Source organism: Diceros bicornis, chromosome 12 (genome assembly GCF_020826845.1).
Source record: "Diceros bicornis minor isolate mBicDic1 chromosome 12, mDicBic1.mat.cur, whole genome shotgun sequence".
Taxonomy (NCBI): domain Eukaryota; kingdom Metazoa; phylum Chordata; class Mammalia; order Perissodactyla; family Rhinocerotidae; genus Diceros; species Diceros bicornis.
Window position 1 is genome coordinate 70192927 of NC_080751.1, and position 123791 is coordinate 70316717.

The 123791-nt window shown below is 39.8% G+C and overlaps 1 protein-coding gene across 4 annotated transcripts; it reads right to left on the minus strand.

Annotated features, from left to right (window-relative positions):
* Nucleotides 1-17891: 17891 nt before the first annotated feature.
* TAF1B (TATA-box binding protein associated factor, RNA polymerase I subunit B) lies at nt 17892-89317 on the minus strand. Of its 4 annotated transcripts, XM_058551817.1 has the most exons (15): nt 89235-89317; nt 87995-88093; nt 84203-84290; nt 81656-81753; nt 79602-79697; nt 73716-73869; nt 67820-67976; nt 62356-62455; nt 39595-39742; nt 34091-34268; nt 33252-33298; nt 30622-30712; nt 25300-25370; nt 24527-24749; nt 17893-18380 (listed from the first exon to the last, which is right to left on the minus strand). In XM_058551817.1, exons 1-15 carry the CDS (start codon nt 89250-89252, stop codon nt 18176-18178), a joined length of 1773 nt encoding a protein of 590 aa, XP_058407800.1. In that variant the 5' UTR covers nt 89253-89317; the 3' UTR covers nt 17893-18175. The 4 variants fall into 4 exon arrangements, with proteins under 4 accessions (XP_058407801.1, XP_058407802.1, XP_058407803.1 ...); XM_058551818.1 differs by lacking the exon at nt 89235-89317 and having other exon boundaries at nt 17892-18380; nt 84203-84313; nt 87995-88010; XM_058551819.1 differs by lacking the exons at nt 81656-81753; nt 87995-88093; nt 89235-89317 and adding an exon at nt 81098-81252 and having other exon boundaries at nt 17892-18380; nt 84203-84218.
* Between the last annotated feature and the right edge of the window lie 34474 nt (nt 89318-123791).

The window sequence follows — 123791 nt, forward strand, 5'->3', positions numbered from 1 at the left end:
AGCCCTCGGCCGCCCACCTGCGGGACGGGCCGTGCCTTGGCGCCGCCTTCCCGGGCGCTGGGCGATCCTCCGTCCCCGCCCGCGCGCCCACCCACCCGAGCCCTCCGCTGCTCCAGTGATGGAGTCTCCTCAGCCGGCGGCCGCACCCCTCACGGGCGCCCCGCCGTCTGCCGCTCGGCTGCCTCCGGCACTCGCCTGGGGTCGGCGAAGCGCCCGCTCTCACCTCTCAGTCCGCGTCCACTTCCTTAGGAGGCCTCTGGCTTCTACCCGAGAAAGCTCAGCTGTCTCCCTCCTCGCTTTGCCCACCGCAGCTGTCCGGCTCTAGACCCTCCTGCTCATGCATCTCATACTGTCAACTACGTGACGGTCACTGGACAACTGCTACAGTCTCCTAACCTCATTTCCCCTCTTGCGGCCAGGTGGGTTACCTGCGTTGTGGTCGCATGGGTCATCTGAGCCACTTGTCCCAAGTGCCTGCCCCTCCCCTTCTCCTGGGCGCCACCTCACTGCTGGCCCCCACTAGTCTCCCACTTCCAAACTCTGCCTACCCCTTAGCCTTCTCAGAACCCCCATCTGGTCTCCAACCCCCGACCCTGTCCTCCCCTCCCCCCGGCACTCCTTCCTCAGGTTCAGTCTCTCCTACCCCCTGCTGCTCCTTCCAGCAGCCCTATTGGTCTCACTCCTCCTGCTACCCAGCTTCCATTCATTTCCATCCCTACCCCTGGCCCAAATTGTCCTTCCTGAGCTGAAGCTTCCTTCTTCTCCAGGGTCTGCTCATTCATTCAACAAATATTTATTGAGAGACCTACTATATGCCAGGCTCTGTTCTAGATGCTGGGGATACTGCGGTGAACAGAACAGACAAAATTCCCTGTCTTCCTTCAGCATCATAGTTGGAGTAACAGACAATAAACAAAATAAGTAAATTATATGGTATGTTAGAAAGAGGCAAGTTCTGCAGAGGAAAATAAAACAGAGCAGGCAGCTGGGAAGCATGGGGTGGAGTCTGGGTTTGAAGACCTGAGGAGGGGAGGCCTTCAAGGAGTTGAGGAGGAACGGTCCAGGCAGAGGCACAGCTTTGCAGAAGGTGGGGACAGTGAACAGCAGGAGACCAGTGTGGCTGGAGAGGGACAAAACAGGAGACCAGGGGGGATATAGGCCTTTGTATGGACTTTGGTTTTTACTGAGTGAGAGGGGGACGCATTGGAAGGCTTGGAGTAGGGCAGTGACGTGATCTCACTCGTGTCGTAAAATAATATGACTGCTGGGGGTTAGGGGGACACAGGTGGGGGCAGGAAGACCAGGCCAAAGATAATAGTAGCTTGGCCTAGGGTGGGAGACTGGAGTGGTCCAATTTTGGATCTATTCTGAAGGTAGAACCAACAGGATTTCCTGAAAAATAGATATGGAGTGTGAGAAAAAGAGAGGACAGCTACAAGGTTTCCAGTTAAGGAATTATTTGCCGTCATTGAGATGGGGAGGACTGCTGGGGTAGAAGGTCTGCGGGGGGTCAGGAGTCCCGTTTTGGACATAAGATCAAGATTTTTAGTCAAGATCCAAGTAGATGTATCAGTAGATGGTTATATATGAGTCTGGAGTCCAAGGGAGAATCCTGGGCTGAATGGGCATCCGGGAGTCATCAGCACAGAGATGGTGTTGAAGCCTGGCGATGGGATGAATCTCCATGGCAGTGAGGGAAGAAAGAACGAGACCAACACTGGAGCCTGGCGCCTCCAACACAGCGAGGCTGGGAAGAAGAGGATCCAGCAGAGGAGACGGAAAAGGGGAGATCACTGAGTTGAGGAAAATGGAGGAGTGGAAGCCAAGGGAAGGAGTGAGACAAGGAGGAAGGCATGGTCAGCCAGAGCACATGCTGCCGGGGGGTCAAGTAAGAGGAGGACTTAGCAACATGGAGGCCACTGACGGCCTTATTCAGCTCCAGCTGCCCCTCATCTACTCCTGCCATCTTCCTGCTGCCTGTTCTCCAGGCCCTTTGGGACCTAAATCAGCTGCCATGGACACTTCTCTCTGTCCCCTTCTGCCATTTCCAGTTTCTGTCCTGTAACGCTGGGTACAACACTGTTGCATGGAGCCTGTTCTATTTTCTTATTCACTAGCTTCCTTTTAAATAAATTATATTTTTAAAGTGAGCTAATTTAAGAAAAATACTAAGTAAAGAATACTACACGTGGTCCATAGACAGTGCAAGTCATCAGAGTTGTGCTGCTGACGTGACTCGGGTTGGGAAACAGTCTCTTGACTTCGTCGTTCCCTCTTCTTCCTCTAATCCGTCTCCAGATGTGGCCAGAGTGAACTTTATTAAGCATACATGTTAGATCCTGTCACTATTACACTCAAGATGAAATTCAAACTCTTTAGCATCGTGTATAAATGAACAGCTCAAACCGCCTTTTTGCAATTCTGCTCCTTCCCATGCTGCTCACTGCTGAGAACCTCCCCGCCCCCAACCCCCTGCTCCTCCTCTTCCTGCTGGGCAAACTCCACTCAACCTTCCAGACTCAGCCAGGACTTCCCATTCCTCCAGGTGGCCTCCCTGACCCTCTAGGCTGGGTTAAGTGTCCTGTGAGCACCCCCAGTACCTTCTGCATCACCCTGTTGCCACATTTACCACACTCTTTTTGTAATATATGATTTTCTGTTTTTGTCCCCATGAAAAAGGTACCCACAGTTGCAATTTTTTTTTTATGAGGAAGATTATCACTGAACTAACATCTGTGCCCATCTTCCTCTATTTTATATGTGGGATGCTGCCACAGTATGGCTTGATGAGCAGTGTGTAGGTCCACGCCTGGGATCTGAACCTGCGAACCCTGGGTCCCCGAAGCAGAGCACACAAACTTAACCACTACGCCACTGGGCCGGCCCCCATAGTTGCAATTTTTATAGATTTTACCAGATTGTTTTCCAAAAAGCTGCCCCATTTAGACTCCTACCCACAGGATATCAGACTACCTAAAGTGCCACACCCTCCTCAACCATAGGCATTATCAAACTTTGCTTTGCTAATCTGTTCAATGCAAAAATAGTATCTCATTTTGATTTGCATTTTTTAAAATTATGAGTGAGGTTTAGCTTTTTTTTTTGCTGGGAAAGATTTGCCCTGAGCTAACATCTGTTGCCAATCTTCCTCTCTTTTTTTTTCCCTCCCCAAAGCCCCAGTACATAGTTGTATATTCTAGTTGTAGGTCCTTCTAATTCTTCTATGTGAGCTACCACCACAGCGTGGCTACTGACAGACAGTGGTGTGGTTCCGTGCCCAGAACTGGGCCCAGGCTGCAGAAGAGGAGCATGCTGAACTTTAATCACTAGGCCATCAGGGCTGGCTCGAGGTTTAGCTTTTATTAATTTGTTTGGCAATAACCTTTTTTAAACTCAAGGATAGGGTGATTTGCTTTTTAAGAGAAGGAGGATCTTTGAGGTACCTTCCCAAGTCATGGGCTTCAGCATAGGGAATGAGTTTTGGACGCCTCTCCAGTAGGAGACCACATGGTTCTGACAGACATGTGGAGGTAAAGAGGCAGGAGGGTGAGTAGATTGAGAAAGTCACAAGAGCCGGTTCTAGCCCGGGTTCTACTGACCCGCAGGATGACCTCAGTCGAGTCACTTCTCTCTGGGCCTCAGGAAAAGGAAGAGCTTGGACAAGTCATCTGGTCCCTTCCAGCTCCAATGTTGCGTGACCCTAAGAATGGTTGCTAAGAGTAGTTCTGATCTTAGGTACCCACACTTTACAGACTGAAGTCCCAGCTCCTTAGCCTGGCATTTAAGTTCCTTCTCCATCTGGCCCCAACATACATTTCTAAATTTATGTCCCAGTTAAAAGCCCCCAATGCCCTATACCACCATACTGCTCCCTGAATAAGTCCTGCAATTTCAGGCCCTGGTTGCCTATGCTATTCCTTCTTTCCACCTCACCTCCCCAGTCCTACATCCTCTTTCAAGGCCAACCTCCAATGCCATCTTCTCCAGGAACTCTTCCAAGCCTGTTCAAATTACTCCCCCAGTGCCTCAGCTACCCCTTCATTAAACCACTCATCACAGGCTGTTCTGCCTCTTAGTTAATTCAGTTCTGCATGAGTTCGAGAGAATAATTTTAAGTCAATCAGATCTGGATTCAAATCCCAGATCTGCCGCATACAGTATTTTTACCTTAATCAGTCTACTTCACTGCCACTCCTCGGTTTTCTCATCTGTAAAATGAGGAAAAGAGTATCAAGTTTTGTGGAGTTAAATAAGATAATATACTTAAAGAATCTCACACAATGCCTGGCACAAAGATGTCTGATAGTTGGCTTCCATTTTCTTTAGAGGTTAGGAGGGCAGGAACCCTGTCCAATTCTTCCAAGGGCTTGTTTCTTGGCCGTGCGACTTAACCATAACCTGACCAGCCATTTGCAGGGCTCATCACATGCAGGGACCCCACCCTGATGAAACAGCCTGTATTAAAGGGACATCTAAAGAAGCAGCAAGATAATGACAGAGCCTGCCTGCCTGACATCCAAGTCTGTCCCACCCAGTTCACCAGAGCCATCATGCTGTTGCCAGTGTCTATTGTGAGATGAAAGTCTTCCACTCAGGAGAAATGGGGTGTGGAAGGGAGAGTGTGGAATCTTCACCCTTGCCTCCCAGCTCTGTGACTTAGGAAAGTTATTCAACCTCTGAGCCTCAGTTTCCTCAATATTCCTGGGGAATATGGGATAATCATTCCTATCACCAAGGGTTTTATTTGTTTGTTTGTTTTGTGAAAAGTATCTCAAACAATGCCAGACCTATTGGAACTTAACAAATATTAAATGTTCCAACTCCCCATTTTTCCTTACTATAGTATAAGCTGCTTAAGGGACAGAAACTATCTCGCATATTAAAAATAATCCCTCATCATCTAGCATAGGGATAAGCATATCGGAGAGGATCAACGACTGTTATTCAGGATGGTAATGACATTAACCTTCTTTCGGCAGTATTCGGTGTGCAAAGCAATCATATACCCGAACTGATTTGATTCTTAAAACAATTCTTTGAGGTAGACAGGGTTAAGCCCATCTTATCAATGGAGAAACAAGGTCCAGAGAGATCGACTGATGTATTCAAAGTCTCATAGCCAGTAAATTTGGGACTTGAACCAGACTCTTGTTTGCGAATCCCACACTTTCCCTTCTAAGTGGTGGTATTGCCGATGTGTGAGTATTTCTGCCTGATATTCTGGGTTTAGCCTGTGGCCCCATTATAGAGCAGTCTAGACAATTTAAATGTGGCTGAGCCATGGCTGGGGCTTCCTAGTGACAACATCTGGCTTGGGAGATGGCATTTGATCGTTCTTAAGTTGATTCTCAAACTTGGCTCTCAGGACTCTCTCTCCATTTTTGGGTATCCATGTGCTCTATTTTCAAATGTCCTTCGTGGCATTGTCGTGAATGTGCTAGCTCCTTACCCCTTCCCCACCACGCCTGCCTGTTATGCCAGGATGACTGCAGTCTCAGATGAGTCTTGTCGAATACTTGGGACTTGATCCCGACTCTCTCCCTGTTTCTGAATGGAGGCAGAAGAAGCTATGTCAGGCTGGGTGTCACCCTCCTGCTGGCAACTAGAACCCAGATAGCTCACATTCTTTTCTTATGGCTTCACTATAGATCAGTCATTACAGTGAAGGCTCAACAGTTGCAACACAGCTGCCAGAAAGCCCTCCGCTTAGGAACACTGGCCTTAACCTCCAGTAAACCTCTCTTGCCTGTGACTAACGCTGAGTGGGGTGGAGCCATTATGCTCACTGCCATTTCAAGAAAACACCCCAGACAGGGGAGCTGGGAGGCCACGGCTCTGCTGGCTGGCTCATATTTGCATATTTTACTCTTTGAAGAAAATGTTACTAGTTGTAAAACATCTTAATTATAAAATAATTTCCATTTAAAATTGTTGTAACATCTCACCACATTTTATTTTTTTATTTTTTTGTGAGGAAGATCAGCCCTGAGCTAACATCCATGCTAATCCTCCTCTTTTTGCTGAGGAAGACCAGCTCTGAGCTAACATCTATTGCCAATCCTCCTCCTTTTGTTCCCCAAAGCCCCAGTAGATAGTTGTATGTCATAGTTGCACATCCTTCTAGTTGCTGTATGTGGGACGCGGCCTCAGCATGGCCAGAGAAGCGGTGCGTCGGTGCGCGCCTGGGATCCAAACCCGGGCCGCCAGTAGCAGAGCATGCGCACTTAACCACTAAGCCACGGGGCGGGCCTCACCACATTTTAATACAAGAGAGCTATTATCCTCACTTTATAGGTAGGAAACCAGCAAAGAGGGATTAACTCACTTGCCCAAAGTTGACACTTCGTTAACTTGGTTTTTATAGTAATTCTTCCCCAGCTCAGAGCGTCCTTTACTTGAAATTCTAGTATTTTTTGATTCACTTTGGTTTATCTTTTCTAAACCATGAGACTGTTGGTTCCAATGTTTGGAATTTCAAGCTACTCCTGTTGGTGATGATTAGAAAAAGGAAGAACTAGGGGTTGAAAAAAAGGGAAGGGTAAAATCAGGAGAGTTTTGCAACAAACATGGAGAGAGAGAAAAGAAGTGGAAGCAGGTCCTGGAGTTTCAGGATTGCTTTTCATGAGGGGAGAGGGACTGGTGTGTTTGGTCTGAAATTATCATGGGCACAACTATGGGCATATTACTTTGGAATTCAGAGGTAGTTGAGCAGTACTTACTTAGGTATCCTTCAATCCTTTTAATAAAAGCAGCTCAAAGCATCACAAAACTCCACGTGATTCTACTGGGCCATTGTGGGGATCAGCAGATGGGGACCCTAACTCTGAGACAGGAAGTCAGAAGGCTTTTAACACATAGATGGAGGGCCAGGCAAAGCACAAGATGTGCTTCTTCGTATATATGTGATCCTCAGTAAAGCAAAACAAATGTGCAGGCATCTCACTGAGAGTGCATAGAATAGAGATCCTACAAAGTTTCTGATGAGCTCTGGGTGGCAAGTGGAATTAATTGTATAAACCTCATTACTACATATTAAATGTGTGAAATCTCCTAATACACTTCTTATTTGGCATGTTGCCTAGATTATTTTATCTTTGTGAACTCTGTTTTTCACATAAGGTCTCAAGTTTCTTAACCTCAAAATCTCCTACCCAGCCCTCCGGTGTATATATACACAACTAACTCATGATCCAGTGCTCACGTTGCTGGATCTGGAGACCCAGGCACAGTAGCACAAATGTAAATACCTTAATGGAGGTGTGTGCTAGATGCTTTGGGAACGATGACTTCCGCCTGAGGAGCTGAGGTGGGGAAGGTGGAGGAGATGGCATTTGAGCAGAGTCATAAAGGAAGAATAAGGGTTCTCCTGAGACGAGGGAGGACCCTTCTGATGGAGAATACAGCACAGGCAAAGGCCCTGAGGTATGAGAAGTCACGGCTTGTTCAGGAGCACTTGGCCTGAGATTGAAGGAGCAGGGGCTGGTCATATGTCAAGAAAAGTTGTGTAAGAGCCCTCGGGAGGCATGAGAGCTCGGACAAGGTCAATGGTGCACTGTCTCCGCTATCCACTCAGGACATTGGGGACCGCCCAAGCCAAGCCATCGAGCTGTAGGCAGCAAGGAGCCATCAAAGGGTTTTGAGCCTCAGAATGTTATTAGATCTATTTTTGGAAAATAACTGGCAGAGGAATGATAAATGCCTGGAAAGGAGAGAGATTTTCAACCCACCAGCAGGGAGATGATGAGGGCCTGAGCTGGGCAGTGACTACCTTGACGGAGGATTGGAGACTGGCCAGAGAGGTACTCGGTGGTGGAACTGTCAGGGCCGAGTGATGGATGAGATGTTAGGGGTGACAGATAGGGAGGGGTTGGCGATTTATAGCTTGGGTCATGAGGCGAATGGTGCTGTAATTGAGAGACAAGGAACATAGAGGACAAACAGGTTTGGGGTGGAGGTTTGGAGCGGGAGAGTTGGTGAGGATACACTCCAGTCATAAATGCTAATGTTTTCTTCTTTGGAGCAGCATTCCACTTTCTTAGATTCCAAACTGACATCACTAGGAGTTGAGGTCTTTGAGAGGCAGTGCTGTAAACTGGTGAAGCCCACAGAATCTGGAGCTAGACTGTCTGGGATCAGAACGTCTCAATGCTGTTATTCGTAAAATAATACAGTACCACATCATAGGATCATTAAGGGCATTAAAAGAGGCGATACATGTCAAGTGCTTAGAACAGTGCCTGGCACATTCTAAGCGCTATAGATATTCAGTAAGGCTACAGGTACACCATGGGCAAAAGTTATGCCCATTTTTTCCCCCTTCTGTCTTAAAAATACTTCAGTTAGATTCAAAACCAACATCTGGAAGGCAGACAACTGGGTTCATTCATTAAATAGTGATCATTGCACTGCAGTAACTGATAAGAAAGTAGGAAGCTTTCTGTAATTTTTTGCTTTTTGTCATCATTACTTTCATCAAAGACATTACCTAACCTCTTTTGGATGTAGAGTTATATACGGAACCATAAGAAGTGGCCCCCATTCTCAAAGGCTTACTGCCGACTTAGGAAAACAAGACACATGCATAAGTAGGTTACACTAAATGCTAGAAATAGGATGTGCTGTAAGCGCTGAGGAATTGAAAGAATGGAGCCCCCCCGACGCTGAGGCAGGACTCTGGGCCTTTTCAGACAGAGGGAGGATGAAGTAAGTTGAGTGACAGAGTGAGCCAAAGACCTGGACAGGGAAGCAAGTAGGGGAGTGTGGGCAGTCCCTACCCTCTGTGCCTCTGTGCCTCTGTGCCTCTGTGCATGGGGGTGGGGGGTGCAGAGTGCTGGGTGATAAAGCACAGACTCTAAGGCCACCCCACCCACTCTGGTCCTCAGGCTGTGGTGAGGAGGGGGCAGGCAGGGGAGCCCCAGGAACAGTTTTAACAAGCACTGCCTTGATCAGACGCTTGATCAGATCCCTGGGCTGCGCTTTGAGAAAAAAAACCTGGAGAGATAGTGAGGAGTGGAGAGGGGTTGACATGTGGAAACTGTGTTGACAGGATGGCCAGCAGGAGTGGGAGAGAAGGCCCTGCCCGAGGGCCTCAGCAGGGTGACTTCCTAGGGGACAAGGGACCCCAAGGAGAGGAGACCTTCCCAGGGAGACTTTTATTCTGGTGTGAATTTCTAAGAAGAGACAAGTAAAAATAAGTAACATGTTTGATAATATTTTCTTAACTTCTAATATGGTAAAGAACACATTTTTCCCACTTTTAACCTTGGGAGTTTTTAAATTCAGAGATCACCTTTTTCATTTTAGGTAATGTTTAATTTAATCACTTAATCTGAATTAATGTGGACAACAATGGTGACAAAAGGTAATTACATTTAAGTGGTATTTTAATTTAAAAATTCCTTTGGGAATATCTGTGAGTCACCCAGTTCAACGCAAATATCCATAAAACATGTACTAATTGTTCCAGAAGGAAATAATTGTTGCAGGGGGCAAAAGGCCAAGTGAGCTGAAATACCAGGTTCTTAATTTATAAAGTCAATAAAAGCATTCTTTTGTAAGCTCTTCTCAAGTCATAGTGTATTATCAGGCAAGTCTGGCCCTAAAATCACTTTATGCTGAAATACTTCACAAGGGCACAGAACAAGGGAACATACACTAAGAGCTTCTTGAAAACATTTTGTGAGAGACTTAATACTGTGTGAATTTACTCAGCTTTCAAGAACGCAGAGGCATTTTAAATTTTAAAAAGTCACTGGTTACATACTCAAGATAAAAATACACACTTTTAACTCTCTGTAATATATAATAATTCACAGAACTTTTATAGCAGCCACACTTTGGAAATTCTATTCAAGGTTTTCCTTAAGACTTGGAAATAATGCTTCTTCTCTCCTTCCAAGTAATATAGCTTACTGTGTAAATATAAGGTTGAATTAATCTGCTTTTTTTCTAGGTGGCTTTGTGCCAATGGAGGGAAAAAAAGACACAAAGAGATAACACAGAACTATAGAAACGCTATAGGTAAACGTGTGGCCTCCTGCTGCCCCGGCCCTGGGCTCTCCTTCTTCCTTTGGGCTATAGAAGTTACCACTTCTGTGTGGCAATGACAGGCCTGCTGCGCCCCCAAGAGAAATGCTACCCTTCAGTGAGATGAGATACCCCGCGGCTCATCACTCTGTTAACCATCATTACATTCCCATGATAACGCTGATTGACCTGATGCGAGAGGAGCCAAAGCCGGCAGGTAGAAGACACTCCTCCTTTTAAGTCTAACACGGAATTTCAAACTGCCTAAAAAGACCTGCATTTTTTGAAGGATTAAAAAAATAACAAAAAACCAACAAAACTATGTTCAAAATGTATGTGATATCCCTGTAGATTAATGAAATATTTGGGCCAATGTTCTATATTCTCACGGGAAAAGATTCTCATTGCACATTCACTGATCTAATTTTTTTAATTGTAAAAATTTGCTTTTTGGTTTAATCTACAGTGACCAAACCTTTAATTGCCAGTTGTAGATGAATGCATTTATCTAGATATATTAAATGAGGAAACATGTAAAATGCTCAATAGGTAGATAAGTGCTTAATAAACATGTTTCACAGCTGTGTTTTCCATGTTTTGATGATCCAAATTTGACACTAAGTCACAATTTCAGCACATATATGCTGTATCTGCATGGCCATGAGCTTAGACTGATCATTGAGAGACATTAAACAATTTAAAGTTTCTTTCCCCCGGAAGTATCTGCATTCTGTTTTTACACCCTAGAAGTATCTGATTTTACTCTATTACAACAGATACTGGATCTGAGACTATGTGAAACCTCACTTGGTTTTATTTCTCTTTAGCGTGGCCACCTAAATCATAAAATCATGTTTCATTGCAGTGGTAAGGAATTTAATTGATAAAAAAGCATAAGATTTGTTTATAAAAGAGATTCCACCCAAATCAACAAATATCACAAGTCACTCTAGTGGCAAAATAATTTATTACTTCCCCTGAAAGGAGACAAAAAATTTGATTCCTGCTCCTGGCAGGGGCAGTCTGGGAACCAGGGATGCCTCCCTGGGAACCCAGGCCTCCATGCCCTGCACTTTCCGGTGGTGTTGCTCTCCCCCTCTCAGCTCCTATCGGGCTGTTTGTACCTCCATTATGGCACTTAGCCCACTTCTGCCTTATTTCATAATTGTGTATCTTTGCAGTTTGGAAATAGCTGAGGCAAGTATTTAGGTAGAGAGAGGGCTGGAGGAAACCACCGACAGGGTGTCCTGCGCCAGTATGGGATGACTGCCGTACAGAAGAAATGGCAGCCCAGCCTCCTAAGGCAGCCCCGGGGTGGGGAAGGGGTCTAGAGGTACCTCCATGCTCCCAGTGAGGATATGGAAGCAGCTGGTGGAGCTGAGAGCCAGTGGCTTTGTGGATGGGCCTGAGGCCAGTCGGAGCTGAGAGGAGCAATCAGCAGGGGTTCCCCTGATGCAGGCTCTGCTGTGGGAGCCCTATTGCCCCTCGACTGGCACCAGCACCAGTGGCTATTTACATCAGAGGGTAGAGTTGGGGCTCTCCCTCCATTTCACCCTTGAACCCAGAGGCCATCTGGAGAAGGAGACAGAAGGAAGAAACAGCCCTAGTAGGGATTTGAACTTTAATTTTACTAAATATTTACTCCAAAGTGACTATTTTAACCCTGAAGAGACTAAGATATCTTTCATTGGTAAGATTAAAGATTCAAGGTGGTATCTCTCCCTCTTCACTGCCCTCCACCCCTACCCAGCAGGATGGAGGCTGGGAAAAGTTACAGATAACAAGGTCAAGTGGCATTGTCTTTGTATGTCAACAGCGGTGAAATAAATTATAACTCTGCTAATATTGTAGGTTCCTTGAGAGGAAAGACTGTTTAAGTGTCTGGAGAGACAGTGTAGTGCAGTAGTTTATTCCAGACTAGCTGTGAGACTTTGGGCAAGTTACTCAACCCCTCTGTGTCTCAGGTTCCCCCTTTGTGAAATGGGCATAATAACAGTATCTACATCATGTGGTTGTTGTGAAGATAAATTAACAACTCACTTATTAATTTAACTCAGTTAATATACAATATATATGGCACTTAGTTATATTATATATTGTATATATCACTTAGAATAGTGTCTGGTACATAATAGACATTATGTAAGCACTTATTATTATCAGGTCATTCCCTAAAACTAGAGCAAATCTGGATGCTAATAGCTACAAAGTATCTAACAGAGTGCCCTGGTGGGTAGGTGATCAACAGATGTTAGGAATCGTTTCACCCATAATACCACAGCATTACATTTTGCACATATTAGACGTTACGACTTTGATCTTGAGAGCAAAGACCACACATTCAATGTTCACCGCCTGTTAACAGTTCCCCCACCTTTCCCTGTTAACAGTACCCTAATTTGGCTCAAATATTAGACAAAGATCCTTAATCCTAGGGAAGGTAGGAATGCATCATGATAATCTAAACCAGTCATGGTAATCCTATTCCCCTTCGCTAGTTAAAGAAACTCTACTGGGGGCCTTTTAGAAAAGCCTTTCTCACCAAAGAGACTCTTGAGAAAGTCTTTAGTCACAGCCGTCTCTTTCTACCTTGAATTTGGCTGTGTGGAACTGTAGTGCCCATCTTGTGGCCATGAGGTAGCAGCTGAAGAAAAAGAGCCAACATGTGGAGGATGGCAGGACAAAGACAGCCTGGGTCCTCGATAACATTGTTGAGCCACTCAACAAATCTGGACTGACTAACTTCCAGAATTTTCATTGTGTTAGAGAAATAGATACTTCTGATTTAGTAGTTAGGGATTTTGGTCACTGCAGCCTAAAAGCATTCCTTAGTTCACATACTATGTCATTTATTTTTGAACCTTTATTGATATATGATAGATCAGTGGTTCTCACACTTTAGTGAGTATCAGAATTACTTGGAGGCCTTGTTAAATCACAGATTTCTGGACTCCACACTGAGTTTCCAAATAGGTAGGTGAGGAGCAGGGCCTGGGATTTTGTATTTCTAACAAGTTTCCAGGTGACGTCATTGCTGATCCAGGGATCACACTTTGAGAACCAACGTGATAAACAATCAAGAAATTTTTATTGAATTAAATTTACTAAAATATCCACAAAACCTTCTCCCATCCCCAGGATGCAAATGAAAGGGAAACATACAGACTACTAAAGCAATATGAAGTCTACAAGTGAGCATTTTTTTGAATACAGTTTGAAATCTGGAGTTTGAGATCTGGGCTCAAATCTCAGCTCAGCCTTGTGTTAGCTGTGTGCCCTTCACAGTCTACTGACTGTTGCTACCCCTTCATTTTTCATCTATTATACAGGGATGAGAGTATGGCCCTCACAGAACTGCTGAGAAGAGTGAATGAGATAGAGCACTTAGTATAGTACCTTACAGAGTAGGTGCTCAATGCATGCTATTACTGTCATAACAATCTCCCCATCCCTTTTAGGCAGTAGACAGATAAGCTTTTCCTATGGTTGAATAATTTTTAGATGTGAAATCATTGACTCCTAAAGAAGTAACGTTTCTTTATTAGGCTTAAATGTAATTCCTAAGGTTGAAATGCACACAAAACCTTATTTTTCAATTCCCTTTCCTCCCTTATTAATCTTATTTCATGTTCGTGGGTGGCCCAAAACTTTTCATAGCTTTGCTCTCTGTCTCAATATTTTTAAGTATATGGCACTTGTTAGCAACTTCAACTCTTTATTCAACTGAAGTGCCATAGTGCTTCAAACCATGATGTTGAGTCCATAAAATTTATATTCAAATAACGTTTCTCAGTAAAAATCTTTAGAAAGCAATTTTTCAAGTTATAAAATGATATGCTTTTTATATACTCCAACAAATCCCTCTCCTGAGCCGAGGTGTTGTTGCTGTTTCAATAGTTCCTTCCTCTTTATAGCTAACGGTTTTCCACTGTATGGATACAGCACATCCACTCACCTGTTGATGGCCATTTGGGTTGTTTTCCTTTTTTGCCTATTCCAAATAAAGTTGCTATGAATATTTGTGTATAAGTCTTTGTGTGGAAATATGCTTTTATTTTTCTTGGGAAGACACCTAGGAGTGGAATGGCTGAATCACATGGTAGGTGTATTTTTCACTTCTAAGAAACAACTCAACTGTTTCCTAAAATGGTTGTACCGTTTTACATTTCCATCAGCAGTGGGAACACCAGTTGCTCCAAATCCTTGCCAACACTTACTACAGTAAGTCTTCTAAAATTTTAGCCATTCTAGTGGGTGAGTGGTGGTATCTCTTTCTAGTTCTAATTTGCATTTTACTAATAATTAATGACATCAAGCACTTTTCACATTCTTATTTGTTCTCTATATATTTTCTTTGGTGAAGTGTCTGTTCAAATCTTTTGCCTATTTTTGTTTTTTTTCCTTTCTTATTATTGAGTTTTAAGAATTATTTGTATAGATACAAATTCTTTGTCAGATGTGTTTTGCAAATATTTTTTCCCAGCTGGTGATTTTCAAACAGTGTCTTTTGAAGAGCAAAGCTTTCTCAAGAAGAGATAACCTGAACAGCTCTATATGTATTAAATTGAATTTGTAGTTGAAAATTTTCCCAATCCAGATCCAGATGAGCTTTACTACTAAAACTTAAGGAATAACTCTGTACAAACACTTCTAGAAAATAAAACAGAAGAGAAGGGAATACTTCACAACTCATTCTGAGATGCCAACATTACTCTGATACCAAAACCAGATAAAAAAATCACAAGAAAAGAAAGCTACAGAACAACATTCCTTATGAACACGGACACAAAAACTCTTAACAAAATTTCAGCAAATCAAATTCAACAATACATAAAAAGGATAATAGATCATGACTAAGTGGACTTTATCCTAGGAATGCAAGGTTGGTTTAACATTTGAAACTCAATGTAATTGACCATATTAACTGGCTAAAAAAGAAAAACCATACTATCATGTCATAGATACACAAAAAGCATTTGGAAAAAAACCCAACATTAATTCCTGATAAAACACTTTCAGCAAACTAGGAGTAGAAGGGAACTTGTTCAGCCACAAGGAGTATCTATGAAGACCTCTTTTCTATCTATACTAACTCCCTAGGAGATCCCTTCTAGTCTCACAGTTTTTATTTTATTTATTTATTTTTAAGACATGACTATTTTTTTTTTTTTTTTTGTGAGGAAGATCAGCCCTGAGCTAACATCCATGCTAATCCTCCTCTTTTTGCTGAGGCAGACCGGCTCTGAGCTAACATCTATTGCCAATCCTCCTCCTTTTTTTCTCCCCAAAGCCCCAGTAGATAGTTGTATGTCATAGTTGCACATCCTTCCAGTTGCTGTATGTGGAACGTGGCCTCAGCATGGCTGGACAAGCGGTGCATTGGTGCGCACCCGGATCTGAACCCGGGCCGCCAGTAGCAGAGTGCACGTACTTAACTGCTAAGCCACAGGGCCGGCCCCTGGTCTCACAGTTTTTAAATATTACTTATATTCTGGTGATTCCTACATTTACATTATGCTAGAACTCTGAACTATGGACTTTCCCCCCAAGTATTTTGACATCTCTTTCATGTCTAATAGGCATCTCAAACCCAACATGCCCCACAAAGAACCAATTTCCCAATCCCCACTCTTCTCAGTGTTCTCCTTGTGGTTTAAGGCCTAAAATTAAGGCCCAGTATTATATGCTGCCTTGACAGCTGGTGAAACCGGGAAGGCCCCGAATGGCCTAACTACAAGTTCCCCTCACCACTCCACTCCCATGGATAAGGTCCCCTAACCAAACACACTTTATCAAGAGGAACAGACGCAGTTCCTGCTTGCCCCTGAGTAGTGGGTTTCACTTCCCTGCCAGCCCACAGAATTATTCTAACAAGCTAATCATATCCTCCCACAGGAACCAGTGGTCACTCTATCCTCTTGATACTACAAAGCCTGCCTCCCTCTGGCCCTGTGACCCCGTTGGCCCTCGTAGTGTGCTCCCTCAGGTGGTAAGTATTTGTGATAAATAAACTGCTGTTGATCTCATCTGTTCAGCATTGGGTACCACGTGGTCAGCCATCCCCACAATCCTAAGGTGGCAATAGCTTCCTTCACAATGGGGTAAATAGGAGGCAATTAAAACATCCCCATCTTGATAAATGGTACCTTAACTCAGTTGCTCAGGAAAAAAAATGTTGGCATTTTTGATTTCTTACACTCACAACCATCACCAAACCCTTATTTATTCCATACTTAAACTGCATCTGGGATCTCATCACTTCACTTTCACTACAATCTGCAGTCCAAACCACCACCTCTTGCCTGAACTAGTACAATAGTCTCTAAAGTGGCCTCCCTACCTCTGCCCATCTTCCCCTGCAGTCTGTTCACCACAGAGCAGTCAAAGTGATCCTTTTATGACATGTGTTGGATCACATCATTCTTTCACTCAAAATTTTCCTGTGGCTTCCCGTGACACCCTTGGGATAAAAGTCTTACCGTGGCCCTGAAGGCAAACTCTTCCATCCCCTCTGCTACCACTCTCCCCTTCAACCACAACACTGGAGCCGCTGTGGACAATTTGCTATCCTTAAATCCACCAGGCACACTCCTGCCTCAGAGCCTTTCCGTGTTTCCTCTCCCAGGAATGATCTCCCTCTGGATAGCTACATGGTTTGCTCCCTCGATTATACTTCATACATGTTGGTCTCTGCTCAAACGTCACCTCCCCAGAGGGTCCTTCCTTGATCACTTTTTATAAAATGACTCACCCTGTCACTTATCCCTTACCTTGCTTTTTCTTCATTGTACTTCATTACTCCAAATATTTGTTTTCTATCTGCCCCTGCCCAGTTAGAAGATCTTTAAAGGCAGGGACCCTGTTCAATGCTGTTTCTCCAAGGCCTACAATGTGCCTGCAACATACAAGTTGCTCAGTATTTGTTGCATGAATAAACAAACTGAATAAGAATGCCTCATTTTCCAGTATCTGCACCAGGTATTATAAACTGTAATAATCTGTGCCAATCTAATATTCTCTTTAATTTGTATTTCTTTAATAAGAGTGAGGTTGAATATCCTCGCATATTTTTTGACTTGGCCTTTGTATTTCTTTTTTTCAGGAAGCTATCTTTTTATATCCTTTGCTCAGCTTGTCTTTTTCCTATCACTTTGCAAGAGCTATTGATACATGAACAAAATTATTCCTTTGTCCATCATATGCTGCAAATATATTTTCCCAGTTTGCCATTTGGCTTTGCAGTCACATTACCAATCTTTTCCTTTTGGTTTCTGGTTTTGAGGCATGCTTAGAAAGTCCTTCCCCGTTCTAAGATCATCAAAGCAATTACACTTGTTCTCTTCTAATACTTTACTATATGTATATATAAAAGATTATAATGTTTAGATCTTTGATCTATTTGGGATTTACTTAGGGACATAAAGAGTAAGGAAGTTATCTAGTTTAAAAAGCAAACTTAGCTTTAAAATACAATGAGAGTTTTTATCATAAATGGATGTTGGATCTTCTCAAATGCTTTCTCTGCATCTATTGAATTGATCATATGATTTTTATTCATTTTGTTAATGTGGTGTATCACACTGGTTGATTTGCAGATGTTGAACCATCCCTGCATCCCAGGTATAAATCCCACTTGATCATGATGTATGATCCTTTTAAAGTACTGCTGTATTCAATTTGCTAATATTTTGTTGAGGACTTTTGCATCTATGTTCATCAGCGATAATGATCTGTAATTTTCCTTTTTTGTGTTGTCCTTGTCTGGTTTTGGTATCAGGGTGATGTTGGCCTCATAGAATGAGTTAGGAAGCATCCCATCTTCTTCAATTTTTTGGAATAGTTTGAGAAGGATAAAATACAATGAATACAAATTTCTGGATACCATTTATAAAACTTATTGTTTTAATTTTCTCAAAGAATATTCATAGTTTAAAAAATAAATTCAAAGTTCACTTGTTTTCTAATATACATTTTCATAAGCACATTTGACGCATATATATGTGTATATATATATATGTGTGTGTCTATGCATGTATATATGTATGTATATGCAATAAAATTTTATTTTCCACAACTCTCTGGAATGTTATAATTTGACACTACTGTCACTATTAAAATATTTTCCAAGAAAGTTTCTACTTCATTTCTCTCAATATTTTCTTACTTTCCTGGATCTTGAAGATTTCTTTTTTGTTTTACTGTATTTTGCTTTAAAAAGTCTCTTTTCAATTAAGCTCACTTCTTCATGGAGAAAGGAGGTCTTTATTCTCAGCAGAAAGGAGAAGAGATTTAGTATAAACTGATAACTCAGAGAAAAATTTGATTCTTCATAAGTTGTCACATGTTTACAATAGCTAGAAGGGGAAGGAAAAAAGAAGTTATCTTTAAATGGCCATTTAGAAATGTATGCATCTATTCCCGGAACATCCCCCAAATAACTTAGCAAATATATACGGTTAGGCTTAAAACAGTATTCTGAGTTGGAAGCAAACTTGAAACAATTTGGTAAAACTCCCTAATTTTACAAAGGAAAAACTTTTAGCACTGTCCATGGCTAAAGGGACACAGATGGTGCTAGCGCCAGGTCTCACGCCTCTTTGCCCAGAGGCTCTTCCACTCCAGGTGGCCCCCCTTCTTACTATGGTCAAGACAAACAAAAGTACACACGGAGAGATTCTGGGCATAGTTTTAAAATAAACAAAGGAAAAGAAATAATCCCTAACCACCACTCAAATTAAGACACCAGACTTGATAATGTAGCTTGCAATCCTGTCCATAGTATAGAAAGAAGAGTTTACAAAGCAATTTCACTTATTTTAAAGTAGTAGAACGTGAATCTGATCAAATCTCTACCACCAAATCTCTAACTGGTATAGGCAATCCAGGGGACAGAGGAACACATTAAATGGTATCATAGGCGGCAATCAGCAAAATCCAGACTATGGGAAATTGTACACATGACTTGGATTACTCAACAAGAATTTGCAAGGGGACAAAAAAGAGATAAAGGGGGAAGTTACAAACTAAAACATTTAAGAGATATCTCAGCCACTTGCAATGTATGGGCCTTATTTGGACTGAGCTATTTAAAAAATTACATGACAATCGAGAAAATCTAAACGTTGACTGCATATTTGATAATATAGAGGAACTATAAGTTTTAAAGGTCTGATTAATGGTATTATAATTTTCTTTAAAAAAATATTATGATGTTTGGGATTTCCTTCCAAATAATCTAGGGGTAGAGGGTGAAGGAGAGAGTTGGGGCAGGGGTGAAGCAAGCGTAGCCATGTTGACAACTGTTGAAGCTGAGTGACGGGTACAGCAGAGTTCATTACACTATTCTATTTTTTAATATACTTGAAAATTTCCATAATAAAAAGTTTAAAAAACAAGTAAACAATAATATATAGAGGATATAAACTTTTAGATATTATGATATATATAACATGTAAGGTCCTAAATTCCTGAAATAATGTTTATATTTGCACCACAAAGCTCTGCCACCCATCAGTTGAGAGTATGGGTAACTACTCTTGGTTCTCTCATCTGTAAAACAGGGAAAAAAAGAACAATACCTACCTCAGAGGGTGGATAAAGGACTGCATGAGAATGTATATTAAGCACTTCACCTAAAGGCTGGCACACAGTAAGGGCTCAGAGACGTTCACGTCCCCTACACTCTTCAAAATGGATTTTTTTGTTTTCGCTTAAAATCTTAAGGCTATTTTAATAATATACAATAAAGCCAATTCCCTGCTCTGTTCACTAGCAGGAAATTGTTCATTGACTGGTTTAATAGAAATCAAATATAAGCCCTTTATAGGAATTCTCACAAATATGGTCATCTCTTGCTCGTCTTCCTTTCTAATTTTTTAATTTCAACTACATTAAGAGAGTCTTTCAGACAAACTGTTATCACAAAAAGGGTAAAAAGTATTGTTTCTTTTACCTAGGGACCATAAGGAAAGCTCTATTTCTACACCAGAAAGATAAGAAAAGACATAGAAATTATTTGCTACCGTAAGAACTTTTTATTTCTAAGTTGAATCACCAAGAATACCTTATAAGGATTACATTCTTTATTATAAACTCACAAAACTACCCTAGAGTTATCAGTCATAAGACCAAATATAACATACAATAATTTGTTATTGCCAAGTATTCTGCTGTGAGAATATGTTCCTTGAGCTCTGACACTGAAAATAAATGTGGCAAATGGATGCTGTAAGAATGTGTTTATACAAATGATTTTGTGCGAATGGATAAGCATAGGTATACATTTAAAACAGGGGGCAGTGCAAAGGTACAACCCTCCTTATGAGAGTTCAAATGTAGGCAGAAGGAATAGTCTCTGAGGTCTGTACACACTCAAAATACATAAACAAACCTGGTAACACAAGTTAATGTTTTGGTGGTCTCAAGTATGTTCAAATTTGGCATGTCACATATTTGAGTATTGTTTTTTACTATAGTTAAAAAAAATTAGTTAAAAAAATTTTTTTTTAATTCAAATCAAACTTTTGTGGGACACCCAAAGCCCCTCCATTTCCTGTGGAAGACAACTTGAAACACCACGGCTGTGCCTCTTCCTGTGGAAGGACAGATGAGCCACTTGCCCTTCTCAGGGAGGTCAAGGATAGACGCTTGATCACCAGTGCCTCCAACAGGTCTCTGGACCTAGCTGACTGTCAGTAACTGGCCTATTTTCAGATGGGGACTTCCATACATGTAAGGAATATTAAGGGCATTTAAATTCATTATGATTGTTAGCTCTGCCTCAGATAAGAAGGATACACAACCTCCCATATCTGAAGTGCTCTTGTTGCCTTGTGCTGCCTAGTTCTCAAGGCCTGAGTGTTCTCACAATTATTTTACAGTACAACATTTGTCTCTTTGAACCCTCAGATATGAATTCTTCTGCATAACAAATTTACCTATATAGCTGAAGGTCTGCTCTCTTAAGCATCTTAAGCATAAAAAAAAAACATTTTATTTTAACCACGTTGGATGGAAATCTTTAAAAACTGAGTTATATACTATTTGGTTATCCCAAACAGAGCATATTGAGCATAATTTTTTTAGCCTTTACAATTATATTATTATAAGTTGTCCCCCCTTTTTTTTTTTTTTGTGAGGAAGATTGGACCTGAGCTAACATCTGCCAATCCTCCTCTATTTGTTGAGGAAGACTGGCCCTGGGCTAACATCCATGCCCATCCTCCTCCACTTTATATGGGACGCCGCCACAGCATGGCTTGCCAAGCGGTGCGTCAGTGTGCACCCAGGATCCGAACCGGCGAACCCCGGGCCGCCATAGTGGAGCGCGTGCACTTAACCGCTCGTGCCACCGGGCCGGCCCTGTTCTTTTTTTTTTTGAGCAAGATTGGCCCTGAGCTAACATCTATTGCCAATCTTCCTCCTTTTTGCTCCTCAAAGCCCCAGTAGATAGTTTACGTCATAGTTGTACATCCTTCTAGTTGCTCTATGTGGGACACTGCCTCAGCATGGCTTGATGAGTGGCGTGTAGGTCCATGCCCAGGATCCGAACTGGCGAACCCCGGGCCGCTGAAGCAGAGTGCACGAACTTAACCACTATACCAGCAGGCCAGCCCCTCAAGTTGTCCATTTTTATTGTGGAAATATTAGAATACAGCTAAGAAAAACAAACCCAAAGAGAATGCACATAGCATCCTGGGACATGCTCTGTGTTAAAGCTGAGGCACGGTCAGGCTTATGAAGTTATGTAGAGCTATTAACTGTGTGCCACGAAGGAACTTCAGACCGCTGTAATGAGAATTCTTCTGTCTGCCTCTGCTTCTGATGCTGGCTCCTCCACTGTCTGTCAAATGTCATTTACACTTGCTGTCAAGATGTCTATCAGCAGAGCACCTCTACTTTGTTTCTTTTGATGATTAGGAATCTGAAAATCAGACAACTTAGCCTGACAGAAACACATCTGAAGGCAGAGTAAGCTGACTCTGAGTGAGGCGCTAAGGGGCTTTCTGAGAAAAGTACATAAGCTTTAGTTGTGGACTTGGTGACATTTTTATTGGTTAACTGAAGCCTTTTTTTGCTTACTCTGTGCTTCTAGGCTCTGGTCTAAATAGGCAAGGCTGACGTAATTTTGGTGCATCAAATAGTGGTATCACTGGTGTTTCATTGACATGTTATAGTTTTTAGCCTTATAGTTCACGTGGAGAAAAAAAATCTCAGCTGTTTCATCTCTGACGATACCACTATCTGTTTATTACTAACTGTCTTATATTACAGTATTAAATCTGTGAAGAACAGCCAAAATCCACTGACTGTGCCTGTGAAAAGCATAAAGGTGTCAGCTCTCCCCTAACTCCCTCAGGACCGACTCTGCTGCAGACGAAGCAGAAAAGCGCTGGCACAAAACGTCCTAACCTACTGGTCTTGTGCGGGCTCCTCACTGGCCAGCACTACAACATTTTCTCTTCCTCTTGATGAAATCTTAAAATCTGAAAAAGCCAGCACACTGATCACTGCAAAGAAAGGTGTCACCTCAGATGTGGAGCTGACCCCAGGGCTGGGATTCTGGCCTTCCACTGCTGCTGCTGTTACGACAGACAGTGCACGCCTTAATCATTCTAGACTCAGCTAAACTTTTCTTGAGCAGTAAATTTTAATACAGATAACTTCCTTTTATTATCTCCGACTATACTCTCTACATTTTACTTATCTTTGATTGATACTCAACTCAGGAAGTGAAACTCTTTAATGGAAAGTTTTGTTTAAAATGATAATAATGATCATAATTATTTACTGAGAATTTACTATGTGACAGACACCAAATATCTCATTTAATTCTCATAAGAACCCTGTGAAGTAGCTTCTATTTTCCATGCATTCGTTCAACAAACACTTGGTGAGCACCTACTATGTGTGAGGCCCTGCTGCAGCCTCTGGGATTTTTCATTAAATAAGACAGAGTCCTTGCACTCAAGGACCTTACATTCTAGCATGGAGAGGCTGACAAATAAGCAAAATAAATATATAATAATATAATATATTCAACAGTGACAAAAGCTATAAGGAACAAAAACCAGGCAAGGGGGATAGAGAGTGATGAGGGGTGTAGTGGAGAGGGTTGGTGCTATTTTAGACAGGATGGTTAAGACAGGCCTCTCTGAGGAAGTGAAATTTGAGCAAAAACCCGAAAGAAGTGAGCTCATATGGATACGCGGGGGAAAAGCATTCCAGGCAGAAGGCACAAAACGTGCAAAGGCCTGTATGGGGAGTGTGCTTAGCAAGGAACAATTCAAGGAACAGCTAGGAGGCCGGTGTGAACGGGGGCAGTGAGCACAAGAAGGGGGGTGTCAGGGGAGGTCAGAGAACAGCAGGGGCTTACAGGCTCCAGAGGGTCTTTCAACTTTACTCTGAATAAGATGGGAACCACTGGAGGTTTTGAGAAGAGGAGAAAGATCAGTATTATACCCTATTTTCACAATCAGGGCTATAGAGATGTACAGATGGTAGATAATCTGCCCACAATGTGCAAGCAGCAGACCTGGGATATGAACAGGCAGATTTGTTAATCTGTCCTTTTAACTACCGTGGGAAATTGCCTTATAGACAATTTCTATGTCAAAATGGGAATGAGATTAGTATAAAAATATAAAGTTGCCATGAGAAAGGCTTTATAATATAAAACTTTTTTTCCAGCTTCCTTGAGATATTGTTGACATATAATTTATGTAAGTTTAAGGTGTACAATGTGACAATTTGATACACGTATATATTGTAAAATGATTATCACAATAAGATTAGTTAACATCTCCATCCCTAAAACTCTTAAAACAAGACTCAATGTATAATTTTGATTTTCTTGATTATAAGCTCACCATCTTCTAATTTCAACAAATAACCTATCTGGCTATTATTACAGCAAACTCCTTTAAATTATATGACTTTTTTTAATTAGGAAAGAATACAGGGGCCAGCCCGGTGGTGCAGCAGTTAAGCGCTCGCACTCCACTGCAGTGGCCCAGGGTTCGCAGGTTCGCATCCCGGGCATGCACCGATGCACAGCTTGTTAAGCCATGCTGTGGTGGCGTCCCATATAAAGTAGAGGAAGATGGGCATGGATGTTAGCCCAGAGTCAATCTTCCTCAAGAAAAAAGGGGAGGATTGGCATCGGATGTTAGCTCAGGGCTAGTCCTCCTCACAAAAAAAAAAAAAAAAAAGAAATGAATACAGGGCCAGCCTGGTGGCGTAGTAGTTAAGTTTGCGTGCTCTGCTTCAGCGGCCTGGAGTTTGCGGGTCTGGATCCCAGGCATGGACCTACGCACCACTCATCAAGCCACGCTGTGGCAGCGTCCCACATACAAAATAGAGGAAGACTGGCACAGATGTTAGCTCAGGGACAATATCTCTCACCAAAAAAAAAAAAAAAAAAAGAAAGGAATATCACTTCAGGCCAAACTAGAGATTTCATCATGTTTTTTATCCTTTGATTTCTAAAAGCATCACATACCTTTTACAGAATTTCTGTGTACTAAGCCAGTAGAGTGAATTCTTGGTAGTCAGTGACTGGCCTTTCTTCTTCAGGATTCCCTGGAGGCTATGTCCATGGAAGCAAGTTCTATCAGTGTCTTCTTCAGTCCAGTTGAACTGAAAACTTGAAGCAGTTTTTTTTGCAACAGTTGGTGTTGAATCAACCAGTGTGCTAAATTGTTTTTGTAGATTCACCACCATTTCTGGAAATGGAGGAAAAAAGGCAAGGAATAAAATAAAAACTAATGTTAAATCACAAATAAAGTCTGTAGTTTACTTAATAGTAATGTACTAATGTTGGTTTCTCAGTTTTGACAAATGTACCACGGTAATATAAGAGGATAACATTAGAGGAAACTGAAACTGGATGAAGGGCACCAGGGAACTACTTAAAAAAGGTTAAAATGGTAAATTTTATGTTATGTATATTTTACCACAACTAAAAAAAAAAAAAAGAACAAATAAGACAACCTAAGGGCAATTCTCCAAACAAAGAGTTCTGAAAGTCATAGAGTTATAGGATTTTAGATTCTGGTGGGAACGTAAGTTCTGTTTGGTATAATGTCATGTTCCTGAAAAAAACAGATTCCTCTGGAGATTTCCCACTGAGGATGATGATTCTTTGGATGTGCACTGGAACATTTGTTAAAGAAGTAAAAATATTACTTATGCATTCACTTTTCAAGTCAAGATATTTAGCTTTTGTACAACTATGTTGCACTTGTGACATTAACAAGAGAAAATGGAACTCACCTCTTCTTTTATATACCACTGATCTGTCGATAGATGAGTGGTAGAGTGGCTTTTCGCTTTTCCACAGGTACCTATACAAGGTAGAAAAACAGTTGGAGCAGGATGGAGAAGAACTAGATCTAAACACATTTCAGAGAAGTTTCTCTGAAGCACAATCTGAAATTCCTGATATTCAGTGTAAAAGCTCTGACTTAGAAGGACCTATTGACCCATGTCCAAAAGCTTACATCCTAGAAGTAAGCAAGTAGCATTAAAGGAGATAATAAGCCAACAGAATGACGATCCTTCCAAAAGCCTCCCAGATGCCATAAGATCCTGAAGAAGACATTAATTATACAAAAAGTGTAGAAATGGTTTCCCTCACCATAAAATTCCCTTGCTGCCCCTTCTCACAAAGTGAAGCCACCTAAGAAACATTTGTTCCTCCTTGCCTTTGCCCAACTGCCCTTTTGCTGAGGATTAAGCTAGTCGTACTTCTGATTCTGATAACTTGTACAAAGTGAAGACTTTGTAGAAGACTACAGAAGACTGGCACTTAATGCCTAGAAATCAATCCTATCCCTGGTGAGAACAAGGAGGAAAGGTCTGGAATCCAGCATGAAGCAGTCCTAATAGTTCCTGCACTGACTCAACCTATCCTTACCTAAGGAAGGCCAGCCAGGGAGGTTCCACTGTAAAATGGAGATCCTGCGTTGATCTAGCCCTCTGGGTGCCCTTCCAGGGCAAAGACCAAGAGTCAAGTGGGGTTCCTCCAGATTGCGGGTGATGAGCCATAGACTCAGGACAAATGGAAGTGACATGTTCTATTTCTGGTTTTAGTGGCCATCACTAAACTTTGCCAAACAGACACTGCTGCTCTGGAACAAAGATAGTATTTAATGTTCATTTTTAGTCTCATTTTCATTAACTCTAAGTTCCCTAATGTGGAGGATTTTTGTAACTTATCGTAAAAAATAAGTACTACCTTCTTTTTGATTTTAGGCCATTTTCTTATTTTGAGAGGTAGTATGGCAATGGGAAGAGGGCTGAATCACAGGACCTGGTTTGGCCACTTTCCAGTGGTATCACCTCACATGAGTCATATGTGACAAATTCTGGAGGTTCTCAAAGGCAGAGACTGTCTCACTCTTCTTTATGTCCCTAGTGTTGGCAGTGAATGGCACATGGTAAGTACTCATTTAAATACTTGTTGAAGAATGAATTGATGAATAAATGAACAAACAAACGAATTAAACATCTCTAAACGTGTCTTCTACTTTCACAGGGTTGTTATGAGGAATAATTAACATAACGCATGCCAGAATTTTTTAAATCCTATATAATTTTTATAAGTAATTATTATCCAGTGCTTGACAAAGTGCCTTGCTAGTAGACACTCAAGAAATATCTGTGCACTTTCTACCAAAAAGCTGATAAGGAACAGAAAGTCAGAAACTCAAATATTTTTATTTTTTTAATTTATAGTATTCTATAATGGATAATTTTTCACCATTCTTTTTTAGTGCTGGGAAAGAAAATGCACTATGTAAACATTTTAACCAATGTTCATTTTAACCAATTTAAGAATTGAGATATTTCTCAAGGATTTCAAAAAGACTTGATCAAATCAGCAAAATCTTGATTTATATAAAACAAAGATGTTAACTTTTTACTTTAAATTCTTATAATGATTTAAAATGCTAAGAACAGAAATGAAACTTCTCTAATCATCAGGGAGCAGTAGAGACGTAATCAATATTAACAGGTCATTTACCCCTATGGTAAATGAGTTCATGATTCTTTCAAATATCTTTTTTGTTATTTATTTTCTTAAATAGTAAAAGTAACAACATACTGGAGGTAAAAAAAACCTTAAATAATAAAGAAATTCCCTAAACTAAACAGTCTAATCCCAATCTCTGGATAAACCCACTGTTAAAAATTCCTTGTGAATACCTAATCTAGATAGATTTTCTTATGCATTTATAATAAATGCCTATATAGGTGTCAAAGATGCTACAGTCAAGGAGGTATTATTACTTCCTGGTCATATGCCCAGAAAATGGGGAAGGTGATCTAAACTAACAACACTGTTTAGATACTCCTTCAAAAATTTACTTTACTTTGCCTATCTCTTTTCCCAGCTACAAAAGCTACAAAAAACAAAGATACACCACAAAATCCTAATGTTTTCCACAGGACACCACAAAGTCCTATATGCTTTCCGCCAGTATTCCCACATGATTTGTTTCTCCACTGTTAAAAATTAAGGTATAATTTACATATAGTAAAATTCACCCTGTTCAGTGTACAGTTCTGCTAGCTTTGACAAACACATAGTTGTGTAATCACCACCATGATTAATATACAGAACAGTTCCATCACTCCAAAAATTCTCATGCCTCTTGATAATCAACCCCTCTCCACATCTCCAGTCCCTTGATTTCAGGCAACCACTGATCTGTTTTCCTGTCCCTATAGTTTAGCCTTTTCCAGAATGTCATATAAATGGAATCATACCCCATGTGACCCTTTGAGTCTTTCATTTAGCATAATGCATTCAAGATTCATTCATATTGTTGGATGTATCAGAATTTTGTTCCTTTTTATTGTTGAATAGTATTTCATTGTATGGGTACACACCAGTTTGTTTATCCATTCACCAGCTGAAGGGCATCTGGGCTGTTGCCAGTTTTTGGCCATTGTGAATGAAGCCACTATAAACATTCATATATAAGATTTTTGTGTGAACTTAAGTTTTCATTTCACTTGAGTAACTATCTAGGAGTGAAAACTATGGGGTAGTATAATAAACGTATGTTTAACTTTATGAGAAATTGCCAAACTTTCCAAAATAGCTGTACCATTTTGCATTCCCACATTTGGCACAGTCAGTTTTTTGTTTGTTTTCAGCCATTCTAATTGGTATGTAATGATATCTCATTGTGGTTTTAATTTGTAATTCCCTACTAACTAATGATATTGAGCATCATTTCATGTGCCATCTATACATCTTCTTTTGTGAAGTATCTGTTCAAATCTTTTGTCCATTTAAAAAATTGGGTTGTTTTCTTGTTTTCTTATTGCATAAGAACTCTTTATATATTCTAGATACAAATCTTTTATCAGATACGTGATTTGCACATATTTTCTCCCCACCTGTGCCTTCTCATTCTCTTAACAGTGTCTTTTGAAGAACAGTTCTTTCCTCTGATGAAGTCCAATTTATCTTTTTTCTTTTCTGGATCATGCTTTTGGTGTCATATCTAAGACATTTTTACCTAATCCAAAAGGCTGCAAAGATTTTCTGCATGTGCTTTTTAATTTTCCTCCATGTTCTTCTCCACATCTTCCATGACAACTGGAAGTCATCAAAGCAACCTCTTAAGCTGTTTTTAGGTTTTCAACTACTGTTTATTAGTGTTTTTCATAATCTCATGCATATGGACCCATGCATGCTTAGCTATAGACAATGCTTTAATAACTTTCTCTGACAACATGGAAGATCACGTCCAGAGGGATAGAGAAAAAAATTAGAAACTTATGTCAACAATGGGGATGGGGTAGGGTGAAACAGACAGGCAATCATGCACAGGGGTTTTGTGCCCAAGCACTAGTCAGTAGTGATTTACCTATGTTATCTCAGTTAGCCCAAAGCATTTCCTCTATGAAGTAGGATCTTGGTCATGGATCCCCTGGACAATCTCCTCCCTGGGGCCTGGTGTCTCCCTGAAAATGCCATTTTGAAACTGGATTTACTTTCTTTGGTCAGTAAATTCTCCCCTAAAGTAGCTTAAAGTCGGTTAAGTCTTAGATGTACAATTAATTATAACACTGCAATATGAATTTGGGCTCTAATAGCTATGCTTGAAGTGTGCGTTGGTGCCTGGTGTGAGCTAATGAATGCCTAGTCACCACTGAGACGCCTGAGTGGCTCGGCCCCTGAACACCTAGCCTCTCTGTATCAGTCAGGACAACCCTAGCTGGCACCATAAAAAGGAAGGCCCAATGGCTGATTCTCCAAGATAAGCTAAGATAACAGAACAACCTTCTGTTCTTGCTGCTACTCTTGTACCCACTGAGACCCAATGACTAAAGAGACATTCCTTCTCCAACAAGGAAGAGGAAGAACTCAGATTCCTGGGTATCCGTGGGCTGTCAGAATCAGTTCCCCTCCCACTTCTTCTCCATCATGTGTATTGGCATAAATAGTGAGAAACTGTTACTCTTCTCCCCTTTTTGGCAAGGATCCTCTTCCTCACAGTGCTTTATTCATCTCTGTAAGTCTGTTTCTCTATTTAAAAGCTCCCTTAAAGTTAAAGAAAAAAAATCTAGTTCTACCTAGGAAAACTGAAATTTAGTTCCTAGAGTATAAAGCAGGCCTTATTATCACTATTATATTGATAAGGAAACTGGATGAATTGTTGAATGAATTGAATGAATTACCATTTTAAATAATTTGAGGAACCTTCGTTTTTCTCAAAGGATATAAAATTACTTGATCAAATGAGTGTTATTGTAAATTTATACAAAATACAGGGATGTTAAAACTTTTTCTTCAAAGTCTCATAAAGACTCAAAGTTCTACAGATATAAAACTGCTCAAATCAGAGATCAATAGAAATCTACTCTATATTATATAAGATATAATATCTCTGAAAATTTATAAGCAAACTAAATTTCAGTGCACTGAGGCTAGGAGGTTAAGTAATTTGCCTATAGTCACATAGCTAGTTTGTAATGCAATCAGGACTCAAACTCAGCACTGTCTGTCTCTAAAGCTATGCTCCTTCCACTCTACCACAATGGATCTCCATCAGAATGAGCGTGCAAAGTCAAACAGTGAGACTGACTGAATTAAATATATTCTCTTTCTGCTTTCCTTTGTTTTGACTTTTATGGGGATCTTTATTTTGGGGGAACATTCCAATTACACATGTCACGGGCTGACATTTATAACCTTTGTAATATTGGAAAGTATAGATGGGAAATGACCAACGTTGAAAAAAGAGAAGAGGGAGAAGTATTAGAAATGCAGGTGAGACTCATGCAAACTATAAAAAGTTAATTACTAAGAATAATGTGGTACCCTGCATTGGATCTTGGAACAGAAAGAGGACATTAATGGAAACACTAGTGAATTCCAAATAAAATCTGGAGTTTAGTTAACAGTTAATAGTAATATAAAAAAGAAAAAAGTTAATTAGAATATAGGGGCTAATATTTCTATGAAAAACGTCATAATGCTGATGAGTCTATACTGATGAAACTTAAGCTTTCAAATGTAGAGCAAGAGATTTGAAAATAAAGTAGATGAATCTAAAACTAGAAGAGATAACATACTTTGCCCTGGCTTCCTCCCATTTTTGTTTTTTCTCATCAACAGATTTCTTCATAACTTGGTACCATTTTCTGAAATCAAACCATGGCTTATCTGAAAGAAATAAAACCCATGATTATCAACCAAATAAGTCATATTATAATAAAATACATTGTTCACTTGAGTCTTCACCCACTGACATAAATAAACATTTGTATAACAGCCCCTGGAAATTATAGAGGGAGTCACTGTCTCTGTACTCCAATATGACTCCTTCTCTGAGTTCCCACCTATATTGTGGCCCTAACTAGATTATACTGAAGCCGTCTTTTGATATGTCTGTTTCTCCTAGATTTGACTACTACCTCCCTGAGAACAGAAGGCATATTTTGTTTGTCACTATACAATCAAGCCTTGTCCTCTCAACCCAACACCCAGCACAGTGCCTGGCACATGGTGGTACTTCAACGTGTCTGAGAATTCACGAATCAAGGAACAAACGATTGATAAATGTGTGAAATGGCACTACGGTAGCTGAATCCAGACTTCCAGTTTCATCAGCTCCTATTCTTGTTCTTCCTAATCCTAACGCAAATCCAAATAATCTGGAGACAAGAAAGTGGGTGGTAGTGGACAGCTGGTGTACGTGTTCAAGATAAGGGGTTAGAGAAACAACAGAATTGAATGTAGTCAACTATTAAACTTCACTACTCACTCCTTTATTCAATCCATATGTGGAGATGGGAAGAGTAGGGAGGAAAAAAATGAAATGAAAGGTAAAGTAGAAAAGAGGATTATAGAGGGAGGGAGAAGGAAGGCTGACAGGAGGAAGATGGCTGAGTGAAAGGCTGAATTTTTTATATGTTCTCTAATGAACATAGTCTCCTTCAATGTCTAGTTAAAAATCTTTTCAACTGGCCAATGTAATTATCACATAACCCCATATAGCCTTGTAGGCCATACAGCCAAAGAGGAGAGGCAACTACCAACAGAGCTCTAAGGATAGAAGAAAACTAACCATTTATAGAACTCAAGGTTCTTTGACTTTAAGTAAGTCACAATTTCTCTAAACTAAAAGCTCCTCATCAGTAATATAGGGAGGCAGGGGACGGCAGGGGAGGAGAGAGAATGGGACAAATCTATGCCCTGCTGACAGCATAGATTTATTTTGAGGATCACAGGGAAGATAACATGTCAAAGCACTTTGTTTACCCTAAATGTCTATGCAGTCTATGATGAGCCTTTAGCATGAGAAGGGATATAGAAGACATCTTGTTCAACCTTTCACTCTATGTAGGAGCCAACATGAAGCAATGTGCAGAAATAAGTATTTTGCACATACTCTGGAGAGAACACACACATTGATTGCTACCATTAAATCTAAGCTCCTAAAATCAATCAACATATAAATGGAATCCAACAAAAATATCACTCATAGAAACAGAGAGTAGAAAAGTGGTTGCCAGGGGCTGGGGTAGGGGAACAGGGAGAGGTTGGTAAAAGGGCACAAACTTTCAGCTATAAGATGAACAAGGTCTGAGGATCTAATATAAAACATGGTGACTACAGTTGATAACAGTGTAGTGTATAATTGAAATTTGCTAAGAGAGTTGAACTTAAATGTTCTCACCAAAAAAAAAAAAAAAAAGATAAATATGTGAGGTGATGGGTGTGTTAATTAACTAGATGGGGGGGAATCCTTTCACAATGTACATGTATATCAAAGCACACAATGTACACTTTAAATATCTTACAATTTTATGTCAATTATACCTCAATAAAGCTGAAATTAAAAAAAAAACAATAAACATAAATCCTAGTGAGAACATTCAGAAACTGGAATTGAATTTAATAATTCATGTATTTATCAAACTTTACTGAGTTGTTCTTAGGCCAGTCATCTCTATGTTAGACACTAAAGATACATTAAAAAAAAAAATAAGAAAGATATGGTCCCTCCCTCTAGAAGCTCACAATCTACCAATCTGTCTGTCTGTCTATCATTTACGTAGTACTTACTATATGTCAAATATTCTCCTAAGCACTTTACAAACATTGACAATCTAATAGGGATGGACACTTAGTCCACTAGTTATAATTCAAGGTCCTGAACATCTCATGGAAGACTGGACAGGAGTGGCTGTGGCAGGAGTGATTACTTCTGATTTGGGAAGAGATGAGGTGGGGACTGGGTGTGAAGAGAAGGTACAAGAGGGCATTAATGTTGTATCTTGAAGAATGAAGACAGACGTGCCAGGGATGGAAGGAATTGGGGGTAACAAGGAAAGAGCATTTCAGGTAGAAGGACCAGTGTGAGGCATGGCTGAAGGCATTAGAATAGAGGGTATAGTCATAAACTGCTGGTAAGTTCATGGTCTGGTACGGCGAGTGAGTAGAAACTGGGAATAAAAAAGCTAGTCTTAACATGGTAGGAAGTCACTTAAGTTATTTCACAGCCTAGAGATATAATTAGATAACTACATGAAAAAATAATCCTGGTACAAGGTACAATTTGTATACATGTGTACGTATAAGTGTACGTATATGTGTATGTATATGTGTATATTTTTCAAAGTTTCTTCCCTACTTTATTGTATCTTTTAATCCTTAATTTACAATCACATTGAATTTGATTGATAAAAAAATTAAGTACCTTCTTTGTTCTTTTCATTATATTTCTCAGCAATATTAGACAAAGACCTGGGGATACCAATAAACAAGTCAATTTATTCAGAAATCACTTATTTGAAGACAGTTAAATTTTGAATTCTTCTGAAAGAAATGTATATAGCAGTACTTGAAATTGATGCCAAATTTTAATGGAAAAGCAACCACTGAAACAGGGAAGAAGACGCTATAAATACTGCCACTCTTTCTTTGAATTTGGGAGGGGTAACATTTTAAGACTCCTTTACTTTAAAAAATAATCTTTGGGAGCCGGTGCGGTGGCACAAGCGGTTAAGTGCGCGCGCTCCGCTGCGGCGGCCCGGGGTTGTCTGGTTCGGATCGCGGGCGTGCACCGGTGCACTGCTTGGCAAGCCATGCTGTGGCGGCGTCCCATATAAAGTGGAGGAAGACAGGCATGGATGTTAGCCCAGGGCTGATCTCCTCACAAAAAAAAAATAAATAAATAAAATAACCTTTGAAAGACACAGTACCAGGAGCCTAAAGGCATAAAGATGAAAGGCTAAATAATTCTTTAGGATTTGTGTATGATGATTCAAAACTCAGAAATCAGTGGAGCAATGAGAAACGCGTGTATCTACCTAAAAAATAGGAACAAAACATGATACAAACAACTTACTAAGGTAGAATGAAATCTCTGACAACTAGCTGAGTCAAAATATTATTTAAGAATTGTCGCTATTAGACAATGTTCTATAACAAATGAGAGTCTCTGTTTTCTACTGAGATAACATATGGACTCCTTTACTCTGAATAATTAGGTAAAAACAATACAATTTTTTCCTCATAAAATTGACATACACTTACCATTCTAAATTGTCATCCAATAAAAAGAGCAGTTTCAGTACTACTACAATGACAGCTACAGCTTGTACATCATATTTAACAGTTTTTGCCATTTTAGCTATAGGATCAAATGTCAGAAAATCCACTTCTCCTATTCCAGCCATTTTTACCACTTGGCAGGTTAAATTATGCATTTCGTCTGTTGAAGAACAAAAGAGTAAAATGTGAATTAAATTCTTTGGCTGACTAGACCATACTAATGTGTATATCCATAAGATAAGCTTTATTTTAAAACACGGTACTATGCTAGAACTCAGAGACACATGTTTTGTGAATAAAATAAACCAAAAAATGATATTCGTATAGAAAAACTAATGGTAGAATCTTGGCAAGGCATATCTTTTCTTATTTTGACTTCCTAAAACAACTACTATTTATAGGACACATCTTGGCACCAAATACATAGTCACATATCAGTTTTCTATTGTTTCATACATGCCTCTTCTCTGTGTTTCTATAGCAATTTGTGCTCACCTGAAATTAACTCCCCTGTAAGACCAAGAGCTTCTCTAAGAACGCACACTTACTCTCTGGCTGGCACCCTGGCCAGCACACTGGAAGCCTCAATGTGCATTTAACTAGATGTACTGCTTTCCCAAAGAAATTATATGCTCAGCAGAGACTGCATCTCTTAATCAAGGCTGAATAATGTCGGACGTGGAACCAGAAAACCGAGGGACTATATTTAGTCTTTCCAATCATTAGCTTTGTGACTCTGGATTACAGTCACTTAACCTCAGTTTCTTCATTTGTAAAATGGGTTATGGTGAGGATAAATTGAGATTAAATAAGATAGTACAAGGGAATATACTTTGAAAACTCTAAATTACTAAACAAATTTCTTTACTCACTAATCTAAGTACCGAACACGTACCACATTCTATTTTAATTAATTTCAAGTAGAATGGCTATTATTTATAAAAGCATAATAAATTGTGTTGATTTGAATCTCCTATATGCATTCAGCCACCTCCTACTGATTCTAGTCCCTTAATGTAGTATACAATACAGTAGTTAAGAGTAGACTATGGAACCAAACTGGTTCCAATCCAGGGATTCCTGGATTGGAATCCCTGCTCTATCACTTACTAGCTCTGTGACCTTGGACAAGTTACATGACTTCCCTGTACCTCAGTTTTTTCATCTGTATAAAACAGGAATAACAATAGTACCTACCTCATAGTTACCATCAGGCTTAAATGAATTAATATACCTAAAGCACTTAGATCAGCACCTGGCGTATAGTGAGCACTTAATAAATGTGAGCTATCATGCTGACTGCTCTCAAATCCATCCACTTTTCTCCCTCCCCTCTGTTGCTCCTTCCTCTGGTCTGATCCTGCTGTAATCTAATCATTGCATTTCCCTGCTCTCACTAACCCATTAAAACTTTTAGCTCCCAGCTCAAATAGATCACTACAGTTCCCCAAACAAGCCATATTCTCACTGGCCTCTCTGCTTTACACAACTATTTTTGCCCCTTTGCCTAGAAAGCCAATTTCTTTTGCCCATTTCTCACCTCAGGCTTTGCTGGGCAGATCCTCACTCATCTTACAGAACTCAGTCACACCAATCACTTCTTCTAAGAACACATGTATGACACCTGTTGCCTTCTTTGATGAGCCCCATTCTGAACGCTAAAGCAGCTCTTCCAGCATTGACTCCACTACCGCATACTGTTAGGGTTTACTTCTTTGTCTCTCTCTTAAACTGGAGGGCAGACTCAGTCTTGATTTATTTGTCTTTCTAAGTGCAGCAACTTACATATAATTGGTGCTACCTACATGTTTATGGTGAAGAATGAGTAAAATATAAAACCAATTTCTTTCTTGAAATGTTTAAGTAGAAAATATCCACTGATTAAAAAATGCTTTGTTGACACAGATATAAAACATATATAACAATGATAATTCAAAATACGGAATCCAAGTATTTTTATATGTCTACTAGATTCTAATAACTTAGCTAGTTTTCACTTGGCTTTTACTCATTCTTTTGAGAAAACACTTTACTGAGCAACTACTATGTTCTGGGTACTGAAGATAAAGACACAGCCCTTTTCCTCAAGGAGCTCATTGTTTAATGACACATAAATAATTAGAATGCAATATGACCATGACTATGACAAAGATGAGATGATGCTTTGGAGAAATGCAAACAGTTCAGTTTGGTGTTGAATGCGGAGAGGGAGGTGCGGCCAGATCATGAAGGTCTTTGCGTGATAGAGAATTTGGACTTACAATTGTTAAGATAATTTCACCTTACAGATTCCATCTGAATTTACTCATGGGCTTCATTCAGGTGCAAAAAGATCAGAAGATAAAATTAAGTTTAATTCAACAAGCCTTTACCGAATGCCTACTACGTACAAGACACCGTGTTACAATGGAGGAAACCGGAAAAATGTGTAATAGGTGGGACTCTTGCTTTCAAACACATACACTTAAAACATGGGAAAAAATTAATTTTAAAATACGTTCACTAAAATTTTATAAATTATATTGGGTTAAAGAGGCTACAGTCTCTTCTCAGATAATTTAAAAATCAAAACCATATTATTACTATAAAGAACAACATTTCTTGAAAAATGTCTCTCCTATTTCTTTTAAAATTAGTATCAAACTGATTCTCTTATACCAAAAGTACAAAGCAATAAAAAAGCAAATGGAAGCAATTATGAGAAAGGAAGCAAGGACAGTAGAGAAAAACTAAGGAGTACAGGATCATGAACAAGAGCATAATGTGGAAAGAACACCAGGTTTGGAATGGGAAGACTGGGTTGTAAGTATATGCTCCGCCATCCACCAGCTAGGTGTCACTGAGCCTCGCTATGTCTCATCTGCAAATGAGAACACCCACCTACCCTCTCTTTCCCCCCTCACAAATGAGGTAATGTATACGGAGGCACTTTGGAAACGCTAAAGTTCTCCACAAATTATAAATATGATTGTGAAAGCCACCAGAAACTCTCTCTAACAGGTTCATCAGTCCCAGCAGGTGGAACAATACTAGAAAATGTGTCTGGAGCTCATCCAAAGCCATCAAAGAGGCAGTGCTCACTCAGTAAGGGTGTGTGTGACACGCTTGCTGAAACCTTCCTGCCTGGTTCCAGAGACTACATGGTCATACGGAAAGACACTGAGGGGGGCACTTGTTGCCCCAGCATGCTTAAAACCACTTTTAGCTTTCTGAGAACCCTAAAACCTCTCTTTGTGAAAGTGCCAAATACACAGGTCTCTTCTTTTTGATTAACAGAACTGATGGCACTGTAGCAGGCAAAATTTGTAAATTTAAAAAATGGCGACATCCTAGAGGTCTTCCTATAATCTTACGGATGGTTTACAAATCAATGTCACATTTTAGAATCTAAATCCTCAGGTGCAGAGACTTTCACATGGCAATTTGCAGCTCTATTTTGTTCATTGTTTTCCCCCCACTACTAAGTAATACAAACTCAGCATAGGACATTTATAAGATATATAAAGGTAGAAGAAAGGAAAAAAATGTATTACCATAACTTAGAAATAGCACTTTAATATTTTGGTCTGTTTACTTCTAATATTTTTCTGAATATTTTCACTTTATGTAGCTGTGGTTATGGTTATATCTAATTTTGCAATTTGGCTTACTTCATTTTTTACTATAACACAAACATTTTCCATGCTTTTATGAATTCTTCACAAAAACGATTTTAAAAGCTGCACAATGTTCCACTGAACATACATGCCACTGTTTACTTAACCATTACCTTTCTGTTGGATATTTAAGTTGTTTCTGATTTTTCATTATCATAAATAAGGAGGTCAATAACATTGATGTATACATTTTTTTCTATATGTCAAATTATTTCTATTGAGTAGTTTGTGAGAAGTGAAATTTCTCTACCCTGGTTCTTTACAATATTGTCTCCAAAAAGGCACTTAAACATCAGATGACAGTAATGTCTCTCTGCATATTATAATGGATTTAATTCTACTTGTTATTCTCAGGAAGACTAAGGCGAGAAATACTGTTAAACTGCACACACTGGCCAGAAAATACTACCACCCCCTCTCTTTCCAATAGCAACCACATGAGCCAGACACTTGCCAGAAACCAGCCTGTGTCAGTTATATTTTGGTAATTCCTAGTATTCCTTCCATAACCTAGTAAGTATTCCCTCTGTAAGTTCAAGATTTTGGAGTATATGAGAGAACACAGGAACTTTCCATATTTTGAAAGAACTATCAAAGAAGTAAATCAAATTTTTGTAACTATGTATGGTGACAGATGTTAACTAGATTTACTGTGGTAATCATTTAGCGACATATACAAATACCAAATCATTATGCTGTACACCTGAAATATAATGTTATATGTCAGTTATACCTCAATTAAAAAAAAAAGAAGTAAATCAAAAAAACCAAAATCTGAAACAGTAATTCTGATTTATGCAACATGTCAAAATGCAGAAACCAGACTTTCCAAATTCTGGAATCTTAATCAAATAGCTGGTGACTTCTGAAATCTCGACAAGAGACATACATTCCTTAGCTCAATAAATGATACATTTGAAAATTTTAAATTATTTTTGTTCCATTTAAAAAAAAATACTTTTAAATTACAGACAAGATTTACATTTGTGTATATATGTTACTAGATATTTATTTTTATAGTTAAATTATACTAGACTGTTTTGTATATTGCTTTTTTCATAACATTTATATTTTCCTTTCCTATTAAAAAGGAATTCAATCTCGTTTTTGATATTGCTCAAGCAATAGGATAGTTACACCATGTTTGTATTTTCTCTTAAGAATAAAAGTCCTGAATTTCTCACATTTCTAGTTTAGCAAGAAATTCAGGAATGGATTCCATCAGCAGATTCCATTGGGTTACCTGTGTCTCAGTATGTTGTGAACAAGGCTAGTGAGGCCCTCTTCATATTCTGTGTTTCACTGCCTTAGATTCACTGTGATCCTACCAGACTTTGATCTCCATTTGTTTTAGGGACTGGAAATAGCATTATGTTACTGCTATTTATAATTAAAAAAATTAGAATTTATTATGTAATAATCATGCTTCATGCAAATGAAGACGTGCCGCTTTATTATGTAATAATCATGCTTCATGCAAATGAAGACGTGCCGCTTTCTGGAGGGGCGAGGTGGGTGCTTAGGTCATTAATAACACGTATTAAAACATTTGTTACTTTACTTGCACTCAGCAAATTTACTGTAAAAACCAAATATATTCTCTCAGGCATATCCCTCACACCAAAATAGAACTCTTTATTTCTGAACAGTGTTTTTTAAACCATTTTAAATGGTCTGAATATTTTAAGAAAGGATTTTGAAATTAAGCTTCATGTTACTATGGACTCTGTCAGGTGGCTCTAATAGTCTGTGATTTGAGAGGATTCTGTATTTTGCTCATTATAATTCTACTAGGTAACAGCTTCCTCACCATGTATACCACACACTTACCAGGGAGATTGACTTCCATCAAATATTTCATACACAAAATATTTGGATGAAGATAGCAGTCTTCAGTTATGTCTGGAAAACGTGGCAAATCTAAAAATGTGGCAACTTCAATCATTTTTTTATAAATATCCTCATAGTTAGGCCAAGACTGAAATAAAAGAGAGATAGTCAAGGTAGCAATTTTTGCAACATAAATTATTTTTTTTTTTATATAATTTTATTTATTTATTTATTTTTCCCCAAAGCCCCAGTAGATAGTTGTATGTCCTAGCTGCACATCCTTCTAGTTGCTGTATGTGGGACTTGGCTTCAGCATGGCCAGAGTAGCGGTGCGTCAGTGCGTGCCCGGATCCGAACCGGGCCGCCAGCAGCGGAGTGCGCGCACTTAACCGCTAAGCCACTGGGCCGGCCCCAGAAATTTTTAAAAATAATTTATGTTGATGGGCCGGCCCCAGAAATTTTTAAAAATAATTTATGTTGATGGGCCGGCCCGGTGGCTTAGCGGTTAAGTGCACGCGCTCCGCTACTGGCAGCCCGGGTTCGGATCCGGGCCTGCACTGACGCACCGCTTGTCTGGCCATGCTGAGGCCGAGTCCCACATACAGCAACTAGAAGGATGTGCAGCTAGGACATACAACTATCTACTGGGGCTTTGGGGGGAAAAAAATAAATAAATAAAATTATATAAAAAAGTAAAATAAAAAAAAGAACCAAAATTTGTTTAAAAAAAAAATTTCTGTTTTTAAAAGTAATATACATGCATTGAATAAAATTTGGAATATGGAGAAAAGCATGAAGGGGAAAACACCCATAAATCCCATATCCTAACTTAGCAGTTTTTAAAGTAATTAATACTCAATTTAAAAAGCTACTAAAATTCTATTTGGCTCACAAAACTCTTACTGGCCTTACTCACGATATAGGAAAATCATTACTTCTTGCCAGTCCTAGAAGAATCTGGGGGAAGGGATAAAGCTATGAGCCAATTGGAGTTACAGTGTTGTTGTAACTGCTCTAATGCACAACTTCCCTCTCACCCTTCATTACCAGCACCTTATCAATAATCTTCAAATTCACAGCTAACAAATTTAGTTCACTGTTGCATACTATTCACATGCTTCTACGTGGGAGATAACAATTAGGGTTTAAGTCTAACAGTTAAAAATCCACAATTCAACTTGATACTAAACCCTACCACATAACAGCATATAAGATTCTCTAACAGAATTCACAAAAATCTATGAGCTAATATTGATAAATTAATTCCATTCAGCACTTTAAGATCATCGTTGTAGTTTAGTGCGTATGCTATTTATATTTTTGCAATTATTAAACATTCCTGATATTAATACTACATAGAATTTTTCCTCATTTACTCATCCATTCAAATAAAAATATTAAATTTAGAATCTATTCTATGCAAGATACTTTGGGAAATATAAAGATGAATAAAACAATCCCTTCAAGGAGTTTATAATCTAGAAAAGGAATAAGATGAAATAACTATAGTACAAGGTAGAAAGTTATCAAGTACCACAAGCAAGATTTAAAAAAAAAAGGCTTATGGGATTTCAGAAAAACTAACATTTCTGGTATGGTAGGACCCTCTTAAAATTGGGTCTGAATGCAAACATACTGGAAACCTGTTTGGCAGTATCTATTAAAGTTGAGCATGTGCATATTCTACGACAAAGCAATTCTGTTCCTGGCTATATATACCCAACAGAAACGCGCAAGCATGTCCACAAAAAGGTACGTACTAGGCTGTTCATAACAACACTATTTGTAAAAGCCCCAAGCTGGAAACTACCCAAATGCCACCAATGATAGAATAGATAAGGAAATTTTGATCTAATCTCAAAATGGAACACTATATAGCAAAGAAATGAATGCTCTACATTCAACAATATGAATGAATCTTCAAAACATAACGTTAAAATAAAGAAGCCAGATGCAAAAGAGGAGTCCATATACATATATATATATATAAAGTACAAAACTCAGCAACTCAGCACCAAGCTTCTATACCGTCAGAAGTCAGGATAAGGGAAAGAACTTGTGAGTATGGCAAATTGGGAAAAATTTCAGCCAAAAATCTGTTATAAATTAGCACTGGCAACTACTGTAATACAGGTTTTTTTTGTGTGTGCTAAAATACACATCACATAAAATTTACCATCTTAACTTTTAAGTGTACAGTTCAGTAATGTGAAGTCCATTCTTGTGCAGTGGATATCCACAACTCTCTTCACCTTGTAAAACTTCCTTAACTCAACGTTCTCCCCTTCCCCTAACCCCTTGCAACCACCATTCTATTTTGTGTTTTTATGAATTTGACTACTCTAGGTCCCTCATAGAAGAAGAATCATAGAGTTTTTGTCTTTTTGTGACTGGCTTATTTTACATTGCATAATATCCTCAAGGTTCATCCATGTTGTAGCTTTTGTCTGAATTTCCTTCCATTTTAAGGCTGAATCATATTTCCTTGTATGTTTATGCCACTTTTTCTTTATCCGTTCATCTGCCCATGGACATTTGGGTTGCTTCTGCCTTTTGGCTACTGTGAATAACGCTACTATGGGCATGAGTGCACAAATACTTCTTCGACAACTTGCTTTCAATTCTTCTTGTGTATACTCCAGGAAGTGGCAATTGCTGGATCACATGATAATGCCATTTTTAATTTTTTGAGCAACTGTTTTCCATAATGGTGGCGCCATTATACATTCCACCAACTGTGCATGAGGTTTCCAGTTTCTCTTTATCCTTATCAACACTTTTTGTTTTTTTGATGGTAGCTATTCTAGGGGTGTATCTCACTGTGGTTTCAATTTGCATTTCTCTAATGATTAGTGGTGGTGAGCATCTTTTCATGTGTTTTTTGACCATTTTTATATGTATTTTGGAGAAATATTTATTCAAGCCCATTTTTTAATTGGGTTATTTTTCTATTTTTGAGTCGTCTGAGTTCTTTATGTATTCTGGATATAAATCTCCAACAGATATTTGCAAATATTTTCTCCCTTTCCATATGTTGTATTTTCCCTCTATTGATTGTGTTTTTTGCACAGAAGTTTTTCATTTTGATATCGTCCAATTTGTCAGTTTTTACTTTTGTTTTATGTGCTATATATCCAGGAAATCATTGCCAAGTCCAATGTCTGGAAGCTTTCTCCCTGTTTTCTTCTAAGTTATATAGTTTTAGATCTTATGTTTAGGTCTTCGATTCATTTTGAGTCTATTTTTGTATAATGGTGTAAAGTGCTGTCCAACTTCATTCTTTTGCCTGTGGATATCCAGTTTCCCCTGTGCCGTTTGTTCAAATGACTGTCCTTTCCCCATTGAACTCCTTTACACCCACGTCAAAAATAAAAAAAAAAAAAGAAGTCAGGATAATGATTACTCTTGGGGTGGGGGGAGGTAATGACTAGATGTGAGCACAAGGGTGGAGCTTCTGGGGTGCTAGTAATGCTTTTTCTCGATTTCAGGGCTGGTTCAGGTTGTGAAAATTCATCAACATTTGTGATATGTTTACTTTTCTGTATGTCTAGTTTACCTCAATAAAAAGTAAAAAAGAAAAAGTGGCAAGAAAAGGAAAATACCAGTTAAATAAACTATTTTGTATAACAGAGCTGCTTCATACATCACTTTGCAGGGGAAATAATCTAGTTGGCAAATTGAGAGTTGGAAAGACCTTTATAAGTACATGGTCTAACTTGACAAAATCCCTAGTAGGCAGATGTTTGGCCCTTCTTTAAATCTCCAGTGATGGGAACTCAATACCTTCCCCAAAGGTAGTCTATTCCATTTTTAATGGGTCTAGTCATTAAAAAGTTCTTCCTTATTCTAAGTGAAAAGCTGTTTCCCAATTTGAGTTTATAGTCAACTAAACCCCCAAGCTGTTTTTGAAAACACTGTTCAGTCATGTCTTGCCCATCTTCTAAATGTGTGAATGCATTTGGGAGCCAACTGAAGGAATGAATATTTCTGTTAAATTTTGTTTTGTTAAATTCAGCTTTACATGCAATTATCAAGCATAAGGAAACACTTTATAATGGTACAGGGGTATGCTTACAGAAAACAATCATACTGTTAATTTCCAGAATTTATAATTATGCTTGATTTTACTTTTGATTGTAAAGGTAAAATCTTTGTACAGTAGTCAGCCCTTATACGTGGTTTCACTTTCTGCAGTTTCAGTTACCTGTGGTCAACCGAGGTCAGAAAATATTAAATGAAAAATTCCAGAAATAAACAATTCATAAGTTTTAAATTACACACCGTTCTGAGTAGCGTGATGAAATCTCACACCATCCCACTCCATCCCACCCAGGAGAATCATCCCTTTGCCCAGCGTATCCACGCTTACTGTATGTGTGTACAGGAAAAAACACGGTATATATAGGGTTCGGTTCTATCCACGGTTTCAGGCACTCACTGGGGGTTTTGGAACGTATTCCCCTTGAATAAGGGGAGACTATGGTAGTATATTTATTTATATACCATTATTTCAATATCTAAACTCTTGAGTTTTACTAGGAAAAAAAGGCCTTCAGTTTATGCTATATTATTAATATAAGGTTAATCCATAGCTGAAATTTACAAATACAGTAAATTTCTATCAATCCAAAGTAGAATGTAGCCTTTTAAGTCTTTTTTAAACGTTAAGATAGAGTAATTCTACTTGTACACTAAAATACTATTCGTATAGTACTTTAATCCATAAATTCTAATCTGTAAATTTAAAAGAGAAAAAAAGAAAACAAATTCTCAGTGGCCTTTGGGAGGAAACTGTCTTCTTTTTTCTTTTTAAAATTAATTCATTTAGACCTCTGCTTCATTTTACAGAGTTTGAAGCACGTTTTCAAGTTAAGACAATTTTAACATTAGTGACAAGATTTATGGCAACCATAATCCTTTTAAAAAATGCAGGTGGGGGATGCAATTAAGTACTTTTATCTGCAAATAAAACACTAGAGCAGTAGATGTTCCCCTTAGAAAAATACTCATCTCAAAAAACCAATTTAATAGATGATAAATTCATAACAGGCAATTATAAGGTCATTAATGAAAAGGAATCTGGTAAGCTAAAAAAAGTCAATGTATTTTCAAAACGTCCACACTAAAAGCTGGTATGTCAAACTATCTGGTGACAGGCCACTATTCTTTCACATATGACCTCAGGACAAAATAATTATAAATAATGCAAATCTACATATTTACATTATAGTTTATAAAAGATTCTAGATTCTCTAAGTCTCAATTCAGTACGGTAGATTTCACTTTTTAAAATTACATTTATTTTTGAACAGACTTTTTCTTTTTGCGTAACACTGAAGACATTTTTTAAAAAAGTGACTAAAAGGTTTTCAATATCATTTTACTTATTTGTTTTTTCTTTTGATGAGGAAGATTGTCCCTGAGCTAACATCTGTGCCATTCTTCTTCCATTTTGTGTGTGGGAACCTGCCACAGCATGCTTGATGAGCAGTGCACAGGTCGGTATCTGGGATCCGAACCCGCAAACCCTGGGCCCCCAAAGCAGAGCATGTGAACTTAACCACTACACCACCAGGCTGGCCCCTCATTTTACTTATTTTTTACCAGTCTTCTATCACTGTTATACATTTAGGTTGTTTCCAATTATTATACTAGTATAAATAATGACATGATGAATATATTTCAGCCACATTTAAATTTGGTAACAAAAATAATACATCATCATTATATAAAATTTATGAAATACACATAAAAATTGCTCACAACTTAGAGAAAGCCACCGCTAGGATTTTAGCGGACTTCTCTCTTAGCCCTTATGGGCAAATCCATACTTATAACATTGGGATTTAAATCTAACAGCCTCTCTGACACCTCTACTTGGATCTCTCTCCACTATGTCAACCTTACATATTCCCAACTGAATTCTTCATCTTCCACACCTTCAAACTGTATCCCTCCATTAGTGTTCCTTACCCAGCCACCACAACCAAACATTTAGGAATCATCCTTGACACCTCCCTTTCCGCACACATCACATCCACACAGACTGTTGGTTCCACCTCAAAGCTATGTCTTGAATGCTGCTATTTCTCACTACTAATACTACTATTTCCCTACTCTAAGCCTCCAGCACCCGAGACCTGGGCTATCAGCCTCCTAACTGATAACCCCATATTCGCTTTTGCCTCTTTGAAGCTAGCAGCAAGACTGATATTTTAAAATGCAAATCTGATACATCACTCCCCTACTAAAAACTCTCTAAGAGTTTACACTACTCTTAGGCTAAGTTCCTGGCTGCCTGAGAACTTCTGTACAAGCCGAATTAGGTATATATCGTTTCATCTCCTGCATTTTCACCTAACATTATATTTTCTGAGTATTTTCTAATGTCATGAGACAGGCTTTGAAAACACCATTTTGAGTGACCAGAAAATATTCTCCTCTATGATTCCATCGTTTCCTTATTATTGGATATCTATGTTGCTCACGCATACATATTAAGCAGCTATTAAAAAGTGTTTTCATAGACCTAAGAAAATACTCATAGTACAACTTTGAGTTTACGAAAGGAGACAAATTTGTATATATTCTTCAATCCTAATTTTGCAAATATGTTAGGTACATTAAATACGACAATCAAAAATACCAAATGTTAATGGCATCCATTAGAAACTGGATTGTGGGGCTGGCCTGGTGGCGTAGTGGTTAAGTGCATGTGCTCTGCTTTGGCAGCCCGGGGTTCACAGGTTCGGATCCCAGGCACAGACATATGCACCACTCATCAAGCCATGCTGTGGCGGCGTCCCATATAAAGTAGAGGAAGATGGGCACGGATGTTAGCCCCGGGCCAATCTTCCTTGGCAAAAAGAGGAGGATCGGCAACAGGTGTTAGCTCAGGGCTGATCTTCCTCCCCCCACAAAAAAAAAAAAAAAAGAAATTGGATTGTGGATGATTTTTATTTCCTTCTTCATACATTTCGTTATTTTCTACATTCCCTTTAATCATTTTGAATATATTACTTTCATAGAAAGAAAAAAATAAACATTTAAAAACATATTACAATGGTCTAAAAAATTAAACAGAATTACTACATGATCTAGCAATTGCACCCCTGGATATATGCCCCAAAGAATTGAAAACAGGGACTCTAACAGATATTTGTACACCAATGTTTACAGCAGCATTGTTCACAATAGCCAAAAGGTGGAAACAACCCAAATGTCCAGGGATGAATGGATAAACAAAATGTGGTCTATCCATACAATGGAATATTATTCGGCCTTAAAAAGTAATGAAATTCTGACACATGCTACAACATGAATAAACCTTAAAGACATTATGCTACACGAAATATGCCAGACACAAAAGGACAAATGTTGTATGATTCCACTTAGATGAGGTACAAGAATAGTCAAATTCATAGAGACAGAAAGCAGAATGGTGGACCTCAGGGCCTGGGAGGCAGGGGTAATGGGGTGTCAGTGTTTAATGGGCACAGAGTTTCAGTTTGGGATGATGAAAAAGGTCTGAAGATGAATGGTGGTGATGGATGCACAATGTGAATGTAACTAATTCCACTGAACTGCACAGTTAAAAATAGCTTCAATGGTAAATTTGATGTGATGTATATTTTAGTACAATTTTTAAAAAATATAAAAAAGGAACCTAAATAACATCTGCCTAAAGGAAAAAGCCCCAACGTATTAGGGAGGTCATAATTAGAAGTAATAATAAAGCTGCAGATTAAAAAAATTCAACATATATAAAATCTACAAACAGCCAAAATCTATACTACTTGCTAATATCTACCTTTATCTTATATAAAATATCTTAGCAAGAGAAACATACATTTGGGAGGGGGGATGGAGTTATTAAAATGTAACTATTAAATATGTAACACCAAGACACGGGTCTGCCTTTCCAAAAAGACAAAATATACTCACAGCAAAAAGAAAACATAAACTTGCAGAATCTCTTGCTCAGGGCCTCTCGGTCCAGAAATTAGGCTTATTACTATTTAATGGTTCTAGTATAAGACTGAAAGGGATGTTCTTCATAGTGCCCCAAATAAGGTAAGAGTTATAACTGGACGTCACCACTGCATGCCCTTTCTGACCCAGATGACATCATCAAAAGGATCAGAATGCTACCTTCTGCCTCCCACATCTCTTGAAGTGGTGGCCCAACTGTCCCTACAGGCTTTGGCTGTGGACTAACCTCCCTACAAATGTGCTCCCATTCCAACCAAGTCAAGCCAGTCTGGGTGTCCTAAACTGCTGGCTCAGCAAAGTATCTAACCTTTGGGAGAAGGCTGGGAGCATTATTACTTAGCATTGTTATAGAGAATAAGATCACAGTGAAACATTTTTGTTTCTGTCCCATTGTCCTTAGCCCAGAGAGGGGCTCTAATTTTTACAAGATTCTAAAACATGATAACTATCATATAATAATTAGAGTAAACATTTAATGACTGTTAGAATAGTCTTATTTTGACTTTTAGAAAATGCATTTATGTATAGAACACACCCAAGGGAAGGGTCTCATAGAAGCTCCTAGATATTTTACTGTATTTTCATTTGGTGTGTGGAATCCCTGATGTATTAAGTAGAATAAGAAGATTATCAGAATCCTGTTTAAAACTTTTCATGTTTAGGGAGGTATAATAGCATTTTGTTTTATACTGGCCCTTTGGTTATCTACTAACTTGTCTAACTATACCTCAAATCTTCTGTGGAACAAGACGGAATAACAACAGAAAGGCAGAGGCAGAGAGATAAAACTAGTCTGTACTGCTCAAAGCATCATCTCTATCAGAATCACTTGCAAGATGCTTCGTAAAAATGCATATTCCAAGATCCTATAACAGACTTAATGAATCCACCTCTGACATTGGGTCTAAGAATCTGTAGTTTAAATAAGTTCTCCAGAATATTCATATGCAAAAAAATAAAATGCAGTGGTTTCCCATCCTGATTTTTCTTATAGCCTAAAAGAGACTCTCAGATCATTTTATGCCACAAGCTTGAAAAGAAAAGAGCACCCACAAATTCCAGCAATAGTTAAGATGTTGTGGGAGGCCAGGAACAAGAGAAAACATCAGCTGGTTTCTATTCATGCTGTCTGGCAGTAGTAATCCTGGGAGGAGTGGGAGTGAGGAAAACTGAGAACACCTGTTATCATTACACTCGCCCTAATTTCCCCTCTGGTAGATTTTAAACCTGTCAGACTATTATTCTAACAAAGATTGCACAAACAATCCCAAAAGCTACATGTGGCCTACAGAGTAAGATGGTGAACAAATCTAGAGTAAAGTTTGAGGACTTAGAGCATATTAAAACTTGATCCAATAAGACCTTCATTTGCAGGTGCTTAATAAGTAATTGACAGCTCTGGAGGAGTCTTTTCTTCCCTCAACCAACAGGGACCTAGTTTCAAAGGGTGTAAGATTGCTCCAAGGCAAAATGAATCATCATGGCAAAGGGCCACTCAGTGGGTTTGGCTGAACCAGCATTACATCTTTTCTTTTTACTCACTCAGAGAGAAGATTAGAATGTTGTTGATCAACATTAAAAATACTGGAGATGTACTTTGGAATGAATTTCCAGTTTCCTCTTTATCCCTTCTTGCTGATCCTAGTGAAGGATGACGAAATGACTAATTCTTGAGAGGATATAGAAATACTGCCAAGGACCATGGTAGAATAATGTGTATGTTACATATTATCTGCTTAGAAATTGGTCTATGGGTTTAAAATATATAAAAATAAAGAAAATCAAGGCTGAAAAGAGAAAAGTAGCCCTACTGTCTGTAAGAGATTGGCAGAATAAATTATATCTAACAGAGACAAAAGTACCCAGCAGTTTCATTATCTGGTACTCTGTATAGAGACGGTGTCCCTGAAAGAGACGAGATTTTCAGTCTACTCCACCACATGAACTGAAAGATTTTTGCTAGAAGTAAATGATGCTTTGAATCAGCACCATACTGCAGAAACCTGAGTCAAAAATAAAGGAGCAGAAGAGGCAGAGGCAGAAAAAGAAGGAGGTTATCTTCAAATTAAATAAGTAAATAAAATGAAAAGGCTATCTACCTGGAGCTGGGAATCACAACTCAGAAAAAGGAGATGGCTGGAAATACTAAAACGTAATTTGCACACCTGTCTCCTCTCTTGAGCTCTGCTCTTAAGCCAGGGTAATGGTAGGAAGACTCAAACTCTCATGGCCTGCTCGGAGAGAAAACAAACCACATCAGTACTCTCTGTATTCTGTATTCCATTTCCCTACGTTTTAAGTGAGTTTTGTCAGATTTGTTGTTACTGGGTCACAGGGGCTCACGTAAATACTAACAGAACAACGTAATGGACAGAAATACTTCACCTAGGATAAAGGTTTAAGGGTCTTTAAAGCTTTTTTTTTGGTTTGTTTTTAAGGTGTGCTCAACTTTCTGGAATAACAAAAACAAAACAAAACCAAACACAGAAGAAAAACAGTCCCCAGCAGCCCACACACAAAAAACTCCACTGGCATTATCTTCATCCCCATCTCCTAGAACAATTGGGCCTTTTGTCATTTCTGGTGGAGGTACAGCTGCTGAAGAAGCCAAGACCTAGAGGAGAAAGCTAAGACATGGAAGGAGGGAAGAAAATGCTTCCTTTGTTAATGAAAAGCCGTTTCCATTTAAAAGTTTCAACATACTATGGAACAGTGAATGCACTTTTGTGAGCAAAACCAAAGCACACAATGAAGAAAAGCTGCCTGTCAATTAAATAAACAGTCATTTGAAGACACCCCCTTTCTTGAAAAAGCCGGGGATGGGAGGGAGGAAGTGTGGACTATTCCCAGCTGTGGCTGAGACGTGTTTAAAAAGTACAGTAAATCTGACACACAGGGCTTTCACAGTGATACAGATTCATTTAATTACAACAGTAAGAAATCACAAGGTTAATATATGTTTTAAAGGACCACAAAGCTATAATAAATTGTTCTAGCACGCATTAAAAATGGAGTGCTTGGGAAAGCATTTTATTGAATTTCACAAATATTCCAGTGAGTTTATTTTCCTTCATGAAGCAATGCCTTAAGACAGGTAGGGACAAGCTAGAGTTTCTGTTACACAACAGCAGGCTCTTGTGATAAATCTGATTACAATACCCTGTCAGAGGTGAACTTCCTGCTTAGCTATTAAAAAAAAAAAAAAAAAAGTACAGTGCCTCACCCTTACTTATCCTTATTATTGTTTTGAAGCAAAGATTCAGCTGAGAAAAAGCTAATGCTACATGCACCTGTTAATCCAAGACTTTCTATTACAAAGGAAAAATAAGGAATAAAAGCAATGTCAGAAGTAATGACAAAGCACTGTAATATATTATTTATGGAGCAAGGATAAAATGAATTCCACATGTATTATGATTCACAAAACAGTTCACCTCGCATTTTTAGTCTACTAGAATTATCTTAATGGTTGTAAATCTACCATGTAGTAAATAAAAACATTTTTTTATGTTCAAAATCTAGTCTTCTGAAATTTGCGGTGAACACATTACTTTATATGAAATACAGTCTTGGTCTGGGAGATGAGACATTTTAAAAACATGTCGATTTGCACAAAGACAAACCTTATGAACAAAAACAAATTTATGAATTGATGACCAATAAGGACTTGCCAAATGAACAGGAGACAGTAATTTGTTTTGGCCCCAGGATCAGAGCTGGGAAAAACCTACTGGTGACATGTCTATTCTCCAAATATTCTGCTGATTATTGCATAGCTATGTTCAAATTTCACATATCTGTACCAAAGAAGAAGAAAAGCTGGTATCCAGAAGAGTAGATAACCCCAAAACAATTTCTACTTGATTCTGGAAGGGTTACGTGATTATTTTTGCAGCAGACTGACTTTGTCATTATTCGGTTTTCTTGAGGCTAGTATAAAACCTAGCTCCCATTCTCTTCTGGGAAGTAGATGCAAGGGGAGACCTGGGCTGAGCATGCTGGGTACTGCAGGTTACTAGGCCGGGATCAAACCAAATGACAAATAATCCACATGAAATCACTGTTCACTTAGAAAATACGAGGTATGACTTTCCTAAAAGAAGTATCATCAATGTAGCCTCACACATACATTTTCTGTCTCGAGTAATTCACTATTGGTTTCAGTATACTGCTGAACAGCACAAATTAACTGATAAGATTATTTATCTCACATACTGGTTTTCATGAGTGATACTGACACACCCATATCTCTCGTTTTTAAATGTCCCTGCTTTAAGCAGAAGTTATACCCCGTAAAGATTTACCACTAAAATATTAATAGAACGCTTTTTTATTTTTTCAACCAAACACCACGATTTAATGGCCTCCTGATATATTATGTAATAAATACATCAGAAGCAGTCTGGAAGTTTCCTACTTAGGTAGAAAAAACTCCCCAACAGATCAATTTCAAATTTCCTGAAAATACAGTATTTAAACTTATTCTGTTTTTTAGCTATTTCAAATCATTTACCCAATAAACACAGACTGAATCCTTACCATGTATACAGAATTACACTAGGTCTGATGGATAATAAAAGAGAAGCATTAAATATGGTCCCGGCTCTCAAAGAGTAGTTGGGGATGCATGACATATATAAACAAACCCATGCAACACATTACCTTTTACTCCTCGGTTTCAGGAATTCTATTTATACAATATCCTCTAGCTGCCTTTAAAATCTTGAAAAATACAAAAGAATCCATGTAACATATCTGTAAGCTATGAAGCATGATAATAAAATGAGCTCCCATGAATCCACTCCCGGACTTAGGAACTGGAACATTACCAATACTGTTGCATCTACCAGTGCACTATTTCCCTATTCCTCTCTCTCCCTCCCCCTCCAGAGGTAACTAGTATCCTAGATTGTGCTCATCACAATCTTGCTTTTCTAAAAATAGTTTTATTATACACATAAATATACTTAAATAAACATATTTAGGTTGGCTTCTTTTTGAGCTTAACAAAAATGGTATCATGCTGTATGTAGTTTTTTGAGCCTTGCCTTTTACACTCAACAGAATGTTTCTCAGATTCATTCATGTTGCTTGTTGCTGTAATTCATTCATTTTCAAAATTTGAAAATGTCACTGTCTGACTGTCACATCTTACCCATTTTCCTGTTGAGAGACATTTAGATTGTTTCTAGTTTTCTTTTTTATTACCTAGCTGCCTTCTATCTGCCCTTTATCCCCCAACACAAAACTCCATCAATAGAGAACTAGTTAGGTAAATTGTGACATATTTTTACTGTGCAGTTCTTAGAAAAATGAGAATTTGATAACTAAATTGCAGTTATATAAAAGAATATGCCATTCTTAGAAAATACAGACTAAGATATCTAGGGGTAATGGGATTTGATAGATGTAACTTACCCTCAAAGATTCAGAAATAGAATTGCATAGATAGGCAGAGAAAACAGCACAAATGATAAAACAAATGGGATAAAGTGTTAGCAGTAGTTGAATCTGGGTAAAGGATATATACGTGTACTTTGTACTATTTTTATTTTTGCAACTTTTCTGTAAATTAAAATTATTCCAAAATAAAAAGATTATTTTTGAAAAAAGCTCTCCAAGTTATAAGTGAAAAAAGCAAAGTGCAATAATGGTTACTGGTCACCAAGACATAATCTCACATTATTTTTTATGCTTATACTTTCTACCAAAATCTCTATAAGAAATTGCTCCCTGATTTTACCCCTGTTCCCCACTCAAGATTAACTTAAAAATAGTCAACAAAAGAGATTATTACTAGGGCAAGTATTTTGTGTAAAGAAAAGCCTACAAACATGATCTTCCAATAATATGGGCCACCTGGGGGAAAAATTTTAAGCCAAGATCAGACTAGAGAGAATATTCATGAAGAGAGATTATAATTTTTTTAAAAAAAATCCAAGAATGAATGAGCAATGAGATCCTTTTAGGCACTTGAGAAAGAATTGTTTAGGTAATACCTAAAAAGCATCTGAATATTGACTCTACTTCTAAATGTCTAAAAATTAGTATTCGGAAATTCCACTTCTGCCCATGAAGGATTAACTACTATGGGAACTGACTTCCTACCATAAACAATCAGAGAAGTGGAAATATATGAAATAACAGTTTAGGGCAATGGACAACAGGAAGCACAGGACTATAATCCCTGAGAGAAGAGAAATGAATGGCCCCAGTTTACTGCCTGGAGGTAGTTTCCAAGCTTCAGTGCAGGGACAGAGACTGGAGTTCCTGGAAGCTGGGGTGACTATAATTTGCAGACAGAGTACCAGCGAGCATAAAGCTGCATAGAGAGAGAACTCCAGAGATCTACAACGGTGTCCTCTCAAATCTTTGGCTGAGTACCAATCAGTACATGTTTGAGAAAAACCTGAGGCCAAGGGAAAAAAGATCATGAGATTTTTCCAATGAATCTAAACAGTTCCTAGAGCTCCCACAAGGCACCAGCCAGAGTGGAGAGACTTCATAATAACAGGGGCATTGGGTAGAGTCTTTGAAGAGACATGCCTTAGTAGTGGGGCTCAGTTAGTCCCAGAATAAAGAATCTGGACCAGGCATAAAAAAGCTTAAAAACAAGTTTCTAAAGGATCAAACTGATCTCCAAGTTATCTAATTATACACCAGAACAAAAATCCAGTATCTAACCACATAAAATTCACAATGTCTGCATCTAGTCAAAAATTACCAGGTATGCAAAGAAGCAGGAAAAGATGAGATATAATCAGCAGATAAACCAATCAACAGAAACAGACCCAGAAATTCCAGAGATGATGGAATTAGTAGACAGGAACCTTAAACCATTTATTACAAATATTGTCAATATACTCAAGGATGTAAAAGAAAACGTAATGAGGGAAATGGAAAAAAATAAGACTAAAATGGAAGTTCTAGAAATGAAAAATATACTGGATGAGTTTAACAGCATATTACATACTCAGGAAGTAAAGATCAGTGAATTTGAAGACATGACCATAGAAATTATCCAAAACAAAACACACTGAGAAAAAAGAAGGGGGGAAAAAAAAAAGAACAGAAGCCTTAGGGAACTGTGGGACAATATTAAGTGGTCTAACATGTAATTAGTGTCCCAGAAAAAAACCAAGAGAGGACAGAAAAAAATATTTGAGGAAATAATGGATGAAAAATTTCCAAATTTAATGAAAACTATACACCCACAGATCTAAGGTCAATGAATCTCAAGCAGAAAGAAAACCACACCAAGGCACATCACAATCCAACTAATGAGAAACAGTAATAAAGAGACAAATCTTAAAATGCAGCTAGAGGGAAAAAAAAGACACATTACATAGAGAAAAACAAAGATAAAAATGACAGCAGACTGACTTCTCATCGGAAATCAGGCAGGCCTAAACATGACAAGCCCACAGCCAATATCATACTCAACGGTGAAAAGCTAAAAGCTTTTCCTCTAAGATCAAGAATAAGATGCCTACTTTCACTACTTTTATTCCACACAGTACTGGAAGTCCTAGCCAGAACAATTAGGCAGGAAAAAGAAATAAAAAATATCCAAACTGGAAAGGAAGAAGTAAAACTGTCTCTATTTGCAGGTGACATGGTATTACATATAGAAAACCCTAAAGACCCCAACAAAAAACTGTTAGAACTAATAAATTAATTCAATAAAGTTGCAGGATATGAAAATCAGTTGCATTTCTCTACACTAACAATGAACTATCAGAGAGAAATGAAGAAAACAAGCTCATTCACAATTGCATCAAAAAGAATAAAATACCTAGGTATAAATTTAACCAAGGAGGTGAAAGATCTATACACTGAAAACTATAAGACATTGATGAAAGAAACTGAAGAAACACAAATAAATGGAAAGATATTCCATGTTCATGGATTGGAAGAATTAATATTGTTAAAATGTCCATATTACCCAAAGCAATCTACAGATTCAATGCAATCCCTATCAAAATTCCAAGGGCACTTTTTACAGAAATGGAAAAAACAATCCTAAAATTTGTATGGAACCACAAAAGACCCCGAACAGCCAAGGTAATCTCAAGAAAGAATAAAGCTGGAGGCATCACTCTTCCTGATTTCAAACTATATTACAGGGCCAGCCCCGTGGCTTAACGGTTGGGTGCATGCGCGTCCCACATACAGCAACCAGAAGGATGTGCAACTATGACATACAATTATCTACTGGGGCTTTGGGGGAAAAAATAAATAATAAAAAATTGTTTAAAAACTATATTACAAAGCTATAGTAATCAAAACAGTATGATACTGGCATAAAAACAGACACATAGATCAATGGAACAGAACAGAGAGCCTAGAAATAAACCCATGCATATATGGTCAATTAATTTATGACAAAGGATCCAAGAATATACAACGGGAAAATGATAGTCTCCTTAATAAATGGTGCTGGGAAAACTGGACAGCCACATGCAAAAGAATGAAACTGAACCATTATTTGAAACCATAGACAAAAATCAACTCAAAATGGATTAAAGACTTAAATTTAAGACTTGAAACTATAAAACTCCTAGAAGACAACATAGGAGGTAAGCTCCTTGACATCAATCTTGGCAGTGATTTGTTGGATTTGACACCAAAAGCAAAGGCAACAAAAGCAGAAATAAACAAGTGGGACTACCTCAAACTAAAAAGCTTCTGCACAGCAAAGAAAACCATCAACAAAATGGAAAGGCAACCTATGGAATAGGAAAAAATATTTGCAAATCCTGTATCTGATAAGGGGTATAAATATCAAAAAAATATAAAGAACTCACATAACTTAATAGCAAAAACAAACAATCCAATTAAAAAATGGACAGAGGAACTAAACAGATATTTCTCCAAAGACATACAAATGGCCAACAGGTACCTGAAAAGGTGCTCAACATCACTAATCAACAGGGAAATGCAAATCAAAACCATAGTAAGATATCACCTCACACCTGTTAGAATGGCTATCATCAAAAAGACAAGAGACAACAAGTGATGGTGAGGATGTGGAGAAAAGCGAACCCTTGTGCACAGTTGGCAGGAATGTAACTTGGTGCAGCCACTATGGAAAACAGGGTGGAGAGTCCTCAAAAAATTAAAAATAGAACTATCATATGATCCAGCATACGACCCTACTTCTGGGTATACATCTGAAGGAAATGAAAACAGGACCTCAAAGAGACATTTGCACTCCTTGTTCACTGCAGCACTATTCACAATAGCCAAGATATGGAAACAAGCTAAGTGTCCATCAACGGACAAATGAATAGAGAGGATGTGATATATATATACACAAGGGAATACTATTCAGCCACGAGACAGAAGGAAATCCTGCCATTTGTGACAATATGGATGAAACTTGAGAGCATTACGCTAGATGAAATAGGCCAGACAGAGAAAGACAAATACTGTATGGTATCACTTATTTGTGGAATATTAAAAAAAAAAAAAGTCAAACTCACAGAAACAGAGAGTAGAAAAGTGGTTGCCAGAGGCCGGGGGGTGGGGAAAATATGGAGAGACTGGTAAAAGAGTACAAACTTTCAGCTATAAGATGAATAAGGTCTGAGGATCTAATATAAAACATGGTGACTATAGTTGATAACACTGCATTATATAAACGAAATTTGCTAAGAGTTGAATTTAAATGTTCTCACCAAAAAATAAACCAATAAATAAATATGTGAGGTGATGGACGGGTTAACCCAATGGGGGGAATCCTTTCACAATGTATTCATATATCAAATCACCATTATGTACACTTTAAATACGTTACAATTTTATTTCTTAATTATACCTCAATAAAGCTGAAAAAAATTAAAAAAAAAATAAATCAGGTAGGCCTATAGAAAAAGGAATGACATCTTTAAAGTGCTGAAAGAAAAGTATGAACCCAGAATTCTATACTACTGAAAATGTCTTTTCAAAAATAAAGGCAGGATCGGCTTGGTGACATAGTGGTTAAGTTTGCGTGCTCCACTTCAGTGGCCTGGGGTTTGCGGGTTTGGATCCCGGGTTTGGATCCTGGGTGCGGACTTACGGCTCATCAAGCCACGCTGTGCTGCCATCCCACGTACAAAATAGAGGAAGACTGGCTAGATGTTAGCTTAGAGACAATCTTCCTCAAGCAAAAAGATGAAAATTGGCAGCAGATATTAGCTCAGGGCAATCTTCCTCATCAAAAACAAAAACAAAAAGAAAACAGAAATAAAGGCCAAGACTTTTTTCAGACCAAGAAATGCCAAAAGAATTCATTGCCAATAGATCTGTACTATAAGAAATGTTAAAGGATGTTTTTAGACAGGAAGAGTGCCAGAAATGGCAAATATGCAGATAAATATACAATAGTCTATCTCATCTTAATTTCTTAAAAAGATAAATGACTTTTTAAAGCAAAAATAATCCCATCGCACTGTGTGACTTATAACAGGTAAGAGTAAAACGTCTGACACTAAAGGATGGGAGGAGGGAAGTGGAAATATATTGTTGGAACCAGTACATTGTACATGTACTGGTATATTATTATTTGAGGTAGACTGTGATAAGTTAAAGATGAATATTGTAAACTCTAGAGCAACTGCTTAAAAAAATAGAGGTATAGTCAATAAATCAGTAGGAGATAAAATGGAATCATAAAAACATTCTTAATTCAAAAGAAGGCAGGAAAAGAAGAAAAAAGGAATAAAGACTAGATGGGACAAATAATGATAAGGTGGTAGATTTAAACCTAACCATATTTATAATTACATCAAATGTAAATGGTCTAAACACACTAATTAAAAGGCAGAGATTATTAGACTTGATAAAAAAAATCAAGACTTAACTACATACTGTCTACCAGAAACCCACTTTAAATACACAGATGAGTTAAAAAAATAAAAGATTGGAAAAAGATATGTTGTCCACACATTAATTTAAAAAAAAGTTGGAGCAGCTACAATAATATCAAATAAGGTAGATGTCAAAACAAGAAATATCAACAAGGTAAAAAAAGGACATTATGAAATGATAATGGAGTCAACCCATCAAGAAAAAATATCTAGAGGTTACGTATCTAGTACCAGAGCTCCAAAATACTTGAAGCAAAAACTGACAGAACGTCAAAGAAAAAGTTGCAATCATAGTAATTGATAGGATGAGTAAAAATTATATTTGAATGGTTTCAGAGCAAAAATAAAACAAGCAAGTAAACATAAAATAACTCACTTCACCTTTTAATTCACAAAACTTAAGTCTCAAATTGTAAAAACTTTAGAGAGGCAGAGAGAACATAAAATTTCAGGCTGAACCCTGAATCAACACCAGAAATAAGAGTGGCTATAATGGTTGTAGGCAATTCTTACCACACTGCCCATAAGAAGGCAGTGCAAATCTTAACTAAAGGCTTAAGCAAGGCTTCCGGGAAATGTGACCCACACTGGCTATTATAGTAACAGTCTCTTGACTTTGTGCATTATATGCCGCTCTTGCAGTCATTTAAACACGTGGCAATAATGGGATCTATTCTATTAATATTTGAAAGGACCCAGAGAATAAATTTTTTAAAATAATTATTTTTATAGAATGAAATTTGAGTGTCTATGTGAGTATATATAAAGTGAAGCCAAACTTCTTAATTCAAAAGGAAATTACTGGTTAGATACCAATCCCAAGCATATCAGCTCAGCTCAGAAAGCAAAATCCTTTGCAAGAAGCTGAGTTTATGGTAACCAAAATTATAAAATACTATAATGAAAATCAAGAGTCACATCCATGGATTTCCTGGAAACTACTTTGGAAAACTTAGGAATGGGCACATCCAAAGGTTTTTTTTTGTTGTTTTGTTTTTTTAATAGACTTTTAAAATGAAAATTTTATGTTCTAAAAATGATACACTTTTTTCTCCGAGCAGCTTGATTACCCCCTTAATCCCCACCTTAGAGGTAAAGCTTTTCCATCCCGGGACAGGAAGGGAGCCTATCACCATCTGAATGTCTGCAATATTGCTGCATTTTGAATATATTATCTCCAATAATCCTCATTAGAACTCTAATGAAGCAGAGGTATATTTATTCCCAAGTCACGTTTCTTCTTAGGTTTGTTTCCTTATTGGAAAAATAAGGAAAGTGATCTCTAACTTTCCCTCTGGGTTTAATATTCCATGATTCTATACAAAATATTCTGGCATCTATTCCTGAGAAGCTTACAATCTGGTTCAAGAGTTAAAGACAACTAAGTAATAATTTTAGGCACCAGCAAAAAGCATAAATAACATCAACCAAGTAAACATTATCAATATAACTTGAATAGCTAATGGCTCTGAGAAATCAGCTTAAAACCCTCAGTTAGGATGTATGATATAGAATATACTGGAGATTGAGAGGAGAGAGAGAAGGAAAGAGGGAAGAGAAGAAGGGGAAGAGAAGAGGGAAGGGAAGAAGGGGAGGAGAGAGGAAAGAGAGAGAGAATTTTTACTAGCCAAGACTAAGCTGGTAAATAATGCAAAAATAACTCAGTTCCATTGGTCCCTCTAGGAAAACTGAACAAATATAAAGACACCCACATCTAGACTTATTGAACCAACCGTCTTTTCCTTTCAGCAGAACATTTAAACAAGGCTCAGAGGACTTGCCCTAAATAATTTTTTAGCTGTTAAATCTAAAATTACTAATAAATTACACAGATTTTCAAATCAATTATTTTTTAAAAACTCCTTCTATGTGACAGTTTCGGGGTAGCATCAGTATTGTCCAAGGCATGCCCAGGAGGTCTGGACTTGTGTCACTGAGTACAGGATGCCATTAAAAGAGATGAAAAACCAGTCAACCCTGAGTCCAGGCTAGTTCTGAAACTAAGAACTTGTGTTATTCTTCTCCTAGAGGTGAACACAGCTCCTGAGGTGGTAGGGGCATCTTAAATTTCAGTATTTACTTCCCAGATTTTACCCAACTTCAAGGACACAAGCTAGGACACATGTACATGCTACCCCACTGTCACTACTTGCCTGAACCACCCTCTAGTTGAACCTCTATCCCCTACCTTCTGGTTCTGGTTGCCATCTCTGCCACAGAGCTACTTCTTGGTTTTGGTAACCAGTCTGGAGTCCCTTTTTTTGCCTCAATAACCTACTCCCACTTCCTGCCCCCGCTGCTCCCTGCCCTGCCCCTCATCCAGTCCTCATTGCTTGGTATGGTCCGGCTCTTTTGTCTCCCTCTAAACTAAGGCTGCCTTGGCCATGCTGGACTGCATTCAGAGTAAGAGTACCAGGCAAGTTATCTAATCTCTTTGTGTCTCAGTTTCCTCATTTGTATAACAGGGGTATTAATAATAATACATACTTCATAGGGTTAGTATGAACAATAAGTGAGTTTACCAAGTATTTAAAACAGGGTCTGATACATAATAAGCACTAGCACTACTACTATTTCTTTTTTGTTTTTTCCAGGTCAAGTGGGAGCTGCAGCTATACTCTCCTTCCTTGCGCTGTCCGTGGATGTGCACCACTGCAAGGGCAAGCGCTGGGAATTTGTCTTCTCTCTCCCGGTATGAAATAAAAGGCGACTATGAGGAAGCAGCACTGGGAATCCACCTCCAAGCTTGCTTTCTGCTCTCTAAATCTATGGGAACTGCTCCCACACAAGGTGTTCTGAGAGCGGAGCCACTTCTGGCTTAAAAATTTAATGCTCTCTACAAATCACTCATAGTGACCAATATTCTAATTCAATGCAAAATGCTGCTAATAACCTCAGATGTAAAATGTTATGGTATGTTGCAAGCTTATTTATCAGTATTTTCAGTCTTCCATTTCCTTCTGGCTCAATGTGTAAAAATTAGACTTTATAAAAGTATGGTGTAATAAACTCATTATATTTTCCTAGCACCCACTTAAGTGTTCTGAAGAACTAGGGTAAGTGAGGAAGGCAGAGTAGCAGGCAAACAGAGCAAACGATGATACAACGAGGAAAAGGCCTAAAGTACTATAGCTCCAAAGCTGCGACTACCAACTGCATGAGTTTGGCAAATCATTCCACCTTTCTGAAGTGTTTGCTCATATGTAAAACTGGGATAATAGTGAACCATACTGTAATGCAGGATTTAGTAAGGATCACAAATGTCTTGAATTAAACCACAAACATTATGAAGGTCATGAAGGTTAGGAAGGCCTATGAAAGTAATTTCTTAAGTGGGCAAATGGAGGATAACATTTAATATTAATATTTAGTATACTGAAAACCTTATGATGAGGAACAAAGGGAAGATAAGCTTTGACTACTATAAACAGTGATAAAGACTCATAACTGAAGGACAGAAGCCTTTCCATTGGAGACATCTGAAAACAGATCTAGAAAACGACTAACACAAGAGAGGACTTAAAAATAGTGCCTCTTGAAACAAGGCAACATAGTGTGCAAATAACAACAAAAAAATACTTTTTAGAAAATTTGAAATTACCTAAAGGTCTCTATATTAAACTTCTTAAGTTTAGTCTCAACACTATACTAATTTACAATGCATATACCTTACACTATAGCTATATTTTGAGGCTAACCTAAAGGATTAGAAGAAGCCACATAAGGAAAACAAAAAATTATAATTCTACTTTTCATTAAATTATGACTAATGTTCCACATTTGGATAGAACAAAAACTAGATGACATTTTTAAAAACTCCAACACCAAATATATAATAAGTCAGGCAAGGAATATAAATCACCATACTACTCTTGTGTCTTATTAGTGACTACAAAGTAAAAAGAAAATAACTTACCTCTATAGCAAAGATTCCTTTGTCACGCCCATATAATTTCATCTCTTCTGGAAAATACTGAAAAGCATTTATGTAAGGAATATGGTCCTCTTCAACAAATCTATATTTTTAAAAAGAAAGTTTCAATAAGAGATATGATTTAGCAAAGTAAATGAAAGAGTTGAAAATGTTATATTTCGAAGACAAGGTAAGAATCAGTTGAGCTTCTGAGTTTCTGTCTCCCGCATATTTTGAAGAATGATAAATCTGAAAATATCTATTGTTCTCTGTACCTATGTGTGGAGAAAACATTTAGTCAATTATCAAATGATCTCTAAGTTTCTCACTAAAAAGATGAAATATTTTTCTAAGAAGTGTGTATCTTATTTGTCAGTTCATCACCAGGCTTGCAGACATGGCACTCCTATCCCTAGCTCTCCTCACATGACTAGCTCTCCCTCATCTTTTAGATCCCTTCTTCCAGGAGACCTTCCTCTATCCCTGTTTTCTTTGTTAGAACACCTCCCTTGACTACCCTTCTGTCCCCAGTACCTATAACAGTGTGTGGTAGATGCTTGTCTCTGGAAGAACAATTAAGGGAAGGGACCCTGCCCATTTGCTTACCACTCCATCCCAATGTCCAGTACAGCGTAGCTGATCAAATATTTTGAGTAAATTATTGAGTTTGAAGAAAATAGCACATGTGTATAAATAAATACACACACATATTTATTTACAATTCATTTATTAATTCAACAGAAATTTATTGAGTACTATATGCCCAGCACTATTCTAGCATGTGGGGATACAGCAGTGAACAAAACAGGAAAATATTCTTGTTCCCAAGGAGTTTACATTCTAGTGAAAAGAGAAAGTTGACAAAACAAATAAATGAAATCTACAGTATGTTAGGTAGGAAAAAATGGTAAGGAGAAAAATAAAGTAGGGAAGAATAGAGAATGAGGAATGGGGGTATTGCAACCTGTGCCATATATATATATGCATACCTATGTATTAGATTTTTAAAATAAGAAAACTGTTAAGGAAAATAAGATAAGACAGAAATAAGCTAGTATAAGTTAGTATGTTTTGCCTTAAAGTCTTTGTTGTTGCTAGAGGTCGGCTGACATCTGGCTTTCAGCTTTCTAGCAGTTAAAGAACAATATTGATTCAACTTTAATTTCAAATTAAAAATGTGATTTCCTTAACTTTTTAGTCTACTGAAAGTTAAGAATTAAAGAATTTTATGTAAAAATGGTGTTTTATGAAGTTTAATTATAAAACAGAGTTCTTTAAAGCAACCCTACAGAGAAAACCACCCCCACCTAGGTTTTCATTAATTTCTTTAATTTATATAAAAATATTTGTGCATACCAATCAGTATTCATATTATTTTGGAACTACATTTTTGGTTTAATATTATTTTATATACAGGATATACTGCATGCTTATCATTTTTTATAACTATCTAGTATTCCATGATGTTAACATATTGATAATTTATTTAGTCATTACTCCCATGTGATAATATATATATGCTAGTACTGTGTGAGGGGTGAGGAGTTCAGAAATGAAGAATACATGAAGAGTTCCCACCATGACCCTAGCAGGTCAGACAGATGGCCTGCAGAGGCGTCACTGCAGACACTGCCCCGGTGCCCGCACAGAGGCACACACACTGTGCTGTGGGAGCAGAGGGAGGAATGAGAAACTTGTCAAGGGAAGCAGAAACCTCTGCACAGAGCAGGTCTTGAGCATCTGGGGTTTTGACAATTTTCACCATTTATAAATAGGTTGCTCTTAACCTCTTTCCAGTTTTTTTTTTCTTTTTAAATTTGAATTTCCTTTTAGAAAAATATACACTTTTCCAAAAGATAGCTACAGAACGAAAGTTCTGAACAATCTATTCCCTTGTTAGGTATTAAGAGATGAGTCTCTGGATCAACCCAGGAAGTTGACAGAGGAACTGCCACAGACTAAAAGTATCCCATATGCTCCTCCTGACCAACAGACCAATACTCTAGCCGTGTCCCTAAAAACACTATCTCTATACTTTTATTGTACTTTTCAAAAATTTTAATCTGTGACAGACTGGAAATCTAACCAATTGGTTCTTCATCGCAGATGATTTAAGAAGCAGTGCATTAGAGTTAAGTCGTGTCTACCTGCAAAACATATCCTGAACCCATTCATCACCTCCTATCCCACTGTAATCCAAGCCACTATCTCTTGCCTGAAGTATAGCAAAAGACCACCTGGTCTCCCTGCTTCCACCATTGCCTACGTAGAATCCATTTTCCTCATAGCTGCCTGAATGATCGGATCATGTCTCCATGCTAAAATCTTCCAGGGGCTCACTATCACACTTAAAAGCCAAACTCCTAGAGTATGGGTTTCCTTTTGGAATTGTGAATATACCCTGGAAATAAATAGAGGTGATGATTGCACAACCTTGTAAATATACTGAAAACCACTGAATTGTAAATTTTAAAATGGTGAATTTTATTGTATATGAATTATACCTCAATTTAAAAAAAAAATCTGAACTCCTAACTTGACTTATAAAGACCTATATCTGGCCCCCACTTATTATCTCCCGGCCCTCATCCTCCTACTTCTCCTTCAAATTCTCTTACTCCCATCACAATAGCTGCCTCTGCTCCTTGATCACACAGAGTTTGCTCTTGCTTTAGGACTTGGCACTAGCAACCTCCCTCTACCTGGAATGCTAGCATTTCTGATATTCACCTGCAGGCTCTATTTTCATTCAAAGTGCAGCTTAAATTCCACCTTTTCAGTGAGGACTTCCCTAATAACCAATCTAGAGTAGCCACCTAGTCATTCTCTATCACATCATCTTATTTCAATCTTCAGCACAGCACTTTACTGTCTGACTATTTTTTATTTATTTATTATGTATTTGCCCATCTGTTTCCTCCTCTAGTCTAGAACTTCATGAGAGCAGGGACTTGATCTACATGGTTCACAACTGTATCTCAAGAGTCTAGCCTCTAGAACAACACCTGCACATAGTCAATGTTCAATAAATATTTATGTTGGCTATTTTTATTTATTATTGTTGTTATTGGTGGGAAGGCAGGGTCCTTTAAACACTACTTTAAGGATTATGAATTTAACCTAAGAACTATAGACACTGCTAAAGGATTTAAACAGGGGAGTGACATGCCGGATCAGTATAAGATATATGGGTATTGTGGCCAGGCTAACAATGTATCTGCCCTTCAAATCAATGTTCTTTAAATATTTTTTCAAAATTTGGCAGTAGTTCTCAAACTTTAGCATCCATAAGAACGCCCTGGAGGGCTTATTAAAACGGAGACTACCCGGCCCTACCCCCAGACTTTCTGATTTAGAAGGTTAGAATGGGTCCAAGAATTTGCATTTCTAACAAGTTCCCAGGTGATGCTGATGCTGCAGGTCCGGGGGCCACACTTTGAGAACCTGTGACTTAGAACTCTTTCTCCAAGAAAAACAGAGTAAGAGGATCAGTGGTGACAGTCTCTTCTCCTATCACTCCAAGCAATTAAGCTTAGTTCCCAAATTTGTATGTCCCACAGAGCAAAATAAAAGCCCTCCAGAAAACTCGATCCAATCTCCTTGAGGCACTTTAGAATTCCCCTTGCAGGCAGGAGAGGCAAGAGGGAGGAAGGGAAAGAGACAGACAGACAGACAAAGGTGTATGATCTTATCCCCATCCTTCTAACCACATATAATACTCTCCTTGAGAAGAATTTTGGGTAAATATTATTTTCCCCTTCTTGCTAGATTTCTAGGAGAGTTTTTTACCCCCTTACAGACTGCCCTGGGTAGGATGGCTAGCCCCTTTATCCAGCTCTAATGATATGATTAGATTGCTGTTTCTGTACAATCCCTCTGGTTATCAGGAGGAAAATGAATAGTAGTGGCAGAAGACTACAGGCACAGGGCTCACTTGGGAGGTTGCTAAGTTATCCAAGATAGAGACAGAGGAATGGGGAGAAAAATGGTTTTGAGAGTTATTTTGGAAGTATAATTGATAGGACATAATGACTAATTGTATATGTAGCGAAAGGAAAGAGTCAAGGATGATTCTTAGGTTTCTGGATAGGACGCAACAGAGTACATGGTATTTACGAAGAAAGAAACCACTGGAGAAGGAGCTGGATAAAGAGAAAGATGAACCTCTTTTAGTCATGCTGATTTTGAGATACCATAAAGACACCAAGTAGTATCCAGCAGGCAGCTGTATATATGAGTATATGGGTCTGGCCCTCAGTAGACAAGTCCGGGCTGGAGATATAAATTTGGGAGTCATCATCATATAGATGGTAATTAAAGTCTTGGGAGAAGATGAGATCACCCAATGAGGGCAGACAGAGCAAGATGAGGTTTTTAACTTAACAGTAAAATTCACTGAATCACGGACTATCTGCATGCAGAATTAATGACATCTGAGAAAAGCCATGTTATTTGGTTGATGTAGCCAAATTCAAAGGCACTATCATTATTTACTAGAGGCATTTTATTTAATCAAAGCGCCTAGTGCCAATAATGATGATGATGACGATGAAGCAAAAAACAATAATAACTAGCATTGAGTTTTTATTACGTGCCAAGCACTGTTCTAAGTGCTTTTCATGTAGTACTAATTATTGAAAGTAGTTACAACCCTATGAGGTAGACATTATTATTAGCTCCATTTTACCAATGAGGAAACAGAGGCAGAGAGAAATTAAATAACTTACACAACGTCACATAACATACAAGTGGCAGAGCCAGAATTTGAAGCCAGGAATCTGGTTATAAATCTGTGCTCTTAAAACCAGTCAACACACTGATTAAATCCAAATGTTATTATTAAGAACACATATAAAGCAAGGGAAAAATCAACATATTAATGATTTTGGCACATCTTCTACTTAACAAGAAATTCTTACACACAATGCCATAATTTACTCATTAACTATAAAATGCTGTAGATTATCTTGAAAATGTATATGCTGACTATCTACATAATAGCTTCTTCCAAAAGTTTTGTTTTCAATTTTACCTTACAAACACAGACAACCTATATTTTAGTTCTTAACACTAGTGTATGCTTTTGTGTAACTACTAATAACCATTTGCCAATGTAAAGGCCATCTGTTCATCTTCTCTCTTAGAAATGAAAAATACTTATACTACTACTCAGGTGCTTATACATCATTTTTCATCTTCAAAGCATTTTACTCACATTAGATAATTAATTTTCCAACACCCTGTGTAAGGTAAATACTATTATTTCCACTATACAAATAAGGAAACCAAGAAGATAAATTACTAGTCCAGGGAGGATTACATTTCAGAAGTAGAACGCAGGCTACCCAATCTTTTCAGTCCCTTCCTCAATTTGAGCCTCTTTGTAAAATTCAAAATATCCAAAGGTTGTCCCCTAGTTGACACAGATAATCAGCAAAGAGATCATCATACAAGAGGCCCAGCTTACCTCAAAAGATCTGAAAGAGTAATTGTCTCTCTCTGCCAAAGTAATGACAGATAGCAGAAAGCAAGTGTTCTTGGTACAGTCATCTTTACAATTCCTTTCTCCTTTCGTAGTGAATACTCGACTCCATCAAGAGATCCAGAACAGATGGATGCCGTTTCTTAGGGGATAAATGGATATTTTTAAAAGTGTAAGTAACTATTTTGGACAACAAAAGAAGAAAAACAACAAAAAACCCAAAGAGGTGTTTTAAATGTCTTCAAATCCGGTTAAAATTGACATACTGTTTACAAAGAGCAATTTGGCAATAAAGAGCAATGACGGTTTAGAGGAAATCGGCCAAAAAGGTAATTGTTGGTTCTTTGTGCAAGTGGGATGGGCCAGGATTCTAAAGAGGGATTTAACCTGCTTGAATTATTTTATAGCGAACAAGAACAATTTTTCAAATAAATAAAAGGATAAACAATTACAAAGGAAAGCAAAAAATGTTTAACTCCTTTGACCCAGGCCTCAATTCACATGCCTCCTTCTCTGAGAGGCTCTCCAAAACACTAGCTAGGGCAGTTCCTCCCACTCCCACTCTCCAGGCATCCTCTACAGGGCATTATTTTATCCTCACTCATTGGACACTTACTCATCCCATTCTTTATGCCACTGTTCTAGGTCTGGGGAACTGACAGTGAACAGTGTGTCATCTCTCTTGGAACTTACATTCTAGTAATGGGAGACAGTCAATAAACAAACAAACAAAATTACAATTGACAGCATGGTAAGTGCTACATAGAAAAATAGCAATGTAGGGGTAAAGTGATGGGAAGGGAAGAGACATGTGCTATTTTATATGGATGGTCAGAGAAGCCTCTTTGGGAAGGTGCTATCTGAGCAGAGACCAGAATGAATTCAGAGTGTAAGTCCTGAGGATCTCAGAAAGAACATCAAGTGCATCAGCAGGACTGAACTTGAAGGAACAGTAGGAAAGCCAGTGTGCGAGAGCATCATAGGTGAAGCGAAAATGGTAGGAGATGACATAGGAGAGAGAATAAGAAACTATATTACGTAGGGCTTTGTAGGTCATGATCTGTACATTGAATTTTATTCTAAATATGATAAGAAGTTTCTGCAGAGTTTTAAACAGAGGAGCAACATGATCTCATTTATGTTTCTAAAATGGTCACTCTGGCTGCTGTATGAAGGATAGAGTCCTAGGATGGCAAGAGCGGACACAGGAGACCACTGTTCCCAGAGAGGGATGATGGGCACTGGGACTAGAGTGGCAGCACTACAGGGAGAGGGGCTGGATTCTGGACATATTCTGAAGGCAGAGTCAAAAGGATTTGCTGATAGACTGGATATGAAGCATGAGAGAAAAAGAGAAGTATGATTCCAAAGTTTTTGGCCTGAGCAACAAGAATGAAGATGCCATTTACTTCGTCAAGAAAGATGACAAAAGAGCAGGTTTGATGAGAAAAATCAAGATATCAGAATTGCACGTGTTAAGTGTAAGATTTTATTAAATATACAAATGGAAATGTTGAGTAGACAGTTGAATAATAAAATTTATAGTTCAGAGGGGAGGCTAGGCTAGAGATGGGAATTTTAGAGTCATCAGGATATAGGTGGTGTTTAAAGCCAGAAGTGAGGGCAGATAGAAAGCAGGACTAGGAATAACCCTGACAGATCCAAGCTTTCTTGGACAAAAACTCTCCAAATTATTCCTCAAAATCCCTTTTTCCAAAGCCTGTAAATCTTTTCTTCACAGCATTTATCAATAACTGAACTTTTCTTTTTTATGTGTGCATTTATTGTCCAGCTCCTCTCACTACAATCTAAGCACCTTGAAGGCAGACAGTCTTGCTCACCACTGTGTCCTCAGTGCCCAGAACAGGTGCTAGCAAAGTTCTCAAAGTATAGTCCCTGGACCAGCTGTATTAGCACCACCTGAGAAGCAAATTATTGCACTTACCAATCTGTACTCTAACAAGCCCTCCAGGTGATTCTGATGGATGCTAAAGTTTGAGGACTACTGTTTTAAAAGAATATATAAGGACATAGATTTCCATAAACTATTATGTTAAAAAAATACATATATATAAGACAACATGTAGGAACTTCCAGTCAAGATGACAGATTGAAAACACATATTAGCCTCTGCTCTGTCCCACTACAATTATAAAGGAATTTTTAAAAGATATAAACTCAAGAATAAATAGATGGAAAAGGAGACAACAGCAATAAAATCTTAATAGCTAGAAAGCATATGGATAGGCAATTATTGCCTTAGCAGTCCTGAGAAAGCTGGATTCAAAGCCAGCGGTAGGAAAAGTCAAAAACCAATCTAATTTTCCCCTGGGGACCCCTAAAGAAGGCTCAGGAATTGGTTAAACAGGTACCCCGGGAAATTGGGTAAAGGCAGGGTTAACACGAGGAGAACTGCTTGAAAGTCTGATTAAGAAGCAGTTAAGACACTCAGATTCCTACCCTAACTTCATGCAGCCAAATGACTTCCCGTCCCCAATCTTGGCAGAAAATTGGAAATTTCTCATTTAGAAAGAGTAAAACAGTCTCTAGCATAGGGCATGTCAATCAGACACACATTTGACAGTAGGGGTTCCTTACTGAAAACAAGAGGATTAAGTGAAAGTTTACATATTGAGTATTGAGACAATCCCCCACTGCCCTCGGGCCTTCTTCCTACCCAGTTTCCAGAACAGCTAGGATTACACCCTCCAAATAAAAGATTCAGAGATTTCTCTGGAAAATCTGATCAATTTGGGGGGAAAAGATTTAAAGATGATAATACTGGAGGTTCGCTAAGAAAATAACCCAGCTAGGGGCCGGCCCCGTGGCTTAGCAGTTAGGTGCAGGTGCTGCGCTGCTGGCAGCCCTGGGTTCGGATCCCGGGTGCGCACCGACGCACCGCTTCACCGGCCATGCTGAGGCCGCGTCCCACATACAGCAACTAGAAGGCTGTGCAGCTATGACATACAACTATCTACTGGGGCTTTGGGGGAAAAAAATAAATAAATAAATAAAATTAAAAAGAAAATAACCCAGCTAGATCACCCTCTCATACACAACAGAGCTGACAAGGGTACATAGCTTTCAATCAACTTTTTAGTCTCCATTTTTAAACAGGACTAGCCATCTTAGGCTCATTAAACATTTGAAGAAAGCCTCTAATATAAAAAGCAGAGGACAAAACAATCAAATCAGACAGGAAATAACTTTAATATCCACAGCAAAATAAGAAAAGATGCTCCACAAAAATGAGGGAGTAAACCAGGAAAGATGAAATGGGATCAAGGAAATAAGGTATTTAACAAAAGAGAAGTGATAGACTCCTCAGGATAGTGGTAAAGAGATCCCAAAGACAGCTGGGACCCACGTGTAGAGATAAATCATTCTAGATAGCAGCAGGTCAGAAGCTCCAGAAAGACTTCTTCCGGAAGATGAAATTGATAGAATGTCTAAGGAATTGAGAGATTTTCAGAACTGGAAGTGTGGAGATCCAATAGTACTAAATTATAGATTAGTAATAAATAAATAGGAAAGTAAATAGGATAATTATCAATACTGGGAAAACCAAAGGATATATAAAGAGTAATCAGATTAAGCTACGTGGCTCAGTTCTAAACAGCATTTATATATTTATAATAATTTAAGCATTAAATATTGATCTAGTAAAAAATTATAATTATATTGGGAAGACAGAGAAAATGCATAGTTGTGTGCTGGTGGCTACGTGGGGACAAGGGACAGTGAGGAATGTGTGAAAAAGGTAAGAGTTCACCCTCCATGGTAGGAACTGAACAGCTAATGTGGAAAACCAGAAATCAAGATGCAGTACTAGAAGCATATGATATAGAGAGATGGAGGTTGCAAAAGAGCTGAAAATGAATGCCTCTTGGGAATAGGACATTTGCAGGGGACGGTGGACTACAATTTATTTTTACAATTTTTTTATAACAAGTCTTATAAATCTATTTGAATTACATGCACGTAGAATTTTGATTTAAAAATTTAAAGAATGAAGGGGCCGGCTCAGTGGCGCAAGTGGCTAAGTACGTGCGCTCCGCTGCAGCGGCCGGGGGTTCGCCGGTTCTGATCACGGCCGCTTACTGACACACCGCTTGGCAAGCCATGTTGTGGCGGCGTCCCATATAAAGTGGAGGAAGATAGGCATGGATATTAGCCCAGGGCCAGTCTTCCGCAGCAAAAAGAGGAGAATTCCTGATCTTCCTCACAAAAAAACAAAAAGCAAACAAACAAACAAAAATTTAAAGAATGAAGAAACAGTTCACATTTTTGCAAAAACAAAAATAAAACTCTTTCCCTTTCTCTCTCTATATACATGAATAAAAAACTTTCTAGAATGATCTACTACAGCAATAATGGTTATTTCTAGGTGGTACTGGGAATAACTGGGAATTTTATTTTCTTTGTGAATATCTGCATTTTATAGTTTTGTAATAAGAGTTGTATTATTACGGGGGTTGGCCCGGTGACGCAGCAGCTAAGTGTGCGCACTCCGCTTAGGCAGCCTGGGGGTTCGCAGGTTTGGATCCCGGGCATGCACCGAAGCACCGCTTGTCAGGCCATGCTGTGGCGACGTCCCATATAAAGTAGAGGAAGGTGGGCACGGATGTTAGCCCAGGGCCAATCTTCCCCAGCAAACAAGAGGAGGATTGGCATTGGATGTTAGCTCAGGGCTGATCTTCCTCACAAAAAAAAAAAAAAGAGTTGTATTAATAGTTACTTTTAATGTAAACACTAAAATAAAGCTCTGAGGCTCATTATTTACTAAAAAACACACACACAAACAAAAACCCTTAACATAGGTAAACAATCATGATGTTTTAAAAGGCTTGGATGGTTTTGGAGTCACAGTCCTCTAGGACCATTTGAGTTCAGGCTTGCCTGAGAGCAGGGAGAAGAAAACTCCAGAGATTCATTGCTGCCCGAAGATTCTATGGTTCTAACTTCTTTATTTCTTTGGACACTGAAAGCAACTTATCTGATATCTGTGTCACTGTGCAGTTTGGCAAGAAATGCAGATATGCTGATAAAAAGAATTTTTAATCTTTGGAGGGCAAGGGGTTTGCAAAGAAGCAGTCCATACAAAAAATGTTGTGTTGAAAATTTTATATAACACACTTAACCCATATTTCAACAACCCCTAACACCAGAGGGTTTGGAAGCTGTCTCCCAAAGAACTCTATTAGCACACATTACGATTCTAGTAATGTATAATAAAAGCCTGGTCAGTTCTTTGAGGTCTGTTTCCCACCACGTTTTTTTTTTTTAAAAATGTAGTGTGGAAACAACTAAAATTATGAATAAATGCTTTGGGGAGAAGGTCTATATCTGTAACCTTAGATATACTCCTCATTTATTTTAAATCATGGAATTAAATCAGCAAAAAAGATGCAGACACATACACACACACACACACACACACACACACACACACTATGGTAAATTTTATTCAGCTTGCTTTAGTCTGTGCTTAGAAATTGGGCATATCTTTGACTCTTGTCCATCTTACCATATGGCTGAGTTCTATCATTTCTCTGCTGCAATTTTTCTTGAAAATCCTGAGCCCACACATATATACGATCTTTACTGAGCTAGCCTCCTTCTTTCCGTATCCACTTACTGTTTAGCTCCCTTTAAAAAATTAAAAAACCACACAAAAATACTAGTGTGGAGACAAGGTACCTTTTTAGAAATTGCACTAAGACTTCATTTGATTTACCTTTCTCCTAGTCATATGATTCAGCAAGTCATTCTTCTTGCTAGGCCAAGTTCCTTTCCTTGGAATATGAAGACATTGGACTAAATTATTTTTAAGATGCATTACCAGCTTTAAAATTCAAGGTAGTGTGATTCTCATTTTTACCTGATTGAGATGCTTTGATGATGGGGAAAGGTTTTTGAGTGTGCACATCAGGCTGAGACTCGGCTCCACTTTCAACAAAAGAAGGACAGCTCAAGTCACTGAGCAGCTCAGGCTCACTGTCCCAGTCTGAATGACTTGGATTATCTTCTAATACCTATTTGCAAAATAATATAAATAAAATTATTGCATAGGAATTTAAAATGCAATTAATTTCCATGAACTTAAACAATTCCTGACCATTACAAACACTGTAAAGAAACCACTCTAGAGAACTGCAACCGTCTGCCAAGTCTCTAAGACTGAAAGACCTTTACTTCTGCAATGCGCTCCCCGGCCACTCCCGGCAATGCTTCTCAGAGAAGGGAAACAGACAAGGGTGAGCAACGAAACCAGCTACCAGCAGATGCATCAGGCCTCCCTCTCCCTGTAACTAACATCTCTCTTGTAGCTCTAGTATGTACACCAACAAAAACATCAAGTGTCAATAATGACTCCATGTACACTGCTGGCTGCTTCTTACCGAGCCTACCTGGGGAATTTCTGCTTTGCATCTTTGCTAATTCTATTTTTCCTGCCTGGGCTGTCCTTTCTTGTCCTTCTCTCCAACTCATTATTACTCTGTCATGCCATCTTTCCAACCGACTGTTCTTCAGTGACTTCTCATTTCCTTGAACTCCTGTGGCACTTACTGTGTATAACATGTAATTGATAAGGATATACTATCTCAAATCATTGTTTAATTTTTCACACACGTATGGTTGAAATGGTGGTCAGAGTGTCCCTAAGAAAGGTCAGCTGGCTGGCTACTGTAAGGCCTCATTAGCTGACATTACCTTGGGGGAACTGATCACAGTCAAAAAGCGATGCTCTCAGCCATGCAGGCCAAGAAACTTGATCTTATTATAAGGATATAAGACTCACGTTAAGGACACTCACAAGAGAAGAAAGCAAAAAAAATCAGGGAATGGAATAAGATGCTTGTGTGCTCTGTCAAGCACATCCCCTTCCTATAGGCAAGCACGTGAGAGGCAAGATACACCATAAAGCTGACTGATAAGCATGGACTCATTGAGAACAGTGAAGCAATGAGAAGAAAACTTCCACAGGTTCTCGCAGGCAACCATCTGCCAGAGCAAGTCTACCACATACTCTGCCCTCTGCTGATTCTTCTGGTGGTCTATCCAAGCTCCCATCTAAAGCCAGTTTCTCCCTTTGTGCACTTGATCTCACCCTCCTCTCTACTCAAAGACTGTCACTCACTTCTGCTCTCTCTCTCCACTGATAATTTCTTCTCTATCCTGTGTCATTCCTATCACTACACAAATATGCTATCATTTATCCCACTTAAAAGAAAACTTCCCTTGGGACCGACCCAGTGGCACAGCGGTTAAGTGCGCACAATCCACTTCAGCAGCCCAGGGTTTGCAGGTGCGGATCCTGGGCGCGGACCGACGCACTGCTTGTCAAGCCATGCTGTGGTGGCGTCTCATATAAAGTAGAGGAAGATGGGCAGGGATGTTAGCCCAGGGCCAACGTTCCTCAGCAAAAAGAGGAGGATTGGCAACAGATGTTAGCTCAGGGCTAAGCTTTCTCAAAAAAAAAAAAAAAATTCCCTTGACTCCAGCTACAACACAATTTCTTTGAACTTTTTTGCAGCAAAATGCCTTGAAAGATTTGTCCAAACTTGCTGTCTCTGATTTCTCTCCTCTCAGTCTATCTTATATCCCATCCCAATCAAATTTTTCATCCCACTGCTCCACTCAATTTTTAGCCTTCTTCCTTCCTGATTAGGCAGCATAATTTCTCACAGTTGATCATTCCTCTCTTCCTGAAACATTTTGTTCCTTCATTTCCAGAATGCCTCCTCACTTTCTTGGCTTTCATCTACTTCACCAGTTGTTCCTCATACTTCTTGGCTGGTTCCTCTTTTATCCCAGACATCTTAACCCTAAAGTGACCCAGAGCTCAGTTCTTGGTCCTTCTCTCTCTTCACTCCTCAGTGATGTCATCTGGTCTTGTGGTTTTACATACTATCTACTACATTGTTTTCAATTCTGAAATGCACTCCCCCCTCCCTAAATTTTAACATCCCTGAAATCAGGACATATCTTACAATTAGTGGTATGTCATAATTTAATTTGCAGTATGATTTTCTTCCTTGGGGGCATTTAAAATAATAGTGCATCCTACAGATAATGGCATTTTAGATTTGATGATTATAATGTAAACTGACAGCTTCCAAACCTATATCTCCCCCCTGGACCTCTCTCCTGAACTGAAGACGTGTGTATCTGAGTATCTGACATTTCCTCTTGCTTGTCTCACAGCTGTCTCAAACTTCACACATCCAAAACTGAACCACTGCTCTTCCTGCTTCACCTGTCGTTTCAGTTGATGGCAGCTCCTTCCTGCCAGTTGCTCAGGCCAAAAACCTTAAGTCATCCTTGATGACTCCCCTCTTTCTCTCACACCCCATATCCAATCCATCAGGAAATTCTGTTGGCTCTACCCAAAGTTTCTCTAGAATCCTATCACCTGGTCCCAGCCATTTCTCCTCTCGAGGAGTGCTTCTCAAACTTTAGTGTGTAGAGGAAACACCTAGGAACTCTGTTAAAATGCAGATGCTGATTCAGGAGGTCTGGATGAGGCCTGAAATTCTGTACTTCTTCCCCTAGATATCCTCATGGCTTACTTTCTCCCTTCCTTAAGACTGCTTATCAGGGTCTTCCCTGACTACTCTATATCAAAGAGTACCCTTCCCTGCTATCCCATTTTCTGTCCTTCTTACCAGATTTACAGACTTGCTTGTTTGCTTGCTTTTTCTGGAACTTTTAAGTAATTTATTTCACCCAAGATCACATAAATCAAAAGTACTGGAGCCAGGATTCAGATGCAGGCCTCTTACTACTCTTGGAACAGTTATACCCAAAGCACAAAAAAAATTTACTAAATATTTGAGAAGACTAACTTGTAATTTAAAAGCAAGTGTTCCGTTTTCCTTTCAAAAGAGTTTAGCTGTACTCTTTTGATAGAAATTATATTACCAATTTATATACCAGCTTAAAATTTTGCTTATTGCTTATTTATTCACCAAGAAGATTTTAGTGTGATGCTAACATTACTTTACACAGGTATTTATTCAAGTCAACAAAGCCTTTTTTATTATCTTAAGTTAACCCAAAAGTATTAAAATGTCAGAGAGAATCCCAGGTTCTGATTTTAAATTTCTATTGTTAGGCAAAGCCCCAGTGCATAAATATAAACAACAAATACCTTAGCTATGTAATTTTAAATATCAAGTTCTTAATATTTTGGATAATTCTTTCTATTCTTTTTCAAAGTGTCACCTTAGAACCATATAGCATCTTTTGCTTTTCTTGAGAAATACCCGCCCCCTGAATCAAAATAGGATAATGTTTCATAACACTATGATTATAAAATGTCTTCATTATCTTACACCATACACAAAAATTGACTCAAAATGGATTAAAGACTTGAATGTAAGACCTGAAACCATAAAACTCCTACAAGAAAACATAGGCAGAACATTCTTTGACATCGGTCTTAGCAGCATCTTTTCGAATACCAGGTCTACCCAGGCAAAGGAAACAAAAGAAAAAATAAACAAATGGGACTACGTCAGACTAAAAAGCTTCTGCAAGGCAAAGGAAACCATCAACAAAACAAAAAGACAACCCACCAATTGGGAGAAAATATTTGCAAATCATATATCTGACAAGCGGTTAATTTCCAAAATATAAAAAGAACTCATAAAACTCAACAACAAAAAACCAAACAACTCGATCAAAAAATGGGCAGAAGATATGAACACACATTTCTCCAAAGAAGATATACAGATGGCCAACAGGCACGTGAAAAGATGTTCAACATCACTAATTATCAGGGAAATGCAAATCAAAACTACAATGAGATATCACCTTATACCTGTCAGAATGGCTATAATTAACAAGACAAAAAATAACAAATATTGGAGAGGATGTGGAGAAAAGGGAACCCTCATACACTGCTGGTGGGAATGCAAACTGGTGCAGCCACTATGGAAAACAGCACGGGGATTTCTTAAGAAATTAAAAATAGAAATACCATATGATCCAGCTATCCCACTACTGGGTATTTATCCAAAGAACATGAAATCAACAATACAAAGAGATTTATGCACCCCTATGTTCACTGCAGCATTATTCACAATAGCCAAGACATGGAAGCAACCCAAGTGCCCATCAACTGATAAATGGATAAAGAAGATGTGGTATATATATATATACACACACACAATGGAATACTACTCAGCCATAAAAAAGATAAAATTGTCCCATATGCAACAACATGGATGGACTTTGAGAGTATTATGTTAAGCGAAATAAGCCAGACAGAGAAAGACAAATACCGTATGAATTCACTCATATGTGGAAGATAAACAAACATATGGATAAAGAGAACAGATTAGTGGTTACCAGAGGGGAAGGAGGTGGGAGGTGGGCGAAAGGGGTAAAGGGGCACATATGTATGGTGACAGATAAAAACTAGATTATTGGTGGTGAGCATGACGCAGTCTATACAGAAACTGATATATAATAATGTACACCTGAAATTACACAATGTTATAAACCAATATGACCTCAATAAAAAAAAAAGTCTTTTCCAGTAAATTCAAGTTATTTCTCTTGAGTTTATTTAAATTAATTGTCTCATATTTAAAAAGGACATTTCCCAAACTAATTCCTTAGGTTATTCCCCCTTTTATCATTGTATCTCGCAGGACTTGACTACTCTAAATTTCTCATTTTTAGGATCTATTCCTTTCACTCAGACCTGGGTTTCTCAGTCTTGGGTCACTAAACTCTGCATGTGGGACCTATGAGACCCCAACCAAACAAGGAAACACTGGGCCAAGTTTCTAAGCTCTTAACAAATGTGTGTCAAACAGGTTCAGAATCTCTTCTCAGTCCTGGAGAATAAGTACCACACATCAAACAGATCAAAGTCTATCAAACTGGCCTTTCTTAGCGGTGGAATCCTCCCCTACCCCAAATAAAATGTTTCACGGCATATTTATAAAGCGGTTAAAAGCAAACTGCTAAAAGTATAGCTGCTCTGGTGGATGTTGGGGGAGAGGGGTGAGGCACCCAGACTTATTTTTCTTCACATAAAGGCTTTTGAGAAGAGATGATAACCGAGCTGAATCTGAAATGCCAAGTAAAGTAAGTAGGTATTACAAACAAAAGGAATAACACATGCCCCAAAAAATTTTTAATAGGACAATGATAGAAATTCCCTAAGCTTCTATTTAGAAACTTAATCACAAATTTCTTTATGTTTCAAATAGTCAAATAAGAAGTCAAAATTGGGGCCGGCCCCCTGGCTTAGCGGTTAAGTACGCGTGCTCCGCTACTGGCGGCCCGGGGTTCAGATCCTGGGCACGCACCGACACACTGCTTCTCTGGCCATGCTGAGGCCGCGTCCCACATATAGTAACTAGAAGGATGTGCAACTATGACATACAACTATCTACTGGGGCTTTGGGGAAGAAAAAAAAAAAGGAGGAGGACTGGCAATAGATGTTAGCTCAGAGCCGGTCTTCCTCAGCAAAAAGAGGAGGATTAGCATGAATGTTAGCTCAGGGCTGATCTTCCTCACAAAAAATAAATAAATAAAAGTAATCTTTAAAAAAAAAAAAAAAAAAAGAAGTCAAAATTAATTCCAAGGTCTAGCCCAGTGACACTGTCCTTCTGGACTATAATGGAAACCTCTTCACTGAAATTCCTCTGACAAGCATCATAAACCCAGATGAGGTTGAATCTCCTCTTCATCTCTGCCTCTCACTAGAAATGTCTTTTAGTCCCACTTTTCAGACGTGTGACTTACCGTAGCTTTCCTTTTACTGGTATAAACTGGGTTTTTACAATATGCCTGCTTGCTCTTCTGAAGGTAGCGCTTCCAAAAATTATGTAAAACTTCATTCTAAGGTGAAAGGGAAATCAGTGGTGATTCAGGTTATGATGACAAATATACTGGCACACCTATACCACAGAATCTCTTGTACTTTACATATTGTTTTTCTATCTAAGTGTATTCTTACCTTTCTTACCTACTTTTCCTTAAAAAGAATTACGTCACAATACCAGGTATATGGGAAAAACTGAATAAATTCTTCTTAATCTTAGATTTTAGAAAACAAAAGGACTAGTTCCTTAAAGGTCACCTAGTTGAATCCCTACCTTTTGCAAGTAAATTAAGAATCAGAGAAAGAAAGCAACTTATACATGACTACACCTCTAGTTAGGGGCAAAGCTGCTATCGGTCTAGCAATCTACTGACACTTGGGGTCCAAGTGAAAGTAAAAGAAAACAAGACAAAACTGTTTTTCTATTTATTCATCACCTTCTAGGTACCAGGCATCCGTTACCTCTAACACAATACTGCAAGATAACTATTATCTCTGTTTTACTGAAGAAACTGAGTAACCTGACCAAAATGACCTAGCCAATAAGCAGAAAAGCCATGAATAGGATTTGGAGTCAGTTCTGATTCCAGAGCCTGTGTTCTTAGCAGAAAGCTACTCCTGCACCATGTAACTGGTCAGGTCTAAGTGGTTATGCTCATTGGCTAATTTCAGAGAAACTGCTTTCAGGATTAACCCCAATAAAGTGGGTAGAAAGCTGTATAGGAGTAAACCCCTGAAGCTATTTGGTGTAACTATATCAAACTATTTATTAAAAAACACTTATACATAGGATGACTATGCAGGGAGAAACCAGATTCATAAACCCCTAGACTAGCAATCACACCTAATGCAATGATTGTCCTGGGTAAGCCCCTGGTGTTTCATATCGTTGGACTTTTAATTCCTATAATACTTTTCAGGGTAGGCTCAGAGTTCATTTAGGCCATGCATTGGTCTAGAGGTCCTTCTGTTTTGGCTTGCCCCAGATACTGGTTTGAACAGCGAAGACTCCTCTACAAATCTGTTCTTGGTGACTTTAGAAGACACTGATCTTTCTCTCTTCTCTTTTTGTCCTCATTTTCATCTATGAGCTTATCATTATATAATCTCATGTTTACTCATTCCACATATGCATAAAACCCTCTCTCCAACTAGGCTGGATCTCTGAGTACTTGGTTTCCAATGATGGCCATGAAGCAAGTGTACAATAACCACTTGTTGCTAAATAACTGGCTTTTTAAAGAACTCCCGAAATGGCTTCAACTAGATGAGGGAATATGAAACTCAAATAATAGCAGGGATACGATGGTACTCCTAAGAGGCGGCAAAGTCAAAGCGTGATTCCTGGACCAGCAGCATCAGTGTCACCTGGGAACTTATTAGAAATGCAAATTCTTAGGCCCTACTCCAGACCTACTTTGTCAGAAACTCTGGAACGGGGTCCAGCAATCTGTGGTTTGGGAGTGTGTGAAGTCCTCCAGGTGATTCTGATACACATTCAAGTTTGAGCACCTCTGGTTTAATGTATCACTCCCCGAAGTGCAGTCTGTGGAACTCAAGTCCTGATGGACGCTACACAAACATACACACAACAAAGGATTTTGTTCTCAAACTGTGACTACTACATACTACATACCCTTGGAAATTAAATAAGCACATTAACACATAAAAGACACCGATTTAAGCCTGCAAAGTTACTTGTTTTACTTTGTTTAACCCAATGTTTCCTAAATATCTGAAGACTAAAACCTTTATTATTTTCTTTTGGATGTACTGCTTATTTACATCCTGTAGAACACACTTTGGGAACTGCTGGTCTAGTAAAACAATTAAAGCAAAAACACCAGAAAAATGATTATTCTAGTAGCCATAATGTTATTATTGATAACCCTACTATTCTCTTAGTTTCACTCGAAGTCTATTATTCTTCAAACAACAAAATGTAAAGCTAACATCTAGACACAAATGGACTTACCTTCAACTCTGGGCCTACTCCAAGGGTCTTTAAGGCTTCTGCTTGTTGATACAGTATGTGCTGAAAACCTTCGCAGACATACCAATCCCAGCCTTTCTCTAAATGACATATAACATGGTTCAGACATTTACATTCCTAATTTACTAACAGTAATGCTACTGAATAGTGACAATTGTGTTTTACACATTGCAACTGCAATTTTTTGTGTGTGTGTGTGTGAGGAAGATCAGCCCTGAGCTAACATCTGCCAATCCTCCTCTTTTTGCTGAGGAAGACTGGCCCTGGGCTAACATCCATGCCCATTTTCCTTCACTTTATATGGGACGCCGCCACAGCATGGCCTGACAAGCGGTGCGTCAGTGCGCGCCCGGGATCCGAACTGGCGAACCCCAGGCCGCCACAGTGGGAGCACACGCACTTAACCACTTGCGCCACTGGGCTGGCCCCTGCAATTTTTTTATATACTCCTGAATAGGGTTTCCATTCTTCCATTCTTATTTCCAGTCTGACAAATTTGTACACAAATGCTAAAGCTAAATATAATTTTTATAATTTATCAGAATTTAAATATTTTAAATTATCTTTAATTTTTCTGAAGTATTAATGTAAAAGGCAGAAAAATGAATAGTCACCATGTTAAAAAAATAAAATAAGTTTAAAAGTGTATACTATAGTGAACAACACCCAGCAGAACCCTAATTGAAAGGATACTCATTACTCAGCCACTGTTTCTACCACCCCTCTGTTTCAACTCACAAAGAAGGGGAACAACGAGTATCTGGAGAATGAATGAATAAGAGTCAAGATGTGATAGTCCAGGAGTGCAGGAGAGGCCAATAAGAAAATAAACTGTTCAGTGGCATTCTGCTTTTCTGGAAATGGTTCTAGGCTATAGGGAGACATTGAAAGCAAGGAAACTAAGACTTATTGAGCTCTGCCTAGATACCAGGTGTGTGCTAGGTATTTTAAGTAGGTTATTTTCTTCAATCCTCAAAACAATCCTAAGAGAGTGTGAAGAAATCTGCCACTCCAGTAGACAGAGTTACATGTTTAAACATAACTACCAGTTAACCAAAATATTAAAATCTGTGAAGGCCTTTATGTTTTACACCTCCCTGCTGGACAAATACTGTAACTCTTTGAAAAGTATGTTATCAGCACTTTTTACACACAGCTTCTGAAGTCTGTTACTATGACTCCAAGATCCCCTCTCCTCTGCAGAATGTCATAGGACTCCTACTCCTCTCCCTTACCTCAGCGTCACAAGGTCTCCCCATCCCTGCTGACTAACTCAATTTCTGGAAAGGGTCTTAGGTTGTGTACAAGTAAAACAGAAAGCCTGTAGTTTTGATGCATTCCAAAGTTGAAGGACTTTAAGCTCTTCAAGCTATATACATGGGTGCTCTCTTCTTCTTGCACACTGTTCTTGCAAACTAATAGTCATGTTTTAAATTCTGAGTCTGGGTTCCTATTTTATATAACAAATGGTATTACCATTCTCATTCTACAGATGAAGAAACTAAGGAAAAAGAGGTTGAATATAAGACACCTGACATCTAATTTCAAGCACCTGAAGTTCCTTCAGCAATTTAAGTTCAAACTATATATTTTAATTATTTAGCTAGGGCAAGTCCAAATTAATCAGGTTTTACTCTGATAAAATCTAATTAAAATTAATGAGGTTTTAGCCTAATAAAAATAGTCACTATTAAAGGTTAAACAGGAACACAAGTTAGCATTTAGGCATTCTCTCTGTTATTCATCTAAGAATGAAAATGTATTTCATATAGATATTTCATTAACATTTATAGATATATATATATACACAATATATTTCACGTGTTTGTATCCTTAAAGCTACCTCATATAGAAGAGTACATGATTATCATTAGCCTGATTTCAAACTTGAGAATCTGGCCCGAGGTAATCAGTCACAGAAATAAAAAGCATCATTTAGACTTTACCTCAGATTCTTCTCAATAATGGTTAATTATATGTACTCACTGGATTAATGAAATAGATTACATTTCAAAGCACAACCATGCTGAGGTTACTTTAAGGGAAAATAATTTTCCCTGTTTTAAAAGGGTGTGTTCAAAATTCAACGCGAGAAATGGATTTCCGCAAGTTGAATATCATATTTAACTTGCCTAACCCGACAATTCCATAGTTGAATCATTTCAGAAAATAAGCATTTTTCTTTAAAAGAACAGAAAATCATATTCACAATAGATAATTGATATAGAACAGAAAAATATATGCCAGCATAAAAAAGAAATATGCTCCCTTTGCTATTATTATTTTTTGCATAACAGTTGCTCTACTGGAAAAGCAACTCATCAACAACAAGCAGATTAAAAAAGGACACGCTGTAAGACATTTGCTTCCAATTTTACCGCCAATAATTACTCATCTTAATTCCATTTTGGATTATTAAGTTTTGGCGACTTCTCTAGAATCTATTTAAAATTCCATTCTACACCCCCAAATCGTGAAGGTGAGAAACCTGACTGAAGAATGCTAAGCACATATGAAGAAACAGCTTACCAAGTTTTCTTTTTCTTTTAAGTCCCCGGTTGATGGCTTGTATTTTAGTATTAGGAATAGCCCCAGTGTCTATAACTTCCTTAGATCTCTGCAGGAAACAGAAACAGACCACTAAAGAGATAGTTTTACATCTCCCTAAATATATTTTCAAGCATGCTCTGGAAAGAATAATGAACCTAATTGTGAGTGTCAGGACCAATGATGCTAACATTCTGGGATAATTACATAAACGGTAACATTCTGGTTAACCTTTATGTTTCTTTCTCATTCAAAATTTCTCAGTAACTAAAACAGCGCCTGGAATACAGTAAACACTAAATAAATGCCTGTCAAATGAATAAACTTTTATTTTAAATCACTTTTCAACTGTTTCAAACCAAACCTAAAGTCAAATTTATTTACTTTTTTCTACATCCAAAACACACTTTGATTTCCATATTTATTATAATCGGCAATGCCTAAACTACATACAGATTTCATCCTACTTCTCTGTGTGTTTGAATAATATTCCAAGACAGCTTTATTTATGAAATTAGAAAAGTACTACTTTTTGTTTTTAATCAAACCTATAGGATTCTAAAATGACTAAATGCTGGGTATAATTCACCCCAAAGCCTTCAATTCCAAGGGCTCTCAAGGGCTGGTACCCAAGATTCTAGCTCTCTCACAACCAAAAAATAAAAGTATTGTCTTAATGATGGAAGTAAGGTGAAGATTTTTAACCGACAGGGAACATTTACATATTTCTCTAAATTTAGAGGTTTAGAATGAAATTCATCTTCAACTTTCACTAAGAATAAGAGAAATGTCTCCAACAACAGGACTTCTGGAATGCATTCTTTCTAGTCACAGACACCATATTCGAAGCAGTTCTGGTGGACTGGGTTGGCCACACTGAGAGCATAAGACGCGTCAGAATACATACCAAAGCAGTTACCCAGCAAAGACAGATAAAAGTTATAAAGAGTAGGCAGGAAAAAAAGGTTTAAAATCTGGACTAGACAAAATGTGAAATAACTAAAAGCTAGAAAAAGCTAAATATCCAAACTGGAGATACAATTAATTAAATTACTGAGTGGTCATATTGCAGGATATTTATACAGTCAATTAAAATGTCCACAAATGTTTAGAATAACATAGGAAAACATTTAATTTATTAAGACAGAAGATTCAACAGTACTCACCCACATCCCTTTTCTCTTCCCATACATTGAAAAAAAAAGACTAAATGGAAGCTTTTGAAATGTTGTATGTTGAGATTATTGGTGATTTTAGCTTTCATTTTCATAATTTCCAAATTTTCTATAATAAATCTGCTCTTATAATCATAAAAATCTATTAAACTCACACAATTCTAGCCTATACCTTTACTAAATACCCACGAAATACTTGCAAGAATATCTATTACATAAATTGGCCACACTTAAGATCTGAAAAAATTTTTCCTGTATAAAATATACCAAGATAACATTCTAATTCCTCTACCAATTCAGAAGGCCTCTTTCCAGATTGTAGAGAGTATCTGCAGCTTGAGAATTATATACAGAGTAAGCTGGAGGGCAATGAAAGGGGCAGAAAAATAGAGCAAGTCGTACCACAACTTGCACTCTTCATAGGTGTAAGTACCGTCTCATCGGTCATTCCCCGCCCACTAGATTTTAACACCTCCACACTACATCACCACACTCCAGGCAGCACCGATCACAGTGTAGTCTATACGAAGAAGATGCCTGCACTGCGATAAAGCCAAGAGTAACCACTGAAGTTGTGCAACTTTGCCTATCATATGGAAGGCATTGAGTTAGGTTTTGGCCTATATAAAGATGTCGCCCACCTGCAAGAATGCTATATTCTTGACAAGTTACTCCACATAGGTTGACAGTCTTTCAAATGTGGAACTAGGTAATTGTATTTGGATCTTTCAAGTTAAAAAATGACAGCAGCAGATTTTATCAGACAGAAACAAATGGAAACATTACCAAAAAAATAAACAATTAGTTAATGTAGTTTAATTTCTACAAAAATAGTATGCTAACTTCATCTGCTAATGGCAAATAGTCCAGTTAGACACAATCTTCCTTCACTGTATATTTACACTGCTGCAGCAAAAGCAATAGTGAGTAACACTGCTAGTGCCTTAACATGCATCAAAGCAGAAAAGATCAAACTGCACATATTTAAAGTATACAGTTTGATTGTGTGTGTGTGTGTGTGTGTGCGTGTGTACCCATGAAACCATCACCATAATCAAGGAAATGAACATACCCATCACTCCAATGATTTCATTGCGTGAGTACTTATCATTTTAATATTCTGTGCAACTAAATGAGAAGCAGACATAAAAACTTCCACTGTAGACTGAAGACAACGATTGTCTCAAACAGCTCTTGTGTGATTGAGCTGGAAGCTAAATTAACCACTTTTCTCAAGAAAAAATTTTTTTTGTTTCATATATTTTGTCCAGGTTTATAGTTGTTTAAGGTGAGAGGTAAACCTGGTTCCTGTTACTCCATCTTGGCCAGAAGCAGAAGTCTACACAGTTACTTTTATCTGTCCCAAATTTGCCTTCCTTCAGCCTATACGGTGAAGGTAATATTTGTTCCCTCCTGGATCTGCAGATTTTGAGCAAATCCTTTTCCAGAGAGAAGAGTCCTGGCACGTTTAGTCTGTCCAATAGCAGGTCGTCCACACCCTTGATTATTTCGGTTATACTGCCCTGAAGGTGTGGTAACCAGAACAGGACCTAGCACTCCCAGCGTGACGGTAGCTTCATTTACCAAGGTTACACAGGACAGTATGACAATCTCTGCTTTAAGAAGCAGGTGTGATGGGGTAAAATGAACACTGGAATCAGAAGACTCAGGTTCAAGCCCCGGCTCAACACTTTACACTTGTGTGACTTTGGCAAGCTCACTGAACTCATGAGGCCTGCCTGCCCCATCTATGGATAGGCATAATAGTATATCTAAGGGGCCGGCCCAGCGGCTTGGCGGTTGGGTGCACACGCTCTGCCACTGGCAGCCCGGGTTTGGATCCTGGGCGCGCACCGACACACCGCTTGCCTGGCCATGCTGAGGCGGCGTCCCACGTGCAGCAACTGGAAGGATGTGCAACTATGACATGTGGCTCTCTACTGGGGCTTTGGGGAGAAAAAAAGGGGAAAAGGGAAAAAAAAAGGAGGAGGATTCGAAGTAGATGTTGGCTCAGGGCCAGTCTTCCTCAGCAAGGAGAGGAAAATTAGCATGGATGTGAGCTCAGGGCTGAGCTTCCTCAAAAAAAAAAAAAAATAGTATATCTCACAGGTTGTTAAGAGGAGGAAACAAAATAATGGCCAAGAAAACACTCTGTAATCTGTGAGGTGCTGTACAAATGTAAAACGATAATGAAACGTATTTTCAATACTCCCAATAATCTTCAGTCTTTCTAACATTCCATTTTCCAAACCTTTAAGCTACCACAACACACTAAAAATTCTTAATAAGTATTAACTAATAAAAAGAAATAAATCATCTTCTAAGTATAATTTTAATTATTTCACCTTGGACTATACAGTCTGAATCAGGAAATCATTTAAATATGTGGCCCAACATACTTTCGAAAATTCATCCTAAATCTAACCTACAAATTCCCTAACTCTTGTGTAAGCACTTGGAAGATGGCTTACGTTCTTGGAATTTGGGCATTGCATAAGTGATAAAAACAGATCAATTCTTTGGGAATTATGGCACATATTGGGCTGAAATAGCAATTTTTAAAACATAAGCAAATTCATAAATGAGATCTGTTACTCACTTCTGTAACATTGTGGCAAGAAGTGCAATAGTATTTGCCTTCATCAGTAAGACCCCAGGAGACAGCAGCACACTGAGCGCAGCGCTCTTTGAACTCTTTCTACAGGAGAAAAGGAAAACCACATTCAATACATCGCACCTAAACCCTGCAATGCTACTCATAGGGTTCCCCGCAATTTTACTCTATAAATAAAAAATCATAGGAAATAGAAAATGTATCAGAGACATTATCAACAAACAAGGAGAACAGCAGTTCAGTCTTTGAGCAGTTTGAAACCAAATTAAACTGTTAAAGAAATGTTTCTAAAACATGCAGTGTGTGAGGGAAAAAAAGAAGAAACGGTGGTGGGGGTAAAATGGAAAAAAAGATGAGTAAATAAAACTCCTTGAAAATGCCGTGAGGGAAAAAGACGACAAGATTTACGTATAGAGAAGATTTAAAAAACAGAAATAGCCTACCATTCGGAACTTCCTCCAGGACACTAAAGACACACACTCACCACAAAAGACCCAGATTTTTATCAGGGTTGTTTCGAGTTTCGATTTATTCATTCAGCAGCGTAAGGAGCATCAGCTTCGCAGGTACCAGGCACTTAACAGGGGCTGGGGGAGTAAGCCCTTCTGCACACACACAGCCTGGCACTAAATTACTGACTCCTAGCTCTTTGGTGTTTGACATCATCATTGATCTAATCACCGAACACTCCTTTAACACCCCAGAGTGAGGCATCTTATGCAGCACGGCAAAAATGAATGTCAAATTTACTCCGACAAGTTGGTCAAGTTTTCATCAACCTGTTGTGACAGCCATCATTACCTCGGCGTGCCCCCAGACCCCACTGGGCATCCTTGCGCCAGCCCGCGGCGAGGACTCGCAGGGACCGGCGGGGGCGCTCGGGGGCAGGCCGGCCCCAGCCCCAGCGCTCCCTCGCCCACCCAGCATCCAAGGGAACCCCGGGGTCCCGTCGAGAGAGGATGAGCCGTGTGGGTGGCCACCCCACGGAGCCCTCCTCCTCCGGAAACACACCTGCACGCTCCCCTCACCCACACCCGCCCCCGCCGCACACTCCAGCCTGGGTCCCAAACCCGCGCGCACACGCGCGCGCCAGCGCCCTCCCTTTCCCCGCCCCGCCCCCTCGGGACCGCGGCCCCCACAGCCAGCCGGCGTCCTCCGCCCGCTGCTCCTCGGCCTCACTTCCCCCCGCCCCGCTGTCGGCCCGCCCGGCGCGCTGCCCCCTCACCGCCTCCTCCAGGTCCATAACGGCGCCGCCGCCCGGGCCCGTTACCCGGCACGAGCCCAGCTTCCGGGAGCGCCGGGAGGAGCCCTCCGGACGGAAACGGAGACCCTGACTTTGGATTCCGGGCGCCTGCGGCCCCGGGAAAGCCTCTGCTGGCTCCGGGGGCAAAGCTCCGCAAATTCTGCATCCCCCTCCCAGACTGCATCCCTTTCTAGTCGAGGTTACTAAAACCAGCCAGTGAGAAACTGGGCGGTGCCTAAGGCTGAGCTGATTCAATCACGCCCCTCTGACGGCGTTCATTCCGAGACTCCCTTGCTCTGTTAGGCTGCAGGGAGGCGGCGTGGAGGGCTCGGGCTCTCCCCTTCCCGCGGGCTTCTGATAGCCCCGGGGAGGCGCGCGGTGCTGGAGGGGAGAACACAGGTTGCTGAGTTAAACCTGGGTGTCCTCTCACGGCTCTTCTGCTTCCTTGTGCCTCAGGTGCCTCCTCTGTGACAATCAGATATTACCTGTGAGTCCCTTATCGTTGAGCCTCACGTAGTAAGTGCTCACTCATTTTAGCCTTTATTATTGTTCCTTCATTGGGCACATTCATTCCTTGATTTATTCATTAAACGGGCGCTGTTTTAGGTCCTGGGGATTCAGCAGTGAACAGAGTCAACAAGAGTCCCAGCCTTCATGGAGAGTATATTCTGGTGGGGAGAGACAAAAATAAATAAGGAAAATATATGTATGATAAACGGGCATGAGGGCCAAGGAGAAAAGCAGGAAAGGACAATGGGAGCTAACGGTGGTTTCCATTTTAAATGGGGTGGTCAAGAAAGGTCTCACTGACAAACTGACCTTTGAGGCAAAGGAGCAAGAGCCATGTTGGGAACATCATTCCAGGTGGAGGGAACAGTAAGTTCCAAGGCCCTAGTCCTGAACCTTATGCCATGTTATTTAAGGATCAGCAAGGAGGTCAGTGAGGGGCTGGAACATGAGCTAAAGGGAGAGTAGAAAATGAGGTCGGGGCAAAATATGGTTGTAAGGACTTTACTAACTTGGAGAAATGGGGGAAGACATTGGAGGAGTTACGTCATCTGACTTTTGTTTGACAGATCAGTCTGGCTGTTGTGGGGAGAATAGAATGATAGTGGTCCAAGGTAGAAGTTGGGAGATGAATCAGAAGACTATTACAATAATCTAGACAAGCTATAATGGTAGCTTGAACCAGGTAAAAGCAGTGGAGACAGTGAGAAGTACATGGTTCCTGGAAATACAGATTTTGGAGGTAGAGCCAAAAGGATGTCTTCATGGACAAGAAGTGGGCTGTAAGAGAAAGAAAGGAGTCGAGGATGACTTCAAGATTTTTGCCTGAGCAACTGGAAGGGTGGAGCTATCATTGACCTAATAAGGGCAGACTGTGGGTGGAACAGTTTGGCAGTGGGGTAGAGGGAGAATCAGGAGTTTGATTTTGGACATGTTAAGGTAGAGATGCTTCTAAGACAGCCAGGTAGAATAAGAAGGCATTTGGATATAGGAGTCTAGAGTTCAGAGGCAAATTCTGAACTAGAGATATACATTTGGGAGTTATCTTTGTCTAGATGGTTTTTAAAGTCACTAGATGAGATCACCAAGGGAGTGGCTCTTTATTCACTCACTCCTTATTCACTTGTTAATTAATTTATTTCACAAAGTCCTTAAATACCCACTATATGCCAGGCACTGTGCCAGCAATCAGGAAATGAGAGATAAACAGGGCAGAGTCCCTGCCTTCAAGAGGCACCCAGGCCAGTGGAGCAATTAGTCTCATTATTTTATCATGGCACTAGATAAATGCTCTTCTCTAGTTGTGTCACCCATGTCACTTACCAGGCTTGGCTGTGTGCAACTGGGCCAAGATCTGATTGAACACCAAAGCCTGATTGAAGGTATTAATATATCTAAAGAAAGAATGTGTAAATCAGAAAGAGATGTATTTAGCCCTTCAAGCCTAGCAAGAGGACCTAACCATAGCAAGGACCCCAGCACTACTATTATGGACAAGCAGTTAATATACCCAAAGTTCCACACCTCTTCAGTGACAGACACAGAGCCCAGCACTAACCATTACTCACCCCTGTCAATAACTCAAGGCCAATAAATTTAAAAATTTTGATGAGATGGACAAATTCCTAAAAGAATGCAAGTTATCAAAAGGTATGCAAGAAGAAGTAGAAAGTCTGAACAATCCTATATCTATTTAAGAAATAACTTTGTGTATAAAAACCTTCTCACAGAGAAAACCTCAATCTCAAAGGAGGTAAAACTGGTAAATTCTACCAAACATTTAAGAAAGAAATAATACCTGTCTTACACAGACTCTTCCAAATAATGGAAAAAGAGAGAGCATACACCAATACGTCTTATGAAGCTAGCGTAACTGTGACACCAAAACCTGGTGAGGATATTTCAAGAAAAGTAAAAATTAAAGCCCATTCTCTCTCAGAAACATAGATGCAAAAGTTCCAAACAAAATATTGGCAAATTGAATGCAAGTCCTTTGTTGTATTCAGCAACATGTAAATAGGATAATAAATGAAAACCAAGTTGGGTTTATTCTAGGAATGCAAGGTTGGTTTAACATTTAAAAATATATAAATCAAATGGTAATCCAGATAGTATGGTGCAAGGACAGACCAATAGATCATTGGAACAGAATAGAAAGTCCAGAAACTGACCTGTAAATACACGTAAGATAACTCGATTTACAATCAAGGTGCTACTAAAATTCAGTGGGGAAAGGATAGTTTTTCAATAAATGAATCTAGATCAATTGGAAGTTCATATGAAAAAAATATTGACCCCTACGTCACACCATACACAAAAATTAGTTTGAAATGGATCATAGCCCCACATGTAATAGGTAAAACCTAAAGCTTCTAGGAAAAAAATAGGTAAATATCTTTATGACTTGAAATAGCATAGATTTCCTAAATAGGTCACGAAACACTATCAAAGAAAGAAAAGTTTGTTAAATTAGACTTCATTTAAATTAAGAACTTCAATTCATCAAAAGACATTGTTAAGGCAAACTAAAGACTGAGAGAAGATATTCACAATACATGTATTCAACAAAACACATATCCACAAATAAAGGATTCAATAAATCAATACATTTCAATAAACCAATAAATTTCAATAAATTCAAGAAATCAATAAAAATAACAAACAATCCAATAAAAAATAGGCAAAAGACTTGAACAGCTGTTTCACAAAAGAGGAGAGTTAAAAGATCAATAAATATATGAAAAAGTGCTCAACGTCGTGACTCATCAGAAAGATGCAAATTAAAACCACAGTGAGATGCCACTGCACATCCAACAGAGCAGCTAAAGTTAAAAAGATGGACAATATCAAGGTTTGGCAAGAATATGGATAAACTGGATCTCTTCTGCATTGCTGAGGGTATAAATTGGTAGAAGTATTTTGGAAAACTATTTGGAAGTAATGCTAATTATGACCCAACAATTCTACTCCTAGATATATATACCCAACAGAAATTAGTACATATGTTCACCAGAAGATATGCACAGTTACTTTTATAAAGCTTTCTTATAATAGCCAAAAATTACAACCAAATGTTCATCAATAGGAGAATGGATAAGCAAATTGTGATATAGTCATATAGTGGAATACTATACAGTAATGAGAAAGAATGAATAACTACTACATACAGCAACTTGGATGAATCTCACAAATACCATATGTGCAAAAGAAGCCTGTGGTGGATTTAAAATGGACTTAAATTCTTTGTCACTCTTCCCATTGAAAGATGAGGTCCATTTCCCCTGCTCCTTGAATCTGCAATGGTCTTGTGACCAGCTTTGAGCAATGGAATGCTGCTTCAACGATATTTTATAACTTCCAAGCAATGTCTTTGCAGCTTTTGCTCTTCTTCAAATGTGTCTTCCTGAAAGCCAGCTGCCATGGCAAGAAGTCCAACTACCTTAAGACAAACATACTGTGAGGAAGCCCAAGCTAGCCATGCATACTGGAGAAGCTCCATAAAGAACTGAAGTGTCAGACATGTGAATGAAACGTTCTTGGACCTCCCAGGCTAGTGAATGACCTCAGCTGATGCTAGGTGGAACAGAAAACCACCCACCCAAGTCCTGCCCACATTCCCTCCTCTAGATAACAACATATCAGAAAAAAATTTTGAGCTCACATCCCCATTATGCAGGTATGTATTTTTGTATAAATTATATACATGCAGGACTGTTCCAGTGATGTATATGATAGGACACTCATAATGTAAATATTAAGATGATAAGATAAATAAAATTTAAATAATTTATTATTTGTTAATATAAATAACTTTCCTTTCAATGAAAATATTAGTAACAATTATGCAATTAAAGAGTTCACTATTTTTAAAAATCTTGGCTTAACACTGTGATACAGTGATTTGTAGTTCTTGTCCTGAATTCAATTTACTATAATATTTCTTTTTAATGGCGCTCATAACAGAAAAAGATACAGAGAACCAAGTGTTTTCATACCAATGGAAACATTTGCAAACATCTGTCTCAAAATGCTCTCTCCATAGCATAAACTTCTTCCAAAAAAGCAGTTACTTTTTCATGCGTTAGACAAATGAGCACCTACACTTCCCAGGCACTTTTTAAGCACAGGGAATAAAGCAATGAACAAAAACAGTGTTTTTTCCCTACCTTGTGAAGCTTACATGCTAGCTGGGAGAGACATATGATAAATACATAAATCAACAATTGTAAAATATGTCAGATGGCCAAAAAACTGCCAGGAAGAAAAAGAAGGCAGAAGATGAAGATAGAGAGTAGATGAGTGGAAGGCTGGGGGTGGGAGTTGCTATTTTAGACAGAGGGGTCTGCAAAGGTCTCTCAAATAAAGGTGACATTTAGGAGGAGACTGAAAAGAAGTAGAGGACATAGCCAAGCAGATATTTGGGGGATCAACACTCCTATCGCAAAGACCTTGAGACAGGAAGGTGGCCCTTAGTAAGCAGGGAGGGGTGTGGTAGAGGCCATGAGGTCTGAGAGGTGGCTGGGCCAGATTATGAATAGTCCTGTGGGTTATAGTAAAGACATCAGAGTTTATCTCAGTGAGATGGAAAGCAGAAGAGTGACAGCAGCTGACTTATATTTTAGAAGGGTCCTCTGGGGCTGTGGAGAATAGGTGAAAGGGAGCAGCAGGGGAGCAGGGAGATCACTTAGGAGGCTACGGAACTAACCCAGGTGTAGGCTGGTGTTAGGGTGAGAGGTGATGCTGAAGAGATCCGGTCAACTTCTGGATATATTTCAAAGGTATAAGCAAAAGTCTTTCCTGATGGATTGGATGTGGGACGAGAGAGAAAGAGAAGAGTTAAGGTTCACTGCAAAAGTTTTAGGTCTGAACCTACCTAAGAATGCAGACTACGTAAGAATAAGAAGACTTATGTGTGGGCTCACGATAGAGTTTGGAGGAAAAAATCAAGAGTTCTTTGGGAGATGTTTAAGTTAGTGATGCCTATTCAATATCCAAGTGGAAATGTTGAGTATGCTTTGAATAAATGAACTTGATATCCAGGGGAAGGGTAACAACTGGAGGTATAAATCTGGGAGTCGAGAGCCTGGATCAGATCATCAATGGTGCGAGTGCAGATAGAGAATAAGGTCTGAGGACGGAGACCTGGGTGCTCCAACATACAAAAGTAGGGACCAACAGGGAAGATCCAGAGAGGAGGCTGAGAATGAATGCCCAGCAGGTAGAAGGAAAGCCAGGAGCCTGTGGTGTCCTGCAAGCCAAGTGAAGAAAGTATGTCCAAAAGGAGGAAGCCGACAACTATGTCAAATGTCCCTGAGAACTGCAGCAAGAAGAAGACTGGGATCTGAGCATCAGATTTGGACCTGGCATCATCAGTGACCTTGATGAGACAGGTTTCAGTGTTGGGGATGGAAGCCAAATAGAGTGGGTTCAATGGAGAAGGGTAGAAGAGTATAGATTAGATCGCTCTTGTGAGGGATGTTGTTGCAGACAGAAGCAGAGGAGCCATAGCTGGGAGGTGATGTAAAGTCAAGGGAGACTTCTTTTGTTTGTCTGTTTTTGTTTCTTTGCTTGCGTGTTGAAGATGTTAGAAGAGAGAGGGAATGATTTCAAGGGGCTATCTCTGAGCTGGGGAGAGGGGATGGGATCCGCAGCAGGAGCACTGTGGTTGGCCTTCACGTAAATAATTCATCTGTGACAGGACCAGGAAAGAAGGGAGAGCACGTGAGTCAGACACAGGCACTGGTGGAACATGAGAGAAGGACTCTTCTGATCGTTTCTGGAGAAATGGGAAGCAAGTCATTAGCTGAATGCAGGAATAGGGAGAGTTATGTGCTGTCTGAGGAGAAAGCAGAGGTTTAATATCTCTCGGAAATGGGAGAGTTAAATCAGAAATCTAGTAAATTGTCAGGTAGCATTAGAGGCCCCTTGGACGTCTGTGATGGTAAATATAAAGATAAGACCAGTCAGACACACACCCAGCCATTCAGCTGCTCACCTTGTTAAAACATCCCCTTTACCCGGAAGGGACAAATTAAGTGTATTCACAGTTTCAAAAATATCTGTCAGGCAGTATACTACCGACAGCCACTTGTCATTGCAGGAATGCTTGCCTTTTTGTTTAGGAGAACAGATAACTCATCTGTAGAAGTCTGACAGGTCTTTTAAGTATTTCGCAAGGAGATATCCAACAACCTTCTATGTGGAACAAAGGACTTTCATGGATATTCAGCTCGTTACAGATTATGGTAACGACCCCACGATCCCACGACATCTGAAAGGTCTTGTGTCTTTATTAATTACATCCATGGCATCCTACAGCAACGTGTGCGCTTCTGCCTTCAGGATTTGCTGCCACTTCCTGCTGACGAATGAGGCAGTGGGTAGATTTCACATACGGCACAGTTGGCAATCTTAGCTCAGGGTTCTTTTACTATTCTAGTCAAAGCAGCTGCTCCTTCAATGGTTACAGGGACACAATTTTACCATAAAATGTTGTTTTATAAAAGAAATGATTTACTGTTGAGAATCTATGCTCCCTGGTGCATCTTCCCGTTAACACTCCTCAAAAGCAGTTCTTTCTACATTCCATTATTGAAGCAGAATCTAGTGACTGTCATGAGCAAGCACTTGTTAGAAACATCTGTATTTCATCCAACTATATAGCAGACCTCCAAATTGCAAACCTCTGTAATTTGTTCTAATACTTGTTTCTTCTAAATTTTCAGCATTTTCTACACCTTCCAACAGTATTTGCAACCTGTTATTTCAGCCATGTTTATCATGGCAGAGTGATAGAAAACAGGTAAATATAAAATATAACTTTAGGGAGTGGTAAATGGTTAAAAAAAATACAGCTGGGTGGGTATATACTGTGACTGGGGTGGGCAAAAGTGACCAGAATTCTTATAGGGTTGTTAGGGAGACCTCTCTGAAGAAGGGCCAGATGAGCCAAGATGGGAATGCAGAGAGAGCCATGCAAGAATATGGGGGAATATATCCCAGGGAGAGTGGAAAACCTGCCCTGTGGCAGGACTGGGCTTGGTGTGTTTGAGGAACAAAAGGAAGCTAGTGTGGCCAGAGGGTAATGGGTGAGGGGTAGAGTCGTGAGCCTCCAGGTCAGAGCGCTGGGCAGGCCCCGACTGCCGACTGCCAAAGGTCTCCTGGACCTACAGGGCTGATATTCAGCCAGTACACCCATGCAGTCCATCCCATGCTGTTACACCAGGGAAGGGAGAAGTGAATCCTGGTGGATCAGCTGGCAGCCACTCAACCGGCCATGGCTGCCTTGTACTGCCCACTCTACGTGTGCCTGCGGGTGAGGATGACCACCTTCATGGAATTCTGTCTCAGAGAGAACCGGGGAGAGCCTGGGGGAGCAGACAAGTGGGGGCCCACACAGGCGCTAGCCAGGCATTTTGGGCTCTCTTGGAATAGTGGGTACTCCCGCGGCAGGAGGGAGGCTGTGGACGAAGGAAGGGCCTGAGGACACCAGGGTGCAGCTCCCACTTTTCACCACTTACTGAATTTCCCTTCCATTTACGTTTGTTAAAATCCACCACGTGCCTTCCAGTCAAGGAATGCTGAACTCACTTTATTAGTTTTCTTAATAAAGTGATAATGCATATCTAGCATTTTCTGAGCCAGGCACCATTCTAAACATGTTAACTCATTTGAATATTATAATCATCATCAGTCTCATTTTATAGACATGAAAACTGAAACACGGAGAGGTCATTGGTTGAGCCAAGAGTCAAAACCAAGTAGCCTGATGGAGAACGCACAGGTTTAGCCACAATGCCGTGACTCTCTCAGAAAGCACTAGACTCTACCTCATTCAATATGCGCTCCACAAAAGGTATCTGGGACTTAGCCAATGATAAGATGTTGAGTGTGTAAGAATCTCAGATGATATTGTAAGGATCAGAAAACGTTTGAATATAATTGCTTAGTTCAACAGAAGCTGAGGGACAATTCATTGCTGTGAAGATATTGTTATTATTAACAGAAATTCTCTCTCTTTTTCAGACTGTAAGTTACCTAGATGCTACTGATTTACTAGGCAAGTTATTGGAAGAGTTTGATGCCTTTCTCTCTGTCAAATCATAGCTCCTATCATAGGGGCGTTATTTAGTTAGTAAGAATCTATCAAACAGGAGATCATACCAATAATTCCTGAAAACCAACAGATGACTTAGAAATTATTAGACCGATTTGATGAACACTCTGTTACAAATTACCTCACTTTGTAAGCAGTTTTATTATATAGATAAACAGATATAGCTTGGTGTATTTAGAAAATAGGAGGGAATCTATTTGACATATTGATTTGTATAGAAACTTATACATGAATATATATTCCCCTACCAGTTGTTAAATATGGGTATTTCAAATATTCCTTCTGAGGCCACGGTTTTGGTGTTTCAATTTAATTCTAAGTGTGTTGAGAAATCATTGAAGGATTTTGAACCGAGGAATGACATGGTCTAGTTTATGCTTTGAAGTATTATTCAGGCCTCTGTGGGGGGAACAGACCACGGAGGATAAGGGTGGAATGAAGACGACTAATTGGGAGGCGGTTGCAAGAATCCAACCCAGAGGTGGCAGTACTTGGAGTTGGCACTATCATGGGCAGTGAGAAATAGATGTACTTTGAAGGTGGAGCCAATGATGGAGTATGTATTGTGAGAAAAAGAGAGGAATCAAGGATGACATAGTGAGGTCATGGTGGAGCCCTTCACTGAGATGGTTATGAGTGGGTTTGGAGGAGAAAATCAAGATTTGGGACATGTTAAATTTGACATGTCTATTAGAAATACAAGAGAAGATATCAAATAGGAAGTCAGACAAATGAGTCTGGAATTCAGAGGAGATGTTCTGCCTGGAGATGTGAATTTGGGAGTCATAGTGTAAAAATGAGATCTAAAGCCTGGGACTAAATGAGGACACATAGGGCAAGAATAGACAGTAGAGGAGAGGAGAAAGCCCCAGGCGGAGACACAGGCACTGTGACATTTAGAAGTCAGGAAGAGCAGAACAATCTAGTAAAGATGGTGGAGAAGGAGCAGCTAAGGTGGAAGGAGGAGAACCAGCGGAGGGTGGTGACCAGAGCCATGTGAAGAAAGTTTCAAGAAAGAAGAAATATTAAATGTTATTAAGGGTTGGATAAGCATAGCATAGAACTTAGCAGGATACACATCATTGACAAAGTGATTTCAGTAAAGTGATAAGGATGGAAGTTTAATTGGAGTGGTTTCAAGGCAGAACAGGAGGAAAAGAGTGGACAGTGAGTAAAGACAAGTCCTGTAGGAGTTTTGCTGAAAGGAAGAGGAGAGAACTGGGTGATAGTGAAGGGAGATACGGAGGGGGTTAAAAATGTGAACTATTGCAGCATGTTTGTATGCTGATGGAAATGAAATATTGGTTAGTAGGAGAGAGAGGGGAGAATTACAGGAGCAATGTCCTTGAGTGGGTGAGAGGGACAGATCTGGCTCCTGATGAGGCCGCCCCGAGGGGCTGCATTATGGTCACGTGACCAGGCCATGGAAATTCCAGGAATGTGGCCACTACTCAGCTGGGCTGGAGCCCTGGTCTGCCGGGTGTGGCCACATTAGATTTGGTCCTTCTGCCTTCTCCTGACCCCTGATGCTACCAGCATCCTAGGGCTAGGATCCCAGGACAACTTAGCTAAAAGTTTAGTTTAAAAAGTTATACGGAGTGTGGAAATGGCTAAATACTATTTCAGGGAGGTGACAGAGCAGGGACTCTGCAATCAGGACATTGGATTTGAACTCTGGCCCTAATACTTGCTGGCTAGCTGTGTGACCTGGACAAGTCACTCCTCTGAGTCTCAGTTTTCTCACCTGCAGGTCGCAGATGATAACTTTACCAAAACACCTTCTGAGATTGTAAGGTACAAATGGGATAATGGACGTGCAAAAGGGCTTTGTCGAAGGTTTGTAAACTGAAAAGTGAAATACAATGCCATAAATTTCTAGGCTAAATTTACCAAATCATCCCTCCATTCATGTCACAAAACAGGCACAGCTTGTGGAGGAGGCATTTTTAAGGACACATTCCTGTGCCACTCCTCTCTGTGGGCTTAATCTTCATAACTAGACTTTTTTTTTTTTAATTTCACTTTTTTTTTTAATTTTTATTTATTTATTTTTTTACCCCAAAGCCCCAGTAGATAGTTGTATGTCATAGTTGCACAGCCTTCTAGTTGCTGTATGTGGGACGCGGCCTCAGCATGGCCGGAGAAGCGGTGCCTTGGTGCGTGTCCCGGATCTGAACCCAGGCCGCCAGCAGCGGAGCGTGCGCACTTAACCGCTAAGCCACGGGGCTGGCCCAATAACTAGACTTTTAAGTTTTGTGTTTTTTTTAAGATAAGAGCAAGGCTTAGCTCCTTGTGAAAGCCTCCAAATTTCATTACAGACATAAGTGTATCACTTCAAGATCACTTCCTTGAAAGGAAGGGAGACATATTATTATCTTCAAAGCTTTCTGGGAACCTATGAAATGCTAATAACAGAGTACAGGGATATTCCAGAAAGCAAACACTGCTCTTGAGACCTCTCATATGCAAGAGCCTCCTTCCTCCCTGGGCTCCCATCAATATTTCTGCTGGAGGAAAGAGAGAAGCGTATCTTTGCATCTTCAATGAATGGACCCTCTGTGCTCCACCGTCTGCTTGTGGCCTGGTCTGTCCATAACTGAAGCTGAAACCCCCTGTAGTTTGTGTAGGGCTGGGGAGAAGGCTAAAAGAATGAGTACTTGCTGGGCACATAGTGTGTCAGGCACCGTCCCAGGCCCATGTTATCTCACCATTGAGCTGGGAGGTAATTATTCTCTTCTCATCAAACAGGAAGGGAAACTGAGGCTCAGGAAGTCAAATCAGGTCATGGGGCCAGCAGGAGGGAGAGACGAATCTTAACTCAGTTCTGCCTGCTCCAAAGAGCCCACTTCTCTGCTAACAGAGTAAGTGCTTCATAAAAGTTTCTTTAGTGAATGAATGGATGAATGAATAAAGTCTTCCGGATGCAAAATTGCCTTGTCAAAGAACATCAACAGCCAGAAGGCACAGCCCCAATGAAACAGAAGCAAAACGACCTTCTAAACCTTCTAAGATTCATGTGAGGTACTCAGAGTTTGGTTTAAATGACTCAGGAGTTTCCCAAACTCTGGAGCGATAAGATCTCAGGCAAGTTGTGGAACCTGTTGTGGGCTGGTTTATCCATTTCTAGTCTTGGGGCAAATGTAGTCTTGCTCCTCCCTCCCTTCTAGGAAGCAGAAGCTAACAGCCACAGGAGTTGTAGATCTGGCCATGGGCGTGAAGGTCCTTGAAAGATGAGTCCTGGCTTGTGACCATCCCATGGCCAGGACTGACTACATAATTCCTGGGGCCCAGCACAAAATGAAAATGTGGTGTCCCTGGTTCAACAATTAATAAGAATTTCAAGACAGCAACAGCAGAGTGTTAAACCAAGCACGAGGCCCTTCTGAGTGTGAGGTCCGGTGTGACTGCACAGGCCACACACCCACGAAGTCAGCCCTGCCTCTAGCCATTGATTTGGGAGAATGGAAGAAGAGATCTTAAAAAGAGATTAGTGGAACATCCAGGGAGCGCCAAAAATATGACAGATAGAGTATAAAACAGTAGTGGATACCAGGTTCTGGTTTCTTGAAACATACAATTTCAGGATGGAGGAGTTTTTAAAATTTATCTAGTACTGCTCTACTATTTTATAGGTGAGGAAATTGAGACCCAGACAGCAGCAGTGACTTTGGGGAGTCGTGGGGTACTGCAGAGAAGGTAAACTTTCTCTGAAACTCATTCAGTCTCCTTATCACTGAGACAGTGCAGGCCAGATTGGATAATGCATTCTTTCTTTTTTTTTTTTCCTCCTATTTTAGTAATCCTATTGATTACTAAAATAACAGTGTAATAAAAGGGTTAAGACCAAGGAAATGGGAGAGGGGCCAATGGTAATTGAAGAGGAGTTGGAGAGTGGGCAGTGGGATAGGAGGAACCACAGACTGCAAACAGGGGAATCAAGTGAAAATCTAAATAGTGCCCTATCCCCCTTTCCAGAATGCCAGTAGCAAGTTTTACATCCCCCCAAGGCAGGAGATGAGATTCTTCTCTGGAGTAAATCCCAGAGACGACCATTTGGAATTCTTCACGATGAGAGCAAGTTAGAAGCTCCTTCCTACTGGACTGAAGGCCCTGGGGCCCAAGTCTGTTTTCTGTGCAAAGAACTTTCTGGTTCTAGGCATAAATGAGAGCTGATGACCTAGCACCTCCAGACATGGGGGAAAGCTTCTAACTTGAAAGACGGAAAACAAACGAATAAATGGAAAAAAGAATTGGGAGAAATCAGAGACAACTTCAAACTGACAATTTCCCTGAAAACAGTAGGGATAATATTATATCCCAAGAATCAGAAAGCTTTAAAAACAATTCTGAAAACAAAGAAAACCTCTGTAAAGTTAAATATATGTCAAAATAAAGATTTAATATAAAACAATAAATTCAGAGAAATATCTTTGAAATATCAGGAGATAGAACAAAAAGACAAAAAGATGGAAAATAGCAGACAAAGATAAAGCAAGAGTATAAGCCTAAGAGGTTGAAAGCCAACTACTAGAAATATCAGGAAGAGAACCAAGGGGATGAAATTATCAAGGAAATAGTACAAGGAAATTTCCCAGAACTTAAGCATGAGTTTCCAAATCAAAAAGGCTAGCACAAGGGGCTGGTTAGGTTTGGCATGCTCCACATTGGCAGCCCAGGTTCACGGTTTCAGATCCTTGGTGTGGACCTACACCACTCACCAGCCACACTGTAGCGGCAAGCCACATACAAAGTGGGCAAATCTTCCTCACCAAAACAAAAAGGCAAGCACAAGGGGTGTCCCTAGCACAGGGAGTGAAAAAGACCCAGGGTTATGTACACCACTGTGAACCTTTAGAATATCAGGGATACAGAGAAGATACTAAAACCTTCTAGAGAGAAAAAGAAGAGAATCAGAATCAATGGACCTCTCAATAACACATTGGAATCTAGTGGACAATGGACTAATGCCTTCAATATTCTGATTTACACCCTACACTTCTGTATTCAGCCCAACTGTCCATCAAATGAGGAAAGAAGAAGATATTTTCAGACATGCAAGAACTAAAATCATTTACTTCCCTTGTGCCCTTCCTTAGTGAGCTACGGAGGTAATGACCCAGCAAAACGAGAGAGTAAACCAAGAAAAGAACACGTGGAATACAGGAAGCAAGGGATCCAAAGCACAAGAGGCAATGTGAATCCCCAGGATGATGGTGAATAGAAATTTCCGGATGACATCTGTACATCATCTAGTCTAAATTGGAGAACATAGAAGGAAGGCTCTGAGAGGAAGGTCCCTAGGAATAAGATGAATATGACATATTTGAGATTATGGAAGACATTATTGAGAGAATTGAGGCAGACTTTACTGGGACATTAGGAAAAATTAATGGTAGATGTGTAGGAAATCAGGCAAATGGGAAAACTCCAGTAAAAGTGAAGGACTGAATAAGAAGGGTGGTATGGGCATAGTGTTAATGTGGTTCTCTAGTGAATGGCATTTGCACAATCATAATACTGTCCTGACTATCATTATGACTAAAATTGTTTCATAACTATGTTGGGGGGATAGGGAAAGGGGAGTGGGGAAGTATGGGAAATCTGAGTCCTTACTTATCACTGTGGGAACTCACTAGTAGCGTCTCAAAATGTAAATTAATACATTAAGAAAGAGGGGACTCAGTCCCCTGGTTTTAAACATCGTCTGTAAGTCTTCCAAGTTTAAGATGGTGAGGGAAAGGTATTTCCACTTCTTTTTTCTCTCCAAAATCACCCCAAAACAAGGAAAATAAGAAACAGAAACACAAACTCTGTCCTTGACACTGGCAGACATCACAATTCTGAACTATTAAATGTGAAGCTACTGAGTGGCTAGAAGAATGGCAAAAAAGTGAACAAAAATGAATCCAAATGCCAGTAGAAGTATAATTTATTTACAATAAAATTCACTAATTTTAAGTGTAAATGATGAGTTTTGACATACATATATAGTAGTACCACCAGTACCAAAAACACGATTTAGAACATTGTAGTCAATCCCCATTCCCAATCCCTAAACCCCTAGCAACCGCTGATCTGCTGTCATCACTATAGATTGGCCTTTTCTAGAACTTCATGTAAATGCATACAGTATGTAGTCTTTTGCATCATATTAATGCTTTTGTGGTTTATTCAAGTTGTTGCATGTAGCAGTAGCTCATATCTATTAGTTGCTGTGTAGTATTCCATTTAGACATAGATTTTTCTTTATCCATTTGCCAATTGATGTCCATTTGGATTCTTTCCAGTTTTCGGCTACTCTGAACAAAGCTGCAATGGATATTCATGAACAAATCTTTGTGTAGACATATGTTTTCACTTTACTTGAAAAATACCTGAGTGGAATTTCTGAGTCATATGGTAAGTGAATGTTTAACTTTGTGAGTAAATGCTAAACTGTTGCTGCACATTCTAGCTGACACTTGGCAGTGTCAATCTTTTAAATTTTATCCACTTCAGTAGGTATGTAATGGTATCCCCTTTTGGCTTAAGTTTGCATTTCCCTAATGACTAATGATGTTGAACATCTTTTCATGTGCTTATTTGGCATCTGTATATATTTTTGATAAAATGTTCAAATCTTTTGCACAATTTTGTTTTGTCTTATTATTGAGTTGTGAGAATTCTTTATATATTACAGACACAAGTCCTTTATTTTATATATGTTTTGCAAACAAAGGCTCCCAGTCTGTGGCTTGCTTTTTCGTTTTCCTAATTGGGCTTTCAAAGAGCAGACATTTTTAATTTTGATGAAATCCAAGTTATTGATTTTTTGTGCGTGTGTCTTATTTTAAAAATCTTTGCCTAACCCAAGATCACTAAGATTTTCTCCCGTTTTTTTTTAAGAAGGTTTATGTTTTTAGCTCATTTTTGTGCATATAGCCAATCAATTATTCCAGCACCTTTTGTTGAAAAGATTATCCTTTGCCCCATTTAATTGTCTTGGCACCTTTCCCTGAAGATCAATTGACCATATATATGTGTGGGTCTATTTCTGGACTTTCTCTTCTGTTCCATTGGTCTATATGTCAACTTTACTTGAATACCATGCTGTCTTGATTAGTTAGCTTTATAGTCGGTCTGGAAACCAGATAGTGTAAGTCCTCCAAATTTGCTCTTTTTCAGTGTTGTTTTGGCAATTCTATATGCTTTGCATTTCCACATAAATTTTAAAATAAATTTTCAAAATAACCCTGCTAATATTTTGAATGTCACTGTGTTTAATCTATAGATCAATTTGGGGGAGAATTGGCATTTTAACAATATTGAATCTTCCAGTCCATGAGGATGGTATAGCTCACCATTTATACTCATCTTTAATTTCTCTCAGTAATGTTTTATAGTTTTCAGAATATAGTTAGTGCACATATCTTAAAAAATTCATCCCTATTTCGTAATTCAGTGTGCGTGTGTGTGTGTGTTTGAGAGAGAGAGAGAAAAAGAGGGAGGGAATGAGGGAGAGAGTTTCCTTTTATGTTCCCCAAAGACGAGCAGAAGAAAATTGGTTAATTAAGGATTGTGGTTAGCTGAATTCCAGTTAAGTAAGATTTGCTGTATTTGGCATTCACATTAATAGCTCTGATTATGTCACGGCCCATGTTCAAAAACCTTCATTGGGAAATAGTTATGGGATGAGTTCAAAGAATGTAGCATGAATTTACAAAGGGAAAAACTGGAAACAACTGAGCAGGCTGATTAACTAGATGATGCTATGTTCTTACCATGCAGCCATAAAGATGACATTATGCAACATTGGATTCCGAATGGGGTCAGGGCGTCTTATAGGGTCAGGTATCAGCGCCCTCGCTCATGTTCTGATCACAGTAGCTCTATTTTTATCCCTTTTGGCTTTTGAGCTTCCCGATAGGATTTTGTTTAAAAACAGAATTCCAGTGCATAAAAATGTTTAAAAACCATTTTTGCAAAGTAATTTTTAGTGACCAAGAAAGATGTTAAGGAATTATAAGCAAACTAGAAAAGAATATGTGTTTTATGTCCCTGTTTGGGGAAAAAAGAAGAAATAAGTGTATAGAGAAAAATTGGAAGATTATATGTTTCAAAACATTAATGGAAATTATTCCTGAGCAGTTAGATCGTGAATTATTTCTAAATGTTTGTTCTCATTTGTATTTTTCTAAATATGTACAGTGTAAAGTGTATTATTCCTTAATGAGAATAGAATAAACTACAACCTCCTAGCCTGTCATTCAAGGCTCTCCACCATCTGACATTAAAGGTCTTCCTAGACTCCGTGCTTAACCTCAACTCGTCAGAGAGTCACAAGTTTAGCTTCAGAGAATTACTCACCATTTCCTGAATACGCCCTGCGTCTCCCTGTGCCCACACCTTTTCTCGGGCTGTGTCCTTAGTTCAGAATTCCCAGGCGCGCACCATCCCTTCCTACTGGAGTTCAACCCATTCAAAATGAATGTGATAAAATGTAAGTTTAAGAAAAAGACAATTCAAAACTACATAGAGAGTGTGATTGCAACTAAAGAAAAAAATGCAAAGAAAAAACTGGAAGGAACGATGTAAATGATGTACAATGGGAGCACCTGTGTATTGTTGGGATTGTAAGGCTTTTGTTTGTCAGCTTGTTTTTTGCATTTTATTATAACTTTCCAAATCTTCTACATTGACCTATTGAAATAGTAAAAAAGGAAAAAAAACTCATACGATTTTAAGACCTGTATCATATGCTAACACCTCCAAGAGCCTTTCATAAATAACAATAATAATATATTTTTGAACTCTCCAGCCTGTGTCGCTTAACACTTGAACTATATCTGTGTGTTGCATGGTATAGTACAAAGACCCCTGAATCTGGAGGCAGAAAACCTGGGGTAAATCTTGGCTTCTCCTCTTGCTGGCCTGTACTTGGCAAATCACCTTACCTCTCTGAGTCTCTGATTCCTCACTGGGCTGTAGTAAGAATTAACTGAGACAACGTGAATATGCTATGTAAACTGTAAAGTGCTGTTTAAATGTATGCTGCGTCTGATTCCCCTGAGGCTGAGGCTCAGTTATCCCAAACTATCTACTGTAAGTGACACGCAACAAGTGGCTGCTTTGAATCTTCCAGCAGTTCCAAAAATACAGCAAAAATCTCTTTGTATCCTGAAATGTTACCAGTAGAGTGGGATTTAATAAAGGCCTGTGCTCCAGAAAGCCTATGGTTTTCATCAAGATTTTATTTTCCTTTGTTGTTTCCAGGATTTGTAGCCTTAATAAGCCATCCAGCCACTGGGTCGGCAATCAATGGGCTCCAGCACAGCCTGGGGGTGCTCTTCAGCATGATTAAAAGTAGGAAATTACAGGCCAGAGCAACACTTACAGATGATGGCTCTGAGGCCCTGGGCAGAGTCCATTCATTGGCCACCTCTCTAAACAAGATGACCCAGAACAGAGTCAGCTTATGGGTCAGCCTGGCCATGGCCTTTATCAACTGAATGGACTCTGGGAGAGACAGAAAGGGCAGCCACTTGAGCTGTCTGGTCCAGCTCCTCGTTCCATGGAGGGGGTACTGAAGCCCCAAGAGGGGAAGTGGCTTGTCAAAGGCGCATGCTGGTTAGTGGCAACTAGTTAGCACTGGAATTAGAGTTTACACATGTGTTATTTGGTTCAGCTGAGATTGCCCTAAGGAAGCCGAAATTCTCACTGTGCTCCATACCCTCAGCACCCAGCAGAGGCTAACCATAGCTGGTCCTTGTGAATGTCTGCAAACACAGTTGTGCAGGAATCAGCATGTCTCTCTCCTTGAGACCCAACTACTGCCCCCAGAAGAGATTCTTTCCAGACTAAGAAAGACCCACTGCCCGTCCAGGACCAGGGCTCTGTAAGCTCTGAAGTGGTTTACAAACATTAGCTATCATGGTTCTATTACAGGTGAAAATCATGATGAGAACCAAGCAAAGCAGACAGACCAAAGAAGGAAGACCTGCTAAACAGAGAGAAAACAAGGCTGGGGTGGACTCCAGTGTTGGCAGAGCTTCAATTTTTTTTCTTAAGAAAGAAATCTTCCCATCACTAATCATCAGGGAAATGCAAATCAAAACAACGCTAAGATACCACCTCACACCTGTTAGAATGGCTATAATCACCAAGACAAAAAACAACAAATGTTGAAGAGGATGTGGAGAAACAGGAACCCTCATACACAGCTGGTGGGAATGCAAATTGGTGCAGCCTCTATGGAAAACGGTATGGAGATTCCTCAAAGAATTAAACATAGAGATGCCCTATGATCCAGCCATCCCACTACTGGGAATCTATCCAACGCACCTGAAATCAACAATCCAAAGAGGCTTATGCACCCCTATGTTCATTGCAGCATTATTCACCATAGCCAAGAAGTGGAAGCAACCTAAGTGTCCCTCGACTGACGATTGGCTTAAGAAAATGTGGTATCTATATACAATGGAATACTACTCAGCCATAAAAAAGACAAAATGGTCCCATTTGCAACAACATGGATGGGCCTGGAGCGTATTATGTTAAGTGAAATAAGCCAGAAAGAGAAAGACAAACACTGTATGATCTCACTCATATGTGGAACATAAACCAACACATGGAGAGAGAAAACTGGACTGTGGTTACCAGGGGCAGTGGGGGTGGGCACAAGGGGTGAAGGGAGTCATATATATGGTGATGGACAAACAAAAATGTACAACCCAAAATTTCATGTTAGAAACCATTAAAACATCAATTAAAAAAATATATAAGCAATAAAATTCAGCAATATGTAAAAAGAAAAAAAAAAAAAAGAAAGAAATCTTCCCTTTCAAGGAAGTCTCTGGATTTTAAAATGCTGACTGAAGGTGTTTTAAACCAGTTTGAGGACAAAGTAAGTCTGCCCATGGGTGGCCAGTCCATCTGCCACCTCCAGGTTGGACATTCATCTGACCAATGGAAATGAGCGTGGGCTTGCGGGGCCTCTGTGGTGTGAGGAAAGACCCTTGGGTGTCCATCACTACTGGCTGAGTGACTGATTCATCTGTCTAAGCCTTCAGGGAAACCATAATACCTACCTTGTGGGGTAGTTGACAGAGTTAAATAAGGTCAGGGAAAATGTACTTTGTACACAGCAAAGCAACATCCCAAGAGTTAATATACAATTAATAGTGATATGTAATATAACCTCTTTAAGCCACCGGCGGTTCTGGGTTTAAGACACATAACCCCAGGAATTAACTCCTAATCTGCATTCAAGACCCTAACCAAGAATATTGTGGATGGTTAAGCATTTGTGAACTTAGAACAAACATCCAGATTGCACTTATTACATTTGTTCCGAGGGCGAGGTGTGAGAGAAAGAGTATAGAACCGCAAACCAGAATTCCAGTCCTGGTTTGGCCACCAGGGCCATATGTCCCCGGGTAAGTTCTTTCTTCGCTCTGGGCCTCAGTTTCTCTATCAACAATATGAGCATATTGGACCAGCGTCCTTCCAGCTCCAAAGTTCTCAGATTTTAGAATCCTTATCAGCTCTATTTCCCAGTGTGCTGGCCTGTGCCCTGCCGTGGGGACCCTGCCTATGCTGACCCTGCCTGTGTGACCTGGTGCTGTCACATCATAGCCACGAGTGACACAGACATGCTGAAACTCTGAGAGAAGCTCGGCTGGTGAGGGTTCATATAGAAGAATGGGCTGACTTAGGGCTTGAGTTGACTTCTCAGACTGAAATCAGAGAGATGGGGGAGGCAGATAAACACCAGCCAGATGGAGGCTCCCTAGAAAATAGACCCACAGGACGTTCTAAGGCTTTGCTTTTGTAGGAGAGGCAAGATTTTCGCTCTACTGTCTTAAGATTTTTCCTCTGGGCCTGAGAACTAAATTGACATAAGAGAGATCAACGGGAGAAAAGCATACAGATTTATTTAATAGAAGTTTTGTGTGACGTAGGAGCCCTCAAGGAAATGAAGATCAGAAGAGACAAAACCTAAATGCATTTCTACTAGGTTGAACAAAGAGAGGCAATTGTGGCAAAGTGACTAAAATATTTGGAGAAGCTAAAGGAAGATGAGTTATTTTAACAAAGTGCATTTGTACCGAGTTCTCTCAGCCTCCACTTCCCATCGTTGATGATAGGAATGTTACTTTCCTTCTGGTGGAGGGAGGGCATCTTTCACATAGGGAATGTCATCTCCAGCTTTGAGAAAAAGAAAGAAGGTCAGAGTGTTCTTGCATTTGCTCTCTTTCAAGTACTTTTAACTCAAAATAGTCAATATGCCAGGGTGGCATATTTTGAACTCCTGAACTCCTTCACTTCCTCCTGCGTGAACTGATGGTGTTGGACAGATCGTTTCCAGTAGTAGTCACAGTATGGGTCCTGGCCTGTGCTTAGCACTCCACAAAGTGCTTCCACACTCATTGCCTCATTATGGCATGGCTGTCCTTACCCTGAGGCTACAGGGGAGATAGAGGCTCAGAGAGGCTGCGAGATCTCCCCCGAGAGAGAGTCCCCTGGTGGGGAGGAAGGGCCTGCCCCCAGGCCTCTCCCCACAGTCCTTTGGGCCACAGTTACTGTCACTTCCATTGTGGCTACTTCGTGCTTACTTACCACTTACCACTTTTGCCTTGAGTCGCTTAATCTTTACCACTATGTGGAGGGATAGGTTGTTTTACTAAGGAGAAAATCAAAACAAAATGGAGTAATTTACCTAAATTCATGAAACCACAAGTGCATCGGGGTTGGAAACTGGGTCCTTCTAAGTCAAGTCTGAGCTCTTAACACCTCCCCTCCCTCCAGCTGCCTGGAGGGGCAGGGAGGTCTCTCGAGGAGCCAGCATTCTGATTCTGTGACTTCATCTGTCATGTCAGTCTGGGACTCTGGAGCAGCCCTCTTGGGTTTGCTCTCATGATCTCACCTTTGTCTCCTTCTAACCCCAAAGCCAGAGCCACGTGGCATGAACTGACTCCTCTGCATGACCTTGGACAAGTTCTTTGACCTCTCCGGACTTGGTCCTGGTCTAAGAAGGGAGAGGAGAGGCACAAGAAGCCTGCTGAATGCCCTGCATTTTCATTTCCTGTGCTCCTGTGTGTGCTTCTGTGTCCCCTAAGACCAAAATCTGTGTAAAAAAAAAAAAATCTGTGCTCTGTTTTCTGAAGTATCGCTGGAGGCCTAATGGTAAGGAAAAATAAGGATCCAGATTGGCCAGATGTCAAGTAGGCCCTTGAGACCCACAAGGCCTATATTCTAGAAACTTCTAAAAGTCCCAGATTCACAAATGCCAACACAGCACATAATTTCTCCTAAGAACAAATGCCAACACTAGAACTGAAAACACTCACGGGACCCCTCAGACCTTTGGTGAGCACAGCGTTGCTCCAGGGAAGCCACCTAGAGCCCCACAGCCATGCTGAGATGTGGTCATGCCTGGTTAGGGCACAAGTCCCCAGCTCTGTACCCCAATGGTGATTCAGGAAAATGACACATTACCATGTGTTGTGGCTTCCAGGGTGGCTCAGGTGAAACAGAGACTCTGAAAGCAGGAAACCGCCTGGGGGCCTTTGGGCCCTGAAGAGTAAACACCCCATTCCTAGCAGCCAGGAAGCCTGTTTTAATATTTCTTGCAATATATCTGTCAATGTCCCTATCTTTGAACTCTTCCCTGGAAAACGCTGCAAATGACGAAAAACTTTTTTGGGTCCCTCACCATTGCCCCGTGAAGTGGGTGACCGCAAAGCATCAGTTTCTTTTCCCTGCCCCTGGAACAGAGAGTGGAACACAGGAGAAAGCAATGTGCGTAACATCCTATGTTATTGACGTCTCCGTCCTGGCAGGAGAGGGAGACGCTCTGAGCTGAAAAACCGCACATGAGATCTGGCTCTCTCGTAATTTAATTCTGTTCCGTTTGACAAATATTTATCGACTGCCTCTGTCTGCACAACTGTGCGCAGCGCCCAGTGGAGCCATCCCAGTGACCCTCTAAGAGGACGAGCAGCTGGAGTCTACCGGGCACCTGCTGTGCTCCCTCCCAGTAAGGTTAGAAGCTTTTTCACGTCTATTATTTCATCATCACACCGCCTTAAGAGGATGGTTATGATCACTCCTACTCTTCAGAATGAGAAAACTAAAGCTGGACAAGAGGAAGCGACTTGCCCAAAATAACACCACTAGTAAAATGGTTAATCCAGAATTCTAACCCATTTCTAAGTGTCTCCAAAGCATGGGAATAAATGAAAAGGAAAGGGTAATTTTCTGTAAGTGTGAAAAAAAACACTAGAAGGAAACATCGAAATGTTAATGATGCTTCTTTCTGGATAGTGGAAGCACAATAATTCTTTATGTATCCTTGTGCTTTTCCACCTTCCAACTTGTCTTTCCTTGGATCTCAGGTGCAGAGATGGCATTAACCGTACTCCTCAGTCTATGATATACAGTCATCACTGGTCTTTAAAAAGCCCCTCTCTAGCTCTATTTAAACAACTAATTAATTCCCTTTATTCCTCATTCCCCACTCCCACTCCTCCCTCTCCCACCGACAATGACTCTAATCTGTTAGATGTATGTCACTCTGTGCTCTTGTAAAATATGCGTTGTTTTGTGTAAATATATTTTTAATTTACCTAAGTGGGATCATGCTAAAAATCTAATTTTGTTTATCACTTTTTAAAATATTTAGTACTCAAAAATATTTTTTTATTATGAAAATTTTCAAGCTTTTAAAAGTAGAGAGAATAAGATAGCCCTTGATATATCCATTACCCAACTTCAACAATTGTCAGTTCAGGGGCAGTCTTGTTTATGTGTACCTCCTCCCACTTCTTAACCCTCTGGACTATTTTGAACAAAATCCCAGACATATTATTTTGTCTGTAAATATTTCAGTATGTATCTTTAAAACATAAGGGCTCTTTAGAAAAAAATAAACCCAATATTATTATCACACATAAACAAAAGTCCTTAATATTATTAAAAACCTAGTCAGTGTTCATAGTTCCCTGATTGTCTTAAAATTTCTTTGTTAAAGTTTTGTTATAGGTTCATATACTGTGATTGTTTGCTATGTCTCTTCAATCTCTTCTAATCTGTAGTCGTCTCCTCTATTTTATTTTCTTTGCAGTTTTTTGTCGAAGAAACCAGATCTCGTCAAATTTCCCACACTCTAGATTTAGCTAATTGTATCCTGTAGTGTTGGTTAACGTATTCCTCTGTCTCTTGTATTTCCTGTAATTTGCTAGTTAGATCTAAAGATTTGATGAGACTCAGTTGTGTTGTTGGGTTTTTGTTTGTTTTTGGTCAGACCACTTCCTAGGTGGTACCATTAGGAGGTACATAAGTCTGGTTCTCTCTTTTGTGGCGTTATCAGCCATTGACAACCATTGTCCGAATCCACGATTCATTAAGAGTTCAAAGTGGTGCTTGTATTAGTCTTCTCGCGCTGCCGTAACAGAATACCACAGACTGAGGGGCTTAAAAAACAGAAATTTATTGTCTCACACTTCCAGAGGCTGGAAGTCCAAGATCAAGGTGCCAGCAGTGCTGGTTCCTGGTGGGACCAGGTTTGCAGATGGCCACCTTCTTGCTGTGTCCTCACATGGCCTTTCCTCTTTGAACATGACAAGAGAGAGAAATCTCTGATGTCTCTTCCTTTTCTTATAAAGACACCATCCTATTGGCTTAGGGCCCCACCCGTAGGACATCATTTAACCTTAATTACCTCCTTAAAAGCCCCATCTCCAAATACAGTCACACTGGGGGTTAGGGTTTCAACATGTGAATTTTGGGGGGACAAAATTCAATCTATCACAGTGATATTTTCATTTGTGTCATTCCTTCTTTGTTTATTGGCTGGAATATATATATAAAGAGAAACATCTCTTCATCATCTATTTGGTTTAACTCTGAGGTACAATTCATATCCAAACAGTAGGAAATGCTTGATTCTTTCCCCTTATTTATCTGCTTTCAAAATAATGAAGTAGTATTGTCTAAAGGTATTGTCTAATTGTCTCAGGAGCCTAGTATTGTCTAAAGGTAATCAATACTTTTTTTGCTCGTTTGTTTTTTGGTATCATTATAAACTCATGAATATAAACACATTCGATTGTTTTCATCGATTGCAGTTATTATTCTTATTAATGTTCAAAGTGTTCCATCTTCAGCCAGTGGGAGCTTCTTCAGGTTGGATGCTGAGTCCTTTTAACATGACTTTGATGTCTTCGATTGCTTCCCTGTGAATCTGATCTGACCCACCTAGACCTGGAATCAATCATGATGTTCCCCCAGGATGCCACCTCAAACAAGGCCACCAGGATCACTCTTGTCCGTGTCCCGGGGTGGAATTGCTGGGTCAGGTACTGTATTACCCTAATTTAAGAATTAGATTAAGAAACTAGATTAAGACGTTCCAGATCGCTCCAGAGGATGGCTGCAGTGGTCTACACTCCCAAGGCAGAGCATGAGGGGCCTTTACCTACTCCCTGCCCCTCCCCAACACTTGCTTTATTCAGCCCCTTAGTGTGGGAAACCGACATTTTGTTGTCTGGGTTACCTTTTCTCTGATTTCTGATGAGTTTAACAGAGTATGCTTGCTTGCCTTTCTGGTTTCTCTTTTGTAAAATGCCAGTGTATGTTTGGAATAAAATATATGGTGTTAGGTAAGGAGCCAGTTTTATTTTTCTCTGTATAGTGAACCAGTTTCCCCAATACCATTTACCTAAGGGAAAAAAATCTATCTTTTTCCTATTGATTAGCGATGCCAAATTATCTTATATTAAGTTGCCATATGCTCATGAGTCTAAGTGCTCCATTCTGTTGCAATGGTCTATTGGTCTGTTTTTGTGCTATTATTATTAAAATGGCTTTGTAGTATGCCTTAACTTCTGGTAAGGTAAATCCTCCCTCTTTGCTTTCCTTTTTTAAAGTTGACTTGCCTCTTCAAGTATCTTTTTTACTTCTTAGTAAGTTTTAAGGTAAATTTATAAGATCTTATAAAAATCTCATTCTTTTAATCTGGAAAAGTTGCTCAGCTTTTCTTTGTCTTTAATGACACGGACATATTTGAAGAGTACAAACCAGTTGTTTCGAGAGCGCCCCTCAATTTGCATTTGTTGGATTGTTTCCTCAAGATTTGATTCAGATAATGGAATTTTGGCAGGAATGCTACATGAGTGACACTGTGTTCTTCTGAGTGTGTTACGCCAAGAGGCACGTGATGTCAGACTGTCCATTATTGTGGATGTTTACTTTGATCACTTGGTGAAGGTGGTGCCTTCTGGATTTCTCCACTCTAAAGGTATCTTTCTGTTTGGAATCACTAAGTATATATTTCTGGTGAGATACTTTGAGACTATAAAATCTGGTTACTCAACAACATTTCACTCCATGGTTTGAGTATTCTTATTTTAATCAATTATTTAGTAATCATTGCAAAATGTTTGTTTTCTAAGTCTCATCCCTTCTACATTTGTTGCCTCTCTACTGTAAAGAGGAGATTTCCCATCTCCCCCAACTTATTTGCATGTTTGTTTCATTTTTAGAATCAGTATGGACTCATGCATTCTTTTTCACTCAGTGTGTTATAATCCATTGCTGTCATCATTTTTTTGTTGTTGTTGCTCAAATTGTCCCAGATTTGGCCAGAGGCATCCTCTTCAGGCGGACTTGCCCAACTTCCTGTAGACATGTCCATACCATTCCTATATGGCTTCCTTACTTTCAGGCATAGCAAAAAGTTCCAAGATCATCTTGTATTTTTCTTTTCCCAGCCCTGGAATCACTCATTTATCCAAGGAGTCCTGTCTCTTTTAGTGTAGAATGTTATTTAGAAACCAATATCTGGACATTGGTTGTGCCCATTGCTGCTGAGGTGACTTAGAGGCTGAGCTTGGAAATTGATTCTTTTAAAAACATAAGTTCATTCTGGTACCTCTCCTCCAAATCGAACACCACAAGGTTTTTTATTACTATTGTGGATTGAACTGTGTCCCCAAAGAAGATGTTGAAGTCCTAACCCCCAGTACCTGTGAATGTGACATTGTTTGGAAAGAGGTTCTTTGCAGATAGATGATCAAGTTTAGGTGAAGTCATTGTGGTGGGCCCTAATCCAATATGAGTGGTGGCCTTACAAAAAGGGGAAAGTTAGGTACAGACACACACTGGGAGAACACCACATGAAGATGAAGACAGAAATGGGGGTAATGTGTCTACAAGCCAAGGACCACCAAAATTGCTAGCAAACCACCAGAAGCCAGGGGAGAAGCCTGGAACAGGTTCTCTCTCACAGCCTCAGAAGGAACCAATCCTGCTGACACCTTGATCTTCGACTTCCTGCCTCCAGAACCGTGAGAGAATAAATTTCTGTGGTTTAAGCCCTTCAGTTTGTGGTATTTTGTTACAGCAGCCCCAGGAAACTAATCCATTTACCTTTCTCCATTCCTTACATGTATCTCCTTTCTCCCACAGTAACAATATCAATGTAATTATTAATTTTCTCAGTCAGATGATAGGCAAAAATTGTTTCAGAATTGTTACGCTCATATCTCTACCATCTACAAAATTATTAAGTAAAGCTCAGTTTTTTGCAGGTCTCTTTGTGCTTAGGCTGAAGGTATAAATTCAAAGTACTGTGTTCAAAGTTACTTGGATTAGTTCTTTTTTTCTCCTTTTTCTTGGTTATGTTATCCATTTGATATATAGTTCAGTTTATTTATTTTGGCTTTATTCAATTTTAGGGGTGACCTCCCCATTTATATTGGTTGAATTTTATTTACTGAATATGTTATACATTACCAAGGTTCCAAAAGTTTGTCAAACTATGCAAAAAAGGTATAGTCAGAGAAATATCATTCTCCTTTCCCTTCCACTCCATTCCTATCTACCCCTGTAGATACTTAGTCATTAGTTTCTGGTTTACCCTTCTTGTGTTTCTTTTTTGCAAAAATAAGCAGATTTATGTATATTTTCTTCTTTCTCTTTATATACACTACTATGTATGCACTTTATTTTTTCTGCTTACCAATATATGTTGGAAATCATTCCATGATAATGTTTAGAGCTCTGTCTCATTCTTTTTCACAGCTGCCTAGTACTCCATTCTGCAGCTGTACCACATTTAATTCATCCTGTCTCTGATCATGGGCATTGAGACAGTTTTCAATATTTTGCTATTACATTAATGTTGCAATGAGCAGCCATGTGCATATGTATTTTCATATTGTTGGAAATATATCTTCAGGATAAATTCCTAGAAATGAGATTGCTGTGGCAAGAGTTAAATACATATCTAGGTTTGTTCGATGTTGTCAAATCATCCCCTTAGGGATTTACCCTTTTGATTTCCACCTGCAATGTATGAGAATGCCAACTTCTCCACAGCCTCTCCAGCATAGTGTGTTGTCAAGCTTTTGACTTTTTGCCAATCTGATGGGTGAAAATGGTATTTCAGTGGAATTACGATTTGTACTTCTCTTATTACGAGTGAAGTTGAGTATTTTTTCATAGTTTAAGGGCCATTTCATTTCATTTTTTGTGAATTATATGTTCATGTGTTTTGCCCAGTTCTCTGTTGGAATTTTGGTCTTTTTCCCCAAATTTTAAAGAGTTATTTAAATATTAATCATATTAGTCTTTTATCTTTGATGTATCTATAACAAATACTTTCCCTCAGTATGTCATTTTGACTTTGCTTATAGTGTTTTTTGCCTTGTAAAAGTTTCTTTTTTTCCTAGCTTTAATGTAGTTGGATTTATCAGTTTTTAAAACTGTGCCCAGATTATCTTTGAAGTGTCAGATGGCTAAGCATTAATAGCATCCCAGTTAAACGCTTGGCAATCAGAACCCTTGATTCACTAGACTTTGCCAAATGTCAACCATACTAGACTGAGTGAATCTGCTCCTCTTCCTTAAACTATTATGGCAAATAATTAGCAATAAGACTCATAAAGGCTATATATATATATATATATATATATATATATATATATATATATATATATCTCGTCAGTCTTAGGGCTGGGAGAGACACTGATTCTGGGCTGGCTCTGGTGCAGACTTGTCATAGAACTTTGAATAAGTGACTTCATCTCACTGGGCCACAAATTGTCCCTTGCTCCAGGTTCAAACTATAACCACCTTCCAGCTACAGTAAGGGACCTGAGGCAGGACAGAGCTGAATGCTAACACAGGACCAGCTGGTCAACATGTTACTGTGAATTAAGCAGAAGATGGCCTTGGGGACCAGAGGAGAGCACCAGGATCAAAGGAAGCTGATTGTCCTGGTTATGACAGTGGGCCTGTTTCTCTGACATGATTTGAGGCGCTTCAGAAGGCTTCTACTTTCCACACTTGGTCATCCCCAAATATGGGCATGCCATTCTGCCTGAAATTTCACTGCTGGTTGCTCCTTGGGACTAAGACATTGAATGCAGCAGGGTTGTGTGCATACACATAGCCTGCCATTACAGTGGCACAGATTGACTTGTAAGCTCCTCAGCTCTTTCTGAGCAGAGCTTTGAAAGACTGGCGCGTAGGGAGGCCATAGTTTGATAGGAAAACTGAGCCTGGGGTCAGGGGTGGTACAGGGCATTGATTTGGGAGGACATGTCCTTGTGCAACCATCTAGAAAAGGATGTGGAGCCAGAGAGTGAAGACACTGGGCAGAAGTGTCAGGGCAGCTGACTCAACGCCATAGGGGAATGGGGCGATGGGTGTGGTCTCTGCTAACGGCCCTCTCTGCTCCACTTCCTTCCTCCACTTCCTTCCGCTTCAGGACATGGCTTCTTCTCCAGTCTCCTTGGTCCTGGCTTCTCCTCCATCCTCCCCTCACACATAGCCAGAGTGATCTAGAGCCTTTCAGAGGCTCCTTATCCTCTTCTAAGTCCTAAACAAACTCCTTACCTGTGAGTATTCTCTGAACAAAGATATTGGGATGTGTGAAATGATAAGAATAGGGTATTCGTGACGACTGGGGAACAGTGATTTAAAACTAGGACCTTTCTCACAAATCTGGGTTTAGGCTGCGCCGAGTTGGGAACTGTCTCTCAAACACACTTTCACACCTCCAGGTTCTCACAGGGCTCCCTCCACTTTGGGGGCCCTTTCCCCATCACTGGGCTCACTGGGCCCCCTCTTCCGAAAGGCTCCAGGATGTCTGGCAGAAATCGTCTCTGGCCCCCTGGCCTCAGCCCATGCCAAGGTCCCCCAGTCTCCTTGCTGAGTTAAGTGGTCACCAGTACTTGGCCCTGAGGGAGGGATGCGGGCGCCACCTGGTGGTCCCGCCCCTTTATCGCACTGAATGCTGACCCTTGACTGGCAAATCGCTGCTGATCCCAAAGTTTGGGGGCCCAAGACCTTGGGTAGGAAGACCCCACTTTCCCAGCCCACCTCTTCTGGTGCCCCACCCCGACCAGGACAGGCCAATGGGGCGGCCAGGCCCTCCTTCCAGGGGAAGACGGTCTTAGCCCTTGGAAGGGGAAAGTCTCATTGGTCGCATTCCTACAGGTCCTTACATTCCTCTGTCCTCCCCACGGGATCACACTGACTCTGAGGACTCCAAGTAGGGCTGCAGCAGGGTGCTGCCTTGTTGGGGTGCAGTGTGGCAAAGCAGATGAGGGTGAACCTGGGGTCAGAGAGGCCTGGGCTGATCAGCCCTGCTATTACAGGCACACCACTTGATCTCTTGGGGCCTCAGGTGTTCATCTTTAAAAAGAGGAGGATAATTTACGCCATGGAGGTTCCCTAAGAATTAGAGATGTGGATGTAAACTCTTGGCACTTAATAGGTGCTAAAAAATGGCAGCTGCTAACATCATGAACTTGAACAGCATCCATGTGTGTTCTCCAGGAGTGCACTCCCTGCCCTGTCTGGGGAGCGTCTCCCCTCAGCGGTCCCTGGGCACTCTCACTCACTACACTCATGCCCGTGTTGTGCTGTTACTTTCTGGCTGCCCCCAACATCCTGGGAGATGGTCATTGGCAGGTGCAAGATTATCTTCCACAGTGCCAGCCACCTTGTACATGCTCAGTCAACGGGCGGGATGGATACGCGGGTCAAAGGTAACTCCTGACATGGGAGCTGTTAGACCAGCATAAAATGGATGAGAAGATCACCTGCAAGTCTCCTAAGAGACAGTCATGAATGAAGAAGTGGGGAGGCCAGCATTCTCCGACTTTCTCCAGGAAGACTTGAGTGTTGAGATGCCAACCAAGAGACCAGAGCCCTGCTCCATCCAATCAGAGCGATGAGGCACCCGCCCCATCACTGGAAGAGAACTATAGGAAATATATCTGCACCCGTGGTGTCCACCAGCTGGTAGAGGTGAGGATTGGCTAGAGGAGAGCATGGGTCTATGTGGGCTCCAGGAAAGAAGAACCAGTGAGCTGGGATTGTTTCCAGAACTGTCTGGAAAAAAGGGGCTCCTGGCCCCATTTCCTCTTCTTTCTAAAGAAAGCCTTCTAACTCCGCGTGGCAGAGGAGCGAGTGTAGGGCAGAGGGCAGAAACCTGCTGGGCCAACACGGTTGTCTGGCCCCAAATTCCCAAGTAGTTCCACCACGGGGTGTGCTGGGTCCACCAGGCCTCTGGAGAAGAGAGTGGACAGGGAGGTGAGGCCGCAGCCCCACTTTCACCATGGACCTTTTCCGTGGGGCCCAGATGTTCCCAGGGAGCCCGGGCAGGCTGCTGGGTTGGGGCTCTGGACACGCCCTTGGGGCAGGGAGAGCCAGACCAGGCATCTGGACTCTTTCCTTCCAGAAGAAGATCCTTGGCCAGGGTCCCTGCAGATGTTGCCCTCTGATCAGGTCCAGGACTAGGGTCACTGCAGCATGCGCCAGCCGCCTTGCCATGTACCTGCCTCTGGCCGTTTGCCTGGTCTGGGGGAGGAGATGTGGGCAGAGCTGCAGCAGGCTGCTCAGATAACCCTTTCTTGTGGGCGAGCAGGCTTCCCTTCTCGAGCCCCTGGATCATTCCCAGATCTTTCTACAGGGCAAGGAGCCACGGCATTGTTGGGGGCATTTGTCTCAGAGCACCTTTGGGCCTCTATTAGCATGGGGTGAGAGAGGCCCTCAGCCCCAACGTCCTTCCCCACATTCCCAGACCCTACTCCCGCTGATGCCTAGAGCATTCCCACTCTCAGACCTCCATTGAGCCGTTCATCCTCTTTCCAGCCACAGGATAACCCTCTCCTTTCCTTCCACCAGCTTTGATTCACCTCAATAAGTATATACTGATCACCCACTCTGTGCTGGGCCCTGGGCTGAGTGATGTGCATCAGGCTCAGGCCCTGGAAGTTTACCATGATGATGGAGAACACAGACAGGTCAACAGATCCTATCAATGAAGCTTGGCCTGAACCCCACTTCCTCCAGGAAACCTTTCCTGACCACCCCACGTGGTTGCATTACTTGAGAGTGAGGAGGCACCCAGCACCCTGTGGCACCCATGGCTGGTGCGGACATCTCACTGCCCCCTTCTGAGGCGGGAGCACAAGATATGTCTCTGGGGTCTGGTCTGAAGCCCCTCCACTAGCTTCGGTCCCGGTGGCTGAGGCCGGCAGAGGGCCCTGAGAGTCTGGTCAGCACCTTCTCTGAGCTCTCAGGCCACATGATCCTTGTGGCCTCACTCCAGGCACCCAAGGGTGAAGCCTGAGCTGCGGTCCCTCCTCCAGGGCATAATCGGCCTTGCTACACTGAGGCCCAGCTCTCCTCAGACGGTGGCCTGGATTTGGATTCTGCTGTTACAGTTACAGACACATAAGAGCAGGACAGTAACAGCAAACATTGATAATGACATAGGGAGCATCTGCCAGGAACGGGCCAGACACAAATGAGACGGAAACTGAGGCTCAGAGCGGTGAAGTGACTTGGCTACGGTCACGCAGCTGACGGGGCAGATACCTGGTTTGGTAATAGGTCTGCCCCTCCCTCTGGCCGACCTCAGGGCTCCCCACACTTTTCTAAGTCAGGGGTGTGCAAGCTTCCTAGGGCTGCTGTAAGAAAGTTCCACAGACTGGGTGGCTTAAAACAACAGAAGCTTATTCCCTCGTAGTTTTAGAGGCTGAAAGTCCAAGATCAAGGTGTCGGCCAGGCCATTGGCCTGGACTCCAAGAGTCCTTGGAGACTCTGGGGAGAACCCTTCCTTGCCTCTTGCTCCCTCCTGGCGTGGCCGTCAGTCCCTGGTGTTCGTTGGCTCGCAGCTGCATCTCTCCAGTCTCTGCCTCGGTCGTCACATGGCCTTCTCCACGTGTGTCTCTGTCTTCAAGTGGCCTTTCCTCTTCTTAAAAGGACACCAGTCATCCTGGATCAGGGCCCATCCTAATGACCTCATCTTGACTACCTCTGCAAAGACCCTATTCCAGATAAGGTCACGTTCACAGGTGCCAGGGGGTAGGATAAGAACATATCTTTTTGAGGGGACACAATTCAACCCATAATAGAGAAGAAACTGAGCTGTGGTGAGATCAGGGGCAGAGCCTGAAGCTATAGGTTCTAGGTTTGAAATTCCTTTGAAGTCTGTTTTTATCTTAAAAATTTTTGTATTTTTAACATTACCCTCTTATAAATTCATGTTTGTTTTGATACGAAACAATATTTCTTCAAATCTTTGACACTTTGGTGAAGGGATATGTTTCTCTATGGCTTCATGAGCCTTCAAAACATTTCTCAATTTTCTCAAGGGAATTTATACCTCAGTTGGAAAAGTGAACCAACATAAATTTATTTAGTTCCCACAAAAACCCAATGAGGCCGGTACATTTAACTGAAGAGGAAACTGAGGCTCATAGAGGTTAGCGATCTGCTAAAGTCACACCCTAAGAAGTTCTTCTGGCTTCTTGATCAACTTTTCTACTATAAGTGTATGACCAAGGGGAGAGGAGGGAAGGAGAGAGATGTGTGCCCCACAACACTCCCACGTTTGGGGAGAGTGATTTTTGTACCCGTTGTGAGAAATCAGTTACATGACTTCTGAAACAAACACAGTGTGCCACAGGGTAAAAACCATAAAACTTTCATTAAGATAGACAAGAAAGCCCACTCACATCACATTCAAATATTATGTACCCAAATACTCATGTTGGAAATGCCCTTCAATGTTTCCATATGAAAAGAGGGGGCACTGTTATTGATTAGGCCTGCTTGTCATTTGAAGGTGACTTAAAAGGTCATTAAGTGGGCTCTTTTTACAGAGAGAGTTGTTTGCAGCCACTACTGTGAGCATCTCTACGTGAAATTACCTGTGTTAGAGAGGTGCTCACCACAGCCTTCACCAGCCCATCTATCTGGTCACCCACCCCTCCATCTCGCATCCTCTACTGGGCTCCTGAACTGCACGGGAGATTTGTCACCAAGTGGCACAGGCCTCTGCCCGTAAGAAGCTCATACACAGAAAAACAAGTGGCCATGATACAAAACATCCTCGTACCCTAGAGAGGAACAAGTGGAGAACCATAGAGGCCTGGGAAACCGCCCTGTCCACATGCTGGGCAAGGCTGAGTGTGCGTGCGTGTGCACGCGTGTGGGAGTGGGCGTGAGCTGCCTGTCTGCTCAGTTTCACCCATCATCCCCGGCCCCTCCCTGTAAGCCACCTCCTCGGGGTGGGTGAAGCCAGGACACCCGTGCGGACGGAGCACCTGCTGGGTTGCCCTGCGCCTCCCCCCACCCCCAGCCGGCGCCAGGGGTAATCCAGGCCGGGACACCTAGACACCCCCTCCCCTCCCCGGGGGGTGGGCAGCCTGGTCCCATCACTCTCAGGTTGCCAGGCTGGGCCCACGCAGCCTCTGCCCCTGTTTGCTCCCAGACGCCAGCAACCTTTGTCTAGTGGTTGCATGAGCACCACTTGGTTTCCCCCACAGATCCCGGGGGTTCTCCAGGCAGGATTTGCTAGAAGAAGGAGTTAATTAAGGCAACACCCATTTGGGTGGATCAGGGTGAGTCTGAGG

What these genes read in the sequence shown, in the direction of transcription:
- TAF1B (XM_058551817.1), bottom strand. An exon ending in AGTGGTATATAAAAGAAGAG is followed by an intron (nt 24,750 to 25,299) that starts GTGAGTTCCATT and finishes CTCCATTTCCAG; the next exon opens with AAATGGTGGTGAATCTACAA. An exon ending in ACACAGAAATTCTGTAAAAG is followed by an intron (nt 18,381 to 24,526) that starts GTATGTGATGCT and finishes TTCCCCTTCTAG; the next exon opens with CTATTGTAAACATGTGACAA.